Source organism: Vulpes lagopus, chromosome 5 (assembly GCF_018345385.1).
Source record: "Vulpes lagopus strain Blue_001 chromosome 5, ASM1834538v1, whole genome shotgun sequence".
Lineage (NCBI taxonomy): Eukaryota > Metazoa > Chordata > Mammalia > Carnivora > Canidae > Vulpes > Vulpes lagopus.
Genome location: NC_054828.1, coordinates 7866686 through 8010864, shown reverse-complemented (window position 1 = coordinate 8010864; position 144179 = coordinate 7866686). Strand labels below are relative to the sequence as shown.

The 144179-nt window shown below is 41.3% G+C and overlaps 2 protein-coding genes and 1 non-coding gene across 5 annotated transcripts; all 3 read left to right on the top strand.

Moving 5' to 3' along the window:
- The first annotated feature begins 46337 nt into the window (after positions 1 to 46337).
- On the top strand, positions 46338 to 129548 carry EP300 (E1A binding protein p300). 3 transcript variants are annotated; one of them, XM_041754597.1, is made up of 31 exons: positions 46339 to 47700; positions 66313 to 66950; positions 76145 to 76321; positions 77580 to 77841; positions 78457 to 78570; positions 79774 to 80019; positions 89064 to 89157; positions 89729 to 89866; positions 91909 to 92026; positions 92887 to 93061; positions 99915 to 99992; positions 101412 to 101521; positions 103099 to 103242; positions 103971 to 104408; positions 105637 to 105816; positions 106023 to 106167; positions 108203 to 108321; positions 109791 to 110030; positions 110848 to 110936; positions 112933 to 113013; positions 115016 to 115072; positions 116033 to 116110; positions 118126 to 118193; positions 119403 to 119553; positions 119672 to 119818; positions 120368 to 120481; positions 121267 to 121432; positions 122193 to 122357; positions 123365 to 123526; positions 125632 to 125913; positions 126185 to 129548. In XM_041754597.1, the coding sequence occupies exons 1-31, from the start codon at positions 47607 to 47609 to the stop codon at positions 128405 to 128407; spliced, it is 7293 nt and encodes a 2430-aa protein (XP_041610531.1). In that variant the 5' UTR covers positions 46339 to 47606; the 3' UTR covers positions 128408 to 129548. The 3 variants fall into 3 exon arrangements, with proteins under 3 accessions (XP_041610532.1, XP_041610531.1, XP_041610530.1); XM_041754596.1 differs by having other exon boundaries at positions 103078 to 103242; XM_041754598.1 differs by lacking the exon at positions 105637 to 105816 and having other exon boundaries at positions 46338 to 47700; positions 103078 to 103242.
- On the top strand, positions 119131 to 119232 carry LOC121492250. The gene has a single exon (XR_005988160.1). It is a non-coding gene; the product is annotated as a U6 spliceosomal RNA (small nuclear RNA).
- Positions 129549 to 140314: 10766 nt separating the features above from the next.
- Positions 140315 to 141088, top strand: LOC121491334 (proteolipid protein 2-like). Its single transcript, XM_041756144.1, is given in 2 exon segments — positions 140315 to 140336; positions 140339 to 141088. Coding segments are annotated over 2 exon segments (456 nt in total). The 3' UTR covers positions 140773 to 141088.
- Positions 141089 to 144179: the final 3091 nt, after the last annotated feature.

Genomic DNA, 144179 nt, shown 5'->3' with positions numbered 1-144179 from the left:
AGACAAACACATGTGTGTAATGGTGGTCACTCCGGGTTCACTGCCACATTTTTAAGGGCAATATAGGGCAAAGTTATTCTTTTTATTACAGTTTTGATAGTGAAGGGAAATCGCACTTGCTTTCTTTTTTTTTTTTTTTTTTTCCGCACTTGCTTTCTATATGGATATTGAGGAGCAAGTCACGCTAAGATCTATGTATCTTGATTTAGTTTTTAAAGTGCTTGCCGGGGGGGCACCTGGGTGGCTCAGTGGTTGAGCGTCTGCCTTTGGTTCAGGTCATGATCCCAGGGTCCATGGATCAAGTCCCACATTGGGCTCCCTGAAGGGAGCCTGCTTCTCCCTCTGCCTATGCCTCTGCCTCTCTCTCTGCCTGTCAAGAATAAATAAATAAAATCTTTTAAAAATAAAAAAATTTAAATATTAATTGCTTGCAAATAGAGTTTGCATTAAATGAAAGCTTTCTGCAGCAAGTAGAATGATACCATTTTCTATCCATAATTTCAAATCTTGGGGAAAGTTTCCACCAAATGGAGAAACGTCTACAGCAGGTAGTGTATGTGCAAGTCAAGTGTATATGTACATATATGCGTCTGTGTGTTAGTGTGTGCCTTTTATAACTACTTTTGCCATATTTCATTACCTTCTATTTCAGAAGGCAAACATTTTACTTACAATGACTGAATATTTATAAATATCTTAAAAATGTTTATTTGACATTTAAAGTAAGATGCAATTGACAGTCAATGGAAGAATTTAATTTTTAATGTAGATTTGAAGGGTTTACTAATCAGAAGCTATAAGGCAACAGAAGCAACCAAAAGTTAACAATTAGAAAATAGCTAATTACGAATAAGAATCAGAGGGGCACCTGAATGGCTCAGTGGTTGAGCATCTGCCTTTGGCTCAGGTTGTGATCCCGGGGTCCTGGAATGGAGTCCCACATTGGGCTCCCCAAAGGGAGCCTGCTTCTCCCTCTGCCTATGTCTCTGCCTCTCTCTGTGTCTCTCATGAATAAATAAATAAAATCTAAAAACAAAAAACAAAAATGAGAATCATAAAGACTGTTGCAACATGAAAGACCACTTCTGCTACATGATGTGAAAAAAGCAGAACTAGAAATTTCATGTACCCTTACTATTGTTTACTACAATGCTTACCACCCAGGAAATATTCAATAAATGGTAGATAATATTAATTATGTGTCACAATAAAAAAAAATGTAGCCTATGGAAAAGAGCATCAAGGGGCCATACCAAAAATAACTGTGAAAAAAAAAATATAACTGTGATTTGGGGCACCTGGGTGGCTCAGTCGGTTAGGCATCTGCCTTCAGTTCAGGTCATGAACCTAGGGTACTAAGATTGAGCCCCACATACGGCTCCCTGCTCAGAGGAGAGTCTTCTTCTCCCTATCTCTCTCCCTCTGCCTCTCCCCCTGCTCCTGCTTGCTCTTAAATAAATACATAAAATCTTTAAAAAAAAAAAAAAACAGGGATCCCCCCCAAAAAATTAAAAAAAATTAAAAACAGGGATCCCTGGGTGGCTCAGCGGTTTAGCCTCTGCTTTCAGCCCAGGGCGTGATCCTGGAGTCCCAGGATCAAGTCCCACGTCCGGTTCCCTGCATGGGGCCTGCTTCTCCCTCTGCCTGTGTCTCTGCCTCTCTCTTTCTCTCCCTGTGTCTCTCATGAATGAATAAATAAAATCTTAAAAAAAAAAATCTTTAAAAAACAACAAAAAAAAGATTTTTGTGCTGAAGGGGTGGAATTTTCTTCAGGCTCTAAATTATGTTCCCTCATTTTTTTTTACAAATTATATTTTCTAAAGAAAAATTCGATAATGCAAAAAGAACCTCATACAAAATGGAATTTAAAAAAATGGACAGAGGATAGACAGCTACTTGTCACAGTGAAAAAATAAAAATGAATCAAACAAATGAAAAAATGCTCAGTCTCCCCCATAATGAAAGACGTATACGTCATAATTAGCCTGACACATCCTTTTACATCTTCAAGTTGGCAAAGTCCAAAGTGTTTGATAACACCACTGTGTTGCAAGAATGTAGGAAAACAGGTACTCTCCTACCTTGCTTATGAGGTTGTAAAGTGGTACAGTTTGCAGCCAGCAGTTTGGCATTACTTATTAAAACTTAAAATGGATATACTCTTGATCCAGTAATTCTGCTTCTAGAAATTTATCCTATGATCTACCTACATTTACACAAAATAACATGAAAAAGTCTATATATTGCAGCACTGATACAGTATCAAATTATCAGGAACAGTCCAGATGTCTACTAATAGGAGATTTGTTTATATAGTTCAAATGAGGGGCACCTGACTGGCTCAGTTGGCAGAGAATGTGACTCTTGATCTCAGGGTTGTGAGTTCAAGCCCCACATTTGGTATAGAGATTACTTAAAAATAAATAAATAGGGGGGCACCTGGGTGGCTCAGTTAAGTGTCTGCCTTTGGTTCAGGGCATGATCCCAGGGTCCTGGGATTGAGCCCCACATCAAGCTCCCCGCTCAGAGGAGAGTCTGCTTCTCCCTCTGCCTCTGCTGCTCCCCCTACTTGTGCTCTTTCTCTGTCAAATAATTTTTTAAACACTAAAATAATAAATAAGGAGTTCAAATGAAGGAGTCTTCTGTAGCCTTTTCAAAGGGGCTAAGTGTATTACAGTGAACAGGATTCAGTATACATTAATAAACAGCAGAAGCAAGGTGTAGAACAGTGTGTCCAGTATGTTCCCCTTTGTGTAAATAAGAAAGCAACGAGTCTATTATGCCCAGACTATCTTGGAAAGATGCACAGAAGTTTCTGCAATGATGCCTGGAGTGGAGGGTGGGATTGGGTCCCCTATGAACCAATGAGAAGGAGGCTTTTTGTGTTGTAAACCTTTTTTATGCCTCTTGAATTTTGTAGCTTTGTACCAAAAACTAACAAAATAACATCTTTTTAACTTAAAAAGATGCAAGAAGATTATCATTATTCTTTTTTTTAAGATTTTATTTATTTATTTTTATTTATGATAGTCACAGAGAGAGAGAGAGAGAGGGGCAGAGACACAGACAGAGGGAGAAGCAGGCTCCATGCACCGGGAGCCCGACGTGGGATTCGATCCCGGGTCTCCAGGATCACGCCCTGGGCCAAAGGCAGGCGCCAAACCGCTGCGCCACCCAGGGATCCCAAGATTTTATTTATTTATTTGACAGAGAGAGAGAGCACAAGCAGGAGGAGGAGGCAGAGGGAGAGGGAGAAGCAGGCTCCCCACTGAGCAGGGAGTTCCATGTGGAGATTCATCATCTCAGGACCCTGGGATCATGACTTGAGCTGAAGGCAGAGGCTTAACCAACTAAGCCACCCAGGTGCCCCTCACTATTTTTTTAGAACTCAATAAAATCATAGCCTCCTAGGGGCACCTGAGTGGCTTAGTTGGTTGAGCATCCAGCTCTTGGTTTCAGCTCAAGTAATGATCTAGGGGGCATGGGATCCCCCGAGTTGGACTCCACGCTCAGCTAGAAGTCTGCTTGAGGATTCTCTCTCTCTCTCTTTCTCCATCTGCCCCTCCCCTTGCTTGCATTTTCTCCCTATCGCAAATAAATAAATAAATCTTTAAAAAAAAATCACAGCCCTCCCCAAGGTTTCTTAATTCAGGCTTGTAGAGGTCACCTGCTTCGGCAGAATGAAAGTGGGAAGGCTTTAAGGTCCCAGTTCTGTCCTGCTCTGACTCATCGGGCCGCTGGTGACTGGTTTCTTTGTGAGCCTTGCTTTCTGCTCAGTGGAGTTGGATTAGGTAATCCTCAGAGTGCCTTTCGCCCCGTGAGCTCTTTTGAAAGTATTTTATGGTTTATGGAAAAGAAGATATCATTCTCAAACACTTATTAAAGTAAACATTTAATTGGGGCGCCTGGGTGGCTGGGTCGATTGGGCATCTGCCTTTGGCTCAGGGTGTGATCCTGGGGTCCTGGGATCAAGCCCCACATCGGGCTCCCTGCTTAGGAGCCTGCTTCTCCCTCTTCCTCCACCTGCCGCTCCCCCTGCTTGCCCTCTCCCTCTGTCAAATAAATAAATAAAATCTTATTTTTAAAAAAAACACGTTTAGGGCAGCCTGGGTGGCTCAGCGGTTTAAGCGCCTGCCTTCATCCCAGGGCATGATCCTGCAATCCTGAGATCGAGTCCCACAGAGGGCTCCCTACATGGGGCCTGCTTCTTCTTCTGCCTGTGTCTCTGCCTCTCTCTCTCTCTCTCTATCATGAATAAATAAATAAATAAAATCTTAAAAAAAAAAAAACACTTTTAATTGAAGTAAAAGTGTCCAACCACAAAAGTGTACAGTTTGATGAATAAAATTCACACGCCCCTGCAACAACCAGCACCCTGGTGGGTGTTAGAATAGCTCCCCTCCCAACCCCTCTCAGTCCACTACCACGGTCCCAGGGCAACCATCATCCTGACCCCATGGGTTAGTTTTGCCCAGGACAATGACAAGCATAGCATCCCAGCGCCCTTCAACAACTGTTTTCGTGTTTGCAGTTTTCTTTCCAGTCTTTTCAAAGATGTAAATCCCTGCTGAAGGTTGCGACACCCACATTTGCCTCCACACCCCTGCCGATTCTCTGCCATTTCCAATCTAGTGGCAAGTAACCATTAATACTGTTTTCCTTTCTGTTGCCCATTACGATGTTAAAGTAAAAATGCCATTTCAGACGTTTCTAGACAAATCACACGGGAGCAAAATAAACACGTGGATGAACTGCCTGGAATCCACTTTCATCAGATAAGGGAAAAATCCAGGCTGTCTTCTGGTGTCTGCACTCACATAGCCCCGGGGCAGGCGTCCCATCCCCGGGCTGTGGCTCCCCAGCCCTCCTTCAGGGGAACCTGTGGATGAGCTGGCTTCCTGCCCACCCCAGCACCCCAGCACCCCAGCTCTCGGGGAGAGGGGAGAGGCCAGAACGACGTGGAGCCCAGGGCCAGGGAGGCGGCCTGCCGTCCCCGCTGGCCCCACCGTGTGTGAATGAGTGACTTTTCTGTCACTTCCCAGTTTCCAGCTTGGCTTCTCCCTGTCCGTCCACACTGCTTCTGCTGTGGGGTGTGGAAGGCGTCTGGATAGTAAGAAAGGTTGGCCTGCCAGGACACGAAGCTGCCACCCTGGGCTTGAATGGAATGGGTGGGATCTGGGGGGCCAGGGGGCGTTTTCGGAGCCCCTGCCTGCTGCCCCCACCCTGGCCCTCCCTCCCCTGCCAGGAGCTGCGGCCTGTGTCATCAGTGATTGATGGCCAGCGGGGCCCAGCTGTTGGGGTGGCCCGGGCAGCTGCTCAAGGTTAAGCGGGACTTCTGTGCGGGATACCAGTCCTGGGATGGCCCCAGTGCAGTTGTTCCCTCTCGGGGTCAAGGGGGCGATCATGTTGCCAGGCCGGGAGCCAAGACAAGCGGAGGGAAGGCTGCGGGCCCCTACAACCCCCCCGCTCCAGCTGAGGCCCCAGCTCTGAGCCGAGCTCTCAGGCTGCCTCCCGGTGGATTCCCGCCCATCTACCCCGGGGACCCAGAGGAGGCTTAGGAGGCCTGGCCCAGCCCTGCGGGAACGTGGTGCGTGGGAGCTGCGGCCCCTTGCCCGCACCGCCCCCCCATGGTCACCGAACCCCGGCCTACATCAGGGCGAGGGCTGAGAGCATAGGGAACAGCCAGCCCTTCGTAGATCCTGACTGGCCCAGGCCCCTTGCCAAACGCTTTACTTGCCTGCTCCTCTAGCTCTTGCAACAGGCCAGTGAGGCGGATTTTACAAATATTCCCCTGAGCCTCCGGAAAACCCAGCTTCAGAGAGTCTGAGGAAGCTGATGGAGATCACACAGCTGCCTGCCTGTCTCTGGAGCCAGAGCTTCTCTCTCTCTCTCTCTTAATGATAATCTATTATTGTTATTCGACATTTTACTTATTTATTTATTTTCAAAGATTGATTTATTTATTCATGAGAGACACAAAGAGAGAGAGAAGCAGAGACACAGGCAGAGGGAGAAGCAGACTCCATGCAGGGAGCTCAATGCAGGACTTGATCCCGGATCCCGGAATCACAACCTGAGCCGAAGGCAGGTGCCCAACCGCTGAGCCACCCAGGTGTCCCAACATTTTAAATAAATAAATAAATAAATAAATAAATAAATAAATAAATAAATAGGGCTTGAACTCATGACCCTGAGATCAAGACTCACATGCTGTGTGGACTGAGCCAGAGCTTCTGACAACTAAAGTACTGGCCACCGTCGTCAGGCAGTTTGCGCTGATCCGTGTTCAGCGTCCTCCTCGGCCTTAGGAGTGCAGCCAGCAGTACTCTCCCCAGCTGGGGGTGGAGGAAGTGGACTCCACGTCCTTCCTAACATCACTTAGGCAATGAGCAGCAGAGTCGAGATGGTCTTCGGCATCCTGGACACCAAACTCCGTGCTCTTTTTCCCACTCCTTCAAGCTAACCACCTCTCCCTGCTGCTTCAGGGGGGCTTCATCAGAGCCCACTCTTGAATTTTTCCCAAAGGTGCAGGACAGTCTGCCCTGGCCTTCCTGCCCACTCCACTGCCTTTGACAAACTTGACCCCCCTTTCCCGAAACACTCTCCTTTCTTGGCCTCGGCTAGCCCACACCACATGGGTTTCTTCTACCCCATTGGCTGCCTCTATTTAGCCTGTTCTCTGAAACCCCCTCTTCTCCCTCCAACAAGGAAGGGGCTCAGGACTCCATCCTGAATTCTCCTACCCCTCTCTGCATCTTTCAGTGAAAGCTCCCCCATCCCCATCCCCAAACCCATCCACAGCTCCGTAACTTAAAATTTATTTCTCCTGCGTAACTTAAAATTTATTTCTCCTGCTCCATCCTCCCTCCGAGGGAGAGAACCATCTCCTTGACTTTTAAAATAACTTTATTGAGATGTGATTCACATATCATACGATTCGCCCACTTACAGTATATGATTCTTTTAGTAGATCCACAGAGCTGTGCAACAATAATAAGTCAATTTATTTCTTTTTTTCACTTTTAAAAAAGATTTTCAAAATTTAGGGCATCTGTGCAGCTCATCTGGTTAAGCCTCTGCCTTGGGCTCAGATATGATCTCTGGGTCCTGGGATCAAGCCTTGCATTGGGCTCCCTGCTCAGCGGGGAGTCTGCTTCTCCCTCTCCCTGTGTGCCCCCCACCCCAGCTCATGTTCTTCCTCTTTCTCTCCCAAATAAATAAACAAAATCTTTAACCAAAAAAAAAAAAAGATTTTTGGGATGCCTGGGTGGCTCAGTGGTTGAGCATCTGCCTTTGGCTCAGGTCGTGATCTTGGGGTCCTGGGATTGAGTCCCACATCGAGCTCCCTGCAGGGAGCCTGCTTTTCCCTCTGCCTGTGTGCATCTCTCTGTGTCTCTCATGAATAAATAAATATTTTTTAAAAAGAAAAATATTTAAAAAATGTATTTATCTGAGAGAGAGAGAGAGAGCGCACTCACACTCACACCTGTGAATGAATGGGGAGAGGGGCAGAGGGAGAGGGAGAAGCAGACTCCCCACTGAGCAGGGAGCCCAATGATGCTGTGTGGGGCTCAATCCCAGGACCCTGGGATCATGACCTGAGCCAAAGGCAGACACTTAACTGACTGAGCCACCCAGGTGCCCCCACAACCAATTTTAGAGCATTTTCATCACCCCAAAAAGAAACCTCTTACCCATTAACAGTTACTTTCCACTTCTCGCAACTTGCACAGGCCCTGACAACCACTAATCTGATTCCCGTGTCTATGGATTTGCTTATTCTAGACAATTCAGATCAATGGGACCATACAGTATGTGGGTTTTTGTGACTGGCTTCCTTCACTTAGCATAATGTTCTCAAGGTTCATCCATGTTCTAATACATATCAGTACTTCATTCCTTGTACAAGCCAAATAATATTCCACTGTGTGGGTAGAACACATTTTATTTATCCATGTATCTTTTTTTTTTTTTTTTTAGGGCGGTGGTGAGGGACAGAAGGAGAGAGAGAAATCCGAAGCAGGTTCCATGCCCAACATGAAGCCCTACAAGGGATTCGATCTCATGACCCCGAGATCAAAAGTCGCATGCTCTACGGACTGAGCCAGCCAGGCCCCTCTGTGTTTAACTTCTCGGGGAACCACTCAACTGTCTTCCACAGTACTGCACCATTTTACATTTCTACCATCAGTATGTGAAGGTTCTAATTTCTCCACATCCTACCAACACTGGTTTGATCTATAATATGATGTCTATGTTTTGTCTAGCCGTCTTAGTGGGTGTTAAGTGGTATTTCATTGTAGTTTTGATTTGCATTTCCCTAATGGCTAATGATGTTGAGAATGTTTTGTGTGCTTATTGTCGATTTGTACATCTTTTTCTCAAATATTTTTTTTTTTTAATTTTTAAGTAATCTCTACATCCAGTGTGGGGCTCACAACCACAACCCTGAGTTCATGAGCTGCACGCTCTCCTGATTGAGCCAGCCAGGCGCTCCTGCACATCCTCTTTAGAGAAATATCTACTCATATCCTTTGCTCATTTTAAAATTAAATTGTCTCCTTATTATTGAATTGTAAATGTTCTTTATGTATTCTGAGTATAGAGCAATTTTCCCCCCGTTTGGTGGGATATCTTTTCACTTTCTTGATAGTGTCCTTTGTAACACAAGTTTTAAATTTTTGATAAAGTGTACTTTACATACTATTATTTGGTTCTTGTGCTTTTAGTGTCATATCTAAGAAACTTGTTTCCTAACTTCAGGTCATGAAGATTTATTCCTGTATTTTCTTCTGAGTTTTTTTTTCCCTTCTGAGCGTTTTTATACTTTTAGCCCTCACATTTAGGTTTATGACCTATTTTGAGTTAATTGTTCTGTACAGTATTGGATCCAACTTCAATATTTTGCGTGTGCATATCCAGTTGTCCTAGCATCATTTCTAAAAAAGATTATTCTCTCTCTTGTTGAATTGTTTTGGTACCCTTGTTGAAAATCAATTAACTAAAAAAAAGAAAGAAAGAAAGAAAATCAATTAACTAAGGCACCTAAATGGTTGAGCATCTGCCTTTGGCTCAGGTCATGATCCTGGGGTACTGGGATGGTGTCCCACATGGGTCTCCCTGCATGGAGCCTGCTTCTCCCTCTGCCTCCCCGTCTAAATGACTCCATTTATTTGTGAGTTGTCAATTCTATTCCAATGATCCATATGCCTATTTCTATGCCAGTACCTCAAACGTTTTAAAATCAGGAAGTTTGGGATTCCCGGGTGGTGCAGCGGTTTGGCGCCTGCCTTTGGCCCAGGGCACGATCCTGGAGACCCAGGATCGAATCCCACGTCGGGCTCCCGGTGCATGGAGCCTGCTTCTCCCTCTGCCTATGTCTCTGCCCCCTCTCTCTCTCTGTGACTATCATAAATAAATTTAAAAAAAAATTAAAATCAGGAAGTTTGAGTCCTGCAACTATTCTCTTCTTTTTAAAAATTGTTTTAGTTATTCTGGGTCCCTTGCATCTTCATTTAAATATTGAGGTCAAGGGTGCCTGGATGGCTCAGTTGGTGGAGTGTGTGACTCTTGATCTCAGGATAATGAGTTCAAGCCCCACACTTGTTGTAGAAATTACTTTAAAAAAGTTTTTTTAAAGATTTTCATTTATTTATTTATTTGAGAGACAAAAACAAGTGAGAGAGAGAGATAAAGAGCGAGCACGAGTGGGGGGAGAGGCAAAGGGAGAGGTAGAAGCCGACACCACTGAACAGGGAGCCCCAAGCAAGGCTCAGTCTCAGGACCCCGGGATCATGACCTGAACTGAAGGCAGATGCTTAACCGATTGAACCACCCAGGCACCACTTACATATCTTTTGTTAAATGTATTGCTAAGTATTTTATGCTTTTTGTTGCCATCGAAATTTGGATTGTTTCTTAATTTCATTTTTTTAAAGATTTTATTTATTTATTTATTTATTCATGAGAGACAGAAAGAGAGAGGCAGAGAGACAGGCAGAGGGCGAAGTAGGCTCCATGATCCTGACACAGGACTGGCTCCTGGAACTCCAGGATCACGGCCTGGGCCTAAGGCAGGCGCTAAACTGCTGAGCCACCCAAGGATCCCCTCTTAATTTCATTTTTGAAATGTTCCTTGCTGACATATGAAAATACAATTGATTTTCTTTTTTTTTTTTACAATTGATTTTCATGTATTGATCTTGTATCCTGCAACCCTGTTAAACTCATTTATTAGTTCTAATAGTTTTTTTCATGGGTTCCTTAGGATTGTCTATATACAGGATCATCTCATCTGTAAACAGAGATAGTTTTACCTATTTCGTCCTAATCTAGATACCTTTTATTTCTTTTTCTTGCCTGATTACCCTAGCTAGAACCTCCAAAACCATGTTAAAGAGAAGTGGTGACATTGAACATCTTTGTCTTCTTGATCTTAGGGGATGTCATTCAGTCTTTCACTGTTAAGTTTGATGTTAGCTAGGGGTTTTTCATAGATTCCCTTTATCAAGTTGTGGAAGTTCCCTTCTATTCTTAGTTTGTTGAGTATTTTTGTCATGAAAGGGTGTTGGGTTTTATCGAAAATTTTTTTTTTCTGAATCTATTGAGATGACCATATTTTTTTTTTTGTCTTTTAGTCTACTAATCGGATTTACTTTATTAATTGATTTTGAATGTGTGTTAGGAGTCCCCAAGACCACCTTCAGGATTGATAAATCACAAGGAGGGCTCATAGGACTCAGCATATTGTCGTACTCACAGCTAAGTTTTATTATCGTGAACAGATACAGAGCAAAATCAGCAAAGGGAAACAGCACATGGGGCAAAGTCCAGAGGAAGTCAGATACAAGCTTCCAGAGTACTCTCCCAGTGGAGTGAACCTAGGAAACGCCTAGTTCCTCCAACAAGTTATGACAACATGAATGAAATATTGTCTGCCAGGGAAATTCATTTGATAACTTCCGTGCCCAAGATTTTTAATAGGGGCCAATCATGTAGGCACCCTCTGTTTAGTATGTGCCAAAATTCTGACTCTTGAAGGAAAGCAAGTACTTAGCACAGACCATGCTGTTTGTACAAACAGTGTAGACACAGTGAACCACTCTTACCGGTCCTGAAATTCATGTTCCCAGATGCCAGGTAAGGGCCAACCTCATAAGCAGGCACTTCTCAGAAGAGCAGTCTCAATCTCAATTGTGTTAACTCTCTTCTGCAGAAGACATTAGACCAACCTTGTACTCCTGGGATAGAACCCCCTTGATCATGTTGTATAATCCTTTTTATATATTGTTGGATTCAGTTTCCTAGTATTTTGTTCAGGATTTTTGAGTCTAAATTCATAAAGGGGATGCCTGAGTGGCTCAGTGGTTGAGCATCTGCCTTCAGCTCAGGTGGGGTCCTGGGATCGAGTCCCTCATAGGGCTCCCTGCAGGGAGCCTGCTTCTCCCTCTGTGTCTCTCCCTCTCCCTCTGTGTCTCTCATGAGTAAATGAATAAAATCTCTTAAAAATAAAATAAAATAAATTTATAAAGGATCTTACTCTGTAGTTTTCTTGTGATGCCCTTGTTTGGTTTTGGTATCTGAGTAATACTGGCCTCATACAATGATTGGGAAGTGTTCCTTCCTCTTCTGTTTCTTGGAAGGGTTTGTGGAAGACTGGTGTATTAGTTTCCTATTGCTACTGTAAAAAATTACCATCAACTTAGTGGTTTAAAATAACACAAATTTATTCTTTTACAACTCTGGGGATTGAAAATCCAAAAAGAGTCTATAGGGCTAAAATCAAGGTGTAGCAGGTTAGTAGGACTATTTCCTTCCAGATGCTCCAGGAGAGAATCTATTTCTTTCTTCTTCTAGTTTCTAGAAGCTGCTTATGGCTCTTTCCTCCATCAATGCCAGCTGAGTAGTAGGTTCTCTTTTGGGCTCTGCTTCCCTCTGCCTCCTTCCTCAACATGGCATTCTGAGTTTTCCATCATTCCTCCTCTAAGGACCTTTGTGATCACATTGGGCCCATTCCAATAATCGAAAATGATCTCCTCATCTCAAGATTCTTAACTTAATCACATCTGCAAAATCCCTTTTGCCATGTAAATTAGCATTCATAGGTTCTTCAGATTAAGACATGGATATCTTTGTGGAGCCATTATTCAACTTACCACAATTGGTATAATTTCTTGAATGTTTGGTAGAATTCACCAATGAAGCTATCTGGGACTGCACTTTTCTTTGTGGGATGTTTTAAATTATTCATTTGATGTCTTTACTTGTTATAGGCCTATTTATTTATTTTTATTTTATTTTATTTTATTTTATTTTTATTTATGATAGTCACACACACACACAGAGAGAGGCAGAGACATAGGCAGAGGGAGAAGCAGGCTCCATGCACCAGGAGCCCGACGTGGGATTCGATCCCGGGTCTCCAGGATCCTGCCCTGGGCCAAAGGCAGGTGCCAAACCGCTGCGCCACCCAGGGTTCCCTATAGGCCTATTTATATTTTCAGTTTCTTCTTGAGTCAGTTTGAGTATTTGTATTTTTCTAGAATTTATCCATTTCATTTAAATTATCTAATTTGAAAAAAATAAATAAATTATCTAATTTGTTGGAGTAAAGTTGTTCATTATGTCCTCCTTTATTCCCCATTTTTGTTCAGCTTTATCGAGGTATAATTAACAAATAAAATTGTACAGATTTAAGGTGTATAGGATGATAATTTGACATATGTGTCTTTTTTTTTGACATATGTATCCTTTGTGAAATGATTATCACAGTCAGGTTGATTAAAACATCCATCACCTCAAAGAGTTGCCCTTAAAAAAAAAAAAAAGAGTTGCCCATTTTGTATGTGTAGTGAGGACACTTATGGTCTACACTGTTAATACACAACACAGAATTATTAACTGTGGTCACTATGCTTTACATTAGATCCCCAGAGTTTATTCATTTTATAATCTTTTTATTTCTTTAAGTTTTGTATTACGTCCCTTTGTTTATTTCTTTATTTTTTAAATTTTCCCCTTGTTTATTTCTGATTTTTTTTTAAAAAATATTTTATTTATTTATTCATGAGAGACACAGAGATAGAGGCGGAGACACAGGCAGAAAGAGAAGCAGGCTCCCTGCAAGGAGCCCGATGTGAGACTAGATCCCAGATCCCAGGATCACGCCCTGGGCCAAAGGCAGATGCTCAGCCACTGAGCCACCCAGGCATCCCTATTTCTGGTTTTTGTAATTGTAATCTCCTCTCCTTTTTCTTTTTCTCTCTCTCTCTCTTTTTTAAAGATTTTATTTATTTATTTATTTATTTATTTATTTATTTATTTATTTATGATAGACATAGAGAGAGAGAGAGAGGCAGAGACACAGGCAGAGGGAGAAGCAGGTTCCATGGTGGGAGCCCAACGTGGGACTCGATCCCCGACGTGGGACTCGATCCCCGGTCCCCAGGATCAGGCCCTAGGATGAAGGCAGGCACTAAACCCCTGAGCCACCCAGGCATCCCCCAGTCTAGGTCTTTTAAATGACTTAATGAGATTCCAGGGTCTGGCTGTTCCTTAATTTTTAAATATCCTCTTATTGATGGTTGTCTTCCAATTTGTTACTATTACAAACAATGCCAGCCGACCAGGTGCATTTTTGTGTGCTCATGGGAGTCTCTAAAATACCTTCCTAGAGGTGAAATTGTTGGGTTGTATTGCTTTTTAATTGGAAACAATGTTATCGGGCAGCCCGGTGGCCCAGTGGTTTAGCGCCGCCCTCAGCCCAGGGCCGATCCTGAGGACCAGGGAACGAGTCCCATGTCGGGCGGGGATCGAATCCCACGTGGGGCTCCCTGCATGGAGCCTGCTTCTCCCTCTGCCTGTGTCTCTGCCTCTCTCTTTCTGTGTCTCTCATGAATAAATAAATAAAATCTTAAAAAAAAAAAAAAAGTCACATGGCTCAAAAGTGGTGTAGTGTGGATTCAAACCTGGGAATCTTGACTCTGCTTTTAAGTTTAAGCAGTACATCTGGTGGTTGAAGAGGTGGGAGGCTGGAGACACTATTAAGTGGGAATGGGTCAAAAGCAGACCAATAACACAGTGTCTACTTCTTCCTAGGTGAAAGTAGCTCTGAGAGTTTTGAAAGAAATCATTGATTAGCATAAATGATACCTTCAAATTAATACATTTAAACAAATCTACACGTTTGTGCATCTTGTCAGTTTCCTATGATTAACGTCCTCTTTCATTTTTCCCACTTAATGTAACTTTTAGATGGGTATGTGTTACTCAGAATAAAAATCACATCTCTTCCCGTCCTTGCATTAGTTGTGGCCGTGGGTCTAAGCTCTTGCGGATGGGATATAAGGGATATAAATCGAAGTGCTGTCTGGCAGCTTCTAAGAGCAGAAAGTAAGAGATTGGAGATGTCCCCTTTGGCTCCTCCTCCTTCTCTCCGCAAACTTCTATCTGGTGCTTGAGGAGTGGAGTGAGATAGTGGTCCACTAACACGGGGGCATGGGCCAGAGAGCTGGAAGCAGCCTGAGCAGGGTGTAGCTGGGTTTCTATTCCTGCCCTGGGCTGCATGCATCTAATATTTTCTATCCTATTCTACCTCCTTAAAACAAAAAAAAGTTGGCTGTCATCCACTTGACTTCACAACACACTAATGGATCACAGGAGGCTGGAATACTGGAGAACTAGTTGGGAAAATTCAATCTTCTTGTGTGTTGGGTGCTGTTGGCTACTCTTTTAGAGTCCTACCAGAGCAGGGTGCAGGCTGAAGCTCTCCAGTCTTCGGCAGAGATAGAAGGGAAGATATGCTACTGGTGGTTCACAGTCCAAGTTGTCTAAGAGTTCCAGAGCATGGAGATGACTTTCACAGCTGAAAGAAGCCATCTGTTTTGGTATTTCAAACCTGGGCAATCATAGGGAGTGGAATGGGAGTAGTAGCAAGAGATTAGACTAATTTTCCCCCAGAGGCCATGAGCCCGAAGGCAAAAAAACGGGATTAAGGCTATTTGTAAGGCACTTTATTTCAGAAGGAATGAAGATGGTTGCCATCAGGCTCAGCTTGAAGGCTCATTTGTAAAAGACAGAAGTACCCAGGCTTGAAAGTTTTATCTAGGTGAGATCTTTGATTGTAGTCATTTGCACTTGAAGCAAATAGCCTGAAAGCCATTTAAGCGTTTGAAGGAATTGTCACCAAAGAAACCACTAGGATGGCCTGCAAACATCTGTGATGTTTGCATCAACCCTTTTTTTTTTTTCCTTTTAAGATTGTATTTATTTATCCATGAGAGACTGAGAGAGAGGCAGAGACACAGGCAGAGGGAGAAGCAGCTCCATGCAGGGAGCCTGATGCGGGACTCGATCCTGGGTCTCCAGGATCACCCTGGGCTGAACCCGGGCTGCCACAGCCTCCTTTTTTCTTTTTTTTTTTTTTTTTGGAGGCCCCGCTGGGATCCCCCCCCCCCTTTTTTTTACTATTTTTTTTATTCATGAGAGACACAGAGGGAGGGAGTGGCAGGCTCCATGCAGGGAGCCTGATGTGGGATTTGATCTTGGGACTCCAGGATCATGCTACTCAACCGTTTGAAGCTATTCCCAGGCTCCAAAACCTGGACCAGCAGGAAGCAGCCCCACTAGGTCATCTCCCAGTGCCCCCATTCTGGTATCCATGGGACATAATGGAAAAGGAGAAACTTCCCGGAGGGTAGAGCTAGTCAGATAGGTGCATGCAGGAACTAATTCTAGCACCAGAGAACTGGGAACTGGGAATCTTCTCAGTTCCTACTCAGATGTTGTTGACTGCAGTGGACCATCATTGCTATGTGTTCCATAGCCTTTAATTTTCAGAATGGTCCTTTTTATTGTGATCATCTTGTTCCTATACCCCTATATGTTTAAAAGATAGTTCGTCTTTTAGTGTGTAGCTTGCACCTATATCTGTATTTGATGGATGGTTATAGACTTTGAGGATAAAGTGAGATTTGGGGGTTCTCTACTGGGCAGTGAGTGAATATGCTTTATATATGGGAAGAAAGATAGATATAAATAGATATGTACTGGGATCCCTGGGTGGCGCAGCGGTTTGGCGCCTGCCTTTGGCCCAGGGCGCGATCCTGAAGACCCGGGATCGAATCCCACGTCGGGCTCCCGGTGCATGGAGCCCGCTTCTCCCTCTGCCTGTGTCTCTGCCTCTCTCTCTCTCTCTGTATGACTATCATAAATAAATAATAAAAAAAAAATTTAAAAAAAAATAAATAAATAGATATGTACATATACATATATATATATATATAGTGACCATGTGACACATCACCCAAACTAGAACACTTTTTTAAAAAATCTCTATTTTTAATATTATCTATTCATATTTTAATATAAGTATCCACGCATATTTATTTGAATGGCATTTTTTAGGTATAATCAGCAAACGAAAAATTGCACGTTTTTAAAGATTTTATTTATGTATTCATGAGAAATAACAGAGAGAGAGAGAGGCAGAGACATAAGCAGAGGGAGAAGCAGACTCCATGTAAGGAGCCTGATGCGAAACTTGATCCCAAGACTCCAGGATCACGCCTTGGGCCAAAGGCAGACACTCAACCACTGAGCCACCCAGGCATCCCAAATTGCACATTTTTAAAGTATACAAATGGAAAAGTTTTGATGTATGTATTATATGCATGAAACTGTCACCACATGAAGATAAGGAACATAGCTGTCACCTCTTCCCAAAACTCCTTGTATCCCTTGATAAACTTTCCTCTCCTGTCTCTCCCTGAACCCCCCCTTGCCAGGCAACCACTGATCTACCTCTGTCATTATACATTAGACTGCATTTTCCAGAATGTGACATCAATTTTATATAAATCTATATATAAAAACAGTATATACTCTTGCCTGGCTTCATTCATGCAGCATAATTGAGATTCATCTATGTTGTTGTATGTTTCAGCAGTTTACTCCTTTTTATTGTTGAGTAGTGTTTTATTATGTGGATATGATATCCCACAGTTTGCTTATCCATTCACCTGCTGCTATACATTTGGCTTGTTTCCAGCTTCCACGGGTAAAGCTGCTCTGAATAGTCAGTATTTGCACGGACATTTGTGCCTTCTTTTCTCTTGGAAATACCTCAAACTTTTTGTTTTTCCTTTTTTTTAATTTTAATTTTAATTTTTAAAAGATTTTATTTATTTATTCATGAGAGACACACAGAGAGAGAGGCAGAGACACAGGCAGAGGGAGAAGCAGGCTCCATGCAGGGAGCCCAACGCGGGACTGGATCCCAGGTCCCCAGGATCACACCCTGGGCTGAAGGCGGTGCTAAATTACTGAGCCACCCAGGCTGCCCTATTTTTAAATTTTTTTTAAAGATTTTTTTTTTAATTTTTATTTATTTATGATAGTCACACACACAGAGAGAGAGAGAGAGGCAGAGATACAGGCAGAGAGAGAAGCAGGCTCCATGCACCGGGAGCCTGACGTGGGATTCGATCCTGGGTCTCCAGGATCGCGCCCTGGGCCAAAGGCAGGCGCCAAACCGCTGCGCCACCCAGGGATCCCCCTTTTTTAAAGATTTTATTTATTTATTTGTCACAGAGAGAGTAGGAGGGGGCCAGAGACAGAAGCAGGCTCCCTGCTGAGCAGGGAGCCCAGGTGGGAATTTGATCCTAAGACCCTGGGATCATGACCTGAGCCCAAGGCAGACCCTTAACCGACTGCGCCATCCAGGGTCCCCTTCCTTTTATTTATTTATTTTTTTAAATTTATTTATTTTTTCTTTTTAAAAAAATTATGGTAAAATATGCATATCATAAAATTCATCATTTTAACAATTTTCAAGTGTTTAAGTTATTGTGCTATTATAGCCATTTCTGGAATTTATCATCATCCCAAATAGAAATTCTATACCCATTTTTTAAATTTTTATTTATTTATTCATGAAAGACACAGAGAGAGAGGCAGAGACACAGGCAGAGGGAGAAGCAGGCTCCATGCAAGGAGCCTGATGTGGGACTCGATCCCCAGAATCTGGGATCATGCCCTGGGTCAAAGGCAAACACTCAACTGCTCAGCTACCCAGGCATCCCTATACCCATTAACTAATAATGCCCCCTTGTACCCACCCCTAGCCCCTCATAACCACTTCCTGTGTCTATGAATCTGCCTATTCCTAGAATATAAGTGGAATCATACAGTATCTGTCCTTTGTGTCTGGCTTCTTTCACTGAGCACAACGGTTGTTTTTTTTTTTTTTTAAGATTTTATTTATTCATGAAAAATACAGAGAGAGAGAGAGAGGCAGAGACAGAGGCAGAGGAAGTGCTTCTTAAGCAAGCTCCATGCAGGGAGCCCGATGCGGGATTTGATCCTGCGTCTCCAGGATTAGGCCCTGGGCCGAAGGGCGGGTGCCAAACCGCTGAGCCACCCGGGTTGCCCTCTTTTTTTTTTTAAAGATATTTTATTTATTTATTCATGAGAGAGACACACAGAGAGAGGCAGAGACATAAGCAGAGGGAAAAGGAAGCTCCCCACAAGGGGCCCAATGTGGGACTCGATCCCAGACCCTGGGATCACACCCTGAGCTGAAGGCAGACCTCAACCACTGAGCCACCCAAGCATCCCATAACACAATGTTTTCAAAGTACATCCATGTAAAAACAACAACAACAAACAAACAAACAAACAAAAAAAAAAACAAAGTACATCCATGTTGTAGCATGAATCACTACTTCATTTTTTATGGCTGAATAATATTCCATTGTGCATATAGACATGTACATTTTGTTTATCCATCGAATCTGCTAATGGACAATCAGTGGTTTCCCTCTTTTGGCTATTATGAATAATGTTACTATGAATATGGATGTAGAAGTAATCTGCTTGTATCCTGTCTTTCAATTCTTTTGGGTATATACCTAGAAGTGGAATTGATGGATCATATGATTCTATGTTTAACTCTTGAGTGTATAGGAATACTGTTAGTAATTATGTGGGATAACAGGGTAAACTATGACTATCCCATGCAAATTGGAATGTACAATCATCTTTCATATGCATAGATACAAGGATGGGATGTGCCAGAGAAAAGTATTGGTTTGCCAATTTATGTTTTCCACTTGGTCTATAAAATTTAGGTGTGCACATGACCACTCAGAATGAAAGCCATATTTCCAAGGCTGCCTTGCGGCAAGGTGTAGCCATGTAACTACATTCTGGCCAAGGGGATATGTAATGGTGGGTGCAGCTTCCAGGGAGAGCCTTACAGGGAGAGGCGTGCCTCTTCCCATTTCCTCCTTTTCCAGGTTAGAGTGGAAATGTGATGGCTGCTAGTTTTTGGAACAGAGATAACTTGAGAAAGGAAAATGCACAAGGCAGAGCACGGAAGGTGGAAGGAGGCTGGGCCCCTGATACCAGTTGGAGTCCCTAACACCAGTCCTAGAACACCTACCTTTGGACTTTCACTGGAGAAAGAAATAAATTCTTGTTTTGTTTGTTTTGAGGTTTTCTACTCCTAATTTTTTTTAAAGATTTTATTTATTTATTCATGAGAGACACACAGAGAGAGAGGCAGAGACACAGGCATAGGGAGAAGCAGGCTCCATGAAAGGAACCCGATGTGGGACTCGATCCCAGGTCTCCAGGATTACACCCTGGGCTGAAGAAGCGCTAAACCGCTGAGCCACCCGGCTGCCCTCTACTCCTAATTTTTACAAATACTCTTAACAGCTAGTCATGGATTGTTTTAATGCTCTAAATGTTTCTGCTTTTAGAGTAAGTGTGGAAATCCAACTCAGTCTCTGGCTTTCTTTGCTTTGTTCAACTCTAGACTATTTTGAATTTTCTCACCCTTCACATCTCCTCCTTACCTTTTCTGCTTGGCCTTTTGCTCCCACTTCCATGGCTAAAAAAAGCCCCTCAGCACTGACATTCAGAGCCCACTTCCTGCAGCAGTGTTTTCACTGGCACCCAGTGAACCCAGCCACATCCCTAAGCCACAGAAGCAGAGGCTCAAAGTTTCATCACCTCTTGTGCCTTGGGTTCTAGCTTTGCAGGCTTCCCCCTGCTAGTTTTCACCACAATTCCTCAGTCTCCACAAACCATCTCCTGGCACTCTGTCACACTCACAAAGAACTTGGGCATCTGGGCCCCAGGCAGGGCCAACCAGGGGAAGGCAACTGGACAGAGAACTGATGGTGCTATTGATTGACGTGGGGCCCAAATAAAACTGTCCCCACCATCATGACAGTCTCAGCACCTCCGAAACCTGTCTCTGACATCCCCATCTGTATCTTGCCTCCATACACCCTCCTATACACCCTCTGCTGTGCCCCTGTTTTTCAGAAACATGGAACCTCCCCACTGCTCTTGTCTCTGTCTCCATCCTCTCAGCCTCACCTTATTCACAACACTTTTCCTTCAGGCGGGGGCCCCACTATTTACCACTTCTTCAGCATCTTTGACTCTTGTGCATCCAATTCCCCACCTCCTGCCTCATCTAGGGCAGAGTCAGTAAACTAACTCTTTTCTTTTTAAATATTTTACTTCATGAAAGACACACAGAGAGAAGCAGAGACATAGGCAGAGGGAGAAGCAGGTTCCCTGTGGGGAACCCGATTCGGGACTCAATCCCAGGACCCCTGGATCATGACCTGAGCCAAGGGGAGACGCTCAACCACCGTGCCACCCAGGTGCCCCAGTAAACTTTTCTACAAAGGACAAGAATAGCAAATATTTCAGGCTCTACTGGCCTTTCTTCCCTTGTAGCTTAGAAAGCCACCATAGACAATCAGTAAATGAGTGAGTGGGGCTACATTCCAATACATTTTGGGTTTTTTGTTTATTTGTTTATTTTTTAAAGATTTTATTTACTCATTCATGAGAGACACAGAGAAAGAGAGAGAGAGGCAGAGACACAGGCAGAGGGAGAAGCAGGCACCATGCAGGCAGCCTGACGCAGGACTCGATCCCGGATCTCCAGGATCACGCCCTGGGCCAAAGGCGGTGCTAAACTGCTGAGCCACCTGGCTGCCCATGTTCCAATAAATTTTCATTTACAGAAACCAGCAGCTGGCCTCTGTAGTTCGCTGCCCCTTGCTTTATGCAGGGCATTATTCCATCAATTATTCCTGACTACTCCTGGATTTTTAATTTCTTCCTCTTTGCTGGTTTCTTGTTCACATTCTACAAACATGTTCAAGTCTTCTGCATCTTAACTGGGAAATAGCTGAAAGGGGAGAGAGGATGAGTCAAGGGTAAGGAAATTCAGAAGAGTTTGTGGCTGAATTTGAAAAAGCAAGACACTTAAAACAATTTCAGGGAACATACATCAAGAACAGGTCCTTGTGTGTAGAATCTAAAAAAACAAAACAAATGGACTAATACGCAAAAAGCAGGAATAGACCCATAAAAACAGAGGACAAACTGGTGGTTGGTAGAGGCAAGGGGAGTTAGGTGGTGGGCAAAATGAGGACAGGGGAGTGGGAGGTCCAGGCTTCTCATTATGGAATGAGGAAGTCTCAGGGATGGAAGGTACAGCCTGAGGAATATAATGAATTGTATTCTGATAGTGTTGCATGATGACAGATGGTAGCTACACTTGTGGGGAGTATAGCATAACAAATAGACTGTATTGTACACCTGAAACTGATGCAACATTGTATATCAACTATACTTTTTTTAAAAAGAGAGAGGATAAAAAGAAAGAAAGAAAGAAAGAAAGAAAGAAAGAAAGAAAGAAAGAAAGAAAGAAAGAAAGAAAGAAAGAAAGAAAGAAAGAAAGAAAGAAAGAAAGAAAGAAAGAAACAGGGGGAGAGAGAGAGAGAGAGAGAGAGAGAAAGAGAGGATCCTCTGGGTGACTCAGTTGGTTAAGGGTCTGATTTTGGTTCAGGTCATAATCTCAGGGTCCTGGGATCGAGCCCCATATTGGGTTCTGCATAATCAGCAGAGAGGGGAGTCTGTTTCTCCCTCTCCCTCTGCCCCTCCCCGACACTTGTGTATCATGTGTGTTCTCCCTCTCTCAAATAAATAAAATCTTTTTTTTAAAAAAGAGAACAAATTCTTGTAATTATCATATCTGAAGCATAAACATGGTAAGGAACCAGGTCTTTTACCAACCAGAGTAGTTTCCAGGGCCACCCTAAAGACCTGGATCACACTGGATAAGGTTTGGCTGCCAGAAATGGAAAATACAAAATAACAATGGCTTAAACAAAATAAATAAAAGCCAAGAGACACACAGCCTATGGAAGGAATGGCTCTCCACAATGTCAGGGACCCTGGCTGCTCCTTCTATCCTTTTGCTGCACCATTCACACCTTCCATTCCCAAGATCACCTCATGGTACAAGACAGCTGCTTGAATTCCAGCCTCTAGTTCTCTTTTCTAGTCAGCAGGCTAGAAAAAGAAAAGGTAAAGGTAAGAAAAGGTAAAGAGGTGAACACATTCCCACTGTGGATAATGGTGCCCAGTTATCCCTGCCTCCCAATATTCACATCTTTGTTTAATTCTCTCTCCTCAAGCTTGGGCTGCACTCTTTTACTTATTTGCTACTAAGGAATGGAATACAAGAAAAGTAGTAGGATGTTACTTCCAAGATTAGTTCATAAAAAGATAGTGGTTCTATCTTGGGTGTTTTCTTTTGCTTTCTCTTGATGCCCACTTTGGGGAAATCTAGCTGCTGTCATGAGGCAGTCCTGCACAGAGCCCCACATTAGTAAATTTGGAAATGGATCCTTCCCCTGCTCAGAGCCACAGGAGTGAGCTCAGAAGCAAACCCTCCTCTCGTGGAACCTTTAGGTGACTAGAGCCCCATCTGATACCTTGATTAGAGCCTCACCAGAAAGAACCACCAGGAGCTAAGTCACTCCTGGATTCCTAACCCACAGAAACTTCAAGAGACAAATATTTGTTGTTTTCCAGCCACTTGGCTTTGGGACAGTTTTTTATGCAGCATCCCTCTTGAAGGATACTTATCAAAATTTGCCTTCACCAATCATATTTATATTGATTGGTCAACACTTACTCCATGACCACACCTAGTTGCAAGTGGTGCTGGAAATATAGTCTTTATGGGGAGGGTGGCCCATATATGGCTAAAAATTGAGAGTTCTACACAAAGAAGGAAAATTGGAGATTACCGACAGTCTCTGCCAACCCCTAGAATGTGACAGTGACCAGAGGGATGGTTTGAGATGATTAGCTTAAAGCCTAAATTCTGGAACTAATCACTCACTGGAAAAATGAATTCCCCATGCTGGCTCAAACTAAACAGGACCAAATGCCAGAGCTAGGAATGGGGTCAGATTCCCAAGATTCTCATGGGCTGCCTAGGGAGGTGCAAATGCCTGAGCAAAACCAGGGTTCTGGTTGGAAGGAGGAAGGGGGACCTGAACACTGAGAAGTCAAGCAACAGCATCCTTCCAGACTGAATATAAATGGTGATGACTTTCTTCTCCCTTTCCATAGTTGCCATGGGAAACAGAGACAACAGATGATATCACGCTTTGTCCAATAGTCTTTTTATCCAGCCCAGAGCCCACTCGAAGGTTGAGACCCCACATATCCAACATGCTTGCTACCATCTGTTCGTGGTCCTTCCACCTATCCCAGGGCTTCCTCACCTGTGTTCATTAGCTAGGGCTGTCATAACAAAATACCATAGGCTGAGTGCCTTAAACCACAGAAATTTATTTTCTCACAGTTCTGGAGGCTAGAAGTCCACGATCAAGGTGTTGGCAGGTTTGGTGTCTGTTGAGACTGCTCTCTGTTTTGCAGGGGGCCAATCTGAACAATTTTCATAACATCACATGTATATTTATTGGGGTTTTTTGGAAAGATTTTATTTATTCATGAGAGACACAGAAAGAGAGATAGAGGCAGAGACACAGGCAGAGGGAGAAGCAGGCGCCATGCAGGGAGCCTGACGTGGGACTCGATCCTGGATCTTCAGGATCAGGCACTGGGCTGAAGGCGGCGCTAAACCGCCAGGCCACCAGGGCTGCCCTGTTTTGTTTTTTTTTTTCTTTTTTTTTTTTAATTTTTATTTATTTATGATAGAGAGAGGCAGAGACAGAGACATAGGCAGAGGGAGAAGCAGGCTCCATGCACCGGGAGCCCAACGTGGGATTCGATCCCGGGTCTCCAGGATCGCGCCCTGGGCCAAAGGTAGGCGCTAAACCGCTGCGCCACCCAGGGATCCCCTGTTTTGTTTTTTCTAAACCAAAATCCAACTCTCCCTCCAGGGGCACCTGGGTGGCTCAGTTGGTTAAGGTTTGCCTTCAGGGATCCCTGGGTGGCTCAGCGGTTTAGCGCCTGCCTTTGGGCCAGGACGTGATCCTGGAGTCCTGGGATTGAGTCCCACGTTGGGCTCCCTGCATGGAGCCTGCTTCTCTCTTAGCCTGTGTCTCTGCCTCTCTCTCTCTCTCTCTCTCTCTGTGTGTGTCTCTCATGAATAAATAAATAAAATCTTTAAAAAAAAAAAAAAAGTCTGCCTTCAGCTCGAATTATGATCCCAGGATCCTGGGATCAAGTTCCCTGTCAGCCTCCCTGCTCAGTGGGGAGTCTGCTTCTCCCTCTCCCTTTGTGCTCTGTATCAAGTAAATAAATAAAACATTTTTAAAAAACATGTTAAAAAAAAAAAAGCCCCAACTCTCTGGGCCAATTGGGTGTCCAACAATTCAATTCAATTCTAACACTAACTTCTCGGTGTTAGTATCAGATGCCATGGATTAAGGGCTGGGTTCCATGTGAGAGGTTGCCCTCTACTTCAGAAACCAAACACAATTCTCAGGCCTCCTGTGCTTTTGACCGAGGCTATAAATTGGGGGATCCCACAACCCTGTCCTCAGGTTAAATAAATTGCTAGGATGGCTCACTTAGAAAAGCCACTTTACTTCCTATCATCTGTTTATTATAAAGGATATGACTCAGGGACAGGCAAGTGGAAGAGGTGCATAGGGCAGGATATGGGAGGAGGGGCTTGAAGCTTCCATGCCCTCTCTGCCCACCCCAGCACCTGGATGTGTTCACCAATCCAGAAGCTCTACAAGCCCCATCATTTAGCATTTTTATGGAAGTTCCACTACAGAGGCATGATTGATTAAATTATTGGCCCACTGTGATTAAATCTATCTCCAACACTTCTCTCCTCCCCAGGAGTGGGGGATGGGGTGGAGCTGAAAGTTCCAACCCTCCAATCACATGGTTGGATCCTTTGGCAGGGGAGGATCCTGAAGCCTACTAGGGGCTAAGGGTGCACCAGGAGCCACCGTATTCGCATAAACTCAGGTGTGGTTGAAAGGAAGCTAATTAAGAATAACAAAAGATGGTCCTCTCACTCCTATCACTCAGGAAATTCCAAGGGTTTTAGGAACTCTGTAGCAGGAACTGGGGACAAAGACCAAATATATATTTCTTATTTCACAGTATCACTTTTGCCTTCTCTGGGTCCTTACAGGACTTTTTTTTTCCTGTGTGCTCCAATCCCTGGTACCTGTCTCACTTTTTTTTTTTTTTTTTAAGGTTTTATTTATTTATTCATGAGAGACCCAGAGAGAGAGGCAGAGACACAGGCAGAGGGAGAAGCAAGCTCCCAGGACCAGAGGATCATGACCTGAGCCGAAGACAGATGCTCAACCACTGAGCCTACCCAGGTGCCCCGTTTCTGTTTCTCTTATTAAGACACCAGTCATGTTAGATTAGGGCCTCACCCTACAGTCTCATTTTAACTTAATCACCTCTTTGAAGATCTTGTCTCCAAATAGAGCTACCTTCTGAGATACTGGGAGTGAGGGCTTTAAGAATTCGGGAGGGACACAAGCCCCCAATATCATCTTTTCCAGAAATCTTCACCTGCATTTATTCACAGACTCATTCAACAAACATTCTCTGAACATATGGCACCTACAGCCTGCCCAGGGATAGGATATGGTATCAGAAGGCCAGGAACTGAGATATGGGGAATCTCAGCATCTTTTTTTTTTTTTTTAAGATTTTATTTATTCATGAAAGACACACACACACAGAGGCAGAGACACGGGCAGAGGGAGAAGAAGCAGGCTCCCTGCAGGAAGCCTGATGCAGGACTCAGATGACCCCGAGATCACACCCTGAGCTGAAGGCAGATGCTCAAGCGTTGAGCTATCCAGGTGTCCCAGGGAACTCAGCATCTTAAAGGCAGAGGAAGAAGACCCAGAAAGTAAGACAGAAGGAGTAAAGGCCTCCCCTTCCTGGCCTGGGGATCTTCCCTCATTCCCCCCTCTCACTTCTTTGGTACTTCCAGGAGCCTCCTCCATAATCCCTGTCTCACTTTGAGCCCCACTCAGCCCCTTGAGACTCTCCATCTTTCCTGACAGGAGAGCAGTACCACACCATTTTCCTCCTGGCACATTCTTACTAGATGTCAGTAGAGCCTTTCTCTGCTTGGGCATCTACTGCTTTCCAAGACAGTTAGGGTAAGAAGGAGCTGTGGACTCTTACGGGGGTGTGAAATTTTAGGCATTTCCTTGTTAATTTGATTGCTCTGTATCAGTAGTAGTTGTGACTGTTTCACTCAGTTACCAAAGGGCAAACTTACCTTATCACCCTATAATTTACTTTCTTGCAACTCCATACTGTCTGGTCATATAAAAAACATAATTTCCTCCTCTTTTTTTTTTTTTAAGATTTTATTTATTTATTCATGAGACACACACACACAGAGAGAGAGAGAGAGGCAGAGACACAGGCAGAGGGAGAAGCAGGCTCCATGCAGGAGCCTGATGTGGGACTTGATCCCAGGACTGCAAGATGAGACCCTGGGCCAAAGGCGGACGCTAAACCGCTGAGCCACCCAGAGATCCCCAATTTCCTCCTCTTGATAGGATTTTGCCCTGTTCCTTGAGAAATGATACAGATTTCCTGGTGTTTATTCCCAACAATGCATTTGTTCTTCTCCTGGGGATTTTTTCATAAAAATAATTGTAGGAAAATGTCCCCATCTAAGCCACCACGGAAGGATGGCCCCATTCTGAACTAGATCTTCTCTGATTCTCAAATTTCTTCTCGAATCTCAGGAGGATTTGGTTCATTCTGCCACACTATTGAAACTGGAAGTTGGGATAGGCACCAGAGGCATACAGGTTTGGGGGATTTGATAGTATGGACATGAACCAGTTGTCTGCTGAAGCTTTATCTTTGTGGGGTAGGAAGTGAGGCCATCTACTGAGAGTGAAAGAGGAAGACAAGGGGAGTACACAGTTAATCACAAGAGCAATTGGCCTGTGCAGAGTGGGCAAGAGAGCTGACTAGAGATGCTCCATAATGTTCTCAGCATTGTTGAAGGCCCAGGGAGAGGGGTGACCTTAAATTTTAAGTTATATCAGTTTGTGTATGTATGTATACCAGCTGTGTTGGCTGCCTGATATCACTGCCTCATCTCCCTCTCTCCTTTTACTGGTTATAGCACTAGTGTCCACTAACTGGAAACCTCAACCACACATGTAACCAGCCAGTCAACCACCAATCTTATAGACTCAGTTGCCTAAATATTCCCCAAACCCAGCCCCTCTCATTTGCTCTCACTATACTCTCTGCTCCTCTTCTCTCTCCACTCCACATAGCAATTAGAGTGACTTTCCAAAATGCTTTTCAAATTCTCAAATTTGATTATGTCACTCCCCTACTTAAAGTCCTTCAATGGTTCCTTGTCACCTATGGGCTTCATTCTAAGAGCAGTAGGAGGCCTTCGGAGGGCTTTGAGCATAGAGTGATATGATTTGAATTACATTTTCTAAAAGTCCACTCTGGGGGATCCCTGGGTGGCTCAGCAGTTTCGTGCCTGCCTTTGGCCCAGGGCACAATCCTGGAGTCCCAGGATCGAGTCCCGCATCCGGTTCCTGGCATGGAGCCTGCTTCTCCCTCTGCCTGTATCTCTGCCTCTCTCTCTCTAAGTCTATCGTGAATAAATAAATAAAATATTAAAAAAAATAAAAATAAAAATAAAATTTCACTCTGGCTTTTGTATAGAGAATGGATTTGAAATGAGGGCAAGAGTAGAAACAGGGAAACCAGTGGAGAAGTCTTGTAATGCAGGTGAAATAGTGGCTTAGACCACATGCTGGTAATGGGGATGGAGGTAAGTGGAGGGATCTGAAACACGTTTTTAAAATAGAATTGATAGGAAGGAATCCCTGGGTGGCTCAGCAGTTTAGTGCCTGCCTTTGGCCCAGGGTGTGATCCTGGAGTCCTGGGATTGAGTCCCACATTGGGCTCCCTACATGGAGCCTGCTTCTCCCTCTGCCTGTATCTCTCATGAATAAATATAAAATCTTTTAATAAATAAAAAAAAAATCGAATTGATCACCTTCGCCAATGGTTCAGATGTAGAGCGCATGGGAGAGGGAAGTGTTATGAAAACCTCCTACTGCTGGGGACTCCCTTATTCCTTGGCCTCTACAGCCCTTCACCTTTCCCTTCTCAATGACCATGCTTCTCCGTCTTTTCATCGCTCTGCATTCACTGCCACCTCCTTAAATGAGTGTGCTTCCCCAAGGTCCATGACTCTTCCATTTTGGCTTCATCAGTGTTCTCTGGGAAAGCATGTTTACCTTTTAGCTGCAACTCTTAACTATATGTTGACATTTTCCATGCCTACATCCCCATTCTTGACCTATTTATCATGCTCTGTGTCAGTATTACTATCTGTAATCGGCACCTCGAATTTAACGTGTCCAAAATGGAATCTGTTCTTTGACCCTCAAGTGTGCACCCATTTTCTATACTCTTGACCTCAATGTTTTCACCATCTCCCAAAATATTCCTCACTATATACTTACTAGCAGGTCTTCATCTTCCCCTTTCTCTCCATTACTTGCCCCCCACACACACATGCTGTGAGCCAATAAATTCCATAGTCTTCAGATATGCTTCTTATTCAGTGTTTCCATCCATTTCCAAAGCCACTGATTTATTTAGTCCCTCATTATTTCTTGCTTGTATTATTCTAACATTCATAAACTATTCTTTCTCTAGCTTTTTCCTCCAGGTTTCTGATCCCTAGAATTATTATTTTCCTGGGGTTGTTCTACATATGGCTTGGTCAAAGTTCAGGTGATGTCACCAGAAACTAACTTCCTACCTCCTCCCTGCCCTGCTTCCTCTGTGTTGACTCCACTCCTACATTCCTATGTTCTATTCTCTTTATGCTGCCAGAATTCTGGACTTTCTCATTCAAATCCACAGATTAAAGACCTAAAATGGAGCCTCAGGGGCTCTGATTGGCTATGTGTGTGCTCTGAACTTTCACTTGAACCAATCAGTGTGTTCAAGAGTCCAGTATGTTCTCATTGGCGTAGGATGAGGTAACATACATCCTTGGTAAGGGAGTTGAAGTTTCACCCAGAGCAGAATGGTTGAGAGTGGAGAAAGAATGGTTCCCTAAAAGCAAAACGAGGGTACTATGATCACAAGAAAACAGGTGTGATGCTGGGCATCATCTACTACAAAGTTCCTCTTCCCCGATCCTTTTTCTTGTTCAGTGGTACCAACCTTCAATTTAACCACCTGAGGTGGATCCTTGGCACATCCCTCAAATCCCACCAAATCCCAAATCAAATCCATTTTTCCTTTCAGTCCTCAACAACCAGCTGCTAGAAACTATCTTTTTTTTTAAAAAAAATTATTTATTTATTTATTAGAGAGAGAGAGAGGCAGAGACACAGGCAGAGGGAGAAGCAGGCTCTCTGCAAGGATCCGGATGTGGGACTCGATCCCTCGACCCAGGATCAGGATCACACCCTGAGCCGAAGGCAGACACTCAACTGCTGAGCCACTTAGGTGTCCCACTAGAAACTATCCTATGTGTTCACAAGGATTCATTTCCTCCAAGTCTTAACATGTTTTCCTGGCCTATTAATTTTGGATTTTGCAACATGATATGCTCTGGGTCAATGGGCTGTGAGTATATGGGAACTTTGCCACCCTCAACCAGAATCTTAAATGCAATTATATGATTTGGCTGGGGTACATTTGCACTAGTCCTTTACTATGAAAAAATGTTCCAAATAGTGGCTATTCCTTCAACCTGGATTCCAAAATGAAAAGATACGGGTAGCTGAGTCTAGCAGAGTGATAGCTAACCTGTAACCTCTTTATTATATGAGCATAAAAATAAGTTTAAATTGCCAAATGCCATGGGATCCATGAGACTCTAAAGCTGTTTGTTATGCAGCACAACTTAGAGAAAGCTGAGTAGTACATATACCTCAGTTCCGGTCCTTAATATTTCTACTTGGATCATTGCAACCAGTCTTTCTTTACTCTCACTGCAACATTCTCCTACTTATCCTCCTTGCTTGTCTTTGGGCCTCCTCCGGCCCATTCTCCTCCACTTTGCAGTCACAGGGATCTTTCTAAAGGGCAAATCTAATCATATGATTTCGCTGCATATCCCTGATGTCTCATCACTATTTTCAGGATAGAATTCAAACTCCTTGGTTAAGAACCCAACTCTTCAGGATCTTATCCAGATCTCTAGCCTTATCTATCTTCCTTCCCCATGCATCCACCCATTGCTCAGTCTCACTAACCCCTTTGCAGTTATGGAAGTCATGATGTTAAGGTAGCAGTACCTTCACCCACCCTGCTGGCTCTGCCTGCAATGCTCTGCCTATTACTCATCGAGAGGACATTTAGTTGTTCATCGAGACTTACCTCCAGCCACATCTTCTACTGAGGAACCTCTTGCGCAAGGTGGATTTGTCTCCCTTCCCTTCTCTGTGTTCCCACAGTGTCCTGTGTTCCCCTACTCTTCTCATAAGGCTCACTAATTTCACTCTTTCCTGGCCCCGAAGTTCCACAAGGTCAAGGACAGGTTCTGGTTTGTCTCTGTGTTCTCTAGGCTTGGTGGTACCTCACACGAAGTGTCTGGCGATGCTTGGAAGATAACTAAAGGAAAGAATGAATGCACGTGTTGGATTTTCTGCTGCTTATGTCTTCAAGATTCTTCTGCCACCAGCATTCTCCAGTCAGTCTTTCACACTGCTGCCAGACTTATCTTCCTAGAAATAAGATTTAATCATGTGACTTCCCCGCTAAACAAAAACCTCTACTGGCTCCTTTGTCATGGTCTAGTTTCATCCACTCCTTTGCTCTCGGGCACTATTTGTATGCTGATGATGCCTAAATTCCAGTCCAGAACTTTCTCTGCTTCTAGATATAAAACTGCCTATTTTCCTTACCTACTCTGGTGTCTTGCAGGGACCTTAAGCTAGAAGAGTCAGATGCCCATTTTCGTCCTTGAACCTTCTTCCTCTCTTGTGTTTTCTCTCAATACATACCATCATTCACCACTGAGTTGCCCAAACCTGGAAGCTGGGAGTCACCTCTAAGAGACAAGTTAAGAGGAGTACCTGAGTGGCTTAGTCAGTTAAGCATCCAGCTCTTGGTTTTAGCTCAGGTCATGATCTCAGGATCATGAGATTGAGCCCCCAGTGGGGCTCCACACTCAGTTGGGAGTCTGCTTGGGATTCTTTCCCTCTCCTGCTGCCCCTCTCCCTGCTTGCTCTTTCTCAAAAATATATAAAATAAATCTTAAAAAAGAAAGATAGATTAAAAGCATGAATGTAGTGGCCAAGTAAATGGCTTCAACTGCTTGTTCTGCCACATAATACCTATGTGTCCTCAACCAAGTTCCTGCACCTTCTCAGACATTAAATCTGTAGACTCTCATCATAGCAGTACCTACCTTCCCAGGTCACTGAATGATAGAATCACACCAAATGCTGGTGTGACCACATAGTAAATACCTACCAAATATTAGTCTTTACTGTTATAACAATCCTCTCCCTCCTTCACCCATCATCCAAGTACTAAGTTTGTAGATCCTACATTCTCAATATTTCTTGAATCTGTCCCATCCTCTCTGTCCTCACTGCCACCTCCTAATCCAGCTTCTGGTCCTCTATTGTCTAATGACTACAGAAGCTTCCTAACCTGTCTTCTTGACTCCATTTTTGCCCTCTTTAAATCCTTTCTCCATATTTCTCATGTGGCTTTTTCTGAAAACCGACTCAGCTCTGTCAACTTCCGGCTGAGCTGAACTTCTTTCAGTTCCTCAAATGGACAGAACTCTACTCTCCCTCCACAAATGCTGTTTCCTCTGCTGGGGCCTCTGCTCTCTGCCAGCCACCTCCACTGGCTGGCTCCCTCTTCTTTCTGCAAACATCAGCCTGCCTGCTTACCTCTAAAACTCTGATGGATGCAAACATCAGCCTGCCTGCTTACCTCTAAAACTCTGATGGATGTCCCTGCTGGGCATCACTTTCCTCCAAAGTGCCTCCAATGTCCCCTATGCCAGCACTCATCACATGTCACCGCAGTGATGGTTTCAGTGATTGTTTTCAGTGAGCATCTCTCTTCACTGGGCTAGGAGCTCCACAGAGCAAGGTCTCTATTTTGTTCACCACCATATTTCTAAGAATTAGCACAGGTCTGCCCCATAATAGGAGCTCAATACATTTTTAAATTGTTTAATTTACTTTTAATAGGTAATACATGCAACTAGTAGAAAATCCAAAAGGTACAAAGGAACATCTGGAAAAAAATGTCTCCCTCCACCCTGATTCCCCAAACAATCACTATATCTATTTTCTTGAGGATCCTTCCAGTATATTCTATGCAAATACAAGGATATGTGCATACTCACTATGGGTGTGGTATCATACTATACATAGTATTCAACACCTGCCTATTATCTCACTTAATATATCTTGGAAGATCCTCCTTTCCAGCCTATATAAAACTTAAAAACAAAAAATCTGCATTAGTGTACCCTTGTAAATTTGTATCGTAAATTACTCAAGCAGTCTTCAGCCACTGGGTATTTAAGTTGTTTTCAATCTTTTGTTATTATAAATAAAAATGTTACCTTGATTATCCTTGAACATGAGCCCTGCTTCCCCCCTTCCTCTGCCCCTTCTCTTAGCTCTTGCTCTCTGTGTCTCAAATAAATAAACAAAATCATAAAAATAAATAAGTAGATAAATAAATAAAATTAAGGAATATGATGATATCAAATATCAATGAAGTGGGATGATATGGGATGATAGGAACTCTCATGCACTGCTGGCAGGAGTGTAAATTGGTAAACTGCTCAGAAAAACTGAAGCTATGCATGCCCTATATCCCAGAAATTCCAGTCCTAGGACCTATACTCCTTGAGAGAGCCTTGCCCATGTGCACCAGTTCAGAGCAGAACCATTCCTAATAGAACAAAAATGCAAAGGCTTAAAGTGTCCATTCATAGGGCAGCCTGGGTGGCTCAGCGGTTTAGTGCTGCCTTCAGCCCGGGGCATGATCCTGGGGACCCGGGATCCAGTCCCACGTCAGACTCCCTGCATGGAGCCTGCTTGTGTCTCTGCCTCTCTCTCTCTTTCTGTGTGTGTCTCATGAATAAATAAATAAAATCTTTTTAAAAAATGTCCACTCATAGTAAAACAGAAAAATAAAAATTGTGATTTTTTAGTACAGTGGAAAAGCCTACAGCAATAGAATGAACAAATCACAACTTCATGCATCAACATGGCTGGGATGCATAACAATGTTGAGCTAAATAGGTACATCACAAAAGGAGTATGATTTGCTTTATATAAAGGTCAAAAAACGGGTAAAATTATTCTACAATGTCTGATGATGTGTACATACGAGGGAAGACTATATTAAAAAGGCAAGTGACTGAAATCAGTGTAGTGGTTATGCTTCTGAGAAGCAACGGATATGTGATAGGAGAGGCCATGCAGCCATGGGCGGAGCTGCTAAATACTGGCTATATTTCATTTCATGGCCTGCATGATGATTACGCAAGTGTTAGCTCTGTCTTTAAACTGTATATGTTTCACACACTCCTCTGTATATATGATGTATATTACAATTTAGAGAATAGTTGCTTTTTTATTTATTTTTTTTAGTAGGCTCCATGCCCTCTGGAATAAATAAAATCTTTTAAAATTTTTAAAAATTTATTTTATTTATTTACTGTAAGTAATCTCTACACCCAACATTGGTTTCAAACTCACCACCCCAAGATCAAGAGTTGCATTCTCCACTGACTGAGCCAGCCAGGCATTAAACCATGTTAGTATATTACCTACTTAAAAATACATTTGCATTTTTGAAAAATTAGTCCTGTTTCTTTTCTTTTCTTTTTTAAGATTTTATTTATTTATTCATGAGGGAGAGAGAGAGAGAGAGAGAGAGGCAGAGATACAGGCAGAGGGAGAAGCAGGCTCCATGCAGGGAGCCCAACGTGGGACTCAATCCGAGGTCTCCAAGATCACGCTCTGGGCTGAAGGTGGCCCTAAACCACTGAGCCACCCAGGCTGCCCAGTAGTCCTGTTTCTATCATTTTCCTATTGCTACATAACAAGTCACCACAAAAAAATTTTTTTTAATATTTTATCTATTTATTCATGAAAGACACAGGGATAGGGAGGCAGAGACACAGGCAGAGGGAGAAGCAGGCTCCTTGCAGGGGCTGAAGGCAGACTCCCAACCATTGAGCCACCAGGCGTCCCACAAGTCATCACAACTTTAGTGGCTTAAACAATACAGACATTTATTATGTCACAGTTTATACAGGTCAGCAGTCCAGGCATTGCTTAGCTGGGTCCTCAGCTCAGGTTTTCCCAGGGCTGCAATCAAAGTGTTGACTGGGCTGCATTTCATCTGGAGGCTTGAATGGGGAAGAATCTGCTTCCAAGTTCATTCAGACAGTTGGCACAGTTCATTTCCTTGTAGTGGTATGACTGGCCCCAGCTTTGTTGCTGCTGGCTATTGGCCTCTTATACTTCCTAGAGGCCAGTCACAGTTTCTTACCACTTGGCTTCCTCAACATGACTGTTTACTCCATCTAGCCAGCAAGTGAATCTCTCTCTCTCTCTCTTTTTTTTAATTTATAATAGGCACACAGTGAGAGAGAGAGAGAGAGAGGCAGAGACACAGGCAGAGGGAGAAGCAGGCTCCATGCGCAGGGAGCCCGACGTGGGATTCGATCCCGGGTCTCCAGGATCGCGCCCTGGGCCGAAGACAGGCGCCAAACCGCTGCGCCACCCAGGGATCCCGCAAGTGAATCTCTTGATTTGATTCCCTAATTGGCTAAGTCTTGACGCAGTCTTATACAACACATGATCTGGAAGTGATATCCTATCATCTTTACCACTTCTGTTGATCAGAAGCAAGTCTGTCTGCACATAAAGAGAGGGGATTACAACTAGAGGCGTAAACATCAGGAAGTGGGAATTTGGGGGAGTCTCCTTAGGGTTTGTCAGCCATAACGGTTTATTGTTTTGTGAGGTTTTTTGCCCAATTTCTTTTCTATTTTTTTCCTTATCTACATGCAAGAGTTCTGTGGATTTTTTATTTATTTTTTGAAAAAGATTTTGTTTATGTCTGATTCGGCCTGGGCAAGGCAGGCGCCAAAGTGTGCACCCAGGATCCCCTGTGATTTTAGAGTTTTTTACAAGAGAGGAGTCCAAGAGCAGAGCAGCAGGCAGAGGAAGAAGCAGGCTCCCCACTGAGCATAGAGCCCAATGTGGGACTCGATCCCAGGACCTCAGCATCATGACCCAAGCCAAAAGCAGATGCTTAACCAACTGGGCCACCCAGGTACCCAAGAGCTATGTGGATTAAATAAATTAACCCTTTATTTGCCAAAGTGCCAATTCTTTTTTTTTTTTTTTTTAAGATTTTATTTTTTTATTTGACAGAGAGAGAGCAAGCGTGAGCACAAGCAGGAAGAGTGGTAGAGGGAGAGGGAGAAGCAGACTCCCCTTTGAGCAAGGAGCCTGTTGTGGGAGCTCAATCCCAGAACCCTGAGATCATGACCTGAGCTGAAGGCAGACACTTAACCAACTGAGCCATCCAGGTGCCCCTCTTTTTAAAATTTTATTTATTGATTTATTTTAAGTAATCTCCACACCCAATGTGGGGCTTGAACTCACAATCCTGAAATTGATTCTGACTTTGATTTATGCCAAGATGAATCATAGAAGTGCAAAGAATAAACCTGCAATGAGGCTGCACGGAGGACAAGGCAGATATTTCACCTGTGTGTCAGGGAGATGCATCTGAAGTCCTATGGAAGAAGATGTTTTTCAGGTTGGCAATGTGTGGAACACTGGGTTGGCTGCTTTGTATGCCTCTAATGACCTCATCACTCCAGAACGTCTCTTGTCATCAGTTGATGCCACACATTTAGCTCCCCAATAAGCCACATCACCAGATCACCAGTACCCACAGTCCAGGGTCTGGGCTTTATGGTGTTTGCTGTATCACCTCCTGGGCATTCTCCCCTTACTTATGCCTGGAATGCAGGCCAAAAAGTTGTTTAATTATTTCAGGTAAGGCTTATTGTTTTTGTTTGTTAGTTGATTTGGTTTGTTTTGTTTTACCAGGATAGCCACTCTGAATAATTCAAGACTCAGTTCCTAGGCTATTGTCTAGATGGACATCTAAACTTTCAGGCCGGGGATCCCTGGGTGGCGCAGCGGTTTGGCACCTGCCTTTGGCTCAGGGCGCAATCCTGGAGACCCGGGATCAAATCCCACGTCGGGCTCCCGGTGCATGGAGCCTGCTTCTCCCTCTGCCTGTGTCTCTGCCTCTCTCTCTCTCTGTGACTATCATAAATAAATTAAAAAAAATTAAAAAAAAAAAACTTTCAGGCCAAGGTAGTTGTACCAACATCTTTGTATGAATTGTAATTGTGAGCATTTAATTGATCTCTGTATTTATATTTGTCTCTTTCAGTCAATAGCAAGTTCCTCCAGGGTAAAGACTGAGTCTGAGTTCCCTATAGACCTGTATAACCATCTGTCCATCGGAGATGTCCATATGGGTGTCCCACAAGCACATCACCATGTCCAAAGCTGAACCCATGTAAAGCACCCCATCTGAGTGTTCACCTTGCACCCAAGACTCTATCATTGCATCTTGTATATTAGATTATAGTTTCCTGTTTATGAGCATATATCACTAGTTTGCGAGAAGCTGAGGGCAGAAATCATGTGAATTTTATTTATCATTGCATTGCTGGAGCCCAGCGCAGTGCCTCCATACAGGAGCTATTCAATAAATGTTCAATGATCTGAACTGGATCTCTGTATCTTCAGGACCAGGTACCACAGGAGTGCCTAGGAAATTCTCAGGACACGTTTGTTACATTAGATTCTAGGAAAGATGCTCTCCCAAAGCCCTCTGCCCGCCCTCCTTCTCTGGCAGGCTTAGATTAACTGTGAGAGCCAATAGTTTGTCACATAGCAACAATAGTAAAGAATGAGCTACTGCCGAATAGAGCAGACGCTTGCCTGCCGCAGAGAGCAGAGCAGAGCTATTTTGAGATCATTTAGGTAGAGTCACAGTCTGATAGGCCCACACATTGTGGCGATAGTTACCATCAGCTTAGGGGTACGAGCCATTGAAAACATCTGATTTGCATGTCTGTCTTTTTTGCCATCCTTTGAAGAACCCTTTTAGAATACAAAGGATCAAATTTTAGGTCATGGTTTTCTTATTTTGAAGTCAATCAGACTTTTATTTATAATACTGCTAACATATTTTAATATTCCACCGAATTACTATACATTCTAATTTATAGATCAAATGACCACAAATTCCAAATAAAAAGCAGGTCTCAGTCCAAACTTCCCAGTATGGCACACATGGCCCTTTGTGGACTGTCTGGGCCACTTTTTCAGCACCCTCTCCTGCCTGGGTCCTCTCATTAGCATATGCTCCAGCCTTGGTGAGCAACACCCAGGCACAGTGGTAGGTGTTTCACTCATGAATTATCCATCCTCGTTTGCCTTGAGAGAGCCTCCATCGCTCTGTCTGGTGACTATTTATCACTATGGGCTTCTCTCCAACTAGATGGCATGCCCAGAGGACAGGAATAGTGTTTTTCCATCTTGGAATCCACAGTCCCCAGCAAAGTGCTGGGCACAGAGAGGATTTTTGGGAAAGGCTGGTTCAGGGTATAAAGATCGCAAGTTCTTGCTTGTTAGCACTTAGGCTCTTCTAGTCCACTTCAGTCCTTATGGTGAAAAACCATACCTAACAACATGGAAAGTTACAAGTTCTGTGGCTGCTGTTGTGACTTTGGCACTCTGTGTTCTAATTTTATAGAAAAGATTTTGGGATGGGGCACCTGGGTAACTCAGTTGGTTAAGTGTCTGACATCTTTTTTTTTTTTTTTTAATATTTTAAGATATATAAATTTAAGATGTATATATTCATGAGAGACAGAGAGAGGCAGAGACATACACGGAGGGAGAAGCAGGCTCCCTGCCGGAAGCCCAATGCCGGACTCCATCCTGGGACCCTGGGATCATGTCCTAGGCCACAGGCAGACACTCAACCCAGGCGTCATAAGTGTCTGACATCATGATCTCAGCTCAGGTCTTGATCCCCAGGTCATGAGTTTAAGTCCCATGTTGGGCTCCATGGTGGGCCAACCTAAAAAAATTTTTTTGTGAATATTTCTGTTTGATTATGTATTTATCTACAGAACTTCCTTCCTTCCTTCCTTCCTTCCTTCCTTCCTTCCTTCCTTCCCTCCTTCTTTACTTCCTTCCTTCCACAGACACTCATTGGCTATGAATTATGCAGCAGTTTGTGTATTAGTTATCAGAGGCATGAGAAAGTAGACCTGCTTCATGCCCTGAGGGTTCGTTGGTAACAGGCTTGAATATGCTGTTGGAAAACCCGAGTTCAAGCCTTTCCTTTGTCTCAGTTGGGGTCTCATGAAGGACATTTTACTTGCTTTAGAGCCTGGACTTCCCAGATCTTTTTTTTTTTTTTCCCCCCAGATTTTTAATGAATATAAACACTTGTATTCCTGTTATAAGGAATCTGGCTCAAGATATTCAAGATTCCAGAAGAAAGGAAGATTGCCTGGCACCTGATGGACAGACAGTTAAGATAGACTGTCCTTTTCAGGGCCAGATAGACTGTGTCCTTGTTGCTACAGTAGAATAAAAGGAAAGGGCAAGGAAATCCACACACTCAGACCAGACTGACAAATCTATTTGTTTGCTCAAGAAGTTTTTAGTTGAGTTCCTACCATGCATCAGGTCCTGAATTAGGAGCCAGGAGAGAGAGAGAGATGGACAACACGGTTATCTTGCTGTCACCAGAAAAGGCCAACAAGGACTATAACACAGTGCAAAATGCAAGTGAGTCAAAAGTATAGGACGGCAGTGGAGAAGTCTGCAACCAGGATTCAGGGGGATCAGGAAGGCCTTTACAGGAAAAGGGGTGTGTAGAGACCCGAAAGGTGATTGAAAATTAGCTGGTTAAAAGGGGTGGTGGTGGTGAGTGTTTCAGACAGAAGGAATATGTGTGAATGTTCCAAGGACAGAGAAAGTACGTCACAAGGAGTATAGAAATGATTCCACTTTGCTGCAAGGAGGGAATTTGGAAGAAACAAGACAGGTAGACAAGGGCCATTTCTGGAACGTGAAACTGTATACTAACATCAAAGAGGAATAATTTAGGGCTTAAAAAAATGCTTTTTATCCTGACTTCATTAGCCACAAAAATTTATAATGTAGAATGAAAGCTCCCCATAACACTTCTCTTACTCCAACACCCATTGACAGTTTGGCACATACATATTTTCTCAGCTTCCATTACTATTAATTACATTTATAAAAATAGAGCCATTCTATACCTGCTGTTCTCTAATTTTCTTTTTGTCTCTAGCAATATATGGAGACCTTTTTATGGTAGTACATATCTATCTACCTTTTTTTTTTTTTAAGATTTTATTTATTTGACATAAAGAGAGACAGCATAAGCAAGAGGAGTGGCAGGCAGAGGGAGAGGGAGAAGCAGGCTCCCTGCTGAGCAGCCCAACTCCCCCATACAGGACTCAATCCCAGGACCCTGGGATCATGACCTGAGCTGAAAGCAGACGCTTAAGCTTAACCCACTGAACCACCCAGGTGCCCCTATCTACTCACTTTTATTTTTATTTATTTTTTTAAATTTTTATTTATTTATGATAGTCACAGAGAGAGAGAGAGAGAGAGAGAGGCAGAGACACAGGCAGAGGGAGAGGGAGAGAAGCAGGCTCCATGCAGGGAGCCCAACGCGGGACTTCATCCCGGGTCTCCAGGATCACACCCTGGGCTGAAGGCAGGCGCTAAACCGCTGGGCTACCGGGGCTGCCCCCATCTTAACTTTTTTTAAAAAAATGATTTATTTGAGAGAGAGAGCTGAGCTTGAAGCCTGACGCCAAATTTGATGTCATAACGTTGAGATCATGACCTGGGCCAAAATGAAGTCAGACACTTGACTGAGCCCCCTAGGCTCCCCACATCTTAACCATTTTTTTTTTTCATCTTAACCATTTTTAAGTGCAGTTTTTTTAAAAAAGATTTTATTTATTTATTCATGATATATAGAGAGAGACAGAGAGAGATAGAGAGAGAGAGGCAGAAGCAGGCTCCATGCAAGGAGCCGGACGTGGGACTCAATCCCAGGACTCCAGGATGACACCCTGGGCCGAAGGCAGGTGTTGAACCGCTGAGCCACCCAGGGATCCCTTAAGCGCAGTTTAATGGCATTTTGTACATTCACACAGCTATGCAACCATCACCACCTTCCAGCTCCAGAATTTTTTAATCTCACCAAACTGAAACACTCTACCCATTAAAGAATATCTTACCATTCTTCTCAGCCCCTAGCAATCACCATTCTTTCTGTCTCTGTGAATTTGAATACTTTTGTAAACTTATTTAAGTGGAATCATATCCATAGTTGGGTTTTTTGTTGTTGTTTTTAACATTCACACTTAGAGGTGAGCTGCTGGTTTGTTTACCTTTGGGATTGGGGCGGGGGGGGGGACTATTATAATGCTGCAGGAAACAGCAGCTATCCTTCCTTCTATCCTTCTCTGTGCACTTGCATATCCTAGAGATACCAGGATTTTCAAAAAAAATTTTTTTAAAGATTTTATTTATTTATTCATGAGAGACACAGAGAGAGAGGCAGAGACACAGGCAGAGGGAGAAGCAGGCTCCATGCAGGGAGCCCGATGTGGGACTCAATCCTGGGTCCCCAGGATCACGCCCTGGGCGAAAGGCAGACGCTCAACCATTGAGCCACCCAGGTGTCCCGGATTTTCAAATTCTATAAGCATTTGGTATGAACCTAAACATTTATTATATGCTCTATTCCCACTAACAGTGTATGTAAATACCAATTCTCCATATCCTTGCCAATACTGGCTACTAAAATTTTTTTCAACAACAGATTTTATTAAATGTACGATATAAATTAAAATGCATACTTGCAAACACTGACAACATTTTTAGAAGGGTATTTAAATCGATAATTCCTTGGAATGGATATATAGCCACTCCCACCACCCCATCCCATTTGTATTTGTGGGAGGAACCCAACTTCATGAGCCATTCTTCCCTTGATGACAAGTACTTAGGACAAACTTTGTTGGGCCTAGAATAGCCCTTCTTGATTTAATTTTTTAAAAAGATTGTTCATGAGAGACGAGAGAGAGAGAGAGAGAGAGAGAGAGAGAGAGAGAGAGATAGGCAGGAGGAAAAGCAGGGAACCTGATGTGGGACTCTCTCCCATGACCCTGGGATCCTGACCTGAGCTGAAGGTAGACACTCAACCACTGAGCCACCCAGGCATCCCCTTAATTTAATTTTTTTTTAATTTTTATTTATTTATGATAGTCACACAGAGAGAGAGAGAGAGAGAGAGGCAGAGACACAGGCAGAGGGAGAGGGAGAGAAGCAGGCTCCATGCACCGGGAGCCTGACGTGGGATTCGATCCAGGGTCTCCAGGATCACACCCTGGGCTGAAGGCAGGCGCTAAACCGCTGGGCTACCGGGCTGCCCCCATCTTAACTTTTTTTAAAAAAATGATTTATTTGAGAGAGAGAGCTGAGCTTGAAGCCTGACGCCAAATTTGATGTCATAACGTTGAGATCATGACCTGGGCCAAAATGAAGTCAGACACTTGACTGAGCCCCCTAGGCTCCCCACATCTTAACCATTTTTTTTTTTCATCTTAACCATTTTTAAGTGCAGTTTTTTTTTAAAAAAGATTTTATTTATTTATTCATGATATATAGAGAGAGACAGAGAGAGATAGAGAGAGAGAGGCAGAAGCAGGCTCCATGCAAGGAGCCGGACGTGGGACTCAATCCCAGGACTCCAGGATGACACCCTGGGCCGAAGGCAGGTGTTGAACCGCTGAGCCACCCAGGGATCCCTTAAGCGCAGTTTAATGGCATTTTGTACATTCACACAGCTATGCAACCATCACCACCTTCCAGCTCCAGAATTTTTTAATCTCACCAAACTGAAACACTCTACCCATTAAAGAATATCTTACCATTCTTCTCAGCCCCTAGCAATCACCATTCTTTCTGTCTCTGTGAATTTGAATACTTTTGTAAACTTATTTAAGTGGAATCATATCCATAGTTGGGTTTTTTGTTGTTGTTTTTAACATTCACACTTAGAGGTGAGCTGCTGGTTTGTTTACCTTTGGGATTGGGCGGGGGGGACTATTATAATGCTGCAGGAAACAGCAGCTATCCTTCCTTCTATCCTTCTCTGTGCACTTGCATATCCTAGAGATACCAGGATTTTCAAAAAAAATTTTTTTAAAGATTTTATTTATTTATTCATGAGAGACACAGAGAGAGAGGCAGAGACACAGGCAGAGGGAGAAGCAGGCTCCATGCAGGGAGCCCGATGTGGGACTCAATCCTGGGTCCCCAGGATCACGCCCTGGGCGAAAGGCAGACGCTCAACCATTGAGCCACCCAGGTGTCCCGGATTTTCAAATTCTATAAGCATTTGGTATGAACCTAAACATTTATTATATGCTCTATTCCCACTAACAGTGTATGTAAATACCAATTCTCCATATCCTTGCCAATACTGGCTACTAAAATTTTTTTCAACAACAGATTTTATTAAATGTACGATATAAATTAAAATGCATACTTGCAAACACTGACAACATTTTTAGAAGGGTATTTAAATCGATAATTCCTTGGAATGGATATATAGCCACTCCCACCACCCCATCCCATTTGTATTTGTGGGAGGAACCCAACTTCATGAGCCATTCTTCCCTTGATGACAAGTACTTAGGACAAACTTTGTTGGGCCTAGAATAGCCCTTCTTGATTTAATTTTTTAAAAAGATTGTTCATGAGAGACGAGAGAGAGAGAGAGAGAGAGAGAGAGAGAGAGAGAGATAGGCAGGAGGAAAAGCAGGGAACCTGATGTGGGACTCTCTCCCATGACCCTGGGATCCTGACCTGAGCTGAAGGTAGACACTCAACCACTGAGCCACCCAGGCATCCCCTTAATTTAATTTTTTTTTAATTTTTATTTATTTATGATAGTCACACAGAGAGAGAGAGAGAGAGGCAGAGACACAGGCAGAGGGAGAAGCAGGCTCCATGCACCGGGAGCCCGACATGGGATTCGATCCCGGGTCTCCAGGATCGCGGCCTGGGCCAAAGGCAGGCGCTAAACTGCTGTGCCACCCAGGGCTCCCTTAATTTAATTTTAGAGTGAATGACTAGAAACAGCTAAGGTGTACTGAGTGCTTACTATGTGTCAAACACTGTGTCAAACAGTGTAAGCACTGTTCATAAATTATCTATCATGTTTAATCTTCACAATAAAGTGGGTCTAATCAAGAAATCCATTTTACAGATAAGGAGCCTGCCCAAATCACACGGCTGAGCCGGAATTTAAACCCAGTCCCGGTGACCTTCAGTGCTTGAGTTCTACCTGTAGTTTCCACTCTCTTCTGCGTCTCCCCCTACCACCCCTCTCCCACCTCCCAGCTAGTGACCGACAGACAATTCCTTCTTCATGAACACTCTTTTTTTTTCTTTTTTTTTTTTTAATTTTTATTTATTTATGATAGTCACAGAGAGAGAGAGAGGCAGAGACATAGGCAGAGGGAGAAGCAGGCTCCATGCACCGGGAGCCTGACGTGGGATTCGATCCAGGGTCTCCAGGATCACGCCCTGGGCCAAAGGCAGGCGCCAAACCGCTGCGCCACCCAGGGATCCCTTCATGAACACTCTTAATCTACACATAGCACTGCATAGTTGGTTAAATCTCCATTTCATTAGGTTATATATAATCCAGGCTGATGATTCAATTCTGCTTTTTTGAAACTACCTGGTCTCATCCCTTTGCATCTGAGTGACTGTTATTTTTCAAGACGCCCTCAATGTGCCTGCCTTCTGGGTCCGGGGTCAAGACCCCAAGGTGCAAATCCTGGGAAGGAGCAGGAGGCATCAGAACTCTGTTTACAGTGGAGCCTTCCCTTCTGGGCAGGTGCATGGCTCCTGATTCTCCTTTTTGCAGAAGTTTCTCAGGAGAGGGTCCTCAGATATTCTTGGACAGGCTTCCTGTACCTAGACCTAAGGCACTTTTGGCCAGGCACGTCAGTTATGTTTGAATGCTGCTCACATGCAAGTTGGATCCTCTGCAAAAGGAGGCAAATCTTTTCCCAAAGGTCAGAAACTCTTCAAAAAGTTGGGTGAGCAATCTCTCAGAAGGAAACCATCAGCCAAGCTTTCAGGTGTTGTCCACATTTCTTTCCTCTGTCCTCTTTACTGCAAATGTGGTGTATAAACTATTAGAAATAACCGAATCATTCCTGAAGGCTCATTTTGACCATAGTCCTACATGCTGAACCCATCCAAAACAACTTTAAGAAGGTACTTTCTTACTTTTTAAAAAGATTTATTTATGAGAGAGAGAGAGACAGACAGACAGACAGGGAGAAGCCGACTCCATGCAGGGGGCCGGACAATGGGACTCCAGGATGAGGCCCCAGGTTGAAGGCGGCACTAAACCGCTGAGCCACCCGGGATGCCCTTAAAGTACTTTTTCAATTTACCTACTTTTTCTACTGCAGTTGGGGTGATTTAGGCCTGAACATCACAGGACAGAACTCTTCCTTGCTGGTAACCTGAGCTGCTCCATTATTCTCTTCACTCTTAGCTTCGTATTCTCCTCACCATTCACTTTGAAGAGCAAACAACCACATCACCAAAGTAAACTCAACAATAAGTAAACACCAGTTAAGGAGCATGAGATTTGAAATATATGAAAAAGTTTTTAACTATCTCCATAGATACTGGTTTGGGGGTTTCCTTGCGGGACACTAACAACCTTGCCACCTCCCCAAGTAGCAATCCACCCAAGGCCAAGCACAGCAGAATCCCGTAACTGTAGGAATGCGAAAGTGTGCTGCGAGGCCCTCCTCTGCAAAACTGTGTTTTGCACACACTTCATTTATATTCAAGAATTTTCTTCTGTAGCTACATTTTTGCTTTTTGTCCATGTTTAGATTATCTTCAGCACATTACGGTTTTTGTCCTTCCCCGCATCTACATTATCCTTAAGGCACTACCTCAACGGGGTCTTTTATTGAGCCAGCCTCCTGGGGGAGGATGAAAAGAAGAACCATAAAATGTCCTCAGGTCTCAGATGTATTCAGAAAAATAATTCAAGTCTGCTTTGGTGAGAGAGCGACCTGGTGGGGGCAAGTGGACACGTGGTGGGCCAGAGCCGGGTTTCGGTCTAGTCCTAAAGCTCTTCCCACCCCTGTGATTGTTTCCTGTTTATCAAAATAATACATGCTTATTATTGTAAAACAAATTTTAAGATTCGCAGAAAAGGGAAACAACTTAAAATCCGTGTGATTTTTGGACGTGAACTGTCCCCTCTTAGGAAAGAGACGGAGGAGAGAGGACGCGCCGGGTCTCTGGCCCGAGAAACACTGGCCGACGACGGGGCACCCCCCGCCGGGTGGATTGAACCCGGGTTCGGAGCACCGGCCGCCCGATGGCCCGGGACGCGGGGCCATCCCCACGGCGCTCGCATGCGGCCACCTGCGCGGTGAGCCGGCGCTTTCCCCAGCGCAGCTCCGGGCCCCGTCACCCCCGATTCCCACCGGTCCCCCACGCAGAGACCCAGCCCAGGGACCTTCCCCCGCAAGTGTCCACCGACCGAAAATAGATCCCGAGCCTGCCCCCGAGCCCGCCCGCCTCGCCAAGTCCTCCCCTTTAAAGGGAGCCACCGGGTGACGCCGGGGGAGTTTGCGGAAGCGCCAACCGCGTTGGGGCCTTGGGCGGATCCCGTGATTGGAACCGGCCCCGCCCCCGGGTCCTCTTCCCCCATTGTGTGAGCGGCTCGGGCCCAGGCCCCGCCCCCTCGCCGCCTCCCTCCGGAGGCCCAACCCCTCCCCTTTTTTTCACCCCCCCTTGGCTCATTTCCGGCCGCCGCTGCTACCGCTAGCCTGTAAGGAGGATTCGGCAGAGGGAAGAAACAACAGCCGCCATCTTGTTTGTGTGCTAGGCTGGGGGGGAGAGAGGGCGAGAGGGAGCGGGCGAGAGTGGGCAAGCGGGACGCCGGGCTGAGTGCGGACTGCTGGAGCCGGAGTGCGGAGGCGAGCCGGGCCGGAGAGAGGCGGCAGGGGCCGAGACAGTGGCAGGGGGCCCGGGGCGCACGGGCTGAGGCGACCCCAGCCCCCTCCCGTCCGCACACACCCCCACCGCGGCCCGGCAGCCGGGCCGGCGTCGACGCCTAGGGGGGACCATTACATAACCCCGCGCCCCGCGGCGCCTTCGCCCGCCGCCGAGGGCGGCCCCGAGCGGAGCCCCGGGGGGCGGGCGCTCCCGGCACCTGGCCGCCGGGGGTGGGGGCCGCAGCGGCGGCCGTAGTTATTTCCGTGCGGCGGGAGAGGAGGACGAAGGAGGCGAGCGCGGCGCGAGGAGAGGCCGCCTGCGCCGCCCGCCGGAGCGGGCCCTCCTCGGTGGGCTTGGCGTCGGCGCGGGCGGGCGGGCGGGCGGGCGGCGCTGCTCGGCCCGGCCCCCTCGGCCCTCCGGACCTGCGAGCTCCGCGCCCGGCGTCCTCGCCGCGCCTCCGCCGCCCGCCGCGCGATGTGAGGCGGCGGCGCCAGCCTGGCTCTCGGCTCGGGCGAGCTCTCTTCGGCCATTAGGGGCCGGTGCGGCGGCGGCGCGGAGCGCGGCGGCAGGAGGAGGGCTCGGAGGGTGGGGGCGCAGGTCCGGGAGGGGGCACCGGGAGGAGGTGAGTGTCTCTCGTCGCCTCCTCCTCTCCCCCCTTTTCGCCCCCGCCTCCTTGTGGCGATGAGAAGGAGGAGGACAGCGCCGAGGAGGAAGAGGCTGATGGCGGCGGCGGAGCTCCGAGAGACCTCGGCTGGGCAGGGGCCGGCCGCGGCGGGCCGGGGACTGCGCCTCTAGAGCCGCGAGTTCTCGGGAATTCGCCGCAGCGGACGCGCTCGGCGGGTTTGTGCTCCTGTGCCCTCCTCCGGGCCTGGGCGCAGGCCCGGCCCCTCGCACTTGCCCCTACCTTTTCTATCGAGTCCGCATCCCTCTTCGGCCACCGCGACCCAGCGAAAAGAAAAAGGAACTTCCCCCACCCCCCTCGGGGGCCGGCGGAGCCCCCCAAGCCCACCCCAGGCAGCGGGGCGGGGAGCCCTGGCCGGAGAAGAGATTTCCCGAGGATTCTCGTTTTCCTCGCCTGTATCTCCGAAAGAATTAAAAATGGCCGAGAATGTGGTGGAACCGGGGCCGCCTTCAGCCAAGCGGCCTAAACTCTCATCTCCGGCCCTCTCGGCGTCGGCCAGCGACGGCACAGGTTAGTCCCGGGAGCCCTGGCCTTCCACATCCCCCCTTGATCCTTTTTTTGCTCGGTGCACCGTTCTTCTTCCATTTTTTCTTCCTTTTTTTTTTTTTTTTTGCCCCTCTCTTGTTAGTTTTCTGCTTCTTGATTAATTTTAAAGGTGTTTGAATGAGCTGGTCGAAGACGTCCAGTAGCCCAACCATTTTCTTTTGCTTCCTAATACATTCGTTGCAACACTATGTCATATCGATGTGTTCTGGAATTAGAGCTCTTGAGTGGTGCTATGGAAATAGCCTTTATTGTTGCTCCCATGCAGTTTAATTTTTGAAATGCCAGTGCATTTGTGTGTAAGGGCTTTTTATGCAATTTTACTTTGAATTTTTTTGTTGTTGTTGTTGAGAAATGAGGAATTGCGAATCCTTTCTCTTCTATTGCACTTACTCTGTTTTCTCTACTTTCCACTCTTCCTTTTCAAGGTTTTCTCTCTCTTTTTTTTTTTTTTTGCACAAGATTTTCCTTTGAGCATGAAAAAGTAAAAAAAAAAAAATCATGATTTTATTTGTATGTATGTGTGGTCCACGATTTCAGGTTTGACCTTAGGTTTAACGTCAAAGCCAAAATTTGGTTCGAATTATTTTACCTACCATTCCTAGCTTCCCCCCCCTCCCGTTTTTTTTTTTTTTTTTTTATTTGCCTTAAGAATCAATATGGAGCGCAGTTCATTTTACATCTCCCATTTCTTTGGTGTGAGACCAAAATGTCTGAAACTCGGGTTTTAGGTTGAGAGAGAGCAGAGGTATTTTCTTTGCAGTTTGTAGTCACTTTCTCTTGGTGTGTGTGTGTGTGTGTGTGTGTGTGTGTGTGTGTAGATAACCGATGGTGTGGAGTTATGTACTTGGAAATCAAAATTAGAAGTGGTTAGGGTCCCAGTCATAAACTGCATACATTAGCTGATCCGTATAAAAGTTTAAAATGTGCGTTAGGTTCTGTATTTGTGTGTTTTTGTCTCTTTGTGCTTTAAACATATTTGGAGGTCCATAGTTCAGCGTAAAAAAGCTCTACCATTCTTAAACTTCACTCAGTTGTGGACCAGCCCTTTTTGTCCAGGGAAATTCAGGGAGACTTTCCTCCATCATTCCCTTCTTATAATTAGTTTGGTGCTCTCCTGATGGCCCCCGATCTTCTCTTTTGCTGTCGTAGTTGTTTGAGGTGTCAGGATAATGAAGAGGAAGAATGGCTGGCCATCTGACAGTCCACAAGATATTCCCCCTCTACTACGGAGCATCTCTTTAACTCAACGTCATCTCTCCATCTGCCAGTGAGAGTGTATAATGGAGTTAAATGTACCCTCTGAGTTTGTAGAGAACTTCTAAAGCATGTTTCTAAGTAGGCTGCATTTCGGAGGGTGAAAATGTAAGGATATGGCAAATGCGTTGGATGCTTTGCTTTTTTAAGAAAAATGTGTCAAGAGTTTAAGATAACCTGCAAAGAATGAGGATTTTTGCAGTTTTGTGCCTTTCTACTTCAGAATTGTAAAATTGGCAGTGCAAGAACTTTGATCTATCCTTATTCCTTGAACTTTCTTTGGTCTTTACAGATTTTTTTTTTCCTCTTACGTGCCTTTCTTCCTCAGAACTATTAATGCATATCGTGTATCATATTCTTTTGCACTTAAAGTACTCAGAGCGGTTTTCAGATCACCTTTAAACATATTTCTGCCTGCAGGTTTTTGTGTTGTTTCTCTAATTTTTGTGAAATGTGGTAATGGATTTTACATTTTAGTTCACCGGAGACTTGAGATGCTTTAGAGAAAACTTCTTTAATGTGTTTCATTTTGAATACTCCTGATTTGAGTAGCTTATTCTTGGAGTGTACTGCAAGGCCTAAAAGCAAGACTGGGCTCTGTTCAGACACCTCTCTTCAGGTGCTCTCCTGCCTTCTCCATATTTGATCTGTGTACTTGGCAACTTTAACTCGTTTTAGTAATGTCTCACCTGTCTAGAACACAAAAACTATTTTGCTACTTGAAATATCTTTGGATAATTATAAGAGTCCTAAATGTATCAAGTGGGTTTTTAGAGTAAAATATCCTCAATATTGAGATGAGCTCAATTTTAATACTAAGAGTTTATCTTAGTATTAGTTACCTTTCTCTAAATTTTGTGATGAGAGCTGATCTCCCTGCCCCCATTAAGTTTATACTCCAGGAATTCTTTGGTGTCCAATTTTTAAACCTACTCAGTCTGTTTTTTGTTTTTTGTTTTTTTTTTTTTGCGGGGGGGGAATAGAAGGAGGTAGTTGTAAAGAAAATACTGTCCCATTGTGAACTTAATTCAAGTTTGGTGATCTTTCTTTTTTTCGTAGCCAGCAGTGTATAGTATAAGTTTGCAGGGAACTTTTAACAGAGACACTTCACACTTTTTAAAACTTAAAGTTTTCCAACATGTAACTTTCTACATTTTGACTTTTGAGTTATTAACCTGGGTATTTTATAAATGTGAAAGTAAGTTTTAGGTAATTGATTATGAATTTTATCTAGAACTGGGTCAAAATGATCCCAACATTCTAAATATCAAAAACTTTTTTTTTTTTTTAATGATTAGGGCTTGCGATTTTAGTAGTGTAAGTGTACCTACCAAGAGTATTTGCATATGCCAGTTTTATAGAAAAGGAAACTGGAAGCCAACTGGGTTGACATAGTAAAGTGTTAACAAAACTAGTGTTTAAATTCCAACTTCTGAATTTTTAAAGTTAGCCACTGATGCAGAATAAAAATGACTTCTCATTAGATAGTCAAAGATTCTTCTAAAACATTTCCAGATTGACTCAAATAACTTGAATTAAGTTCAAGTTTTATGTGTTGGAATGGGGAGGAAGAGGCTTATTTTTTAGCTTTCACATCTTTATGTTCCTGTTTGAATATTTTTACTTGTTCCATTGAAAATCTTATTTAACTTGGTATGGTTAAATCAAAATTATTTGATAAAGTCAAATGACTTTATGTTCTTCAAAAAAAGTTATAAAAGCCATTTGCAAAAATATTTTGGTAAAATTATTGATCAGGAAAGTTAGCAGGTAAGTCCTGAAAATATTTCTTGATCCTATTTCTAATAATCTGAGTGATGGACTTGATGAGGAGGATATGTTGCTTTCATTGTTCACTGGGTATGTTCTGTCACTGGTTTTTAAACACTTGATGCTGTGTGCACTGAGAACAGGCTCTGGAAAGATGGGTGACAGCATTAGGTCCTGGCATACTAAGTAAAGATCTTTCTGGTCTCGCTACCAGTTTTGTAGCCCTACTATGTACTAGTGTCAGAATTGGCTTAGATTTTATGCTTCTTTTTCATTTCAGAGGTACAGGGCAGATAGGATATAAAATATATCCTTTTGACCACTAGATTAATATACATAATTGAAAAGTGGCAAGGATTTTTTTTTTTTATGTCAGTTATACTTTCTCAAAACACTATAGTGGATTAATGGTTTATTATCCTAACCAGAATGAATGTGTTTGGTGGAGGCCATTTCTTTTTCAGCTTTTTTTTTTTTTTAAGATTTTATTTATTTATTTATGAGAGACAGAAAGAGAGGCAGAGGCACAAGCAGAGGGAGAAGCAGGCTCCATGCAGGGAGCCCGACGTGGGACTCGATCCAGGTCTCCAGGATCACGCCCTGGGCTGAAGGCAGGCGCCAAACCGCTGAGCCACCTGGGCTGCCCTCTTTTTCAGCTCTTAAACCTGTGATACTGTGTTTTAATTTTATTTTTAAGGCATGCATCTTTACATTAGAATTCTGCTTCTGGAGTTTTTCAGTTACGGCTCCTTGGTCCAATGAGGTATTGCTGACCTCAGTGTTATGTTGCAAAACATTTTATTAAGTGTCTTGAACACTGGCAGTTGCTTATTCTCAAGGCTTTGTGAGTTCATTTATAGGGCTTCAAGAAGGTTATCTGTGGTTGATAGTTAAAGTGGCTTTTTAAGCAACTTGTTACGTTGTAAATCTTTTTTTTTTTTTTTTTTTTTTTTTAAGTTTTATTTATTCATGAGAGACCCAGAGAGGCAGAGACACAGGCAGAGGGAGAAGCAAGCTCCATGCTGGGAGCCCAATGTGGGACTCGATCCCGGGTCTCCAGGATCGCGCCCTGGGCGGAAGGCGGCACTAAACCACTGAGCCACCCAGGCTGCCCATGTTGTAAATCTTGTACATATTACATCCAATATGGGTGCCTTTTCCAGCAGAAATTCGTCTGTTACAGACGTAAGAAATGCATTGGCATGTCCAGTGAATGTATAATGGAGAGAGAGGAAACGGTTTCTGCTTTTGGTTGCCTTTTGGCATTATTTTCTGTTTTACTTTGCTTTTCCACCTTCTCCTTAGTCTATTCTATAAAAAGCGAGATAAATTGAAACAAGAAGTTGAAAATAAGTGCCTAGTGGAGTTTGTAGGGACATTAAGTGGTAAATAGGAAAGGGGAAAAAAAAAGGAGTAGGAAGAATGTTGCAGATACAAGTGGGAGTGTAAAATACCTCTTCCTGGTGTATTTACAGAAACAGTTTCAGGAGCCGTTCTGCCAATTCATGACACCCAACAATTAATAGAAAAATAAGACATGCCTGTTTTGTATTTTATGGTCTTAGGGTTTCTTCTTTGAGAATTTCTGAAGTTGAATTTTTTAGTTTGGCAAAGAGAAGAGAGATTAATAGGCAAGTTGAAACTTAAATTATACCAGGTATAAAATTGTTTAACATTGAATTTTGCAGATAAGTTTTTTCATGTGAGGGGTGTTAGTTTTCTGAAATTTTTTATTGCTCAGTTCTCACAGGTTTAAGAGAATAAATATTAAGGTATTAAGCTTCTTCTGAACAGTTTAGATATCCTTTGTTTTTAGATACAGATGTTATTTTCTAAATGTGTCAAAAGGCAATTAGGAGTAATATAGTTGGGAGAGAGAAAGGAAAACTAAAACTCCGGAAAAAAAGTGAGCGGTTAAGAAAAAGGGTTTTTGGAGAGACTACTTTATAGAGTTCAATCCCAGTTGTGCCTTGATTAACTATGTATCTTGGACCAATTAACCTCTTTTTCTCAGCTTCCTTACCTGTAGTACCCACCTTCCAGGACTGTGGTGAGGAATAAATGAAAAGTCTCTTTATCAAATGCTTAGGAGAGTGCGTGCTGCAGTGTAGCATGCACTCATTGTGTTGACGGTTTTTAACCTTACTGAGTAAATATATAGCAACAGCAAGCCAATAAAAGTAGATTTTTTAATGGATTTACAGATAGACTGGATAAAGAGAAAGCCCAGTTCATGAAATTCAGAGAGTAGTTGTCTTAGAAGTAAAGCTTATGGTGCAGTTAGCCAATAAATCTACTCAAAGATTAAGTTTCTGAAGAGTGTAAGAATGTGGTAGCAGAGATTAAAATAAAAGAAGTACTATATGTACTGTCATATAGGGTGTCTTGTATAAGTAAGTAATTAAAATGGAAATCAAGTATTTAAAGCATAATGAGAAATCAGCAGATTGTTCTTACTGGAAATGCTCAAGTTAAGAATGGCTTTTTACTAAAGAACTGTGTGAGCACTATTTTTTTTCTATTTTCTGTTTGCTTATCTGGGTCTTAAAAGATGACTTTCTTAAAAAGGAAGAGGCAGAAGAAAAGGAGCAGTGCAGTGGTTTTCAAAATTTTTCTTTATTAAAAAAAATTTTTTTATTTAAAAAATTAAAAATTAAAAAAAATTTTTTAACCATACCCAATGAAAACTACATTTTACGTGGAGAACTAGACACCCTGCCTCAGCCAGTGGACAAACTACTTACCCTTACTACCTGTAATATACTGATGTTTTCTTTTTTTTTTTTTTAAGATTTTATTTATTTATTAATGAGAGAGAGAGAGAGGCAGAGACACAGGCAGAGGGAGAAGCAGGCTCCATGCAGGGAGCCCAGTGTGGGACTCCATCCCGGGTCTCCAGGATCAGGCCCTGGGCTGCAGGCGGCGCTAAACCGCTGAGTCACCTGGGCTGCCCTATACTGATGTTTTCTATTATATTTTCTTTTTTTTAAGTGCTTGTTTTGACCCACTGTTGATTTCATGACCCATTATTGGCTTGTGACCCACAATTTGAAAAATACTGGCTTAGAAGAGTTGACAAGCTGGCATTCATCTGTACTGGACTAACATTTTCTGTATACTTGGCATTTATCCTCAGTGCAGGGGATACTCTGGTAGTCGAGACGGAGATGGACCCTTCCTTCCCATAGCTTATAGATACAGAGATCAGAGCGACATTTGAGACTGATGTGACCAACATTATTTTTGGGAAGTACTGTGTATATTGGGAGAAACGAGGACCTGTAACGACTGTTTCTTTCGCAGCTGTCTCTGAGGAATTGGTGTCTGATCTTGAGATCTGAAGGATAGAATATAGGGTTAGTAAGAGTGAGCCCAGGCTGGGGACAAGAGTGTAGCCTGCTAGGGAACCTGTTAATATCCATCTGGATGGGGGGATAGCAAGAGACAGGGCTATAGAAGTAAGAGCCAGTTATGCTTGGCTTATAATACTTATTGGAATTTAGACTTTGAATTTTAGCTCTTTTAAATGAATGGGGCATAAAATTGTACCTTGATGATTGCCTAAAGTGTGGAATGCTTTGGAAAGGAATAGGGAACAATATGAAATGGAGACCAGAGAGATGGCTGTTTTAGGATTCCAGCTGTGATGAGGGTGGCCTGAATTAGTAGATGGAAAGCAGTGAAAAGATGTGAGGAAAGTGGGTGATTAATTACACATAGGATATTGTGATAGAGGAACCAAGGGTAATTCCCAAGTTTCAAGTTTGGGCAGCTGGATTGGTAAAGTTGCCATTTACTAAGATAGCAAACATAGGAAATGAAGTAATTGTGTATGGATGTGGTGGGGAAGGGTTGTGAAGAGTTAAATTTTGAACATTTTGAAGTGTGATTCTCCTGAGTTGAGTAGTCACTGCTTTCAATGGGTGTATCTTTTCTCTCATTTCAGCCAGCAACCATCGACTACCGCCAAGTTTTATTAGACACTTGAACATGTAAAAATGAATCAAGGTTGTACTTTTTGCTCTCAAAGCATTTAGGATCTATCTGGTGGGGTTGGTATACAGGTCCACATGATTTCCCAGTGAGTTATACACTGAAAAATGTTTTAAAAAGTTGTGATAAAGATAGAGAATAGGGATTGTTTCTGACAGGGTGGATTTGGAGAACTAAAGGAAAAACGTCAGAGAGAAAATGTATTTGAACAGAGGTAGGAGAACTTTTAAGATAACTTAGAAGTAGAGAAAGTTGGAAGAGTATTTCTGTTTTAGGTAGAACAAATGCAGGTGGTTCTAATATGACTGGAATGCAGACTATGGTAACATGTCTGCAGACAGAAATGTAAGGAGTTTAACATTTACCATCAGGATAAAAATTTTATGAACAAGAGAATGACATGGTCAGGGAAAAGGGAAAGACAAATTTTGGTGACACGGTACAGGATCAGTATCAAAAACACCTAAATGGCAGGGAAGACTAGGGGTATGTCATTCATCTTTTGAAGTGCACTTCCATTTGCCTTGGAAGTTTTTGTTAGATTAATTATTGATGTGAATTGTTACTTTTTAAGGTCCAAGTTTTGTTTATCAGTTGTCCTAAATGTAGAAGATACAGCAGGTAACTCAGAAACATTCACACACTCCTTTTTCATTACAGATATGCAATCTTTAGGAATTTTTTGTTTTTTGTAGAGATAGTATGATAGCTCTATCATATAGGATCCCCTATAGGCATTTCATTACCTCAGCACAAAACCCCAGTCAGGCAAACAAATCTTAGCCTCACCGCAAAGCTTCTAAGATGTTACCACTACTCAAAATCAAGAAATGATCAGCAATAGTTTAATTAACATGCCGTTTAGGTTTAATATGAACATGTCATTGAGTTGATTTTTGAGGTAGGATTTTAATAAATAATAGTGTCCTCACCTTTAGTTAATTTCATGCCAAGAAGTGTCACTATATTTATAAATTGATGAGCAAAGCAGATAGTATAAAACTTCTAAAAGTGGGCCCGAGGTCACACATTTGGGATCACTTAGAGCACTTTGTCTCTGTTTCAATTTTGAGATCTAACTTAAATGTGTTGGGGTTGAGTCAACTTGAAGTCAGTCACTTGCCAAGGTATAGGTATACCTTTTGATGTCATGGTTGCAGGACAATGTTAACAATGCATATTTTGAAATTTGCATGTACTTCTGCCCTTTGCCTCCATTGGATTTCAGAATTCAACACTTGCTGCTAACATGCATAGCTGTGTGATCCTGTATGGCCTAATATTGATAATCATCTTCAGTCCAAATTTGTATATAACTCAAAAGATTGTTTCCACTTGTTTTGAAAAGGATTAGAAATCTTATCTGTTTTTCCAGCATGGATATTTCATTTAATTTTCTTAGTCTTTCAAAAGTAGTTTGTGCACCTTTCTTTCCCTAATAGGTGGGTTGTATGAGATTAGATTAGTTCTGCTTCATCTACAGAGTATCAAAATACTATTTTTAAAAAAAGATTTGTTAGAATGAGCAAAGGGGAAGGGACAGAGGGAGAGGGAGAAGCAAGCAGACTCCTTGCTTAGCATGGATAAACACATACACAATCAGTATGTAATAATGAAAGGATGTTTTGACTCAATACTAGTTTCCCATATATTCAATCCAAATTCAATCAATGCAGGGCTTGATCCCAGGATCATGACCTGAGCCAAAGGCAGATGCTTAACTGACTGAGCCACCCAGGCACCCTCAAAATACTGTTTTTAAATAAAGCACTGAATGAAGTAACATTAGATATCTTGTTTCAACCTAATTCTTTTTTTTTTCTTTTTTTCTGTGTGTGTGTGTTTCAGCCTAATTCATTAGGTTTGCAAATTTGCCTCATTTTAAAGACTACAATGTTTTAAAATGTCATGCTTTTTAAGGGCCCCAAACAGCTGAGTTAATGATGTAGGAGTGCTCTAAACCAATAAGGATCTTTGTTACATTGTCAATGTCTAGCCAAACTGTTACCAGATTTATTGAAGTTATGTAGATTTGGCTTTCATTTCCATCCCTATTTTTTAAAATCTTCAATCTCTCACCTGGAATAGAGGCTCTAGCATTCTGTTCTCTGTCCACCTCTTTGCTCACTTTGCTCTCCCTACTTTGAATTCTTTTAGTGCTGAACTGGCTGAGCTTTAGATTGTTCACATCCTATATACTCTTTGCCTCTACTCCATCTGTCCTGCTCCTACTTGCCCTCTGGCCTCACCACTGAATTAAAGGAAAGAAAGGTTTTGAGATCTGGAATTTTTTTTTTAAATTTTTTATTTATTTATGATAGTCACAGAGAGAGAGAGAGAGAGAGAGGCAGAGACACAGGCGGAGGGAGAAGCAGGCTCCATGCACCGGGAGCCTGATGTGGGATTCGATCCCGGGTCTCCAGGATCGCGCCCTGGGCCAAAGGCAGGCGCCAAACCGCTGCGCCACCCAGGGATCCCTGAGATCTGGAATTTTTTAAAGCATTTTAATGTCATAGAGAAAACTAAATGAAAGAATCAGTGGGTGAATTTTATGTTCTAAGTGGATACTCGAGAATTGAATGGTTTTGTGACAGTATGGATATTAGCATGGGTATTTTACTTATGTGCACAGTTTAAGAGCAAAACTGATCTTTTATTTAACTTCAGTTTGCCTGAAGCACCGAAAGCCTGTTTCTCCAACAAATAATGTTTGGGCTTTCTAAATGGGGGGAAAATGTAAAAGTGGGAAGAGGTGCTGTTCAGTAGAATTAGATTTTGATCCAAAATTATTTCAAGTTTCACATCCTAATTAGTAACTTGAAAAAAAAAAAGCCTCTTATCTATGCTTACAGTGCAGTGTGGGATTGTATTGTTAATAATTCTAATTTTGAAGGTTATGCTTCATTTATATATTTCATGGTGGTAGTGTTTATCTAATTTCTCATATATTGTGAAATCATCTTGATCTTGATTTTTGGAAAGGCTAAGTGATGTGAATACTCATTTTGCAGAAGGTAATATGGCTGACTCCATAATAGCAATATAGAAAATACCAAGGGTGACTTACAAAATCAGTATGTAATAATGAAAGGATGTCTTGACTCAACACTTGTTTCCCATATATTCAATCTGAATTCGTTTTTGTTTAGATTGTCACATTTCTAATACCTGGTCCATCATATATTCTAAACTTTGCAAATCACATTTGAATCTGGCCTGTCACATTTGTATCACCATGTTTGGATTGAATGTACACTCAGGTGAAGAAACATTTTACTCAAAGTTACTTTGTAGTTTAGCATCATTAAAGGTATTTGGGAACTTGTCAAGGAACTATTTGGAAGATACAGTCTGCTATTATTGATTGGTCTTGATAATTTTTTGAAAGCAAGCAGAAAATGTCTTATTGGATATAGTATGTGAGTTCATTCAACAGTTGTTTGTGATACTCTTTGGTAATATTTGCCATAGGATGGTGTAAAAGGTAATGAAATAAATTTCAGATTTATAAATTTCTAATCATAAAGGGTGCAATTAAGCAACTATTTAGGAGCTTACTTTAATATCTTAAAAAGTTACTTGTTGTCATTTCCTTTCTACCTCCTACTTCTCCATCCACTGCAGGGTGGTATTTGCTCTTTATAACTCCACTGAACTGCTCTTACCTAGATTAGTAAATATCTCCTAGTATCTCCATTTAGTAAATTCTCTCTAGAGCATGGGACACCACTAACATTTCCTTCTTGGAACCTGGTTTCCAAGATAGTATTTCTGGTGGATGGGCTGGGGAATGTTGGGTTTTAACATTGTTTGATGGTTAAAATTACTGTCTCTTAAATACCTGTATATATGATGGTCCCCTTAATGTCTGGTGGTGACTTAAGCTCCACATTTTTCTTACATCACAATGTTTTTCTCTGGATTGTTCATCTGTATAACAGAGCCCCTATCTACTCTTAGGCCATCCAACCCAGGAACTTAGGACTCATCTATGTCTTTTTTCTTAACCTCCTACCTATAGTCAGTCAGAAAGAGTTCTTTTTGATTGGCATCTTTGATGCCTCTGCCCATTTAGTACTTCTGCTCCAGGATTAACTGCTAGTTTTTGTTACTTCTCCAGCAGCAGCCTCCTGACCAGTCTCTGACTCCAGACTTATCTGTCCAATTCATTCTTCATCTTGTTTACTCGAGTGGGCTCTGATAAATACAAATTTGTTCATACCATATTTTTGCTTAAAATTCTTAAGTAGATCAATTATCTCTTTAGAATAAAAATTCCAAACCCTTAGGTTAAGGGACCCTCTAGGTTTCTCATGTTTGCTGAACATTCAATTTTATTCACCTGATCTGAACTAATCCCTATGAAGGGCAAGTTCACATGGGGGCCTGAGAAGATGATTTATTTGAACCTTCATTTTTCCCCCTTTCCTTGAAGAATAAGGAAGAACTTGAAGAGCTTATTAGTAACAAGCATGAAATTGAGGCTGGTCAGTACTAAAACCCACCATTCAGTAGGATTTCCTAAATTGTGATATTAAATTTTTATTTTTTATTTATTTTTATTTATTTATTTTAATTATTTATTTATTTATTTATTTATTTATTTATTTATTTATTTATTTATTTATTTATTTATGATAGAGAGAGAGAGAGAGGCAGAGACACAGGCAGAGGGAGAAGCAGGCTCCATGCCGGGAGCCCAATGCGGGACTCGATCCCAGGACTCCAGGATCGCGCCCTGGGCCAAAGGCAGGTGCCAAACTGCTGAGCCACCCAGGGATCCCCGTGATACTAAATTTTTAAATTCTGTTTTTCCCTGGGTGGCTCAGTGATTTTGCGCCTGCCTGCTGCCCAGGGTGTGATCCTAGAGTCCTGGGATCGAGTCCCACATCAGGCTCCCTGCATGGAGCCTGCTGCTTCTCCCTCTGCCTGTGTCTCTGCCCCCCCCCCCATGTGTCTATAATAAACAAACAAATCTTTTTAAAAAATTATGTTTTTCCCTTGCATTTTCAGTACATATTGCTTTTAGGTTGGGACTTGCTTTTCTACTAGTTTTAGACCATGGGTTCCTTTTGTTGTTTTGACAAAGTTGTGGGTAAGGACTCACCCTGGACATTATCCTGGCCCCTCTTTCTGGATAGGAGGTTCTGACATTTCTCATCAGGTGTTCAGATTCTCAGCCAGGGACACCAGAATCCTCTTCTGTGTGAATTTCCCTTTCTCAGTAGACACTCTTCTAGCCCTAAAAAGAGAACAACAAAACTCCATGAAGTGGGTAGACAGAGTTTTACTGTCTTTTTTGGTGGAAGGGGTGACTTGAGCTCACAGTTGCTAAATGAGGTCAGCTTATAGAATTGGGTTTAAATCCAGATATTTGGACTCCTTGAGCAGTGCCAAGTTATAGATAACAATGATAGCTGATGGCATCTAGGAATCATATACGTCCAGAGCTTTGAGGTGCAAAGTAGCTTAGAAGTAATAATGACTGTTCATGATATTAGATGAAATAAGAGTGTTTGATCAAAGTATATATGACTTTTACATAGTCTCTCAAATTTAATCAGCATAGCTGTTGAAAGTGTTTTAAGTATAGGTAAGAGAACTTTTATTAAGTTATAAATACCAAATCAGATATAATTACAATATTCAATTTTAGAATTGCTGGATACATTTAATTCTGTGAGCATATCTTAGATCTTGTGAGAAATGTAAATATTTATTAAATGCAACCCTTGGGGTGCCTGGGTGGCTCAGTTGGTTAAGCATCCAACTCTTGATTTTGGCTCAGCTCATGCTCTCTGGGCTGTGCAGTAGAGCCCCATGACCAGCTTCCTTGTTAGTGGGGAGTCTGCTTGAGATTCTGTTGACTCTACCCCATCCCGTGTGTACACGTGCTCGCACATGTTCTCTCTCTCTCTCTCTCATTTATAAATAAATAAAGTAAAATAACCTTTATCCTTCAGATATTTATAATTTGGTAATGAAGTAAGATGTACACAGATGTTTAGTTATAACAAAAGATGAAGATAGGAAGTGCATAAATGAGGTTGAGAGTCATCTTAGGAAACAGTATTAAGATCAATCTTTGAGTTGAAACCTGAGTAGTAGTAACTACAATTTAGGTCTATTGGAAGTACAGGATTGGGACGCCTGGGTGGCTCAGTGGTTGAGCATCCTGCTTTTGGCTCGGGTTTTGATCCTGGGTGCTGGGATGGAGTCTCACATCAGGCTCCCCGCAGGGAGCCTGGTTCTTCCTCTGCCTATGTCTCTGCCTCTCTCTCTCGGTCTCTCATGAATAAATAAATAAAATCTTTTTAAAAGTACAGAATTGCCATTAAAAAAAGAAAAATCCTAAACTTTTATCTTCAGGGTCTACCAGTGTAAATCCTCCTGTTTTCACAGTGGAGCTTAACTTTGTAATGTGATGTGAACTGTTTTTGCATAAACCTGAAACAGCAATCAAATGCAGTAGATTTGGCTATAGTACAGGTTAAATTAAAATCCTTGAGATTCGGGGGATCCCTGGGTGGCTCAGCCGTTTGGCGCCTGCCTTTGGCCCAGGGCGCGATCCTGGAGTCCCGGTATCGAGTCCCACGTCGGGCTCCCGGCATAGAGCCTGCTTCTCCCTCCTCTTGTGTCTCTGCCTCTCTCTCTCTTTCTGTGTCTATCATAAATAGATAAATAAATAAATACTAAAAAAAAAATCCTTGAGATTATGTGCCCCAAGTAAGACTATTCCATATTACTGGAGTAGATTTCTGCTTAGTGAATTCTGTGTCACTCTTGCCTACTTTTGATATTGTTGAGAAGGTTAGTGGGAATGATACAATTATTGAAGTGCCAAGAACAATGCCTGACACATTGAAAGTACCTGATAAAAGTTCATTCTCATTATAAGATTGTTTTGCCTGCCAATTAGGTAATGATTCCATTGAATAATAATAGATGAAACATTTTCATGGTGTTTAATGTGTGTCAGGCAGTATTCTAAATACGTATATTAACTCATTTAATCCTTATAAATAATCTATGAAGTAGGTACTTTCCTATTATACAGAGGGAGAAACTAGCCTCTTCTGTGTGTACTTCAGAGTTCTTTTGTCTGATTCTCTGAAAAACTGTTAGGATTTTGATTGGCATTGCACTGAATGTGTAATTTTTCTTGTATTTATTGCTTTGGCTAGATGTTCCAGTACAGTGTTGAATTAGAAATGTTTGTCATGGGTATATTTATCTTGTTCTTATGCTAAAGAGACTTTTGATGTTGGTCCATTAATGCATATTTGCTGTCAGTTTTTAGGTTTTGGAAGGAACCTTTTTATCAATTTAAGGAAGTTCCCATCACTTTTTTGATGGCTGTAGTTTTTTGTTTTTTTTTTAAATGTTATTTATTTATGAGAGACACAGAGAGAGAGGGAGACACAGGCAGAGGGAAGAGAAGCAAGCTCCATGCAGGAGCCTGATGCGGGACTCGACCCCAGAACTCTGGGTTCACATTCTGAACTAAAGGCGGATGCTCAACTGCTGAGCGACCTAGGCATCCCATCACAGTTCTATCTATCTATCTATCTATCTATCTATCTATCTATCTATCATCTATCTATCTGATTATTTATTCCCATTACAGTACTTTTTAAAGACGCTGATGAATTTGATTTGCTAGGGATTTGTTTTTGTTTGAGGGGGTTGAGTTTTTGCTTCTTATGTTCATGATTTTCTTTTCTTGTACTGGCCGTGTGATTTTTTAGAATATTCTATTTTCTAGAAGTGTTTGTATGAGGTTGAATTGTCTTACTTTAAAGTTCGGTAGGACATCCCTGTAAAAACATTTAGATCTGGTATTTTCCTTATGGGAAGATTAGCCAGTGATTAAAATAGACTCTTTCTTTTCTTACTTTCAGAGAGAGTGCTCTTGCATGTGGGCATGTGAACCAGGGGAGGGGCAGGGGGAGAAGGAGGGAGAATCCCAAGCAGACTTCCCTGAGCAGGAGCCTGATGCAGGACTCAATCTTAATGACCCTGAGATCATGACCTGAGCCAAAATCAAGAGTCAGATTCTTAACTGATTGCACCACCCAGGCACCTCCAGACTATTTCCTTAATAGTAGTAACAGGATAATTCAAGCTTTCTATGTCTCCTTCTTTTAAACTTATTTAAATGGGAAGTTTCAATTTAATAGAATAATATAAAGGGAATTCCTGTGTGTGTTACTTCAAGTTATTTTTGTACGCACATACATGCTCCCTCCTTTCTTTTTTTGCTGGGGTGTTTTATAGCAAATCCCAGACAAGTCATTTCACCAGAAATGCCTTAATATGTATCTCATAGTTAAAAGGATTTGTTTTAACATAGTAACTATGCTGTTACCACACCCACCAAAATTGGTAATTTAATACTACCCACCACTCAGTCATGCTTTATTTTCCTAATTCTTTTTCTTTTTAAGACTTTATTATTTATTTGAGAGAGTGTCACTGCGAAGGGCAGAAGGAGAGGGAGGGACAAAGAATCTTAAGCCGACTTCCTTGCTGAGCACAGAGCCCAATGAGGAGCTCGATTGCACAACCCTGAGATCGTGACCTGAGGTGAAACCAAGAGTAGGATGCTCAACTGAGCCAGGTGCCCCTCCCTGATTCTCTTCTTAAAAATGTGTGTGTGTGTGTGTGTGTTTTCTTTTTTTTTTTATATAGTTGGTTTGCAGGATCCAAACAGGACATAACCTAGTTGTTGGATCTGTAATAAAAACTCCTCACATTCCCTTACATTTTTCCTTCATGTCATTGATTTGTTTCAGAAACTGGGACATTTATCCTACAGAATTTTTTATTTTTTTTAAGATTTTATTTATTCATTCATAGAGACACAGAGAGAGAGAGAGAGAGGCAGAGACACAGGCAGAGGGAGAAGCAGGCTCCACGCAGGGAGCCTGATGTGGGACTCCGATCCTGGGTCTCCAGGATCATGCCCTGGGCTGCAGGCGGCGCTAAACTGCTGCGCCACCAGGGCTGCCGCAGAATTTCTTTTTGATTAAGGTTTGGTGAATATTTTTTCAGGAACATACCCATTTTTGTTTCTTCAATTTTTTGTGTAAAGTTATGAGCTGTATTGCTTTCTGTTTTTTCTTTTTTCCTTAACTTTCCCAGAAATTTATTTCTCTTCTTCAAAGAACCAGCGTTTTCTGGTTTTGTTGGTACCCTCTCAGTTGAATCTCTCCTTTTCTCTTTTGTTGGTAATTCTTTTATCTTTGGTTATCTTGCTGCTGTTCTTTTTCTGACATAGTAACTTGGCTAGGGCAGCCCTGGTGGCACAGCGGTTTAGCGCCGCCTACGGCCCAGGGTGTGATCCTGGAAACCTGGGATCAAGTCCCATGTCAGGCTCCCTGCATGGAGCCTGCTTCTCCCTCTGCCTGTGTCTCTGCCTCTCTCTCCGTGTCTCCCATGTATAAATAAATAAAATCTTTAAAAAAAAAAAAACTTGGCTAGTTAACTCATTAATTTATGTCTCTATTCTTTAAGTTTTAAAATGTAAAAAAAAGTTTTAAAATGTAGTGTTACTTTTGTGATTTCCTCTTATCACCTATGTGCACTTTTTAAAATTTCTACATGAGGGCAGCCCCGGTGGTGCAGCAGTTTAGCGCCGCCTGCAGCCCAGGGCGTGATCCTGGAGACCCTGGATGGAGTCCCATGTCAGGCTCTCTGCATGGAGCCTGCTTCTCCCTCTGCCTGTGTCTCTGCCTCTCTGTCTCTCATGAATAAATAAATATAATCTTTAAAAAAATAAAACTATTTGTATTCCAAAACAACTAAGGTACATTTTATAGTGGAAGAGCACAAAATGATTTTTCAAAAGGAAATAATAAAACTATAAAAGTCTGGACTTTGAATCATGCCCTGTGATCCTGGGATGTGATTGAGAGCAGTTATAATATGACCAGATGCTTAAGTGTGTTGGACACTAGGCAGGGAGTTGGTGTATAAGTGGTGAGACTTGTCCTTCACAAAAAGCTACAGTCTGTATGCAGAGGTGGCATTAAGGGGTGGTGGAAGGAAGAGATAGCAGGAAGGAGGGGAGAGAGACAGATACACAGATAATTTCAGTGCCATTATAGAATCCTCTTAAAATAGGAAGGGCACATATGGGAAGAATTGTGCTTAGGAACCAACACTAATTGGACCAAGTAGATCATTACTAAGTGGTATCTTGTCTTCAAGGAATGGTCTGTCTTTTAATAGTATAATCAGTTGTAGAGCCACATATATCTAATTATTAAATACCCAATTAGGCTTTGTTAATGTGAAAGCTACTTGGGGAATTAAAAGGAAAAAAAAAACCCTCAAAACACCTCATTCTGTATAATAAGTTAATACTGTTATTCCACAGATCAACCAGGACAATTCTTTCCTTCCACTGGACATTTGGTATTTTTGGAGACATTGTCACAAATGGGGTAGGGGTACCACTGGCATTGAGAGAGACCAAGGATCTGCTGCATATCTTACAATGTATAGGACAATCTCCTCTTCCCCCACAACAAAGAATATCCAGCCCAAAATATTCAGTAATGCCAAGATTGAGAGACTCTGAATTAATCCATAATTTGCATATTCTTTTTTGTGGGGTCAGAGTGATTTGTATGTTGTTGAAGGAGCATGGTTTTGTATCCTATTACAGCAAGATTTTGGTTAAGGAAAACTAATCTTGCAGGCTGAGGTCAGGTGAAAGGGAATTCACTCAGATCAAGGACTTGTTCTGTGGCAGGCACTGTAATAAGCACTTGGTAAAGAATGGCAGATAGACCCTGTCTTCATGAAGCTCACAGTGAATGTTTTGCAAATGGTGGATCTTTTGTATCCATTGTCTTCACTTGATTTTAGCCAAAAGATCTAGAAACCATCAGTTGTCTTTAGTATTGTATTTCAAATATTTTATTTCATTCTGAATTTAGTTTGTGTATAGATAAGTTATTTTAACTTATCTATAAAAAAATTTAATATTTTTAAAATCTTTTTTAAATTAATTTTTTAAAATCTTTTAAATTTTTTTAAATCTTTTTCATGATCATGGGTACAAACTCAGCAACTCATAATGGATGTTGTGCTAACATTTAATCCTTTTTCCTTTGGTCTTAGGTACAGTTCATAAGTGTTTAAACTTGTTGACATCAAATATTCTCTAATTTTTAAATACATATGTAACTTTTTTTAAGTATAATATGAAAGACTGCAGTACAAATAGTATTCCATGGAGTGAGGTTTGAAAATATTTAATGCTGGGGATCCCGGGGTGGCTCAGTGGTTTAGCACCTGCCTTCGGCCCAGGGCATGATCTTGTAGTATCGGGATCGAATCCCACATCGGGCTCCCTGCAGGGAGCCTGCTTCTCCCTCTGCCTGTGTCTCTGCCTGTCTCTGTGTGTCTCTCATGAATAAATAAATAAAATCTAAAAAAAAAAAGAAAAAGAAAAAGAAAATATTTAATGCTTATCCAGAACAAAGCATAGAGCAATTTGTAATTTTGATTCTGTCAACTTTAATCTTTATCTTTTCTCTTTCCTTTTAGATTTTGGCTCTCTATTTGATTTGGAGCATGACTTACCAGATGAATTAATCAACTCTACAGAATTGGGACTAACCAATGGTGGTGATATTAGTCAGCTTCAGACAAGTCTTGGCATAGTACAAGATGCAGCCTCTAAACATAAACAACTGTCAGAATTGCTACGGTCTGGTAGTTCCCCTAACCTCAATATGGGGGTTGGTGGCCCAGGCCAAGGCATGGCCAGCCAGCCCCAACAGAACAGTCCTGGATTAGGTTTGATAAATAGCATGGTTAAAAGCCCAATGGCGCAGGCAGGCTTGACTTCTCCCAACATGGGGATGGGCACTAGTGGACCAAATCAGGGTCCTACGCCATCTGCAGCAGGTATGATGAACAGTCCAGTAAATCAGCCTGCCATGGGAATGAACACAGGGATGAATGCTGGCATGAATCCTGGAATGTTGAATGCAGGCAATGGACAGGGGATGATGCCTAATCAAGTCATGAACGGTTCAATTGGAGCAGGCCGGGGGCGACCTAATATGCAGTACCCAAACCCAGGCATGGGAAATGCTGGCAGTTTAATGACCGAGCCACTACAGCAAGGCTCTCCTCAGATGGGAGGACAAACGGGATTGAGAGGCCCTCAGCCTCTTAAGGTAAGTGCCGTTTTGGTTTGTATGCACTATCAGTTTGTTTTGATTGTTCCGATGATGGAAGGAGGGCTTGAGGTCAGTTACTCATTTATTCTTTACCATTCATGCTTGATTTTATTATATGGTGTGCTATTTCTCAAACATATGCCAAGGGTCTGTGTTGTCACAAATTTTATGAAGCTTTTATATTAATTTTGAATAAAACTGTTATTTTACAGCTCAGTGATACTGTATACTAGTTCCTATTCTCTCAGTATTAGAATGTTAAAGAATAGGTATTAGAATATTTTCACAAATACTAGAATATTTTTTGCTCTTTTCTAAGCCCATTTTTAGTTTTCATATCCTCGTAAAAATATGGTTTTGAGCTAGCTGGCTTTATACCATCTTCAGATATCACTTATTTCCATTACTTGGAATGTCCCTGGTTTTCAAGAGGTATTTATTCTAAAAGATTTATTAAATGTGGGATGCCTGGGTGGCTCAGCAGTTAAGCATCTGCCTTCGGCTCAGGGTGTGATCCTGGGGTTCTGGGATCGAGTCCCACGTCGGTCTTCCTGCACGGAGCCTGCTTTTCCCTCTGCCTCTCTCTGTGTGTGTCTCTCATGAATAAGTAAATGAAATCTTAAAAAAAAAAAAAGATTCATTAAATGTTATTTTTTTCTCAGTTGATGGACATAAAGGTGTATTCGTTTACTCTGGAACCTCAATATACCAAATGTCCAGTTAACCTAATTTTGGTCATTGATTGAAAGGCTTTTCTTTTTCAAAAAGCCTACTTTTTTTGCTTTATTAAGTAAAGCTAAATATATTTTCTGAAACTTTAAAAATGTGTTCTTTATATTCAGAATTAAGATGTTACAGGGATCCCTGGGTGGCTCAGCTGTTTAGTGCCTGCCTTCGGCCCAGGGCATGATCCTGGAGTCCCTGGATCACGTCCCGCATCAGGCTGCATGGAGCCTGCTTCTTCCTCTGCCTGTGTCTCTGCCTCTCTTTCTCTCTCTCTCTGTCATGAATGAAAAAATAAAATCTTTAAAAAAAAAAAAAAAGATGTTATAAGCATATATTTGATGCCTATTCCTTCATATTTTTCCTACATTTATTTTTTTCTTGAAGTGGTATATTACAATTGCCAGCACCTGATATATAATTAGTAAATACTTGCTGAATGAAAAAGATGGCTTTTCTTGGAAGGTGATATTGGAGATGGGTAAGATTTTCACAAGGAGTTAAGAGCAAGCTCTTTCTGTAAGAGGAATAACTGAGTAGGCTTTGGGACTTTGTGTTCATGAAAATCATGATGATGAGAGAGAGTTCAGCTATGAGATTAAGATATGGGGACGAGAAGTAGCCTGGGTGGCTCAGTTGAGTAAGCATCTGACTTGATCTCACTTAGGTCTTGATCTCAGGGTTTGAGTTTAAGTCCCATGTTGGGCACTAGGATGGGCATGGAGCCTACTTAAAGAAAAGACATAGGGATGAATACAGAGTGGGGAGACTGAGGTCACATTCCATGCATGAAAGCCCTTAAATTTATGCTACACAGTAAAGAATCTCTTAACTTAGGGAAAGATTGTTTGTCATTCCTGCCTCTGTAGATTCTCCCTTTTTGGCACTTTCATATTGCTATGTTGATGTGATTAGGTTAGAATATTTGGAGTGGAAAACAGAAACCAGAAGCTAAAATATTTATTAGGTGCATCTTATAGATTTTAAAACATAGCTGTGAAGAGTCCCTGCCCTCCTGATGTTTGTATAAACTGGAGTATTCCAGTGGGGAGAGGTGGGCTGACAGACTAAACCTTCACTGATTGATCAAATATTTATTGATCCCTAGCTTTGGTGTTGAAGATAGAGAATGAGTGTTTCAGAGACCTTATATTCTAGTGTGCACATAAGTTGTAAGTTAAGATATTCCAGGTCTGTGCTATGAAGAAAAAATTAAAAAGGAAAGGCTCAGGGGTACCTGGGTGGCTCAACTGGTAGAACATGCAACTGGGGGATCTAAGTTTGAGCCCCACATTGTGTGTAGAGATTACTTAAAATCTTGAGGGGCTCAATCGGTTAAGTGGCTGCCTTCAGCTCAGGTCATGATCCTAGGGTCCTGGGATTGAGCCTGGATTCGGGCTCCATGCTCAGCGGGGAGTCTGCTCCCTTTGCTGCTCTCCTACTTGTGTGTTCTGTCAGGTAAATAAATAAGAATAAAATCTCTTTTTTTTTTTTTTTTAAGATTTTATTTGTTTATTCATGAGAGACACACAGAAGAGAGAGGCAGAGACACAGGCAGAGGGAGAAGCGGGCTCCATGCAGGGAGCCTGACTTGGGACTCACGGGTATCCAGGATCAGGCCCTGGGCTGAAGGTGGCGCTAAACCGCTGGGCCACCTGGGCTGCCCCTAAAATCTTTTTTTTTTTTTAAAGGAAAGGCTCAGTAGGAGTGGGACACTGTTTTATTTATAATCTAAATCACAGGGATGCCTGGGTGGCTCAGCATTTAAGTGTCTGCCTTTGGCTCAGGGCATGATCCTGGAGTCCCAGAATCGAGTCCCACGTCTGGCTCCCTGCATGGAACCTGCTTCTCCATCTGCCTATGTCTCTGCCTCTCTCATAAATAAATAAATAAAATCTTAAAAAAAAAAAAAAAAAAAAGTCTAAATCACAATTTTTTTCTTTCTTTCTTTTTTTTTTTTTTAAATTTTTGACCTGAGTTGAAGGCAGATGCTTAACCAACTGAGCAACCCAGGTACCCCTAAATCACAGATTTCTTTTATCAGCATTGTTTGAGACATATAGCAGCGTACAAAACATACAAAAATCCCTCTCTTTGTGCAGCTTTTATATTTATGGAATGGAGGAATTCAAATATAAAAATATTACTAGTAAAATATTTTGTGGTTTTAAGTGAGTCCCACGTGTATTTATATTTATGAATTGGTACTTCTAAAGTACAGCAATAACTAACACATAACATCTCTAAATTCTTATTTAGTAAATAAGTTTTGGGGAATTATGGAAGTTTGGAATGAGATACCCAATTAATAGACAAGTAAATACTTTAATAAAACGATCAGTTTTCTCTTTGTAGCAGGAAAAAAAAGCTTTTATTCATTACATTTCTTCCAAAATTCCTAAGAGTTCTAGTGATATTTAAGAATCAGGAATTAAGGAACTTTTCAGTGAAACTTGAAAATTTGAACCCTCTTGGCAAATGGCAGTGGCTTTTGTACACATTCTTCTTTTGGATGAATCTGTGGTTCAGTGTGTGCAGGCAGGTTGTGACATTCCTACTTAAAACCTTCTTCCAAGTCCTAACAGTGGTTTTTGGGAAAAAACTTGGATCATATCCCCTTTTAATCTAGGTTTTGATTTTAGAGTTAGTGTAAAATAAATACAAAATGTTTTATGTCTTCAGCTTATTTCTGATTAGTTCAGGAAGGTGGAGTGAAGGGCAGAATAGTGCTAATGTGAATCCCGCTGCCTGCATCTGGTCTGTTAACCTGGTCATCTTCCTCTTCAGCTATATATTGTCAGGTTTCTTGGTTAAATCCTTTCATTCTCCACAAACATCATAAAACATTATATGTGCCTCCTTAAAAATGCTGCTGACAAAAGAAAGACATTTTTGAAAATCTTTTTACCTAATAGCTGCCCTTTATTTATGAAGAAAGCAATGAAGTTTATCATCATAGTTAATGGTACAGACTGGAGCTTTCCTGCTTGGGTTAAAAATGAGCTCAGGCACTCCCATAGTAGCTATATTACCTTGGGCATCCTGCTTGCTCTACCTCAGTTTTCCCGCCTGTACAATGGAAATAGTAAAAGTGGGTGTAACCTACCTCATGGAATTATTGGGGAAATAAATGATTAGTCCAAGTAAGCTCCTTGTGAGTGGTATATAGTAAGGACTTATTTGTAGAGTAGTAATAGTAGTATTTAGTGTTATTAGTAGCAATAGTAGCAAGTAGTATTTATTGTAGTTCCCATTTTGTGATGTTCTTAAAACATTTTTATGGGGAGGGGGAAATCAAATCTAGACACATAGTTAAGCTGTAATCTTCTAGAATTGTAGTTCTTGGCTACAATAGGAGATCAAATAGTATATACCACATGAACAGCTGTTGGCTGGAGGAGGTGAGAATGCCCACTATTAGAGACTTCAGTGGATTAATAGTATATAAATTTGGTGGAAGATTAACTTTCTTTGGAATTAAGGGCTTTGTATTCAGGAAGTGTTCATTAATATTCTAGAGGGTTTTTCTTTTTCCCCCTTCTTAGAAAATAAAAAAATAGAGGTGGCTCGGTCAGGTAAGTGTCTGCCTTCAGCTCAGGTCATGATCCTCCGTGTCCTGGGATTGAGCCCCACGTTGGTACTCACCACTCAGTGGGGAGTCTGCTTCTCCCTCTCCCTCTGCTGCTCCTCTACAGCGTGCTTGCACTCTGTCTCTTAAGTAAATAAAATCTTTTAAAAAAAAAAGAATAAAATATTTTCTATAAAAGAGCTTATTAAAGAGAAAAGATCCAGAATTATTAAATAACGTTAGACAGTATAGTTGTACCTAAATTAGTGTTAGGCTCCAAAAGCTGTATATGTTCGGGCCATTAATTCTAACATCAACTTTATGATTTTATTCCCTTATACAGGTAAGGGAACAAAGTCTGGGAATGGGTAATTACAGCGAACTCTTGTCTTTCTGAATAAAAAGTCTATGTTGTTTATCACTGTAGTATAAAGTCATTCTATTATTATCCATATATTGATAAAACCGAAGCAACTAAAAACAGATACAATGCTTTTATGCAGCAACAGTCACCTCCTCACTTACTGTAACCTTATATAGGGATGATCATTGCTATACTAAGACCTTGTAGATACAAGGTCTGTATCTGTATACAGATACAGCCTTGGGGCATTAAAAAAAAGATGGGGATCCCTGGGTGGGTCAGCGGTTTAGCGCCTGCCTTTGGCCAAGGTACGATCCTGGAGTCCCGGGATCGAGTCCCGCGTTGGGCTCCCGTCGTGGAGCCTGCTTCTCCCTCTGCCTGTGTCTCTGCCTCTCTCTCTCTCTGTCTATCATGAATAAATAAATAAAAAGTCTTAAAAGATTATTTATTTAAGCAAGAGAAAGAGTGGAGGGGGAGAGAAAGAATACCAAACCTACTTAGCTGAGCACAGACCACATGTGGGGCTTGATCCCAGGAGTGCAAGATCATGACCTGAGCTGAAACCAAGAATCAGGCACTTAACCAACCCACTGAGCCACCCATGCTCCCCATCTTGGAGCATTTTTATATATTACTTTTTTATTCTTACTCTATTGTCCTGGATCTGGGGGATGACCTAACTCTCCCCTGACTCTGGTTATATCACATGGTATGATGACTTGTGTGTTAACACTCACACCATCCCCACTCCCATCCTCATCCCCACCCCATCCCCATCTAGGGCTCAATCCCAGAACTCTGGGATCATGACCAGTGCCAAAGGCAGACCATTAACCTACTGAGCCACCCAGGCGCCCCTGTAGAATCAGATTTTTGAGAAAGAAAAGATAGTCCTTGAGGCATTATTTTCAGTTGCCTAAAAATGTTGTGGCTTCCTGGTTTCCTGGTCCTCTGTCTTTTCTGTTTAGGTGGTTATCTGGATCACTTGAGGTATAGAGAAGGGGAACAGGATCAAATAAGGAACTATGGTGTAGCAGAAATTAAGTACAGTATATTTCCCTTCCCATTATATTTATATTTGGTGGAGGAGTATTGGGGGTTGGAGATATTGAAATAATAGGAATGGGGAGAATTGTGTATTCTGTGCAACACAGGCAGCAGAACTCTGAGGAAGCCAGAAAAGCCAAAAGCCTGAGAATCTTTGTTGGTCAGAGTGACCAGAGGTGTCAGGAATGAGTTATTGCCAGCTGACCAACAGTTGGTACAGTCTGTATATTTGAGGCCATAGTCCACTTTGGAGTTTCTAGGTAATGCATTATGATCGGGAAAACAGGCAATGTCAGGAACTAGTGGAAACCCAGTTGTTGGAAGTAGGTAAGGCAGTGTCTATGTGAACAAATGTGAAGAACCACATTCTACTGTGACATATTTGAGTTAGATATATTATGCTTCTTAAGAGATGAGGAGGCAGCTTACAAATCCCTGTGTTTTATATATGTATATAATGGACTCCTAAAAATTTAATTTATTGTCTGTTGGTCTTTTATAGTCTGTCCTGCAGATTCTGTTAGGATAGCTTTCATTTTATGTCTGTCATGAATTTCCATGCTAATAGGAAACACAGTAAAGTGAACTGTAACTCCCCCAGATGTAGGCTTATATATTATTGGAACTATATTCATATAAATATTAGTACTTTTTTTTTTTAAGATTTTATTCATTTATTCATGAAAGAGAGAGAGGCAGAGACATAGAGGGAGAAGCAGGCTTCATGCAGGGAGACCGACATGGGACTTGATCCCGGGTCTCCAGGATCACACCCTGGGCCGAAGACGGCACTAAACCACTGAGCCATCCAGGGATCCCAAATATTAGTACTTTATTTTTATTTTTTTAAAGATTTTTATTTATTTATTCATAGAGACAGAGAGAGAGGCAGAGACACAGGCAGAAGGAGAAGCAGGCACCATACAAAGAGCCTGACATGGGACTTGATCCGGGGTCTCCAGGATCACACCCTGGGCTGCAGGTGGCACTAAACCGCTGCGCCACCAGGGCTGCTCTCAAATATTAGTAATTTAAAAGCATGTGGGCAGCAGCACTTGCAGTCCACTGAAAATACCAAAAGAAACCTGAACTTGAGTTTAAGCCTGTTTCTAATGTATTTGATCCTCCCTACAATCTTACTGGCCAGATTCACTTAGAAAATACCAATTATTGGAGATTGAAGCAGCAAGTCTTTAACTCTGAATGCTTCCCATTCAGGCTGCTGCCTTCTTGTATGTTTCCCACCCATACCTTGCCACTTCCCTGAAGGGAATTACTGAACTCCTAGTCTCTGATCTCATCTGGAAACCGTAAATGTTCTTTAATTTTTCATTATTTTGCCTTTCCACTGCAGGCAAACCTTTGAACTGATAAAGATGTCATATTGTTATAAATTTGCAGAGTATAGATACTGTATACGATTTAAAGAACAGTTTTATTTAGAGGTTTTTGTATTTTATGACTTTTAGATCCCCCCTCCCCCCGGAGTCAGTGGGTCTTTTGTCAATTAGGATTAGGGCAGGGGGGGCCTACGTAGGTAAAGAACTAAGGTTCTTTCCTTTACTTATTTTATCATCTATGTTGTTTTATAAATGCACAAACATTTATTAGGGTAGAAAATGAGCTCTTTCGTGGTCTAGACGATAGATGCTTCACAGAAACGGTAACTTTTGAAATGGATCTTAGAGGATGAGTAGAATCTGTAGCTGATGCTTAGTTTGGTTGTACCGATTAAGTAAGCAACAACAACCAAAAATATTGGACTGCCTTTTTGTTAACTTAGTATTTTATTTCCTTTACAGGTTATCTTTCAGAAATCAAATAAGAAAGGAGTATGCCACTGCCTAGTTCTAGGGAAAAGGAAAATCTTTAAGGCAAATGCTAGAGATTTAAGAAGCAAGTTGCTCCTCAGATTTGCAAGTTAATGGGTACAGGTTATAGTAGGATACCATGGGTAGATAGTCAGGCCTCATGAACATCATGAAGGCTCTGTGTAGAAAATAGAATAGACAGAAGGCAAGAAAACCTGTTGGACACAGTCTACACAAGCTGTGATGAAGGGTTTGAATTAAAGCAGTGACAGCGGACTGGGAACAGTTGTAGGGGCTGTGGTGGTGGTGGTATGTGTGTTTAGAGATAGAATTTGAAGGCCCCTCTCTGATAGAACTGGATCTGGCTGAGAAGAATAGAAATCTAGTATGATTCCTTTTAATTGAGCAGTAGCACCAGTCTCCTTAGTTTCTTTTTCTTTTTAAAGATTTTATCTATTTAGTCATGAGAGACACAGGCAGAGGGAGAAGCAGGCTCCATGCAGGGAGCCCGATGTGGGATCAGGCCCTGGGGCAAAGGAAGGCGCTAAACCGCTAAGCCACCCAGGGATTCCCCCCAGTCTCCTTAGTTTCTATTCTGAGAGCTTTACTGTATGTTTTTAGTAGGTGGTGGTTGACTTGTGGTGTGTTCTTCTTTGGAAAAATAGGATTGTAAGTTGCATCATTATCAGTAAAACATTTGGTTCTGAATACTTAATACTTTGTTCTTTATTTTTTTAAGATTTTATTTATTTGAGATAGTATGAGTAGGAGGGCCGGTTGTGGGGGAAGGGCAGAGGCAGAGGGAGAAGCAGGCTCCCCACTCACCAGGGAGCTCTCGGATGTGGGGCTTGATCTCAGGACCCTGGGATCATGGCCTGAGCTGAAGGCAGATGCTTAACCTCTGAGCCCCATCCATGCACCCCAATACTCTGTTCTTTAATGAGCTATCCAATATGTTTGCTCCAGATTGACTGTCATAAATGTAGATTAAAATCTACTTTTTTAAGTATAGGAATATGCAGAGAGACTCAAAATACTTTAAGAGCCAGCCAGGTAATTTAATGAATAAACCAGCTAGGTTTAAGACAGCAAGGAATGATGTGGACTCTGAAATTTCCTTGTTCTAAGGGATTTACATTTCAAAAGTTTTAAAATCATTGTGCCAGCGTATCTATAAATGAAAAGGGACATATCTCCTAATTTATGTATTCTACCTTTCATTTAACAAAATGCTGGAATAAGCATTCACATGCATTTGACATATCACACTGTCTAACATATTTAGAGATTAGGTCATTGAGTTGAATTTAATTTATTAAGCCATATTTTTGTACATTAAATAAAATGCATTTAATGCATTCAAGTGAAAATGAATGGCAAACCATGATTTGCAGATACAGCTTAATGAAGATGCTTATAAGTTTTTCTAAAACCCATTTATCTCAAATATTTACAGAAAATAGCTCTGCAAATTTACTCTATCTGAGCTGAAGCCCCTATATCTTAGTGTTGAAAACCTGAATATTTTCATGAACATACTTCTACATTTTGTTTATAACTGCAGAGGACTTCCTTTAAAATTGTCTTTATAAATTAGGAAGTGGAAAAGGAAAGAGAATAGTAATGTTCTGTTAATGCAGGGAATAAGATTTAATTTCTCATCTGTTTTTATTCTTAGATGGGAATGATGAACAACCCTAATCCTTATGGTTCACCGTACAGTCAGAATTCTGGACAGCAGATTGGAGCCGGTGGCCTTGGTCTCCAGATTCAGACAAAGTCCGTACTACCAAATAGCTTATCTCCATTTGCAATGGACAAAAAGGCAGTTCCTGGTGGAGGAATGCCCAACATGGTGGGTTGTAATCCATCTACAGATTTGTCTTTAAACTGCCATTTTGACAAAAGAACTGTGTTAAACATTGATGCAATGTGCTATGTATGCTAGGAAGTAGTGGATGGACCCTGTGATTGAGCAGGCTTGTGCCTTCCTTCCATTTCCCATGGGTTTTTGTTTCTTGTAGTATTGTTCAATAAGGGTGGTTGGCCAAGTGGGGCTGCTACAATGAAAATTTTATGGCCTGCCATATTTTATATCTTCTGCTTGCAAGCATTTCTATAAAATAGGAAAGTAGAACCCTTCTCCTCTTGGGAAAGACTCTGGCAAAGGATTCTGACTCTAAATGACCATATCTACTGATTTGTAACTGATATTACCATACAAAAGCAACCTCCCTCAAAGTTACACATTGTTTTAAACAGTGATTTTTGTTTTGGGAAAATCTCCAAAGCTTCTAACATTGCTATTTTTCTTTTCCTTTTTCCTTTTCCTTTTCCTTTTCCTTCCTCTTCCTCTTCCTCTTCCTCTTCCTCTTCCTCCTCCTTTTTTTATTTTGGTGTAAAAAAGGAGATTTTACTAAAGCATGGGGATAGGGCCCATGGGAGGAAAGAGTTGCTGCTTGCTATTTTTCTAAAGTAAAACTATTTCTAGGTGTGACTTTGTTCAGTAGTCCAGGTCCACATTTGGAACAAAACGTCCTATAGAAATTCTATTTCTCTTTCAGATTTTTAGGTTTTTTCGCTTTGTGTCATATATTCACTCAATTGCCTATATTTCAGATACTTTAAGTACTAGAGATGTAAAAATGAATAAAACATGGCATCTCTGTCCCCAGAAATGTTTACTTTTTTTCACTAGGGAAAAAAAGAGACTTTCTTTCCTAATTACAAAAACTACTTTTTCACCCAAAGGCCCCTGCTCGGTCTCCCGGGAAGTTCTTCAGTGTTCCTGTGTTTCAAAACCTGACCTGGACATGCTCTCCACTATAGGTTTCTTGCCTTTTTCTCTGCCACCCCAGCTTACCATGCTCTTCTCTTTATTTCACTCTTTATGTTATATATATATTTTGATTATGTTACTTGGTAATGTAACTGTTTTCTTATTGAGCTTCTTGATGGTAGGAACCATTGTTTATTTATCTTGGAATCCCCTGTGGGACATGGTAGACTGTCCTAAAAGTTAGTTTTAATTGAAAATGTCTAGGTCTGTATTTATTAGAGAACACACTGCGACACCTGCCTGTTCAGTGTATCTTTGTTGTTTCATCCCCTAGGGTCAGCAGCAGGCCCCACAGGTCCAGCAGCCAGGCCTTGTGACTCCAGTGGCCCCAGGGATGGGTTCTGGGGCACACACAGCTGATCCAGAGAAGCGCAAGCTCATCCAGCAGCAGCTTGTTCTCCTTTTGCATGCTCATAAGTGCCAGCGCCGGGAGCAGGCTAATGGGGAAGTGAGGCAGTGTAACCTTCCCCACTGCCGCACGATGAAGAATGTCCTGAACCACATGACACACTGCCAGTCAGGCAAGTCCTGCCAAGGTGAGTGAGCTCAAAGAGCCTCTGTCCTCAGCAGTCAACATTTAGAGTCCAAAAGCAGAGAGAAAAGGTGATGGACTCTAGTTTGAAACTCCTTTATACTGAGTATTCCATATTAGTGTATAATAAAATTCAGTATCATTTTGTAAGCATCTAGGGATGTGATAGAAATTTTAAAGGACATCGTTTTTGTGGTGGTCTGGATTGTCTTTGATTTGCCTGAGCATACTATAAACATTATTGAGCATTTGGTAACTATTATATAGGCAAATACTAAAACAGTGTTGTTACCAACTTAATACATTTTGTATTAATGGAGTCACTAGAAATCTGTTGTTGTAGAATAGATTGCTACCTGTGAAAAATAAGGGTTCCAGAACCAGATTGCTTGTGTTCGAATCCCACTTTGAGTACTCTGACTTTATGCAGGTTGATTAACCAGGTTTTGCCTGTTCTCTTGACTATAAAATGTGAGTGCCAATAGCTACCACATAGGGATGTTAGGAAGATGAAATAAGTTAACATTCGTAGTACTTTTTCAGTGATGAATAAGTTAGCCGATACTAATGTTAAAAAGTACAAGCTGCAGTTGAAAAAAATTATCTTTCTTCTTTTTAGTGGCACACTGTGCATCTTCTCGACAAATCATTTCACACTGGAAGAATTGTACAAGGCATGATTGTCCTGTGTGTCTCCCCCTTAAAAATGCTGGAGATAAGAGAAATCAACAGTGTAAGTGATTAAATCTTTGAAGCTTTTATACTAAAAATATTCTTAGACTCTTACCAGTGCAGTTTGGTGGGATTTAGAGTACTCCTTGATTATGTGAAGTTCCTATGACTGCCTTGTGCTGTTGTACTAGGTTTTTTCCACTCCTATTACATGAGGTTAGAATTGACCTGCTTATTACCTAAAGATCCAGAAACTGTTAGTAGTCATTCTGTATAAAAACAGTAAATTTATGCTTCATTTTTACATTCATGAAAACTTAAAAGACAATAACATTGGGCAAGTTATTCTTTTATAGCTATGATCTAAATATTTAGATACTCTGAAGTTATTCAAAGAGAAAGGAAAAAAGTTTGAGTTTATTTTTAGAAGCCTGGGATGATGAGAAGCTTTTCTTAGGGAAAGACAAAAGTAAAAAGATGTAAGTGCAGCTACCAACATCTCCTCTCTAGAAACAAAACATTAAGCATTTAGAGCTGAAAGACAAATTCAGAAATATATGTGCAGCATGTGAAGAAGGAATTAAATACCATAAATTAATAAAGAAGTCATCTGTAGCCTGTAGGTAGAAAATAGGGACAAGAAAATAGTTCAGTAGAGGAAGGCATATAATAAAGTTCACTATTTTTTTTTTAAACCAGTCTTTTTTTTTTTTTTTTTTTTTAAGATTTATTTACTTATTCATGAAAGACACAGAGAGATAGAGAGGCAGAGACACAGGCAGAGGGAGAAGCAGGCTCCATGCAGGGAGCCCAATGTGGGACTTGATCCCGGGTCTCCAGGATCAGGCCCTGGGCTGAAGGCGGCGCTAAACTGCTGAGCCATCCGGGCTGCCCCAAAAAGTTCACTATTAAATTAAGAAATGAAATAAGGTACTTTTTCTCTCACATCATGGCAGAAATTATGCTACCTGGTGTTGGCATTTGTGTGGCTCTGAGTTCTTCATAACACTGTTTGTGGAAACACTAATAGAACCTGTAGGGAGGCTTTTGGGTTCAGGATCAAAAGCCTTTCCTGCCAGTGACCCCTTTTCACAGTTCAGTTCTGCATCTAGACATTTTTTCAGGGAAATAATGAGAAATAAGATACATGTACTGAGATGTTTCATAATCACAATAATTTTGTGTCTTTTAAATTTATTCATATAGGTTAGTCTCTTTTTCTTACATCTTTAACATTGTAATCTCATTTCTTTTGTCTCTCTAGCAATTCTGACTGGAGCACCAGTTGGACTTGGAAATACTAGCTCTCTAGGAGTGGGTCAACAGTCTACCCCCAGCCTAAGCACTGTTAGTCAGATTGATCCCAGCTCTATAGAAAGGGCCTATGCAGCTCTTGGGCTGCCCTATCAAGTAAATCAGATGCCGGCACAGCCCCAGGTGCAAGCAAAGAACCAGCAGAATCAGCAGTCTGGGCAGTCTCCCCAAGGCATGCGGCCCATGAGCAACATGAGTAAGTTTGTGTCCTCCCAATTGATAGATATGATGTTGGTTATATGTGTATATAACATGTAATATGCGGAGTTACCTCCTTAGTTTATTTTAGTCTATGTGTGTGTCTCTCTGTGTCTTCTCAATTTTTTTTGTTATGTGATTAATTCTCGAAGTAATGATTAAAAATTGTAGTATAAAAGCCTTATCATAATCAGTATACCAGGGGCAACTGCTAGTGACTTACGTCTTTTTTTTTTTTTTTTTAATTTTTTTTTTTTAATTTTAATTTTTATTTTTTTTGTGACTTACGTCTTTAATCCTTCTATGTATATGTGAATTTGTATTTCTAGAAGTGGGATCTTAAGTGTTACTCTACAACAAACTGTTTCTTAACTAGAACATCTTTCACTTTATATACCCAATTGTGATTAACGATTGAAGATTAATTTATTCTATAGAACAATCCTGGGATCCCTGAGGGGCGCAGCAGTTTGGCGCCTGCCTTTGGCCCAGGGCGCGATCCTGGAGACCAGGGATCGAATCCCACATCGGGCTCCCGCTGCATGGAGCCTGCTTCTCCCTCTGCCTATGTCTCTGCCCCTCTCTCTCTCTCTCTCTCTCTGTGACTATCATAAAAAAAAAAAGAATAAATAAATAAATAAAAAATAAACATGCAAAAAGAACAATCTTTTACACAGGGACATTTAGGTTTCCCATTTTCTTTTTTGCTATTTTAAACTACACAAAGAAATTGTTGTGGAGGTGCCTGGGTGGGTTAGTCAGTTAAGCATCTGTTTGGCTCAGGTCATAATCCTAGGATCCTGGAATTGAGCCCCATGTCGGGCTCCCTGCTTAGTGGGGAGCCTGCTTCTCCCTCTCTCTGCTCATGCTCTCTCTCACTATCTGTTGCTCTGTTTCTTTTCTTTTTTTAAGATTTTATTTATTTACTCATGAGAAACAGAGAGGCAGAGACACAGGCGGAGGGAGAAGTAGGCTCCATGCAGAGAGCCTGTCTTGGGACTTGATCCTGGGTCTCCAGGATCAGGCCCTGGGCTGAAGGCAGCACTAAACCGCCGAGCCACCCGGGGTGCCCTGTCACTCTGCTTCTCTCTCTCAAACAAAAATCTTCAAAAAAAAAAAAAAAAAAAAAAAAAGTTGTGTTTTGGTTTGAAATATATAGAAATGAGAGTGACTATTGTTAATAGAGATTTCCATATTCTTGCTGCAGAAGTAGCGTGCCTTTTGAATCGCTTATTGAACATACATGTTTACTTAACCTCTTCCTATGATATGACTGAAGAAGGGAAGAGTGTTCCAATATCCTAATTTGGGGCATATTTTTTCTCTAATTGTAGTGAAGTAAAGGAAATTTGTATTTAGATTATCGCCCTTTACTGTCAAGCAGTTGAACATCTATAAGCCATTTTGTTTAAATAGTTAAATAAGTAAGTCCACTGGTGGGATCCCTGGGTGGCGCAGCGGTTTGGCGCCTGCCTTTGGCCCAGGGCGCGATCCTGGAGACTCGGGATCGAATCCCACGTCGGGCTCCCAGTGCATGGAGCCTGCTTCTCCCTCTGCCTGTGTCTCTGCCTCTCTCTCTCTCTCACTGTGTGCCTATCATAAGTAAATAAAATAAAATTAAAAAAAAAAAAAAAGTAAGTCCACTGGTGAGTCAGTGACTTTTAATACTTTTCCCCTTTATTCCAAAATTGTCCTTGGTTATGAGTTCTGTAACTAGAAAACAGTCTGGGGGCACCTGGGTGGTGCAGTCATTTTAAGTGTCCAACTTTTGGTTTCAGCTCAGGCCATGATCTCAGGGTTTTGGGATCAAGATCAAGCCCTGTGTCAGGCTCTGTGCTCAGTGCAGAGTCTGCTTGAGATATTTTCTCCTCCTTCCTCTGCCCCTCCCACTTGTGTGAACACACACACACACACACACACACACACACACACACACTCTCTCTCTCTGATAAATCTTTAAAGAAAAAAGAAAACAAAACAAAAAAAGAAAACAAAACAGTTTGGTTCTGAATAATCCATCATGCTTTTTCCTGTGAAATCCATTGCCATCCTTTGGTTAATATGGTTGCAGTAGGCTTTAGTTTCTGCCCGTTATTGTTTGATTCTAAATGAGGAAACAAAATTGGGCACACTACTATTACAAAAATGTAACCTTGTTAATTTTTGTTCTTAAAGAAATGTACATCATTCCTTGACAAGCAGTGCTAACTTGTTAAATAATTCTTGAGTGAGTTTTAAAAACTAGACCAGAAACTGGGATGAAGAGCTAATCCTGCCTTTTCAGGTTAGTTTTGAAACTCTTGTGAAATAGGGTCAGAAATCGAGATAATGGGAACTTCATTTTCCCCCTTCACCTTTTTTTTTTTTTTTTAACTTAAGATTGCTGTTTTTCTTCTCTCTTCCCATGTCATCCAAAGTGGTATCCAAAGTCTTCCTTGAGATTTAGCTTCTCCACCCAGTGCAGTTGTCTGCTTCTGCCTGGCCTGGATTTTCATTTTTGTAGTTGCTATTTCTCATTTTTCAAATTTCTGTGTTTAATTCCTATTTTTGTTCTTTTCCTCTCTTCTTGTATCATGTGTATATGTATGTTTGTATATAGCCACAAACTCATTTGAAAGGTAGCTTTTTGAGATTTTTTTTTCCTTTTCTCAGTGTCTTTATTTTAGGATTAAAGATTAATCAAGTTTCCATCTACTTGTTAGTTCAGTTAATAGTGCCTTATTAGTAATAATCACCCTAAGCCAACAATTCTAGAATGCCTCATTTTTTTTTGTTGTGTTCAGTCCCATCTTAAAAAGTAGTATAAAAACATATACTCTTCTTTTTGACATGTTACATCCTTATAGTTTTGTGTTTTGTTTTTTTTTTTTTAAGATTTTATTTATTTGAGAGAGTGAGCAAGAGAGAACATAAGCCAGGGGAGGGGCAGAGGCAGAGGGGAAAAGCAGACTCCTCACTTAGCAGGGAGCCTGATGCAGAACTCCTCCAGGTTCCTGGGATCAGACCCGAGCCGCCTGCACACACTTAACCAACTGAGCCATCAGGCGCCCAAATCTTCATGATTTCTATTCATTAGGTTCAAGCAAACATAGGAAGTAGTGTTATTTCTTTTATACCAAAGCCTGCCTGCCTACCTATCTATATCTATCTATCTATTTATTTAATTAATTAATTAATTTATTTATTTTAAAAGATTTTTATTATTATTCATGAGAAACACACAGAGAGAGGCACAGACAGAGGCAGAGGGAGAAGCAGGCTTCATGCAGGGAGTCTGACGTGGGACTCGATCCCAGGTCTCCAGGATTATGCCCTGGGCTGGAGGCGGTGCTAAACCTCCGAGCCACCCGGGCTGCCCCCAAAGCCCTTTTAAGTGTAATTAATCCTGTGTGTCTATGTTGAAGGGTGCAGTGCCCCTTTTCATTTTCTTTTTATGAGTTTCTTAAAACTTAAGAAATGCATCTCAAAGTGGAGTCTCCCTGACTGGGGCGTGTAATTTTCTCTAGTCTTTACTTTTTCTTTTTCTTTCTTAAGAGAGAGAGAAGGAGAGAGAATCTCAAGCAGGCTCCACACCCACCATGGGGACTGATGACCTGAAATCATGACCTGAACCCAGATCAAGAATCAGACACTTAACCAACTGAGCCGTACAGGCGCCCCTCTCCACATTTTTTGTTTGCTTGTTTTACTTATTCATTAGAGACACACAGAGAGGCAGAGACATGGGCAGAGGGAGAAGCAGGTTCCCTGCAGAGCCTGTGGGACTTAGTCCCAGGACCCCAGGATCACGACCTGAGCCGAAGATAGACACTCAACCACTGAGCCACCCAGGCATCCCCACTCTCCATAGTCTTTAAGAGGATTTTAGGAAAGTATTTTATTATATATTATGAACACATGACTGCCTTTTCACTTCACACCAAATTTTTTTTTTAAGATTTTATTTATTTATTCATGAGAGAGGCAGAGACACAGGCAGAGGGAGAAGCAGGCTCCATGCAGGGAGCCTGATGTGGGACTCGATCCGGAGTCTCCAGGATCATGCCCTGGGCTGAAGGCAGGCACCAAACTCCTGAGCCACCCAGGTATCCCTTCACACCACAATCTTAACCAATTTTTTAGTTGTTGTTTTAAAGATATATTTATTCATTTGAGAGAGAGAGCATGCTACCTGGCAGAGGAAGAGGAAATTTTAAGCAGATTTTGTGCGCAGTGTGGAGCCTAGTGTGGGGCTTGATCTCACGACCCCGAGATCATGACTTGAGCCAAAACCAAGAGTTGGATGCTTAACCAACTATTCCACCCAGGCACCCGGGCAATTTATTAGTTTTAACCAAAACTTTATCCTTTTGAGTACTGTTTGGACTAAGGATTACTACTATAAATTGTTTTTTGGGCGGTGCTTAAAGTGATCCTTTCAGGCTTCTATCATTACAATTTTATAATGGATTTTATTGGGAATATAATAATTTTGATGATGATCAGAAATACGACTCTGGAGATACAACTTGGCCTTAGCCTAGTGCTATATTATCAGAAAGAGTAAAGAAACACACAGTTCAATACTCAAATTAATGTTAACTGTATTTTCTTAACCTTTTCGATGTATCATGATTTTGAAATACTAAACCAGACTCTCTTCACTTCTGTTTTCTTTCACTAATGGTCTTTATTTTAGCATGCTTCAGGTTTGGACCTGATTTGGTAGACTGCATCCACAAACAGGACTATGTTGGGTCCCCCCGCAATGTTAAGATTTTTATTACATTTGTAAACAAAAGCAATTTATTGAATATATTTCCTTTACTCCACAACCTAAAATGTTTATCTTTTATGTTTTTCCAAGATTGGACTCCCAAGTGGTTAGTGCTGTCAGATCTCACCCATTTTTTTTTTTTAATTTTTATTTATTTATGATAGTCACAGAGAGACAGAGAGAGAGGCAGAGAGACATAGGCAGAGGGAGAAACAGGCTCCATGCACCGGGAGCCTGATGTGGGATTCGATCCCGGGTCTCCAGGATCGCGCCCTGGGCCAAAGGCAAGCGCCAAACCACTGCGCCACCCAGGGATCCCTATTTTTTTAACCCTGAAGTGCTGTTGGGGACCCTGCCAAAAGGGCGGATTGGATATATAATTAGAAATTCAGGGGAGGGGAAAAGAAAAAAAAGGAAAGAAATTCAGGGGAGGGGATCCCTGGGTAGCTCAGCCGTTTGGCACCTGCCTTCAGCCCAGGGCCTGATCCTCGGGTCCCGGGATCGAGTCCCGCATCAGGCTCCCCGCATGGAGCCAGCTTCTCCCTCTGCCTGTGTCTCTGCCTCTCTCTCTCTCTCTCTCTGTGTGTGTGTGTGTGTGTGTGTCTCATAAATAAGATCTTTAAAAAATTTTTAAAAAAAATTCAGAGGAAAACTTCAAGAAATTTGGGACATAAAAACTTTTTTTTGTATCCTCCTTTGCAGCAGTTTAAAATACTCTAGGTCCTTCCTTCATAATCATTGCAGATTTAAGGTAAAGGTAGTATTTTGATGTTCTTTCCCCTTATATGAATACATTTTTTCTCCTAAATTTTATTTTAATTATTTTTTAAAAGATCTATTTATTCATTCATGAGAGAAATAGAGAGAGAGATTGAAAGGCAGAGACATAGGCAGAGGGATAAGCAGGCCCTTCACAGGAGTCTGATGCGGGACTTGATCTTGGATCCCGGGACCATGACTTCAGCCAAAGGCATCTGCCCAAACCACTAAGCCACCCAGGCGTCCCTTCTAAGTTTTAGTTTGGAGTTTCAAAACCTACCTAAAAGTTGTAATACTCCAATAAAGACCTTATACATGCCTTTATATACCTTTTATCTAGATTTCTTTGTTTTCAGCATTTTTGCCACAAATGCTTTGTTACTGTGTGCATACTTGAGCTGTCCTGATATTTGACTACTGTTTCAGCATGTGTTTCCTAATAAAAAGGACATTCTTCTCTATGACCACAATGCTTTTATTATGCCTACAAAGTTTAACATTTGCTAATAATGTCACCTAATATACAGTCTGTATTTTACTTTCTCCTTGTCCCCCAAAGTCATTCTGGGTTTTTCCATTCAGTTTGTTATGTGCAGTTTATTTCTCTTAATCTAGAAGTCATCTCCCCTCTCTTTATGCATCACACTTTTGATGTACACTGTAGATTGTCGTAGAATTTGAATTAGTCTGATTATTTCCTTGTAATTAGATTCAGATTGAAATGTTTTTGGTATGAATATGTCATGTATGGTGGTGTGTATGTGATCAGGTTTTAATAATTGCAGTATAAAAATGTCTTGGGACTCAAAATGCCTTTACCTGGCCTTTATATTATCCCTATTCTCTTGTTTTATTACTGACCTTCAAATTATTGGTTAGTTATCTTTCAGCTATTTTACAGAAATTCTGGAACAGTTACTGTTAAGAACTCCTGGGTTTTGTTTTGTACTCTCTTCTAAAGGTCTTTTATCTCACCTATTTAGCAGATACAAGGCCTACTTTATATTCTCAGGCTGTTAGATTTTTATTTTTAAGTAGTATTTGTTTTTATAGGTCTATGTTGAATGAAACACCTAAGCAAACTTTTATACTAATATTTTTTAAGCAGCCTAAGACATATTCACAATAACATCTTGGAACTACAGATGTGTCTCCCACTGTGGTAGAACTGGCTGTAGTGCTGGAACATTCTCAATTATAAATTTCAGGTACTTTTAATTGACAGGGATTTGAATAAATGAGAAACAGCATTTACTCAGATGTGCTGTATGCTGAAAACAAAACACGAAAGGGTAATGGCCCTACTTTGAAACACCTTTAGTTTGGATGGGCAAGGAAGCAATTAAGCAGACAAAACTAAGATCATACATAACATCAGGTTATAGAGATTCTATAGCTGGAAGGAGGAATCCCTTCTGGAGCCCTGCATTTTAGCTTTTTTCTGTAAGACTTCCCTTGACCATATTTGACCACATTCTTACAGTCCTTACTGAATTCCCTTATTCTATAAAGGTTAGTATGGGATTCCTCCTAGGACTTAGAAAACAAAAATACATTGTTTTTTTATTTTTAGAGGAGAAGGAGTTGCAAATAGAAAGGGGGAGAAAAACTCTGAAACAGGTTCAATGCCCAGTACCAGGCTATAGATAGTACGACCCTAAGATCATTTCCTGAGGCGGTATCCAGAGTCAGATTGCAGGGCACCTGGGTGGCTCAGTCGGTTAAGTATCTGCCCTTGGTTGCGGTCATGATTTCAGGGGCCTGGGATCACAGCCTATGTCAGGCTCTCTGCTCAGTGGGTTGCCTGCTTCTCCTGCTCTCTCTCTCTCTGCTTCTTCCTCTGCTTGTGCTCTCTCTGTCAAATAAATAAATAAAATCTTAAAAAGAGTGGGACGTTTAACTGACTGAGCCACCCAGTGTGCCAACAAAAAAAATATTCTTGCTGATTTTTAGGTGTTGTGATTCCCCACCCCACCCCCGCCTGCCTTTCTGACTTAATCTGTGGCAGTGCCAGTATTGTTGGACTTCCTTCATTTTTGTATTCTCAAGTGAATGTTCCCTCTAGGGTTGTTATTGTTGTTTTTAACCCCCTCTTAGGATGTTAAATATTAGCCTGTGTAAGGGTATTCCTTCCGAAGTTATGATTGAGCCATTACTTGGATTCAGTGCTGAATATTAAATGGACCTGGGGACTTCGTAGAGAATGTTTTGCTATGCTTTTGTGTGCCATCAGAAGGCAGTAAGCATACTGGTGGAGTGTCATCACTTTTTCTTTTACCTCTTCATGCTGTTGCCATCAGTAAAGCAAATGTTATGAGTACTTAATTTCTCTAAAAAGGAGTATTTACATATAGGGTTTTTAAATTGACAAATACAGAATTAGGAACATTACATTTCATCTTTGAAAGACTACTTCCAGCAATTGCATTTCAGAGCTGGGTTGATGTTGTCAGATTTCTGCATTCTGCATCATTTAAAAAGGCAGGCAGATTTCTGCCTAAGTATTTACGAAAGACCATGAAGGAAACAGCATTTTCTTCATTAAATGTTGTTTACAGATCTAGCCAATTATTTCCATTATAGGGGGAAGTTTTGTTTTCTAGTTTTTAACTAAAATATCTTGAAGTATATTAATAGAATTGTGTGTGTAAAATGTTTCTTTGGGGACACCTGGGTGGCTCAGTGGTTGAGTGTCTGCCTTTGGCTCAGGGTGTGATCCGGGAGTCCTGGGATCAGTCCTGGAATCAGTTCCTCATTGGGCTCCCCACAGGTAGCCTGCTTCTCCCTCTGCTTATGTCACCTCTCTCTCTGTGTCTCTCATGAAGAAATAAATAAAAAGTTTTGTTTTTAACCACATGAAAATCTGGTTTAGTGTGAATATTGCTGTCAGATATTTTTATTTTTAAAGAAAGAGAGTATTCATTAAAATTGCTAATTGAAAAGATAATGTATGCACAAAGAACTATTCAGGCCAGTTTGAAGGAGTATTCAAATGTTTAACCAAAACACCATCTTTTCATTCTCCCTATCCAGGGATTATCACACTTAAGTTCCTTTTTTTTTTTATTCCCCACACTTAGGTTCCTTATGTCCGTACATAAATTGTGCTTATGAAAATAATGCATATATAGTTATGTTACCTAAACATTTTTGGTTCTAGTTTTTTGTTCTTTTTAACACCATTGTATTTAATGTCCATACATATATGTGTACACCTATGAGACAAAAATATCAAAAGTGGAAATACTAAGTCAAAGAGTGTACTTGTTTGTTTTTTTAATTTGCCATATAGCCCTAGTAATTATTTTCCCGTTTTGTCTTTTAACTCTTTGTTCATGGTGATTATTTTATTTACTACTCAAGTTTTTAAATGTTGTCCTTATGGCTTCTGGGTTTTGGGTCTTCGAAAAGACAGAATTTTCTTGTGGTATGTTCTAATACTTTTATAACTTTTCGTTCATTTGTTCATTTGTTCTTTTTGCTATTGGTATTTAAAATATTCCCTTTTTTTGTTTGCTTTGACCTAGGTGCTAGTCCTATGGGAGTAAATGGAGGTGTAGGGGTTCAGACATCAAATCTTCTGTCTGACTCAATGTTGCATTCAGCCATAAATTCTCAAAAGTAAGTTTTTTCTTGGTGTGTGTCCTGTATCATGTTTTAAATACTGGTTAGAATTCCTTGAGTTTTTTTTTTTTTTCCTTCATTTCAAGCTGTCCTTGATGAATGAAGGCAAATACTATATTTGAGTCCATGTTTTTAGCTTTCTATGATCTTAATTTGACATTTTATCATTCACCTGGGGGTAACCCTTATCTTCCCGGGATATTGTAAGAAGTTGCAAGTATGCAGCTGCTTAAAAAAATGAGTTTGCTCTATCCCAGAGGTAAGAATTAATCCATGAGGTGGATTTCCTGGGATAAGTTGTGTCAAAGTAACAGTTTAGTCCTACCACATAACACTTAAGTGTTCTAAACCCAAGACTTTCATCCTCTCCTCCAGAGGATGAAGTGTTGTGGCTTAACTCTGCTTTAACACAAGTGCAAACACATACATACTTTCTCCCAGATTTCTTTATGTAAATAGACTTGTCATAGTGTGTTGGATCCATTGTAGTCATCACTGTCAGCTCTACTTTGAGATCTTCTTTCTTCTACCTTCTTCACTAAAACTATTTAACAATTCCGTTTTGAAGCCCAATGATGAATGAAAATGCCAGTGTGGCCTCCCTGGGTCCTATGCCAACAGCAGCTCAACCATCCAATACTGGAATTCGGAAACAATGGCATGAAGATATTACTCAGGATCTTCGAAATCATCTTGTTCACAAACTGTAAGATTGTGGGCATGTCTTATTCATAAAGAGTTACCATGTCAACATGCTTCCAATCTACCAGACACTTAACCATAAGAGGAGTATTATTGATTTTTCTGTAGCCTGGCTATTGCTGCTAATGCTTATATGTTTCTGTGGCTTTCTTGCTTCCTGTTCTCTGCTTTCCAGCTTTTCCACCATCATTTGTAGGAGTCTTTCAGCTTTCATGGTGTATAAACGATTCTACTTGGTGGCGGTTTTCAATATATTAGCTAAAAATTGTTCATCTTAATGTTACTGCCTTTGCAAAACTCAAATTTTAAAATAAGAAAAATCAGGTCTCGGTGCATTAGAATATGGTAGTGGTAACATTGTTTTCTTTTATTCCAAATAAAACTCTTAAGTTGTTGAGTGGGGCCACTCTGTGGTCTTCTGGTCCTCCAAAAGTGCATTGTCGGTGGTTTGTGAGATTGCCCTGTTTGTTGCAGAGTTGATATATGCCACTCATTCAGCCTCACTTCTTTAAAGATGTCTTGTCAGATGAAAGAAGGGGAAAGCATAAAGAGCAATAAAATGTACCCAGTATCATAAAAGTAGAGCTTGGACCTTGCTCATTACAGAGCTTGGACTTTGAATGATGCCCAGCATTTTTTTCTCAGAAAGCAGTCTTTTTTTTTTTTTTTATTTCTCTTCCACTTAACAGAAAGGTTTCCTTCATTGCATCCATGTTTTTTATTGGTTTAGAACCATGTGGCTTATCAAAATTTTATCTAAACTTATTTATATCTTACATTAGCCTTCCAATTATATTTGAATTTCATTTAGGAATTCAAAATGATGTCACTTGAAGTGGAATTTGACAACTAGGAGAGAACTAATTTTTAATAACATTAAATTTAATAAATGTAATAAAATTTTATAAAGTTTAATAAAACTAAGATTTTAATAAAATGAATTAAAAGGGAACAACCAAAACAAACTTATTTTTATGATATTCAAATTGTTTAACAACGGTTACCTTAGGCAATAGATTTTTTTGATCATCTGATTTGACATTAAGAGTGTATTATATGCTTGCAGATTTTTTTTTTACCAGTTCAAATATTCTAAACTTCCATTTATTTCTTTTTCATATGCGTTTTCCAAGTCCTACACAAATGAACATGAGATACCCAAATAATAAAATTAGTGACTGGAAATATATTTGTCAGATCTTTAGGATTTGTAGAGAATTGTTAGAAAGTAAAAAGACCTTGGGCAGCCCTGGTGGTGCAGCGGTTTAGTGCTGCCTGCAGCCCAGGGTGTGATCCTGGGGACCCTGGATCAAGTCCCACGTCAGGCTCTCTGCATGGAGCCTGCTTCTCCCTCTGCCTGTGTCTCTGCCTCTCTCTCTGTGTCTCTATGAATAAATAAATAAAATCTTAAAAAAAAAAAAAGACCTTGAATGTGACAGAATCATTGTGTATTTCTGCCCTTTCCACTTCACGTTTTGATCTTGTAAGATTTTGCAGTGATTATTAGGTTTGTTTTATTTATGTATTTATTTATTTGAGAGAGAGAGGAGAGGAGAGGCACTCATTCAGCACCCTCCATGCTCAGAGCATGAGCTGAAATCCAGAGTCAAGTGCTTAAGTTGACTTACTCACCCAGGTGCCCCTATTAGGTTTTATTTCATTAAGCTGAATAGTGAGGAGAGTAGAAGTTTCCGAAAACAGTTGATACTTGACACTATTAACAGAGGTCAGGTTTCCTCGCTTCCTTTATGCAAATAGCACGGTATAATTATTTTGCTCCTTGTTAGAGTGACAGAGACCACAGGGGATTTTTAATATGTCATTTCTTCTGATTGGGGAAAACTTTTGTTTACCACAGATACTATTATATTTGGGGCAGTGTTATTTAATATTTGAGCACATACCCCTTTTTATTTTACTTGTAATGTGCACATTTTATAAAAATGAGAAAATACTAATCAGGAAGAAGTTTAAAGTGCTGTATATTTCTGTGATGAGAATGAAAAGTTGACATGGTATTATATTGGTAGAATTTTCTTTTCCTAGTGTTCAAGCCATATTTCCTACTCCGGATCCTGCTGCTTTAAAAGACAGACGGATGGAAAACTTAGTTGCATACGCCCGGAAAGTGGAAGGGGACATGTATGAATCTGCAAATAATCGAGTGAGCATCTGTTTTTCTATATAAAGTCAGAAATGGACCTGTTCTAGTTGTTTACTCTTCTTTGTAATATAACAAATAATAGTGTACTTTAGAGATACCCTTTAGCTATCCTGTCTTATTCTCACTGTGCACAGTCAAGATAACAGAGCAGTTTTCTTAAAGTGTATGTCATCAAGAATCTTACATTTTTCCTCTTAATAATACAGTGCACTTGTGTGGCCCTTTATCTGGGTTGTCCTTCTGTCAACTTAAAAAGTGGTTGAGCTGTTAGCAGCTCTTTGCTATTTTCACTGGAAAATGGTGAATCAGCTGCTTAGTATGTTCATCTCAAGTAGTATTCCAGTTTTCTTTACATCATTTGAACTTTGTAATCTAAAATGGCACTTTCTATAAATAAAGCATATTCATTCCATGTGCTGTAAATTGCACGTATGTTATAAACCTACTCTTGAGAGGCCATGCTTCATTAGGTTCATAATAAAGTTGCTTTTCACATGATGTTTTCAAACATGAACTCCCATCTGGAATGATCTAAGAAAGTAGATTAGATTAGATGGTGGTTATCAGAAGGGGAGGTGGAAGGAAACAGGTGATGGGGATTCAGGAGTGCACTTGTCATGATGAGCACCAGGTGATATATGAAGTATTGAGTCATTGTATTATGCACCTAAAATTAATATTAGACTGTATGTTAACTAAAGTTAAAACTTAAAAAAATAAAATAGATTAGATTTCCCCCACTTTGGGTTTCTGCTTGCATCTTTAAATGAAGCTAATATCTATTCTTCATTCATTTTTTGTTACCTAATAGTGGTTCCTCTTTTTTCCTTATCTCTTACTTATTTCCAACCTTCAAAAAGGCGGAATACTACCACCTGCTAGCTGAGAAGATCTATAAGATCCAGAAAGAACTAGAAGAAAAACGAAGGACTAGACTACAGAAACAAAACATGCTACCCAGTGCTGCAGGCATGGTGCCAGTTTCTATGAATCCAGGGCCCAATATGGGGCAGCCACAACCAGGAATGACTTCCAGTAAGTGCTTTTTGTTATTTTGGGGAGAAATTGGTAATAAAATGGTTTCTAACCAAAGTCATTAATTTGCATTAGCTCATGTACTTATTTTAGAGTTTCTAAATGACCCTTTTTTGCCTTTGCTAGGAAACTAATTCATCTTCTGGTAAAAGCAGTAACTGAAGAGTATATTTAAGATTTCTAGACATACAATAAGTATTTTTTTTTTTTTTTTTTTTTACAATAAGTATTTAAGTTTTGATAATCTGGCATCATTTTTAGAAGCCCAAGATACTCTTCTCTCAAAGTGACATGTAGAAAATGATAGCCCAGAAGTTTACAGTGACTTGCATTTGGTAGCCATCCTAGATGTAGGCCAGGCAAATTCAAGGGCTCCACCAGCTTTAATACATCCTAAACATGCAATAAATACCATGTTATTTGACATTGTCACATCTTCTTGACTCAGTATGTTTGAAGGCTAAGAACTATTTATTTCTTAGAACTGTTTAAAAATCATCTTGACAGGTAAGAACCTTCTCAACCTAATGAATTAACCATATAGCCAGCATTATTATACATTCCCTTATTTATTCACTGGCTTATTATGAGGTTTCAAACAGTGAAATGAGTTAGGTACACAGTGGTGAGGAAGAACATAGACTGTTTAAATAAATACAGATAAACCTGTATTTCATGAGTCAGGGAAAACTGACTACCATAGGTTAGATAGTGCCATCTGAGCCAGCAGGTATCAAGTTATAGGTCAGGATTTTAGGTGGGCTAAGAAATTTCATCTACCTCAGGCCTTGAAGTAGTGATGTGGTGAACTCCTGATCGCCACTGGCCTTTAGCAGCCCCATTTATTAAGTGCAGTATGCTGGATACATGTTCTCATTGGGCCATGATGTCAGAAGAATTGAGAAGAGCAAAAGTGTTTCTGGCAGGGGAAGAGTAAGCATAGGAAGGGCAGCTGTTTTTTCAGTAGGTAGGAGAGCAAATGTTCAGAAACAAAGTCAGGACTAGAATTGAAACTGATTCAGTGCTGATGGTCCAAACCAGGACAATAAGGAAGGTATAGAGACAAGTGGGCAAACCTGAGATACTTGGGTATGATAGAACTTTCTGAAGTTCCTTAGAAATTTGAGCCAAATCTAAAGGCTACGGATATTAAATTGTGGTCTTATGTTAGAGGAAAAGCACTATGGTAGGTAGGAACAAATATTAATGGAACTGAATAGCCCTACATATATGTTGACCTTTAGCCTATACTAAATCTGGCATTTTGTAGAATGAGATCCCTGCCTTATCCCATATGCAAGTTGACTGTAGAAGAATCAGAAGTTTTAAATTTTAAACAAAAAATTTAAAGGAGTACACAAAATGCATTAAAGAAAATATAAAATGAAATGAGAAATGCCTTTAAATTAGATATTACCTCGGGCAGCCCTGGTGGCGCAGTGGTTTGGTGCCACCTGCAGCCTGGGGTGTGGTCCTGGAGACCCAGGATCGAGTCCCGCGTCGGGCTTCCTGCGTGGAGCCTGCTTCTCCCTCGGCCTGTGTCTCTGCCTCTCAGTCTCTCTCTCTCTCTCTCTCAATAAAATTTATAAATTTTTTAAAAAAAAATTAGATATTACCTCAAAGTTTTGAAGAAGAAAACGACAACAGAAGATTCCATAAACATAATTAATGAGCAAACCAAGGAAAATATTTTCAATATTAAAGGTGCTAATTTCCTTAGTATGTACCTTGGGGAAAAAGATGAAACATGGAAAGAAAAATGGGAAAAGAAAATGAAAGAAAAGTAAAATCAGCATGACCTTTTGGGGGTCTCTAAAGGTTAAAATGGCTATTAATGACTGTATAGTAACATGGCTGTGGAATACACTGTTGGTGAGAATTTATTTTATTTTATTTTTTTGTTTTTTTTGTTGGTGGTGGTGAGAATTTAAATGGTTTTTTCACTCCCTTGAATCCAGTTATGTTTCTAAAAATTTAATTTTAAGTACTATAGAATTGCACAGAAATATTCACAATAATATAATTTATACTATTGAAACATCAGGAACATCCTAAAAGTGCCCCCAGTATTGCATTGCTAAAGTAACCACACAGCTGTACACTAGAACATTTTAATTGAGGCTTCTCCAGAGCATTCCCTTTTTACCCAAGCAGTTGGAAGGTTGAACAGATTTAACCAACCATCTGGAACCCTCTACTTACTTAAAGGTGAAGGTCAAGGTGTGGCTGCTAGAGAAACCACTCTAAGGTGTTTCCACCTACCCTCTTGAACAAATACCACACCCTGAAGGAACTGCTCCCTGTTATATAGAGATAAATAACGATCATAAAGGATTCATCCTGTGGTCTTTGTGTGGATAATTAAAGCTCCAAGAGAAATTAATTATAGAAAAAGGAAACGTTTAAAAGAAAAAAATTACACAAAAGGGAAGGAAAGCAAAAAGACAGCAGAGAATCGAAAACAAACTGGAAGAATGGAGTTTAAAACCAGATTGGCAATTAAAAAAAACACACAAGAATTAAAACGGCTTTATTTAAAAAGGTACAGAACATGGGGGTGGCTGGTTCAGTCATTTGAGTATGCAACTCTTGATCTTCAGGGTCATGAGTTTAAGCCCCACATTGGGCTGTAGAGCTTACATGATGAAAAAAATTGGTAGAGAGAGGATAGATATATAGAAAAAAAGATTTGAGAGATTCAGTAAACCTAATATTAGGTACTCTTGCCCCATTTTACCAGTAAGGAACTGAGGCATACAGAGGTTGCCTAACTTGCCATGGTTATACTGTTAGTGAATGACAGAACCAAGAATCAAACCTGGGCATTCAGTCTGTTTAAAACATGAAGATATGTTAAATAGAATTGTAAAATAAAAGATAGTTTTCTTGAAAGAAAGGGCTTAATTGCCCAACCTAGCTCACCATTGTCTCAACATAAAAGTAGATAAGGAAACATCCAGAAAATAAAACCAAACCATATAGAAAAGGGTGGTTAATTTGACCACATTAAAAAACCCGAAGCGCACCATAGGAAGAAACTAGTTTATTTATTTATTTTTTATTTATTTATTTTTAAAATATTTTATTTATTTATTCATGAAAGACAGAGGCAGAGGGAGAAGCAGCCTCCATGCAGGGAGCCCAATGTGGGACTCGGTCCCCGGTTCTCCAGGATCCCGTCCTGAGCCAAAGGCAGGCACCAAACTGCTGAGCCACCCAGGGATCCCCAGAAACTAGTTTAATAAGATAAGCACTCACATAGTCATTGCAGGTTTTTTACAGTACCCAAGATATGTCCATCACTGGGTCAAGAAAATATGTGTGTGTGTGCGCGCGCGCACACACCCACACCCACAAATACTATTCAGTCATAATAAAAGGGTAATAAGTCTTGCCATTTGTGACCTGGATCGCCCTTGAGAGCACTGGGCTAAGTGAAATAAGTCAGAAAGACCTACCATATGATCTCCCTTTTATTTGGCATCTTTATGAAGAAAAATGAGCTCAGTGATACAGAGAACAGTTTGGTGGTTGTCAGTGGCAGGGTGGGGGTGGCAGTATGGATGAGGTGGGTGAAATGGATGAAGGAGATCAAAAGGTACAAACTTGCAATTATAATGAAGTTCTGAGGATGTGTAAGGTACAGCATGATTACTATAGATAATAATACTATAGTAGACGTTTGAAACTTGCTAAAAGAGGCGATCTTAAAAGTTCTCATCACAAGGAAAACAACTCTTGTTGCTCTATATGGTAATGGATGTGGAATATACTTACTATGGTGATCCTATTTTAATATGAATAAATATTGAATCACGTATACCTAAAACTAATACATTGTCACTTACATCTCAGTTTTTTAAAAGATAGACAAATGCAGTGGGAAATGTGGACAACACAGTTTTTATACTCATTTAATGTGATCTGTCAAATTTGTAGGAATTTATTTCTACCTCATTTTTATATTTGCATGGGAAAATGATTGTGGGTACAAGGAAAGATTATCGAAGACTTAAACATTCTAATTTTTTTATTTCTTTAAAGTTTTTTTTTTCCCCAAAGAGCATGCATTATATAATCAAAGGGTGGCTATGGTAGGTATCTGTATTGGCCTCGAAAGATGTTTATAATAAGTGTATATAAACAACATATATGTATAGTCTGAAAATGATGGACCTAATTGTTAGGTTGAATAAGAAGCTGACTCAGTTTTTTGCAAATATAAAAACTTCAAGAAAGTTGACAAGTATGTATGTTACCTGTGTAGTTTCCCAGAAATACTAACCTGTTAATACTGGTTTCTGATTGTCTGATATATGTACTTTGCATTGAGGTTATTTATTTAATGTGAATGAGAAGTATTTTAATGAATGGTTTTATACGTGTATGTATATGTATTTTTTTAAAAATCTCTAAATAATTACCAGCAGAATGTTCCTTCAAATGTTCATCAGATAATCCTTATGATAAGAGGATTTAAGATCTGTTTAAAGGGCCAACATGGGTTTTTGGACACATTTATACAATTTAGCCAACAAAAACCAACATGTGCATCATGGTTGTAAATGAAGGTGTTAGGTCTAGATGTAGGCCTAGACCTAGAATTAGGTTTTTGTTTTTTCATTTGGTTAGTCTCACATATTTGAAAAGATTTGCATTAGGATATGGATTTCTGGTTTCCTTTAAGAAGGGAAGTATCTAGCAGATTTGGCTCTCTCACCCACAAGGGTACCACAGTCTCTAGCTAGAGTATTGGCTGCTTATTATAAGAGTTGGGATTTCTTCACTTCATCCCCGTCACTCCCTGTTTCTGTTGCTTCCGATGCCTAGTCCTTCCCGCTCATTGATACTAACTGCCTTGTCCCTGCTGGCATTTAGCTTGCAACACCTATCCATATTACAGGAAAAACATTCTTTATGTATTAGGTGAAAATCTTTTACATAAAGCATATACAAATACACATGTGGAAGATTAAAACTATAGAGGTTTATCTGTCTTATAGTCTCTAATTTTTATGTAGTGAGCATAGGTTATACGTAATTTTGTAAGTCTTGCACAAGTGTGGGTGAGAGTGTATGAATAAATGTTCAGAATTCTCTCCAGTATTCCATTTGAGTGTGTTTTAGTTTTATATAAGCACAACATTAGTGGAAAATCCTAGTGGATTTAATTACTTGAATTACACCCAACCACTTAGTTGTATGATCATTTTTGTTGCTAGTATAGCACACTTGTAGTAGTGACAGAATTCGGAGTTGTCTGAAGATAGTAGGCTTCTCTTTAGAGCATGGTCTGCCACAAGGATACCTGAGCTTGAGTGCACAACACTTTGGGTCAGCAGGGGGTGTCCAGGCTAGAGTTAGGTCACTGCAAGCAATCCTATCTTTTCCCAGAGTGCTATAGAAGTATTTTGTCTGCACCGTAATATGAAAAAGGTTGGGAAGCACTGTGCTGGAGGATGTCCGGATAATCCAAGAAACCATTAGAACTTACATACTTTTGACCCTTGAACAGCCCAGGAATTAGGGGCCCTGACCTCAACACAGTTAAAAATCCACATAACAACTTTTGAGGTCCCCCACAATTTAATTATTAATAGCCTAAATTGTTGACCAGAAGCTTTATTGAAAACACAAACAACACATATTTTGCATGTTAAATGTGTTAAAAACTATTCTTAAAATAAGCCAGAGAAAAGAAAAACATTAAACTGAGAAAATCCTGAGAAATATACATCTACCAAAAAAAACCCATGAGTAAGTGGACTTGTGGAGTTCAAATCTTCAAGGGCCAGACTGTATATTTTGATACCATTTTAAAATTATTTCTACTTTTGTATTCAAGAGGTGCATGGTATATAGAGCAGTATAACATGGATTATTTAAGGTCACTGTTCACAGTGGGTTTGTGCACATAAAAACAAATAAGGGTACACAATCAGATTTGGTCACTGAACAAAATCTGGCTGTCTCCTCGAGGTGTTCTGCTGTATACTAACCAAAGCATACAGCTTAGTCAAACAGCACATTAAATGCTCTAGTAGCCTGTCTCTTTTTTTAATGTAAGATTTTACATTATTTTTACATTATTTTCCTGTCAACACTGAAAGAAAGCAAATATTTTATACTATAACTATATATATACTATATAACTAATTATATAATATATATATATTATATATACTATATAACTATAACTCTTTGGAGGCTTTTCTTATATTCCAGAACTAACATAACATTTTCTTCAGGTTCCTAAGTGTATACCTTTATTCTTTATAGATCTAGGCCAAATTTTTCAAGATGCTACTAAAAATATTTTAGTGTGTTTTTTTTCTTTTCTTTTTCTTTCTTTTTATTATTATTATTATTTTTTTTTTTAGTGGAAGGGCCACTGACTAAAAGATGATTTTCTAGGGGCTCCTGGGTGTCTCATTCAGTTGAGCATCTGCCTTCAGCTGTGGTGAAAATCCCAGGTCCTGGGATGGAGCCCCACATCAGGCTCTCTGCTTAGTGGGGAGTCTGCTTCTCCCTTTCTCTGACCTTTCTCCCTGCCCATTTGTGCTTTGTCTCTCTCAAAAATAAATGGATAAAATCTTTTTTTAAAAAAAAAGGGGGAAAAAGATTCAGGCTTCTGGATGGCCCAGTTAAGCATCTACCTTTGGCTCAGGTCATGATTCTGGGGTCTTAGGATCCAGTTCCTTATCAGGCTTCCTGCAAGCGGGGAGTCTGCTTCTCCCTCTAACCTTCCTCCCTGCTCATGATCTCTCTCTCTCTCTCTCCCCCCAATATATAAATAAAATCTTAAAAAAAAAAAAAAAAAAGACTTTGTAACCATTTCTCTGTTCTACTCTAGATGGCCCTCTTCCTGACCCATCTATGATCCGTGGCAGTGTGCCAAACCAGATGATGCCTCGGATAACTCCACAGCCTGGTAAGTTATGAAAGAAATCCATGTATTTAATTAACCATGGTTTTGTTGTTGTTGTTTTTATTTATTTTTATTTTTATTTTTTTTTAATTTTTTTTTAATTTTTATTTAGTTATGATAGTCACAGAGAGATAGAGAGAGAGGCAGAGACACAGGCAGAGGGAGAAGCAGGCTCCATGCACCGGGAGCCCGACGTGGGATTCGATCCCGGGTCTCCAGGATCGCGCCCTGGGCCAAAGGCAGGCGCCAAACCGCTGCGCCACCCAGGGATCCCTGTTGTTGTTGTTGTTAAAGTAAGCTCCATGCCCAATATGGGACCCTGAAATCAAGAGTGCCATGCTCTACCGACACCAGCCAGGTGCCCCAACCATGGCTTTTTAAAACAGTCTCTGGGGCGCCTGGGTGGCTTAGTGGTTGAGGATCTGCCTTTGGCTCAGGTCATGATCCCAGAGTCCTGGGATCAAGTCCCACATCAGGCTCCCTATGGGGAGCCTGCTTCTCCCTCTGCCTATGTCTCTGCCTCTCTCTGTGTCTCTAGTAAATAAATAAATAAAATCTTTAAAAAATAAATAAATAAAACAGTCTCTGGTGTACTACAAAATTATTCCTGCCACCTTGATTCCTGCCTCAGGCCAGCAGCATGTAACCCACGAGATCAGAACACGTTTTGGAGTTGGAGCCCAAGGAGAGAGGAAGGGAGAGAAGGAGGGGTATAGAGCACAGGTTGGCTGGCAGGTCAGGTAGAAAGCCATGAAATGATCAAGCATCCATTTAAAAACAGCTGGTCCAGGAACACCGGGGTGACTCAGGCGGTTAAGCATATGTCTTCAGCTCAGGTCATGATCCCAGGGTCCTGGAATCGAGCCCTGCCTGCCTCATACTCTCTGCTCAATGGGGAGCATACTTCTCCCTCTCCCTGCCATTCCCCTTGCTTGTGTTCTCTCTCTCTCTCTCTCTCTCTCTCTCTCTCTGTTAAATAAATAAAATCTTGAAAAAATTATAAAATAAGATAAAAATAATTTTTAAAAAATAACTGGCCAAGATCAATTTTATTCCAAGAACTTATGTTAATTAAGTGTCCTTGTAGCTGAGAATGAAACCAGTTCATTCACAGTTAAAAGCAGGTTCCTTGGAGATCCCTGGGTGGCTTAGCAGTTTGGTGCCTGCCTTCGGCCCAGGGCGTAATCTTGGGGTCCCAGGATTGAGTCCCGCATCAGGCTCCCTGCGTGGAGCCTGCTTCTCCCTCTGCCTGTGTCTCTGCCTCTCTCTCTCTGTCTCTCTCATGAATAAATAAAATCTTAAACACACACACACACACACAAAGGTTCCTTTATTTGTCCTGATAAAATGTTACAGAATCAGAATTCATTCTAGCTCTCCAATTCCATGAAGGTATTCAGACCTAATATTTTGTACTTCTAGGTTTGAATCAGTTTGGCCAGATGAGTATGCCTCAGCCCCCAATTGGACCCCGGCAAACCTCTCCTCTTCAGCACCATGGACAGTTAGCTCAGCCTGGAACTCTAAACCCAGTAAGTTTGACATCTTTGGGCATTTTGACCTTTACCTAACATTGAAAAATCCTTTTTGTTTCTACTTTGTCAACAACAAACAAACCTTACAGTCGTTTAAACAGCTAACTATAAGTGATTAAACTTTAAGGTTGATTTTTCTTCTGTAATTCTATTGTATTTGGCCCTTATTATACATGTGATAAATGATTATATATGTATTTTAGAGATGAGAATAGTTACATTTTTTAAAGTGGAGTAGGAGAAAACTAAAACCTTATGCCACAATTAGGTAGTAAATACTATAATCCCTAATTTTCATCTATCTCTATTACCTATAAATTGTTTTTAGAAATTTATCCTACAAAATAATCACTAAGGTACCAAAAGGCTGTAATTTGAAGAAAATTCATGTTAAGGATCTTGTGTATACTCTATTTTGAAAAAAGGACATATCCTGAATGTACAGTAGGGGGTTCATTATGGTTAAATTATGGTACATTTGTAAATTGGAATGCTCTATAAGCATTTCAGAACTTACATGGTGACATAAAAGCTGTTTACAGCTTTAAATGAAAAACCAAGTTTCTGAAGTATATGTGTTATAGAATCCAATGTAGTTAAGAACTCCATTTTGGGAGTTGTCTAGCATAGTGTCGTGGCAGCAGACTGCCATGTTTATAAGATAAATTATCTTTCTTAGATTATGAAATTTTTGGCCTTTGGTATTCTATAATTCCTTTCTCTGTTAAAGGCCTATAATTTTAGAAATGAAATATAATAATCATCAAGATAAAGTAGAATTCCACTAGAGAGTGCCCTCATGTCCCCTTCTACTCAGTGCCTATCCCCTTTAGACAACCAATACCTTGAGTTCTATCACCATGTTTTTCAACTTCATATAAGTGGAATCACTCAGATGTACTTTTGTGTTTAACCTTTTTGGCTTAGCATAATGATTTTGATGTTGATCTACTTTGTTGATTATGGCAGTAATTTGTTCTTTTATTACTAATATTCCATTTTGTGAGTGTGCCAGAATGTGTTTATTTTTTGTTATTGATGGACACGTTGATTGTTTCTAGTTTTGACTTTTGCTAATAAAAGCTACAGTAAACACTTTCTCACCCCTCTCCAAAAAGAAATGTAACAATCCTCAAATATTTGTGGACCATGAATGCTACCAAGTTCAGCCTCAACTTTTTTTAAGATTTTAATTGTACCAAGTATACAGTCTTACAGTTTGTGTTATTATAATATCATGAAATAAGCAGACCTCATAAAGGTGTAGTTCACTGTCACTTAACAGTGTGCAAAGAGCAGTTATCTCTGTACCTTGTCAGGTGCATTTGTGTATCAGGAGAATTGGTTTGTCTATAAGCTCCTGGAATTGCTTTAGAGTAGGTTTGAGTCAGGCGTAAATCCTGGCATCAGAGTCCAGGGGTTGAATGCTTTCTTCTTTTCCTACCCTGCTTTCCCCTCAGCAGAGCTAGAGCAGTTGGTGATTCTAACTGTAGTAGAATAACCATAATGAAGCAATTGGTGCTCTGTGTTATGTGTTTTTTTGTTTTGTTTTGTTTTTTCCTTTCCCTATGCAGCCGCAGCCTATGGGCTATGGGCCTCGCATGCAGCAGCCTTCCAGCCAGAGCCAATTCCTTCCCCAGACTCAGTTCTCAACACAGGGGATGAATGTAACGAATATGCCTTTGGCTCCGACTGGCGGCCAAGCACCAGTGTCTCAAGTAGGTCTCACAGATGGGTTTTGTTTCGTTTTGTTTACTTGTTTTTGTGATTTTTTAAATGTCTCTCGATACAGGTTTTTACAGGAAAAAGTGGCAGCAAATGATCGGTGAAAATAGATGATTTTTAAGTTTTAATAAGAGCAGTTATGGAAAGGATGCCTGGTTGAGTGTCTGCCTTTGGTTCAGGTCGTGATCCCAGGGTCTTGGGATTGAGTCCCACATTGGGCTCACTGCAGAGAGCCTGCTTCTCCCTCTGCCTATATCTCTGCCTCTCCTGGTGTGTCTCTCATGAATGAATAAATAAAATCTTTTTAAAAAAGGTAAAAAGAGCAGTTACGGACATAATGGTACTCTGAACATGAAGAGATTGTTTTGTGACATAGCAGTGCTGCTAATTGTTACAAACTAGGAAAGAGATTAAATTGATAGTTGTAACCATTTTTTTATAGTATTGAATGCTTCCTAAAATGAAATCTTAAGAGCTATAGTGCAGAAGAACAAACTGTGGCTCAAGAGAGCAGAGCCAGGCAGCAAATACTGTGTACTCCACTGTCCTGTGCCCCTGCAGTGGCTGAAGCCATTCTGGTGAACTTTTTTTCTGAAGCTATGCCCCCAATAACAGGATATTTGACACATTTTGAAAAGGAAGCATATTGCATATAGTCTGGCTGTGTAAATATTTCTTTTGTGTTCTGAATTGCCATCTTATTCTGTTTCTCATTACACAGGCACAAATGTCCAGTTCTTCCTGCCCCGTGAACTCTCCTATAATGCCACCAGGGTCTCAAGGGAGCCACATTCACTGTCCCCCTCTTCCTCAATCAGCTCTACATCAGAATTCACCCTCCCCGGTACCTAGTCGCACCCCCACGCCTCACCACACTCCCCCAAGCATAGGGGCTCAGCAGCCACCAGCAACAGCAATTCCAGCCCCTGTTCCTACACCTCCAGCCATGCCACCTGGGCCACAGACCCAAGCTTTACATCCACCTCCAAGGCAGACACCCACACCACCACCAACGCAGCTTCCTCCTCAAGTTCAGCCTTCACTTCCTCCTGCTCCTTCAGCTGACCAGCCACAGCAGCAGCCTCTCTCACAGCAGAGTACAGCAGCGTCTGTTCCCACCCCGACGGCGCCGCTGCTGCCCCCGCAGCCTGCAACTCCAGTAAGCACAGACTTACTTGGGTTTGGGGGAATCTTTTCAAATTGTACTGTAATGTTAGATTATTTATATGCCAGTTCTGTTCTATATTGTGTTGTCTCCCCAGTTAAACTAGAATCTCTTTGTAGTTAGGGACTTTCCTTTCCTTCCTATTCTTTCTTCCCATTATAGTACCTAGCATAGAGGGAGCTCAAAGATTCTGTTTAGGTCTGATACTGACCATCGTATCTTTTGAATTGTGTTCTGAGACTTGAAGGCATATAAGCAGGGTTGACAAGGGGGAAGAATCCATAGTATGTTTAGTATACCACATAAATTTTCCATTTATGTATAATTTCTTTCAAACTGAGCTGTGGAATACTTGAGAGTGAATGAACAAAACTATAGGTTTATGAATGTCTGTGGTCCTAAGGTTGAAAATCATGATCTAAGATGAGAAAAGTATGGGCCTGGAATAGTCAGTAGCTTCCTTGTGAGAGGCTCATTATGTACATAGGAGAAATCCAAGTTCACATCTAATAGTTGCATCCTTACTAATAGAATTCTCTATGTCAAGGCTCAGGACTTTTTATTTGCTCACTTATATTTTATTTCTCTGTCATGTTGGTGAACAGAGAAATCCCTTGAGTCAATAGCTGCTTCATAAAACATCATAAGTTAGCAACTGGTTCATCCCAGCCTCTGATATGCAAGAAATAGCAGAATGCAGAAAGGAAACTTTTGTTTAGGGTAGTTCCTAAAAATACTAACTACTCATGAGGTTTCTTATCGGATGACTTAGGAAAAAGAGATTGCTAGTTATCCCATTAGAATGCCATGATTCAAAACAGTTACTCAGTGTGGGAGTTCATTATATGCTCTCTACTTTTTCTATACAATTTGCAGCTTTTCCCATCAGAAACTTAAAGAGTCAATCATTATTTTCTTTGTTTCTCCTTTGAGGCAGTCATCTCTAAGACCCCACCCCTCACACATTGCACACAGCTAGTGCAGAAACTGGCTGTCTTTCCTGTGTATAGTCAGCCAGCCAGTGGTTGCAAGTCCTCAAGCTCCTGTGCTGAAGCACAGTTTACTTCAAGGACATGAAATAGTCCAAGTATGAGAAAGCACAATAAATGAATATAATGATTCAAGTCCAGAGATAGAGGGTAAATGATGCTGTCCTATTGTGGAGCTTAAACTCTGGTTGTATCATTGGCAAACTTTTTGTTTTTTCCCTTTTTCTGCCCAGCTTTCCCAGCCAGCTGTAAGCATTGAAGGGCAGGTATCAAACCCTCCATCCACTAGTAGCACAGAAGTCAATTCTCAGACCATTCCTGAGAAGCAGCCTTCACAGGAAGTGAAAATGGAGGCTAAGATGGAAGTGGATCCACCAGAACCAGCAGATACTCAGCCAGAGGATATTCCAGAGGTGAGAGCAGGGCAAGGACTGCTGTTGGTTAGGACCTCAGTCTAGGAACCAGTTTAGCATTCTGATAATTAGGTCTCATTTCATTGATTTCCACATGAGGAAGGGTCTTTAGATATGTCCACAGGACAGAGTAAATAAGATAATGATCTTGTTGCTTTCTGGTGGCAAGTCTTTGGAATACTGAAAATGTTGACCTTGTCTTTCAGACTAAAGCAGAGGACTGTAAAATGGAACCTACAGAAACAGAAGAAAGAGGCACTGAATTAAAAACTGAAACAAAAGAGGAGGAAGACCAGCCAAGTACTTCAGCTACCCAGTCTTCTCCAGCCCCAGGACAGTCAAAGAAGAAGAGTAGGTCTCTTAGGCTCTCTGTTCCTGGAGGCTATGGGAGAAAAAGAAAACTTTGAGTAGAATGGGATCAGGCTTCTTAGGTTTTAGAAATTGACTTTTATGTGATTTCATTAAGCTTGGAGTCCTTTTGGCTTGATATCTTAGTTATACTAATGTTGGAGAAGACTGTTTCTTTTTTATAGGTCAATTTCCTTCCTGCAGTCATTGGGTCGGTTATGCCCATGATTTCTTCAGGGTTGGGTTGGTTAACAACTCCTCAAAATTATCTTTTTTTCAGAGGAGAAAAATTGTTACATATCCTTAACTCAAATGCAGGAAATATTAGCAGTGATAATAGTACTGTTTATGGTTAACCTCCTGCCCACTAGGCATTGCCGCTTGCATTGTCTCATCTAACTGAACAACAACTCTAGTTACTGGTCCCTGTTTTATAGGCAGGGAAAACCTCATGCTCAGCACGGTTAAGTAGCTTGTCCCAGCTTATTACTAATCTCATCAATGAGCCCAGGCAGGCTGGTTCAGAGTCTGCTCCCAACCAACTCTTAAATATTAATGAATCCAGTCGAGCAAGCAGCTCTGCTTAATACAGAGTGTTAAACTCTCGTTAGTTGTTTAATTCCCACAAAAATTGACTTACCAACTAGGTTGGGACTAGAACTTCTTGTGACTCTAGTGATGCATTTGTGGCACAGGTAGGACTTCTCTCAAGGGAGGAGTGTGCTGGCTCCTAAAGATGGTATATATAAAGGTGTTCCGTTAAATATAATGCAGTTTAAAATGTTGAGGTTAAAAAAAATTATTTGCATTTAAATGAGGTTTCTATAATTGAGGTGTCATTTTAATATAGGCCGCAAGAAACCTAATCTTACTAGGAATCTGTCTTGTAAATAGCTAATTTCACAAATTCAAATTTTGTTTCTTATTAGTATAATCAGATATGAAAAACAAAGTATCCTTGCCCATCTGTTCCCCCCCCCCCCCCCCCATGGTCATCCCCACCATGAAGTGAACAATAAAGTACTAACAAATACCCTTCCTGAAGATAAAAATTAATTTGTAAATAGAATAAGTAACAAGCCTCTGCTGAGAGTGTTTTAAAGCTCAAAACTGCCGAAACCTTAATGTATAGCTTCTTAAATAATACCTAAAATTAATTCCATTTGGGATACACTAGCAATTCTTTCCTGACCTTTAGGAAACATATTAAGAACACACTGGAATGAAATTTGGTCAACTGAGTCCATTTTTTCAGCAATAACAATTTAGTTCTCTCTTTGTTTAGACTTAACCTGACATTAGACTTAAACCTGACATTTGCCATTAAGATAATATGTCCTCTTCCTTAGCTCTAAAACACCATGCTAAATTTAATGAGGGACTCTTCTCTTCAGGGATTCTGATTGCTTTAGCATTAGGACAATACCAGGTCTAATTTCTGACTTGTTAAATACTGTTCTTATTAATGAGGACTTTTTTCTATTCGTGTTTGACAGTATCCCCCCACCCCTGGAATGTTTTTTTGACAAGTTTCTTCATAAATTTTTGGAATGTTTAGGATTCTGTTTCTACTTGGTCAAGACGGAATCTTAACTGAATTTTATCTTGACTGAATTTTTGAAAAATTAGCTGAGCCATGAAGGATGTTTAAAACTGACTAGACCTGGTGTTCTGAAATCATTATGAGACAGACCAGGAATTAGAAATAGAAGCGTGGGGCAGCATGGGTGGCTCAGTGGTTTAGCACTGCCTTCCGCCCAGGGCGTGATTCTGGAATCACGGGGTCGAGTCTCACGTCGGGCTTCCTGCATGGAACCTGCTTCTCCCTCTGCCTGTGTCTCTGCCTCTTTCTTTCTCTGTCTTATGAATAAATAAATAAAATCTTAAAAAAAAAAATAGAAGTGTGTCTTAAGTGATACCTCCATGGAGACAGTGTAGGCAGATCTTGTTTTGTGGTTCATGAGATAATTTTATAGTTTTACCTTGAGCATTTTCTTCTTTTGCTTAGCTGAAAACTAATTTCAAATGTGCTCTTAAGTTTTCAAGCCAGAAGAGTTACGACAGGCACTGATGCCAACATTGGAGGCACTTTACCGACAGGATCCAGAATCCCTTCCCTTTCGTCAGCCTGTGGACCCTCAACTTCTAGGAATCCCTGTAAGTATGTGGTGGTACTTTTGTTTTTGTTGTGGTGGTGGTTTGTTATTTTTGTTGTTGTTGTTGTTGTTGTTGTTGTTAGCAGCTTCATTCAGATTAATTCACATGTTATTGAGGACACCCATTTAAACTAGTTTAATGCTTTTTGTGTATTAACAGAATTGTGCAAATATCACCAGACAATTTTGGATCATTTTCATCACCCCCAAAAGAATCCTCATGTCCATAAGCAGTCATTCCCATTTCCTCCCTCATCCAACCACTAGTCTACTTCTATCTCTGTGGATTTGTTCATTCTGGATATTTCATTAAATAGAATTAAATAGTATGTGATTCTTTAGGACTGACTTCTTTCAAGGTTCATCCATATTACAGCATGAACTAGTCCTTCATTCATTTTTATGGCCCAGCAATATTCCATTGTACCTCAAGGTACAAAATACCTCAAGGGTTTGAGGTCTATATTTTGTTTCTTTGGGGTATATACCAATGGGTGGGATTACTGGGTCCTAGGGTTTATTTATTTGGTAGATAAGATGGACCAAATTAGCTTCATCTGTTTCTAAAGTTGCCTTTAGGGATGCCTGGGTGGCTCAGTGGGTGTCTGCCTGCCTTCGGCTCAGTTCGTGAGCCTGAAGTCCTGTGATCAAGTCCTGCATGAGACTCCCCAGAGGGAGCCTGCTTCTTCTGCCCCTCTCTCTGTGTGTCTCTCATGAGTAAATAAGTTAAATCTTTTACAATAAAAAATAAAGTTGCCTTTATACACCAGGCTGCTGGCAGATTTCACTTGAGGCTTCCAAGTGGTATTGGATAAAGCACTGGAGTGTTTACAGAGGCACACTCCATTAGGAACTTTTTTTTACTATATTTTTCTGTGGCCTTAGATCTCTTGATGTTCACTAGGCTTAGTTTTCTCATCAGTAGGCCCTTTTTAGTACTAAAATGTTGAGTGCTGTATGACTTCTTAGTCTTTAAATGGATCGCACGTACACTATGCTAAAGTATCTGGAGTTTCAGTAGATGATTAGCTTACTGTCTGAAAAGTCTACACAGTAGCTCTTATTTCTGCTCTTTGAGCTGCTTCATATCTCTGTAGACTAGTAATTTAAAGAAATAATGAGGGTGCCTGGGTGGCTCAGTCAGTTGAGTGGCCAAGTCTTGATTTCTGCTTGGGTCCTGGGATCCAGCCCCCTGTGTGGCTTGTGCTCAGCAGGGAGTCTGAGAATTTTCTCCTGCCACTGTCCCTCTCCCAGTTAACATACTCACTCATGTGCTCTTGTGCTCTCTCTCTCAAACCTTTTTTTTTTTTTTTTTAAAGTGATGAAAATCAGTCAATTCCTTGGACATACAGTCAGATCAAAGACCCAGCTTTTCTGGAAAACTAATGATGATAATAGGAAGACACACCATCTTCCTTAAAATATATTAAGACTTTGGGATAATGTTGCTTGGTGTCACTTACCTTCTAGGATTACTTTGATATTGTGAAGAGCCCCATGGACCTTTCTACCATCAAGAGAAAGTTAGACACTGGACAGTATCAGGAGCCCTGGCAGTATGTGGATGACATTTGGCTTATGTTCAACAATGCCTGGTTGTATAATCGAAAGACATCACGGGTATACAAATACTGCTCCAAGCTGTCTGAGGTCTTTGAACAAGAAATTGACCCAGTAATGCAAAGCCTTGGATATTGCTGTGGCAGAAAGGTAAGAAATTTTTGCACAGATAAGAACTACTGAAAATTTGACTAAATTAGAATCCTGAATCATCAGATTGTGAACTCGTCTGGAGTGGACTTTAGATCTTTTCCACCTGTGGGTACACAGTGCCCCTGGCATGTATTGGTTTTCCTATGCATACCAGTTCACATGGAGCTCGTCTAGTCCTGTTGAGTTTTTTTGCTTAGTGGTTGAAGAACATAACTGCTAATCTCACCTTAGAGTTGGTGAGCTCATACAGTATAGTCGTTCCTCATCTGTGGGTTTCCGTCAACCATGATCGGAAAACACATGATTTACCTTCTGACATATTGGCAAAAGGTCGATAGCCTTCATGCTATGTTACAATACCTACATCATTCACTACACTTAATCTCATGACCTAGGCACCATATCATCTATTATCACAAAAAGGGTGGTATAGTATAGTGATATTTTGAGAGAGGCCATAATCAGAGAACTTATTACATTATATTGTTATAGTTGTTCTATTTTATTACTAGTTCTTAATCTCTTGCTATTCCCAGTTTAGAAGTTAACTTTACGATAAGTAGGTATGTATAGGAATAAACATGATCTAGGGTTTGGTACCATCATGGATCTTAGGCACCCACTAGTGGTCTTTGCCTGTGGATAAGTGATTGTCACTGTAAACTAAAATGGTTTTAGTTCTGTGTGTGCTCTTAGAAACTGAATTAGCCCATTATATAAATGAGAACTAAGAATTTTATTTGATTTACCATTAAGAATATTCTAGCTTGTTTTTCAGGACTGTGTAGTATTTAACAAATGGTTTCTATTGCAGTTGGAGTTTTCTCCACAGACACTCTGTTGCTATGGCAAACAGTTATGCACAATCCCTCGAGATGCCACTTACTACAGTTACCAGAACAGGTAAGCTCGACCATGTGTGGATCGTGGTCCTCGAATCCGTGTGTCCAGGGACTGCATGCGGAAGGACCAGCACACATACATTCATGGTTCGTGTGTACCTTGCTTGAAAACAACTGTAGAGCACAAGTTCTGGTCTTAGCATTTTGCTTTCATTTGCAGAATCTGCAGTTTTCTAGCAGAACGTAGCCTTGTCAGTTTTCTGGCCCCTTATTTTTATAAGCTAGGAGCCAAGTCTTGGGAGATTTAGCATCTTTGTTGAGTTGGTGGCATAGATGGGATTACACCCAGCCCCCACTTCTCTTTCTCCTGTCTTTTAACAGCTTACCACACAGTCTAAAGCACACTGAGAAAAATTTTTAAACAAATTAATCTTTTCTTGTCATGAGATTGGCTGCTGTCCATCCCCATCCCAAAAACTATCCAAAAAACTTTTAACGAAAAGTCTGTTAGCTGTCTCACAGAACATTTTGGGAAATGTTCCATTTTTGTGTGCAGCCTATCCCTAAGTCATTCTTCTCAGAGCATATGAAAACAGAGGATTTAAGAGTTTTTGCTTTGCCTTTGTTAAGCAAATAAGGATCATCTCCAAAAATAGGTCTGCACCAGACTATTACTTAAAAAGACTTGAATATGACAGTAGTTGTTAGAGTTTTAATATATTAGGCACTCTGCCTTATTTTCTCCTGACCAAACAATGGCTGTAATCACACAGGTGGCATTCGTTAATCTATCTTAACCATGATCTGTCTCCTATTTTCAGTAATCAGCCTACAGTATGACTTGTGAGGATGTTTACTTGGGGCTGAGACAGTCATAAACAAGGGTGGGCAGTTAATATACTTTAATAAAACCAAGCCCATGGTGGTGGTTTTTGCTGAACTTGTGTGCTGCAGTTGCATTTCTAGCTTTGAAAAAGTCACTTAAACTTTTTGTTTTGTTTACAAAAAGTTAGGTGTACTCTTCTAATGCTTTGTTGTAATCATTAGAATCCACAGTTTATCATATCATTCTTACTCTTAATACCTAGGAGAAGTGAATCTCCTGTTGTTAAAAGCACTTACGTTAAAAAAACATGTAACAACTGGCATGAAACTTTTCTCATGCTGCAGTCTTGACATTTATACCATTTTTGTATTTTTGACATCAGTCTGCAGTGTTTGTAATCTTTATACCTAAGGAACATGTAATCATTGTGCCTGCACACACCACTGCTTTTCTTTTGCCTTTTAAACTGTCAGTTGATGGCAGAAATCAGTATTTAAGCATTGATCAGATTTTTCACTGGAAAAAAATTTTTTTAAGTTATCTCTTAAGATCAAAGAGAAATTTTGTGTGTTTTTTTTTCAATCCAGGTTGTTTTTAGGTGATTGCTTCCTAATTCTGTATCCATTGTGGATTTTTTATGATCTATTTTGTTGTTGGCAATGGGGAGAAGTGTGTGATTGCTATGTTTCAGTAAGAGCAGCAATTCTTCTCTCTCTCCAGTATATTTATCCTTCTTCCTTTTGATTATTTGCATCAAGTAGCATTAATTACTAAAATGAAAGTTTGTAGGTCTATAAGTGAAACTTTTTTGTTTTATTTGCTGTAATCATTTGCTACTTGTGATCCCATTTGAGATATTTAATGCTAATCTGTGCTTTGCCTTGGCTTTCTGCTTTGTGTTGTCTTGTCTTGCTTTTATGTTTTTTGTTGTCCTGCAATCCCTCATTTCTTCGTTTGTTTTGTGTTTTTTTTTTCTCCCTCATGCTTGTCGTTGTCTGCACTTGGCTTTGATTGCAAAAAAACAAAAAACAAAAAACAAAACAAAAAAAAAACAAACCCAAACTGTGGGGCCCATAAATCTGCATCATTGAATGTCCTTGTCGCCGTTGATGACCTGCTCTCTGCTCCCGTCCCCCTCCTTGGCCTGCTGTGATTGGTGGCTTCGTTGCTTGGCTTGGGCTGTGTTGTGTGAACGGAACAGTTCACCCCAGTATGGCCTTCTTGCCGACAGGTATCATTTCTGTGAGAAGTGTTTCAATGAAATCCAAGGGGAGAGCGTTTCTTTGGGGGATGACCCTTCCCAGCCTCAAACGTAAGTAACTGCATTATTTTGGAAAGTACTGTTTTGGTTTGTTGTGAAGTGATTATGCTTAAGCTTCTAAGTGATCTTAGATTACACTACCAGTATAATAGCTATTAGCCACATCTGACAAATTATTTAAATACAAATTCATTAAAAGGAAATAAAAATTCACATTTCACCTGCTCAGTAGACATCTGTTGATCGTAGCTGCCATGTTGGTCAGCACAGAAAGAGAACATTTCTGTCACAGCAGAAAGTTTTGTCAACACAAGTGTAGGAATCGTATCAACACTGGATGCTCATTTCAGATAGTTCTTCTGTGAGCAGTCAGCTTTTCTCCTAAAAATTGAAAGGCTATAGTGCAAGTTAATAACTTTGTTATTAACTGTTTTTTAAATTTGAGGGGAATTGAACAAATAACTACAGCCTTCTCCTGTAGGTTAACAGTAATCGAAATCACTGTTATTGTTGAGTATCATTTCATATTAGGGATTTCAGACTTATTAGAGTGACCTACAAGAAAGAGACTTAGTTGGGCTTTTGCAGTCTCACAAGCTCTTATTGTAGGGTGAATGCCAGGTCAAATTTTCAAACATAGCCTAAATTGGCTAATAGTTTTTCTGATTGCTACGATGTAGTTAGACACTTTTTCATCAGGTGTTTACTGTTTAGGAAGAAAGAAGAACTATTTGGTGTGCTTTTAATATTCTTCAGTTCCTTTCCTGTTTTAACCTATAATAAGCATGCAGTTAGGAATATTCTAGAAAGTGTGGAATTGTTACACTACTAATAAAAAAAATAGGGCTTCTGGGGGGAAATGGTTAATTTTTCCAAATGAAGTCTTTAGGTTGCACTTTTCCATTGGTCACCATTGAAATACAATGGAGTAGAGTCGAGTGCTGGTCTGAGGAGTTAATGCTGGGTTCCCTTGAGCCTTATGGTGATTTCTGACCCTAGGCTGAATCAGGCTCTTAACTAGGTTCCCCTAATGTCAGGAAAGGAAGATAGCCTTAACACTGGTGCTGTTGAGTGGCATGCCACAAGATCTAAACCTTAGGACAGTACATCTCTTATACTAAAGAGCATAGAGACCCCCTTCCAATTCTGCAGAATTAGAAGTAGGCCTGAGAGTTGGCATTACTGAAAAGCTCCCTGGGCTTTGCTTGCTGGTCTTCCGATATGGAGATGTCACAGTAGCCAAAGTTGGGCCTCCTGAAGTTTATTCTAGGCAGAGAAGGTTAAGGTGTTAGTTTCTGTATTTGTGAGGTTATGAGCAATGTGTGAGGCTAGGTTTCGGGATAAGAGGCCATGTGAAAGTTTTAAAATTAGTATTACAAAATAATTTTTACTCTTTATAAAATTACCTTTCTGGGTAACTATAAATAACCTGAAATACATATTTTTAAATATAAAATCTTTGACTAGACTGTCCTAAGAAATTAGTATTTTTTAAATAGTGGTTTAGCTCCTTCCTATACACCATCTTTCATAGCTCAGTCTAGGAACGTTAAACTATTAAAAGGTATAAATATTGGGGGCACCTGGCTGTCTCACTTAGTAGAGTGTGGGACAGTTGACCCTCGAGGTAGTGAGTTCAAGCCCCATGTTGGGTATAGAGATTACTTTTAAAAAATAAAACCTTTAATAAAGAAAAAAAGTATAAATAACTAATACTAAAAGTAATAGATAAGATTTTAAAAATAACAAACTCATGTTTCCAGTTGTTGAGGTCCTGGGTTCTCCATTTAATAGATCTCCATTTAATAGATCTCCATTAAATCTATATGGGAAAACAGATTTATTATACAGTCCATTCCAAAAACATAGGCATTCCTTTATGTAAATATACATTTTTGGGGAGCCAGGAATGTACCTGTTTAATGGATCCTCAGTATCTTAGAAGATTTACATAATCCACTTTTACAAGAGTTGTTCCTTTGGTTAGAATAGTAGTCAGATTGCTCATCTTTCTATATCTCCTTTTCTCATTGTGTTCCTCTTTTCTCCATAGTACAATAAATAAAGAACAATTTTCCAAGAGAAAAAATGACACACTGGATCCCGAACTGTAAGTAGTTCCCCTTGAATATATACTTTGATTTTACCTCTTTGTTTCATTCTCTTTGTTTGCATTACAAGTGGAATTTCAGCATAAATCTACACAAAATATGTGCAACATGAATGGCAAAAATGTGAAAGTCTGCATTACAGTTAATATTTATATTTCACTAAATCTATCTGGTAGTTTGGGTCCAAGTGAAGCCCTAGCCTACCTCCGCTCATTGTCATGTGTCCCATCCTTGTTTCCTATGTTCCTTCCTTGTTGTCCTGTTCATTTTCAAACGTCTTGATACTCCACTACTTTGTAGTGAGGCCACTTAGAGTGCTGAACTTAGCCCATATTCTGGGCACTCCTAGAATGGGTAGGATGGCACCAGACTTCTTTGGAAATTTAAGCAACAGTGATCTTGCACTTTTTACTGCCTACCCACAGTCATATTTAAAATTACCCATTCGGGGGGCACCTGGCTGGCTCAGTAGGTGGAGCATGCATCTCTTGATCTCAGTGTTGTAAGTTTGAGCCCTCTGTTGGGTGTGGAGGTTACTTAAAAATCTTTAAATTAAATACAATTATTGGGGTGCCTGGGTGGTGCAGTTGGTTAAGTGTTGGACTCTTGTTTTCAGCTCAGGTCATGATCTTGAGGTCATGAGATCTGGCTCCAAACTCAGCAGGGAGTCTGCTTAAGTTCTGTCCTCATTGTCATCTGTCCCCCCCCCACACACACACACACTCACTCTGTAATAAATAAAAAAATACATTAATAAAATTGTCACACTTGATGACTTATAATTATTTTTGAATTTTGCTCTGCCTATATAACACCAAAGAGCTTTTTAAAAACAATTCAATTCTTTGGATGCAACCTTGGCTATCTTTTAAATTATCAGGAATCAGGGGAAATGTTGGGAAGTTTTGATTTGGTTAAAGTTTTTGTTTTAACCTTGACTTTTTGGCTTTTCATTCCAGGTTTGTTGAATGTACAGAGTGTGGAAGAAAGATGCATCAGATCTGTGTCCTTCATCATGAAATCATCTGGCCATCTGGGTGAGGCATTAGGATTTTTTCTAGACTTTTTCATCATCATGAATTTTAGCAAGTTTCTGTCTTTGCAATGATTTTATTATATTTTCAGAGTACTCTCTCTAAAAATTGTTCTAGGATTGGGAAGAAATAAAGTTCCTTTTTTAAAACATTAAATAAGGGACATCTCTGTGGCTCAGTTATTGAGCATCTGCCTTCGGCTCAGGTTGTGATCCTAGGTCCTGGGATTGAGTGCCACATTGGGCTCCCCACAGGGAGCCTGCTTTCTCCCTCTGCCTATGTTTTTACCTCTCTCTGTGCCTCATGAATAAATAAATAAAATCTTTAAATAAATAAAACATTAAGTAAGCTAGCATCCCAAAATACAGGTCTTTCTCTTAATTTGCATGCCTGGTTTTAATATATATACAAATATTTTATTCTGCTGGTTTTTAAAATTCTTTCATAATCATTACACATCAAAAGTAAGTATTTTTGAAAGATTTATCAGTAGAGCTAAGAAATCTCTAGCACTTAGAAACTAGTAAAGAGGTGTTAGAGGGAATTAAATTTGCCATATTTTGAACACTTAAATTGGCTATAGTAGGAAAATTGGAAGATATGGAGGGTGTCCATGGGGCAGCTCTGTTCTTACCTCTAAGAAAATGTCACGCTGTGAATGGTTTACTAAAAGGTGAAATGGGTTAGGGTTTGAAGTTTTGGGGGGGATGGACAGTAAGTCACATGACTATTGTCCAGTGAAAGAGTTTCATAAAAATGACTACATACAGATTTCAGTAAACAGGCTATTCCTGGGCCCTGTGTTCTGTTTCTGAATATTCTCCACATATTTACTTAAACTGCACATTATCAAAGACTTTGACAGAAGTAAGTGGACTTTTTGACAGAAGTAAGTGACTTTTGTCCATTGTGAAACTTCTCTACTGCTTTGTATCTCCTTTCACTTTCTAGGAATGGGGTTGATCATAATTCTGTTCCAAGGTTGGGGATGTCTGTGCATGAAGTGATCTGTTAAGATGGGACCTGAGGGTGCCTGGCTAGTCAGTTGGAAGAGCATGTGACTCTTAACCTCTGGGTCATGAGTTTGAGCCCCACGTTGCGGGTAGAGACTACTTAAATCAATAACTGAAAAAAAAAACTGGAAAAAAAAAAAGATGGGATCTGGACACTGTCTTTTGTTCTTTACTTTGATTGATTGTTGATGGTTTGGAGGTCACAGGAAAGAGGTGGGTGGCTAATTAACACATTTCTAGAAAATAAGATTCAGGGGAAATCACAATCATTCGATATGTTATCTGTCTTGTCTTTAGATATGCTTTTTTAGTTCTCTCTTTAAAGAGTTGGGTAAGAAGAATAGTTAAGAGACTTGCAGTGATTCTTGTAACTTAAGATGGGTCATTTGGTTAAGGAACTTTTATGTGGTCTCTAGTTTTTGTTAAGAAATTGTACTTAAGGGCAGCCCGGGTGGCTCAGCGGTTTAGCGCTAGCTTCAGCCCAGGGCCTGATCCTGGAGACCTGGGATCAAATCCCGCGTCAGGTTCCCTTTATCAAGCCTGCTTCTCCCTCTGCTGTGCTCTTGCTCTCTCTGGCTCGCTTGCTCGCTCTCTCACTCTCTTGGGAATAAATAAAATCTTTAAAAAAAAAAAAAAAGAAATTGTACTTAATCACGCACATCCTTATATAATTGGGACAGAGAGAATGTATTAGTCCTACTCTCAAAACTTACTGATTTACATTCCTGCCTGTAGGGATATATACTTTTGCCAGTGTGATTGTCCAAAAACTGAAATTCCTGTTTATCAGCCAGTTTATATGCCTTTGACATTTCCTCGTATTTTTTGCCTATTTTTCAATTAGGCCTTTTTATTAAGTCGTTGTTTTATATATATAGAAATATTTCTCCCAGGTTGTCTTTTGACTTTTAACTTGGTACATATATATAGTAGATTTTGTTACTAGTACATGTTACTTTAAATGTTCATGTAACTGTGTAAGCAAAGTCTTGGTTTACATTTTAGATTTGTCTGTGATGGCTGTTTAAAGAAATCAGCACGAACCAGGAAAGAAAATAAGTTTTCTGCTAAAAGTAAGTTTTAATTTTACAAGTAAATCCTGGCAATACTTCCATTGAAGCATAGTTAAAAATAAAGCATGCAAGGGATGCGTGGCTTGTTCATTAGGAAGAGCCTGTGACTCTTGATTTCTGGGTTGTGAGTTTGAGCTCCACATTAGGTGTAGAGATTACTTTAGGATTTGAAATGTGCAGGATAGGTGTTCTTTTTCCTACATTTCTTCATATTTAGGGCATTCCTAATTGGGGCTGCATGTGGAAATATGTCCAGAATTGCCATCCCATCAGTGATTACCTCAATTTGGTCCAAACTTTTAGTTGGGGCCTCTTTCAGACCTATCTCACTTGGGTGGTTGGGGTAGTGGTAGTCAAAGATTGTATCCTGGGGTGCACCTGGGTGGCTCAGTCAGTTGGGCAGATGCCTTTGGCATCTGGCATTTGGCTTGGGCATCTTCGGCTTGGGCATGATCCCTGGGGCCCTGGGATTGAGCCCTGCTTGGAGCTCCCTGCTCTGCGGGGAGCCTACTTCTCCCTTTCCCTCTGCTCTTCTCCCTACTTGTGTTCTCTAGCTCTCTCTCTGTCAAATAGGTAAAATAAAAATCTTTTAAAAAAAAAAAAAAAGAAGATTGTATCCTGTATATAGTTGAGATTATTGCATTATAATATTTGGTTTAATTTTATGGATACCTTTGCAGTTTTTACTGACCTACGGGTTGCTTTTTATTCCTATAAGGCTTCTCATAATAGCCAACCATTGTTATTTTAAAATATTACTAAAAATAAAAAAAAATAAAAATAAAAATAAAAAAATAAAAAAATAAAAAAATAAAAAAAATAAAATATTACTGCAATCAAGGCAAAATGCATGTGGATGTTGTATTTTGTAACTTCTGAAATTAGAAGATTTTCCAAGTAAAAAGTTGGGTGGAAAACACCTAAAATTCACTACCATGTTTGCTTCAGCTGCACATATACTAAAATTGGAATGATACAGAGATTTGTATAGCCCCTATGTAAGGATGGCACACAAATTCATGAAGTAGCTCCTATTTTTTAAAAAAGATTGTTTTCAAGTATTGATCACATTGCTAACTTTTAACAAAATCAGGTTATCCTATTTGGACGGAGAACGCAAAAATGATATTTGATATTGAAGCTTAAGAGTTAACAATAATGAATTTGCACCTTGGCTAACTGCAGAACTTTTCACTTCTGCACTTCTAGGGTTGCCATCTACCAGGCTTGGCACCTTTCTGGAGAATCGTGTGAATGATTTTCTTAGACGTCAGAATCACCCTGAGTCGGGAGAAGTCACTGTTCGGGTAGTGCATGCTTCTGATAAAACTGTGGAAGTGAAACCAGGCATGAAAGCAAGGTATCCAATAATTTTCCCTTTTCTTCTCTTGTGGTTCTACAAGCACTTGACAGTTAACTACTGATGATTCTGGTTTAACTGAGACCTCGTGTTTTTCTCTCCAATCTGGATTGTGTAGGTTTGTAGATAGCGGAGAGATGGCAGAGTCTTTTCCTTACCGAACCAAAGCCCTCTTTGCCTTTGAAGAGATAGACGGTGTTGACTTGTGCTTCTTCGGCATGCACGTTCAGGAGTATGGCTCCGACTGCCCTCCACCCAACCAGAGGTAGGACTCGGGCCGCTGCCTTCCAGTTGAGTGGGAGTTTGCAGTTCAATAGGCAAAAAGCATTGTGGGCAAGGAACTTGTGCTTGCTTTGGAAATGGAAATGCAAACTGTGTTCATAGTAATAAGGAGGGGGATACGAACAGCCTGGAATGAGAAGTGGGAAGCAGACTGTTTTTCAGAAAATGGGCTTAATTCTTGATTGTGTTAGGTGCCTTGCCTGGGAGATAATGTGAAAGAATGTCACACAAGTAAAGTTAGGATATGATTTAGAATTTGTTTCCAAAATAGTATAAAGGCCAGAATAAGAATGCTACCAGAATACACTTGGATCCATAAATACTAATACACTATACTTCAAGCGCTGCTGGGTACTGAGGCTCACCAGACTCTCCTAAAGAGTGCACAGCCTAGTTATGTACTTAACTGTGACTGTGTGATGTGTATTATAAATGAGGTGAAAAAGAGCACAGAGGAGATTGTGTTTTTAGCCATATAAGTAAGAACTCCTTATGTGATTTGACATGGTTTCTTTCTCCCCACTCGATACAGGAGAGTTTACATATCCTACCTTGACAGTGTTCATTTCTTCCGTCCTAAATGCTTGAGGACTGCAGTCTATCATGAAATTCTAATTGGATATTTAGAATACGTCAAGAAATTAGGGTAAGCATAATGACAAATGCTATCTTTAAAAACAATGAGCTTAAAAAAAAAAAAAAAAAAAAAAAAAAAAAACAATGAGCTTAAACTAATTAAATTTTTAACTAATTACCACTGTGGTATTGTGGTGACACTTAGATTAAAGCAGAGAGGTGACTTTGCTCCCTTTTCTCAGTGTTGCCAGTCGGACAGAAATGGATATTTTGACCCTAGTCATACTTATCCCAGATTAGTTTTCTTTTGTTCAGTTAAGGTGTTAGGTACAGTTTGATTGGAAGGTTGGTACTCATTCAGGGCCAGAACCTTGAACTGCAGTTTGACCCTCTCATACCTGGGTATCAGAACCAAAATAGACTAGGGTCTGGAAATACTCAAATTAGCCTGCTTCTTTACCTTCAGGGTATACGTGTGCTTGAGAACATTCACTACCGCACCTTGCAAGTTCTTCTTTTTATCACTTAGCTTTCTTCCATTCCTTGTTCCCTGTTGTTGGAATGGATCCATGTTCCTTTGCATTGTAGCTTTTCTTTTGTCTTCACATGGCAAATTTGGGATTTGGGGATCCAGGGTTACCCTCTAAGAAGAACTAGGCAATGTGACACCCATTGTAAGTGCTGTAGGTTAGGCCTGAACCTGGCCTAAGAATTTCGATCTGATTCTGGGTTGTACACTTGATACAGTCTTAGAAAAAAAATCATTGGTTTCCATATTGACTCCACGTTGTAGCATTCTTTCTGGAATAGATGATAAACTTTTCTCTTGAATATTCCCCCTCTTTGTGTTGTTAGGTATACAACAGGGCATATTTGGGCATGTCCCCCAAGTGAGGGAGATGACTATATCTTCCATTGCCATCCTCCTGACCAGAAGATACCCAAGCCCAAGCGACTACAGGAGTGGTACAAAAAGATGCTTGACAAGGCTGTGTCTGAGCGAATCGTCCATGACTACAAGGTCAGGAGGAATGGGGGGCGATGACTGATCCTGCAGCTCTGTATTCTGCTGTTTGACTATCTTAACAAAAATCTTCTGTACTCCCTTTTTCAAACCAAGAAAAACTCAGTTTTAAATGTCTTAGATCAACAAATCTCTGTTTTAAAGATGTGATGAAAAACGTATTCTTAATAGCCATTCATGATTAGAGGGCATCTCATGATAAGAACTTGAACAGATAAGTTTCTTATCTGTTTTTACTCCTGGGGAGAAAAGTAAGAACTGGATGTTTTCCCAGGCAGCAGAGCAGAGCAGCCTGTGGCCATGCAGTTTCCAGTATTTGTGGTTTGGGTTGTTTTGAACATATTTCTCAGTCAGGGGATGGGTGATGGGTACAAGGCAGGCATTCCTCACATTGTATTGCATTGTGTCATCAGCAATAGTAAAGGCTGCGGCGTGATTGATGGGGCCTGAGCCATCAGTCCTCGCAGGAAGATGTCCCATTTGGCTTTATAAAGGCAGGTAACTTCCCTATCCTCACAGGCAGAGGAAAGACAGAACCTCAGACCTTGAGTTTTCACTGTTTTTACTGTTTAAGACTAAATGTCCCCCTGGGCCGTGGGGCTTAGGTATAAATCTCTCTGCTGCTTTCTTTCAGAAGACATTATAATTCTTCAGGTTTCTTGTGTCTGCTACCTGTGACTGCTTCTGAATGATAAATGCTTCTTTAAAAAAAAAAACAAAACACCAAATTCCTACTTGTACCTGGGTATTTTCACAGGATATTTTTAAACAAGCTACTGAAGATCGATTAACAAGTGCAAAGGAGTTGCCTTACTTTGAGGGTGATTTCTGGCCCAACGTTCTGGAAGAGAGCATTAAGGAGCTAGAACAGGAGGAAGAAGAGCGAAAGCGAGAAGAAAACACCAGCAACGAGAGCACAGATGTGAGGGCTTTGCATTTTCCTTCCCAGCTTCCACCATGATTCTCGAGTGTTATCCGCCATCAGGCTTTAACTTTTGACTTGGTCTTAAAGCTTTCGGTGTGAAAGAGCTTTATTTTTTTATTATTATTATTTTTGTGGAAAGAGCTCTTTAAATTGGTCAAGAAATAATTCTGTTTCAGTGGTTTTCAACCTTTTTAGCATCAGACCTCATTTTAACTGAAACCTTGGATTTCTGATAATGAAAAACAGAAGGAAACCCTGAAAAACTGATAGAAAATTAGCTACATAGAGCAGGAGGCTGGCAAAAGTACTTTCCGTAAAGATTCAGATTGTGAATAATTGGGGCTTTTTTTTTTTTTTAAACACCACACCACTTTATAAGTGTACAGAGCATTCTGGGCCTTACAAAAACAGACCTAGGTCAGAGATTGCCAGGAGGTTTTGTGAGGAGGACATTCTGAGGAGCTTTTCCTGGTTAGTAATTTTCTGATAGCATAGCTGCAGTGGTCTCCGTTGAGTCTGACCTAACTAAAGTCTCTCATAAGTAGCAGCCTGTTAAATTCTTCACGGTCTTGTAGTTTGAATTCATTGATTGTCTCTGCAAATTGCTTTGTTTTTTTATAGTAGGCCCATAAAATTCTAGAATGTTCAATATTCCACCATTCTACTCCTTGTTCCCTGTCCTCAAATCTGGAATAAGATGGATGCATCTGAGGAGTCTCCAAACTGTGGGGCTCTTCTAGCCAAAAAGCTAAGGCTGTTTTATTGAAGGGGTGTAGTGTAGGGATTCTTCCCTGGAAGAACACTAGTGCTGAAACCATAGTAAACATTAGTCTGCTATAAATACCAACTCAAATAGGTGAGTCTGTGACAAGAGATGCTGGTAGAGGCATAAGCTGAGAATCTCTAGTTTCAAAGAAAAGGAGAACCCTTCTACCATTAGTATTATTCAAATTACTTCGTAACAAAAATGTTAACATTTTCTTGTCCTCTCTGCTAACCTGCAGGTGACAAAGGGAGACAGCAAAAATGCTAAAAAGAAAAATAATAAGAAAACCAGCAAAAACAAGAGCAGCCTGAGTAGGGGCAATAAGAAGAAGCCGGGCATGCCCAATGTGTCCAATGACCTCTCACAAAAACTGTATGCCACCATGGAGAAGCACAAAGAGGTACCATGTGGCCACTTAGGGTGGGAGGGGCAGGGAAGGAGGTCGGAAGCTCTGTCCACCATGGCTAGCATTTAAGATCCAAGCACAGCGGAAGTTCAGAAGGAAAAAACCATTTGAGGGATAAGAAGAAAGAAAATTACATAGCTTGTATAGGAGGTAAAAAAACAGGCAATGATAGGGTTTCTCAGGTTGGCAGCTGTCACAAGTCTCATTGGTGTTGGATTGTCCCGCGCATTAATGCATAAGCATAGTTTGTCCAACCCTCTTTGTAATCCTCAGGGTTTTTGAATTCTGGTGGGTGCCTCCCTTTGATATTATCAACAATTAATAATTATTAGCTATTTCAAGCAATGTTTAGTGTCACAAGATTCTGGCATAACAGAGGCACCTGGGTGGCTCAGTAGTTGAGTATCTCTGGCTCAGGTTGTGATCCCAGCATCCTGGGATCAAGTCTCATATCAATCTTTCCGGAAGGAGCTGCTTCACCCTCTGCCTATGTCTCTGTCTCTCAGGAAAAAAATAAATAAAATCTTTAAACGAAAAAAAAAAAGATTCTGGCATAACAGAAGGGTTGGGAAAGGTCCCTAGAGTCCATTACAATAAGCTTGACTTAAATTGTAGATATAGTCTCCAGACTTTGTTTAGTCTGAAGATGGAAGTAGTGGATACCTGTTGGGAATTAGAATCTAAGGTTGTAGATTTAGGTTATATTTGAGTATTGTCTTAGCTAGAGGGCAACATACAGTGGAAACAATCATGAGGGTTAGCCGTAGTAAAGATTTCCAAGGGAGTCACCAGATGGTTTTATTTGCCTCTATTTCAAATGAGTTGTTAGAGGCATTCCCTACTTGTTAGATTCAGTGCTTTCTTATGCATCAGATTTTCAAAATGGTCCTTGCTCTAGGAGTACTTTCATTGATCCACAATATTATAAGGTCACACACGTCACAGTCCTCTCCTTGATGTTTTTAAACTCTTGGCATCTGTTCAAGACGTGTCTACTCAGTGTGCTCTTGTGCCCTATGTTCTTTTTCTAGAAATAAGACTCATGTTTTATGTCATGAGTACCGCCTACCATGCCATACTTGCTGTCCAAGTATATTACAAGTGTTATTGCCAGTTTGCACAGATTGTCAGTCTCTGAGAACTGATAAAATATAGTGGTCAGTACAGCAGTTGCTCACAAGTTTCTCATCTCTTGAAGGTACCTTTGCATTTTTCAGCTTAGTAAGAGTTTACATTCATATATTAGTAAATGTAAAATAGGCGATACCAGCTTCCTGTCACAGCTTTACCCTAATGTTTATGGGCCTTGATGGTGGTAGTATCTTTTCAAACTTCAGTGAACAAGGATTTTGTTTCTGTATCAAGGACTAAGAAGGTTTTGCTTTTTATCTTTTCCATCCCCACAAACTTTTTAACATTTGAAACTTTCTCTAAGTTGTGTAGTGGACCCCCTGCCATATCCTTCACTTAGACTGACCAGTTGTTAACGTTTTGCTATATCCTCTTTATCTGTAGTTCAGCAAGCACCTTCTAAGAAAAACGACCACCTCTCCTTCACCACACTGTGACTTCCCACTATCTTATGTCTGGTCCTTGTGCTCCAGTCAAGGATTATGTGTCAGGTTGAGTTGTCTCCGTTCCTGGCTTTCTTTTTTTTCATAACGTGGGCATTTTGTTGAAAGTCAAGGCCCAAAATTGTTTTGTTAGAATCTCCTTCAATTTGGATTTGTCTGACATGTCTCCTTGTGATTAGGTCCAGATTCAACTGTGGCTTGGATGTGAGAGTAGACCCTTTAAGGCGAAATGTCCAGTGTATGTGTGCTGTATCTGCCCAGACCCTTTTTTGTTTGAAGGGATTATTAAATGAGAAGATAAGAAGGAGATGTCGATATTAGGCCCATTGTAGTCATTCCCAGAGAAGAGACCAGAGGTTTGTGAGCAACAGAAAGCAAGGGCTGTATGGTGGGACCTTGCATGGCTGTGAACTCGAGCATCACCAGCCTCACAGGCGTCCAGTTAGACATCCGTTGGCTGCAGGCTATCCCAGTGCCATGCAGTGCTCTTCTTCCAGAGTCAGATTGAAATTGTCCATTTCATAGGTCTTCTTTGTGATCCGTCTCATCGCTGGCCCTGCTGCCAACTCCCTGCCTCCCATCGTTGATCCTGACCCCCTCATCCCTTGCGATCTGATGGATGGGCGGGACGCCTTCCTTACCCTCGCCAGGGACAAGCACCTGGAGTTCTCTTCACTCCGAAGAGCCCAGTGGTCCACCATGTGCATGCTGGTGGAGCTGCACACCCAGAGCCAGGACCGCTTTGTCTACACCTGCAACGAGTGCAAGCACCATGTGGAGACCCGCTGGCACTGCACTGTCTGCGAGGTAGGCCCCGGGGGTGGGGAGCAGAGGGCACTGGGGTGGGTGGGGGGCTCCAGGTTCCTGAGAGGCAGGAGAAACACTGGTGACATAGGCCTGTGCTCGGTGCCATTGGTGAGTAGTAGCGCAGAGTGGGAGGGGCCTGGTCTTATATTTCAGTGGTAGCGCTGAAGAGTCTTTCTCTAGAAAGGGGTTTTTGGGCTCTAGCAGAATATGTAAACTGTTTTTTTTAATTACTTAAATCTTGGAGAGTTGACTGTGCCTGTTTCCCCCCCAGGATTATGATTTATGTATCACCTGCTATAACACTAAAAACCATGACCACAAAATGGAGAAACTAGGTCTTGGCTTAGACGACGAGAGCAACAGCCAGCAGGCTGCAGCCACCCAAAGCCCAGGAGACTCCCGCCGCCTGAGCATCCAGCGCTGCATTCAGTCCCTGGTGCATGCCTGCCAGTGCCGGAACGCCAACTGCTCACTGCCCTCCTGCCAGAAGATGAAGCGGGTGGTACAGCACACCAAGGGTTGCAAACGGAAGACCAACGGGGGCTGCCCCATCTGCAAGCAGCTCATCGCCCTCTGCTGCTACCACGCCAAACACTGCCAGGAGAACAAGTGCCCTGTGCCCTTCTGCCTCAACATCAAGCAAAAGCTCCGGCAACAGCAGCTGCAGCACCGGCTCCAGCAGGCTCAGATGCTCCGCAGGAGGATGGCCAGTATGCAGCGGACCGGGGTGGTGGGGCAGCAGCAAGGCCTGCCTTCCCCAACTCCTGCCACTCCAACCACACCGACTGGTCAACAACCAACCACCCCGCAGACACCCCAGCCCCAGCCTCCCTCTCAGCCCCAGCCCACTCCTCCCAACAGCATGCCACCCTACTTGCCCAGGACTCAGGCTGCTGGCCCTGTCTCCCAGGGTAAGGCAGCAGGCCAGGTGACCCCTCCCACTCCCCCTCAGACTGCTCAGCCACCCCTTCCAGGGCCCCCACCTGCTGCAGTGGAAATGGCAATGCAGATTCAGAGGGCAGCTGAGACGCAGCGCCAGATGGCCCACGTGCAAATTTTTCAAAGGCCAATCCAGCACCAGATGCCCCAGATGACTCCGATGGCCCCCATGGGTATGAACCCACCCCCTATGGCCAGAGGTCCCAGTGGGCATTTGGAGCCAGGGATGGGGCCCACCGGGATGCAGCAGCAGCCACAGTGGGTCCAGGGAGGTTTGCCTCAGCCCCAGCAGCTACAGCCTGGGATGCCGAGGCCAGCCATGATGTCAGTGGCCCAGCATGGTCAACCCTTGAATATAGCTCCCCAGCCAGGACTGGGCCAGGTAGGTGTGAGCCCTCTCAAACCAGGCACTGTGTCTCAACAAGCCTTACAAAACCTTTTGCGGACTCTCAGGTCTCCCAGCTCTCCCCTACAGCAGCAACAGGTGCTTAGTATCCTTCATGCCAACCCCCAGCTGTTGGCTGCATTCATCAAGCAGCGGGCTGCCAAGTATGCCAACTCGAATCCACAGCCCCTCCCTGGGCAACCTGGCATGCCCCAGGGCCAGCCCGGGCTGCAGCCGCCTACCATGCCAGGCCAGCAGGGGGTCCACTCTAATCCAGCCATGCCGAACATGAACCCCATGCAAGCAGGCGTCCAGAGGGCCGGCCTACCCCAGCAGCAGCCGCAGCAGCAACTCCAGCCACCCATGGGAGGGATGAGCCCCCAAGCTCAGCAAATGAACATGAATCACAACACCATGCCTTCACAGTTCCGAGACATCCTGAGGCGGCAGCAGATGATGCAACAGCAACAGCAGCAGCAGCAGCAGGGAGCAGGGCCTGGACTCGGCCCCGGGATGGCCAACCATAACCAGTTCCAGCAACCCCAAGGAGTTGGCTACCCCCCACCACCACCGCCGCCACAGCAGCAGCAGCAGCAACAGCGGATGCAACATCACATGCAGCAGATGCAACAAGGGAACATGGGACAGATGGGCCAGCTCCCCCAGGCCTTGGGAGCAGAGGCTGGAGCAAGTTTGCAGGCGTATCAGCAGCGACTCCTCCAGCAACAGATGGGGTCCCCTGCTCAGCCCAACCCCATGAGCCCCCAGCAGCATATGCTCCCAAGCCAGGCTCAGTCCCCACACCTCCAAGGCCAGCAGATCCCTTCTTCTCTCTCCAATCAAGTGCGCTCTCCCCAGCCCGTCCCTTCTCCACGGCCGCAGTCCCAGCCTCCCCACTCCAGCCCTTCCCCGAGGATGCAGCCTCAGCCCTCTCCGCACCATGTCTCCCCACAGACCAGTTCTCCACATCCCGGACTGGTAGCTGCCCAGGCCAACCCCATGGAACAAGGGCATTTTGCCAGCCCGGACCAGAGTTCAATGCTCTCTCAGCTCGCTAGCAATCCAGGCATGGCAAACCTCCATGGTGCAAGTGCCACGGACCTGGGACTCAGCACCGATAACTCAGACTTGAATTCGAACCTCTCACAGAGTACACTAGACATACACTAGAGACACCTTGTAGTATTTTGGGAGCAAAAAAATTATTTTCTCTTAACAAGACTTTTTGTACTGAAAACAATTTTTTTGAATCTTTCTTAGCCTAAAAGACAATTTTCCGTGGAACACATAAGGACTGTGCAGTAGCTGTTTGTGGTTTAAAGCAAACAAGCCAGATGAACCTGAGGGATGATAGAGTACAAAGAATATATTTTTGTTATGGCCGGTCCTGCCGGCCTCTTCTTTTTTTCCCTTGTGTGTGTGGTTCAAGTGTGCACTGGGAGGAGGCTGAGGTCTGGGAAGCCAACCACACGCTCCTGCCTTGCACCTCCAATAGGTTTTATTATTTTTTTTAAATTAATGAAAATATGTAATATTAATAGTTATTATTTACTGGTGCAGATGGTTGACATTTTTCCCTATTTTCCTCACTTTATGTAAGAGTTAGAACATTTCTAAAACCAGAGGACAAAAGGGGTTAATGTTACTTTAAAATTACATTCTATATATATATAAATATATATAAATATATATTAAAATACCAATTTTTTTTCTCTGGGTGCAAAGATGTTCATTCTTTTAAAAATGTAAAAAAAAAAAAAAAAAATTCCCCTTTCCTCCCCTGAAGTCAACTTTTGTGCTCCAGAAAATTTTCTATTCCGTAAGTCTGAGCGTAAAAACTTCAAGTATTAAAATAATTTGTACATGTAGAGAGAAAAATGACTTTTTCAAAATATACAGGGGCAGCTGCCAAATTGATGTATTATATATTGTGGTTCTGTTTCTTGAAAGAATTTTTTTCGTTATTTTTACATCTAACAAAGGAAAAAATTTAAAAGAGGGTAAGAAACGATTCCTGTGGGATGATTTTAACATGCAAAATGTCCCTGGGGTTTCTTCTTTGCTTGCTTTCTTCCTCCTTACCCTGCCCCTAACCCTCCATACACACACACACACACACACACACACACGCACGCACGCACGCACACACATACACTTTCTGTAAAACTTGAAAATAGAAAGCAAAAACCCTCAACTGTTGTAAATCATGCAATTAAAGTTGATTACTTATAAATATGAACTTTGGATCACTGTATAGACTGTTAAATTTGATTTCTTATTACCTATTGTTAAATAAACTGTGTGAGACAGACACCTGACCTTGTTTTACTCCTTGTTATCACATCTTTGTCTTAGAATGCATCAGTTTGAGTAAGTGCCCAGTACATGGGATTCAGAGGAAAAAGCAAAAGCACCAGCTTGCAGCCTTCCTAAACTATTACGTAAGTTGAATTCACAAATAGATTTGGGTAAATTTATCCAGAGCTCAGGGGAAAACCCAAGCACCAGCTACATGTCCGTTTCACCAATGATATTAGTTAGCTGTTTACAGCTTTATAGAGGACCTTCTTCCGTTGTCCCCAGTGGATAACCTCAGAGGGATCATGTATTCGCCTAAGTCAGGAGTAACTCCTCAGCACTTGATGCTAAGGCAAGAACCTCTTCTTACTCTCTTAACGCTGGTTTTTGCTACCTGCCAACCAGGAAGTCAATGGGGAGATGAGGTGGTAAGAAAGGAAAATGTGTGGAAATAAAACCTGAAAGCATAAGATATTCCAACAGTGAGTCCAGTATCATGCTAGGTGTCTAAAGAATGAATAGGTTACTGGTCTCCAACTGAATACCAGTTGGCTATAAACGGTTTGGAAAAATTAGAATACTATTAACTGCTTTGGCATCATCGGGCAGACCTCATCTTTGTCATAGGGCTTCACACTATGATAGTCTCTACTAAGGGCTAAAGAAAGATCTTCAAGTAGCTTAATTCAAACACATGCTTGTTCTTTTTACTATTTTACATTGTCTCAACAAAAATAACCAGTACCTTAATGTGAGGTGAACATTGAGCATTAATTGAGCACATTGAGCATTAATCAGAGACCATCCCAGAAAATGTGTCAAGTACCTACCAGCTTCTGCTCAGTGGTCCAGCAGATCCACCTGGAGCCACCTACATTGTGTACCAGGCCACATGGCACACACAGGATACAGCCCTGCAAGAAGAAGAAAGGATGCTTGAGTGAGATAAAATAGAAAGTGTGGAACAGATGGGCATCAGGGAAGCCTGCTGATGGAAATTGGGCAAGTTTCTGGAAAGAACAGTACTTAAATGGATCTTGGAGGGGCGCCTAGCTGGCTCAGTAGAGCATGTGACTATTGCAGGATTGTAAGTTCAAGTCCCACGTGTGGTGTAGAATTTACTTATAAAGTGAATCTTAGGGGAAGATGAATGAGAAAAGGGAAAGGAGTGAGGAGGAACTCTGCCATGAGAGAAGAATCTGGTCCTGTTGGGAAAACAGCTTCAGGTCTACTTGGCTGACACTAGATTACAGAAGTGGGTGATGCCTGTTAACAGGAGGACCCCCATCTTCTCCCTAGTACGAGAGGCCCAGGATTGATCTGAGCCTCCACCAGGGAAACAGTTTTCTAACCCATTTCCAAGCAGTAAATACCCAGCTGTCACAGCTCTGGCCTCTAGCTAAAGACAGCTGGGTTGAAGTGTTCAATCACTTTCACTAGAGTGTTGCAAAGAGAAAAATGGAGGCTGATATAAGAGGGTGGGGGAGAAAAGCTGTCCTTGTCCAGGCCAGAGGCAGTACTAGGGAGGGGGGAAGATAAGAATCCAGAGTCAAGAATACAAGAAGCTGGGATGCCTGGGTGGCTAAGCGGTTGAGCGTCTGCCTTCGGCCCAGGGCATGATCCTGGAGTCCTGGAATCGGGTCCCAGATCGGGCTCCCTGCATGGAGCCTGCTTCTCTCTGCTTGTGTCTCTGCCTTTCTCTCTCTGTGTCTCATGAATAAATAAAATCTTTAAAAAAAAAATACAAGAAGCTGATTTCAATGTTTCTATGCATTGGAAGCATTTCTATGCATTGTTTTTATGCAATTACCATAAAAAGTTGGGAAGAGCTAAAAGGAGACTCCCACAAGTCTCCAGTTGAGCTGTTTATAACATTAACCTGGCAAATGGACAGAGCAGTGTTCTGGTGCTTTCATTTACTTAGCTTGCTGAAATCCTCAAAAAACAGTCCCAACCAACCAATGAGAAGACCGCAGCTCAAGTGACAACTTGCTCAAGATCACACAGCCAGGAAATGGCTTACCAGAATGTCAAAAGTCTGTAGGGCTCCAAAGCCTTTCTTCTCCATAACCTTCATCTCCCTTACTGTAGAGCATCCTTAGTGATGGCAGCAAACTAATACATATGACACAGGGGCCCTGCTCCAAGCAAATGCAACACACAGTTAAAAACTGAAAGGGGAGAAAGAAACCAAGGAATCCTGAAGAGAAGCTTCCCAGTCTTCTTTTACAAACAAAGGAAGCTGGTCTCCAGAAGGATGGCTTCCTAGAATGTTATGTTCATGATGAAGTCACCCTGTTGAAAGAGCATATAGACCAGCATCAAAAAGAACAAAATGTTAATAGGTTTTTAAAAAAGAAGTATAAGACTTGTATACTGAAAACTAAGAACACTGAAATTAAAGACCTAAATAAATGAAAAGACATTGTTCACAGATCAGAAGATTGTGAACAGACCTCACTAATGTTAGGGAAGGGGTACTCTCCAAAATCCATCTAGAGATCCAAACTCCATCCCTTACCAAAATATCTGCTGGATTTTTGCTTTTTTCTTTTTTATTTTTGGCAGAATTTTACATGCTTGTCCTAAAATGTATATGGAAATGCAAAGGAGCCAAATAGCCAAAACAATCTCGAAAAAGAAATATAAATTTGGAGGATTCATACTTCCAAATTTCAAAACTTAAACTGCAAATCTAAAATAATCAAGACAATAGTAGCAGCATAAGGACAGACATTTAGATCAATGGAACAGAGTCCAGAAATAAAGCCATATATATATTTTTTAAAGCCATATATTAATGGTCAATTGATTTTTGACAAAGATGCCAAGAGAAGTCAACGCAGAAGGAATATTCTTCAACAAATGGTGCTGGAACAACTGGATATCCACATACGAAAGAAAGAAGTCGGACCTCTACCCCTCATCAAATAAGAAAACTAACTCAAAATAGATGGCAGACCAAAATGTAAGAGCTAAAACTACAAAAGTCATAGAAGAAAACACAGGTGGAGGTCTTCATGACCTTGGACTAGGCCATGATTCCATAGCTAGGACATCTAAAGCACAAGCAACCAGGAAAAACAAAACAAAACAAACAAAACAAAACTGGACTTGAACAGAATTTAAAACACTCGTGCATCCGAGGATATTATCAGGAAAGTGAAAAGACACCCCCCCATCCCCCCCCCAACGGAATGGGTAATGTATTGGTGACTCGTATCTGGTAGGAGTCTGTGTATCCAGACTATTCAGAAACTCTGACGACAACAACAAGAAGACAAATAACCCAATGAAGAATTGGACAACAGTTGTGAGTTGACATTTTTCCCCAAAGGGGACACAAATGGCCTGTAAGGACGTGGAAATGAAACCGCTCTGGAAAAGTATGGATGCATGGAGATGAAGACGAATACACTAATGCTTCAGCAAGGCTCGACTTCCAACTCCATGAGTTTTTCTCTTCATTCTTGAAACCTCCTCCTCCCTGGCGCTTGTTTTTCTGTAGAATCCTTTGTCCCAGGAGCTCCTCCTTATCAATATGGGCATCTTGTTGATCTCAATGTATACTTAGTAACAAGACTCAGATGGCTGTTGCCAGGGTTGGTCAGGAGACCACCTGGAAGACATGACGAACGTGGCTGGCAGCACATACCAGATTCCTATCAAAACCGCCCTGATCCTGTATTTTCCTAAAAAACCCTTCAGCCCTTAACCCCTGGGGCGGCTCTGCAGTTTTGCTTTGCTCTTTTTTTTTTTTTTTTTTAAGTAGATTCCACATCCAATGCGGGGCCTGAGTTCACGACCATGAGGTTAAGAGTTGCACGCTCTACTGACTGAGCCAGCCAGGTGCCTCCTGGTCTGCAGTTTTGAAGACCAAGACCCTAGCCCATGGCAGCCTCCTGTGCCAGGCGAAGTAATAAAATTATCGCTCCTCTTTATCACCAGTCTTTGTGTTCTATTTCAGCTCCAGAGCACAGAGGTTGGTTAACCACAATGAAAAGATGCTCAACATCATTAGTAATTAGGGAAATGCAAATCAAAACTACGATGGGATGCCACTTCGCACCCACTAGAATGGCTAGTATCAAAGATACAGGCTGGGATCCCTGGGTGGCGCTGCGGTTTGGCGCCTGCCTTTGGCCCAGGGCGCGATCCTGGAGACCCGGGATCGAATCCCACATCAGGCTCCCGGTGCATGGAGCCTGCTTCTCCCTCTGCCTATGTCTCTGCCTCTCTCTCTCTCTCTGTATGACTATCATAAATAAATAATTAAAAAAAAAACATTAAAAAAAAAAAAGATCCAGGCTGGTGAGGATGTGGAGAAAGTGGAAGCTCACGCACTGCCGGGGTCACATAAGATGGTACAGCCACTTTGGAAAATTGTAGCAGTTCCTCTAAAAAGTTAAGTGTCCAGGGGCACCTGAGCGGCTCAGTGGGTTAAGCATCTGACTCATGGTTTCAGTGCAGGTCATGATCTCAGGGTGGTGAGATCGAGCCACAGTTTGGCTCTGTGCTGGGTGTGGAGTCTGCTTAAGATGCCCTCTCTCCAGGGCACCTGGGTGGCTCAGTCAGTTACACACCTGCCTTTGGCTCAGATCATGATCCCGAGGTCCTGGGATCGAGTCCAGCATCGGGCTCCCTGCTCAGCTCACTGGGGAAGCCTACCTCTCCCTCTACTCCCACTCATGTTCTGTCAAATAAATAAATAAAATCTTTTTTTTTTAAGATTTATTTATTTATTTATGATAGACATAGAGAGAGAGAGAGGCAGAGACACAGGAGGAGGGAGAAGCAGGCTCCATGCCAGGAGCCTGACATGGGACTCGATCCCGGGACTCCAGGATCGCGCCCTGGACCAAAGGCAGGTGCTAAACCACTGAGCCACCCAGGGATCCCCTAAATAAAATCTTAAAAAAAATTCTCTCTCTCTCTCCCTCTCCCTCTGCTCTTCTCCCCACAAAAATGTAAAAAGTTAAATGTTTGTATTTGCAAGAATGATTTGTACACTGCAGAAAATTTATCCCAGTAAATATCTGTCCATAACATAAAAAGTAGTTACACATAGAGCGGCCATATGACCTCGCAATCCCTCTTCTAGTTATAGACACAAGAAAACTGAAAACTTATGTTATGTTCACACAAAAATTTGTACACAAACATCCACAGCCTCATTATTCATAAGAGCTGAAATAATAAGCAATTCAAACGTCCATGACAGGATAAATGGATATCCATCCAATGGAATATTATTCAACCATTGAAAGGAATGAAGTAGTGATTTAAGCAACAACCCGGATGAACTTTGAGAACACTTGATGCTCAGTGAAAGAAACCAAACACAAAAGACCACATACATATGAATATAGTTCTATTTATATGAAATGTCTCAAACAGACAAATCCACAGAGGCAGGAAGTAGATCAGTGGTTGCCAGGGGCTGGGGGTGGGGGAAATGAAGAGCTGTTAAGTACGGGGTTTCTTTATGGGGTGGTGAGAATGTTCTGGAATCGACAGTGGTGAGGTTGCACAGCCCTGGATATACTCAAAACCCCTGAATTGTAAGCTTTAAAATAGCCAATTTTTTTTAAAGATTTATTTATTTGTTTATGATAGACACAGAGAGAGAGAGGCAGAGACACAGGAGGAGGGAGAAGCAGGCTCCATGCTGGAAGCCCGACGTGGGACCCGATCCCGGGACTCCAGGATCATGCCCTGGGCCAAAGGCAAGCGCTAAACCGCTGAGCCACCCAGGGATCCCCCTAAAATAGTCAATTTTATGGGATGTGAGTTATATCTCAAACACAAAGGAGGCCACAGCCCAGCGGGAGGGCCAGCTGGGGCACTGCTGGATTTGGAGCCACCTCCCAAGAACCCCACCTGAAATCTGGGGTGTTTCGTGGGCAGACGGGAAGCCTGAGCAGGGAGCCCCACTCAACCCTGGGCAGGATCCCTGGACCCTGGAATCATGACCTGAGCTGAAGGCAGACACTTCACCGGCTGAGCCACCCAGGTGCCCCAAGCCTGACATTTTTGAGAGGGAAATTGATCATCCTTCTTCTCGGTTATATAAAAATTAACCCCAAAGTGAGAATAAGCAGCAGTTAACACCTCCCAACCTACATTCAGTCATTTCCCATTATGAAGGCCTAGTGTGTATGATAAGCTCTGGAGACAGAAGAAGGAAGAGCCAAAACAAAACCAAAACCAAAATGAAGTGCTGTTCAAAGTAAACTATAAAATCAAAAGATTTGGGAAGCCACCTAAGTGCCCACAGAAGTGCATGTGTAAAGAAATCATGGTACACATACTCCTACGATGGGCTGGTATTCAGCCCTGAGAAAGAAGGAAATCCTGCCACTTGTGCCAACATCAGTGGACCTCGAAGGCATCATGCTCAGTGAGATAAGTCAGACAAAGACTAATAGTATAAGATCTCAGTTATATGTGGAATCCAAAAAAGACACACTTGTAAAACAGAGAGTTAGAATGGTGATCACCGGAAGCTCAGGGGTCAGGACGCCTGGGTGGCTCAGGGGTTGGCTTTGGCTCAGGGCGTGATCCTGGGGTCCGGGATTGAATCCCATGTTGGGCTCCCTGCATGGAGCCTGCTTCTCCCTCTGCCTGTGTCTCTGCCTCTCTCTCTCTCTGTCTCTCATAAATAAATAAAATATTTTTAAAAAATAAAAATAAAAAAAAATAAAAATTCAATTCATAATTCATCCCATCAGAATGTCTGGGTGGCTCAGCGATTGAGCATCTGCCTTTGACTCAGGTTGTGATCCTGGGGTCCTGGGATCAAGTCCTGCATTGGGCTCCCCGCAAGTAGCTGCTCCTCCCTCTGCCTATGTCTCTGCGTCTGTGTCTTTCATGAATAAATAAATAAATAAATTAATTAATTAATTAAAACCTTCGCACAAACAAAACTCCAGGCCAAGATTATTTCACTGATGAATTCTATCAAACATATATGGAAGAAACAAATCTTTTTTTTTTTTTTTTTTTTTTTTTTTTCCAGAAAATAAAACACTTCCAGGGGCACCTGGATGGCTCAGTCAGTTAAGCATCTGCCTTTGGCTCAGGTTATGATCCCAGGATCCTGGGATCAAGCCCCACATCAGGGTCCCTGCTCAGCAGTGAGTCTGCTTCTCCTTCTCCCTCCTTCCCTCCCCCTGCTTGTGTTTCTCTCACTCTTGCTCTCACATAAATAAAATATTTTTTTTTCATAAATAAGATCTTAAAAGAAAATAGAACACTTTTCAACTCATTTTTTATGAAATCAACATTACCTTGTACCAAAATTTTTTAAAATTATAAGAAAACTAAAGGCCAGTAGTTTTCATTAACATAGATGTAAAAATCCTAAGCATCTCCCTCTTCCACAAAAAAAAAAAAAAAAAAAAAAAAATAGCAATTACATTATGCATGTAATATAATGAGAGCAAAGGCTTTCAGGAATGAGGCAAGAATCCCCATTCTTGGGCAGCCCGGGTGGCTCAGCAGTTTACCGCCGCCTTCAGCCTAGGCCCTGATCCTGGAGACTCGGGATCGAGTCCCACATCAGGCTCCCTGCGTGGAGCCTGCTTCTCCCTCTGCCTGTGTCTGTACCTCTCTGTCTCTCTGTTTCTCATGAATAAATAAATAAAATCTTAAAAAAAAAAAAAGATTCCCCATTCTTACTAATTTTTCTCAACATTATACTGGATGTTTTAGCAATATAAAGCAAAAAAAATAAATCAGCAGTTAGCAAGAAAGAAGTAAACTGTGTTATTCTCGATGTCATGATTGTATAAATAGAAAACCCATAAGGAACCTACAAAAAAGCTACTCAAACTAATAATTTAATTTAGCAAGGGAGGAGAATACAAGGAAAGTTCACAAAGATCACTTGCATTTCTATATACCAGCAATTAACAGTTAGAAAATGAAATTTTTAGGGGCACCTGGGTGGCTCAGTCTGTTAAGCATCTGACTCAGGCTCAGGTCATGCTCTCGGGGTCCTGGGGAATCTTCTGTCCCTCGCCCTCTGCCCTTCCCCCACTTGTGTTCACTCTTGTGTGCTCTCAAATAAATAAAATCTTTTTTAAAAATGAAATTTATGGGCAGCCCGGGTGGCTCAGCAGTCTAGCGCCACCTTCAGCCCAGGGCCTGATCCTGGAGAAATGGGATTGAGTCCCAGGTCGGGCTCCCTGCATGGAGCCTGCTTCTCCCTCTTCCTGTGTCTCTGTCTCTGTCCCTCTCTCTCTCTGTCTCTCTGTCTCTCTGTCTCTCTCTCTGTGTTTCTCATGAATAAATAAAATATTTTAAAAAATAATAAATAAATAAATAAATAAATAAATAAATAAATAAATAAAATAAAATAAAATGAAATTTATATATTCTAAATCTTTTCTCAGATGTGTGGTTCCTAACCACACATATTTTCTAACAGTTTATAGCTTGTTTTGCCATCCTCCTAAAAGGGTGTTTTGGGGCAAAAAGTTATACATTTGATGGAAGTCCAATAATAAATTATTTTCCCTTTATGGATCAGGCTTTTGGCACCATGTCTAAGAACTCTTAGGTCCTGGCGGTTGTCTCCTACATTATCATCATCTCAAATTGTATCGTTTTATGCTTCACATGTAAATCTATGATCCATTTTGAGTTTATTTTTGTACAGAGGGGTTTAGCTGGAAGCTTGTTTTGTTGTTGATTTTGCTTACAGACACCCAGTTGCTCCAGCACCCTTGGTTAAAAAGGCTCTCCTTTCTCCCCTGAATTGCTTGTGCATCTTTGTCAAAAATAAACAAAAGTTGGCTATACTTGTGTAGGGCTATTTCTGGGTTCTCTATGCTGTTCCATGGATCTGTGTGCCCGTTCCTCTGCCAATACCACCATAGTGTGGATCAATGTAGCCAGAAGTCTAAAATCAAGCAGAGTGATTCTTCCCACATTATTCTTTTTCAGAATTGTCTTAGCTATTTTAATGCCTTTGCTCTTCCATATAAATTTTAGAATAATATTGTCTATATTTATTTAAAAAAAAATCTCGCTGTGGTTTTGATAGGAAATGTGCTACACGGGATCCCTGGGTGGCACAGCAATTTAGCGCCTGCCTTTGGCCCAGGGCGTGATCCTGGGGACCCGGGATCGAATCCCACGTTGGGCTCCTGGTGCATGGAACCTGTTTCTCCTTCTGCCTGTGTCTCTGCCTCTCTCTCTCTCTGTGTGACTATCATAAATAAATAAAAATTAAAAAAAAGAAAAGGAAATGTGCTACACTTGTATATCAATTGGGAGAGAACTGACATCCTTACCACATGATATCTTCTTGTCCAGGAACACAGAATATCTCTTTATTTACATCTCTTTAACTAATTTCATCTCTGTTTTGTAGTTTTCAGCATACAAGTCCCATGAGTGTTTTGCTACATTTACACCTAAGTATTTCTTTTCTTTCTTCTTCTTTTTTGCTGATGATGAATGCTATTTTACTTTTACTTTTAATTTTTTTTAAGATTTTATTTTTAAGTAATCTCTACACCCAATATGGGCCTGGAACTCACAGCCCCGAGATCAAGGGTCCCATGCCCACCTTGATTTTCACTTCTTTTTTTTTTTTTTTTTTAATTGTTGGTTTGGAGTAAATAATCTTTTTTTTTTTAAGATTATTTATTTATTCATGAGAGACAGAGAGGGGCAGAGACACAGGCAGAGGGAGAAGCAGGCTCCATGCAGGGAGCCCACGTGGGACTCCATCCTGGGTTCCCAGGATCACACCCTGGCTGAAGGCGGTGCTAAACTGCTCAGCCACCCAGGTTGCCCTGATTTTCACTTTTTAAGGTTTTTTAAAAATTATTATTTGAATCTCAATGATCTATAGAAATACAATTGACTTTTGAATTTTTTTATTTTATTATTATTATTATTTTTTTTTGGTATTGAACTCATTTACTAGTTCCACTGAACTTTGTTGCTGTTGATTACATGGGATTTTCTTCATGGACAATTATGTCATCTGCACAAAGGAATGTCTTATTTATTCTTCCTTCCTGATCCATATCCCTTTTATTTCCGTCTCTTGCCTCACTGCACTGGCAAGAATTGCCAGGACCATATTGACTAGCAGTGGTGAGAGTGGACATCCTTGCCTTGTTTCTATTCTTAGAGGAAAAGTATTCAGTATTTCACCATTAAATATGATGTCTGTTGTAGGTTTTCTGCAGGTGTTATCAAGTTGGAACAGACCCCTCTATTTCCAGTCTCCTTTTTTTAAAAGATTTTATTTATTTATTCATGAGAGACAGAGAGAGAGAGAGAGAGAGAGGCAGAGGGAAAAGCAGGCTCCATGCAGGCAGCCTGACATGGGACTCGATCCCAGGACTCCAGGATCACACCCCGGGCTGCAGGCGGTGCTAAATCGCTGTGCCACCGGGGCAGCCCAGTCTCCTGACTTTTTATCAGAATTGGTGTTAAATTCCTGCCAAGTGCTCTTTCTGTATCAATTGATACAATCATATAAATCTTTCTCTTTCACCTATTACTACGATGGATTACATTGATTCATTTTCGAATACTGAACAGTGTATCTATGGAATAAAATTCACTTGGGTCATGATGTGTAACTCTTCTTATACATTGCTGAATTCTACATGCTAATATTTTATCAAGAATTTTGGAATTGGGGGGGGCCCCTTCCCGGCCAGAGAGCGGGCAAGACGGCAGGGTGTGCAGCGTCCCCGAATCCGCGAGCAAGCGACTGGATACTCCGTGCCCCTAGGGACTCCGGCCCACCCCATGGCGGATTCTGAGCGACTCTCGGCCCCGGCTGCTGGGCCGCCTGCACCAACTTTTTGCGCACCCGAAAGGGAATTCTCCTGTTTGCCGAGATTATACTGTGCCTGGTGATTCTGATCTGCTTCAGTGCCTCCACACCAGGATACTCCTCCCTGTCAGTGGTGGAGATGATCCTTGCTGCTATCTTCTTTGTCATCTACATGTGTGACCTGCACACCAAGATACAGATCATCAACTGGCCTTGGAGTGATTTCTTCCGAACCCTCATAGCAGCCATCCTCTACCTGATCACCTCCATCGTTGTCCTTGTTGAAGGAGGAAACCACTCCAAAATCATCGCGGGGGTACTGGGCCTAATCGCTACAAGCCTCTTTGGCTATGATGCTTATATTACCTTCCCCTTGCGGCAGCAAAGACATACAGCAGCCCCTACTGATCCTGCAGATGGCCCGGTGTAGGTGAACTCCCTTCATTTCTCTCTGAAACCTGCAAATAACACTTCCATCGAAAGGACTCCTCCCTGCCCTTACAACATTCCCAGCCAACTCCCAGCCCCTTACTGAAGTACAAGTGCCTTTATTGGGAGAATCTGTCTTCCTGTCCTGCCAGTCCTCCCTCCTGGGTGTGGCCATCTTTATGTCCTGGGTGTGGACATAGGGGTGCCTATGTCCCCCTACCTTCTGCAGTACCCAACAGGAGACACTGTTCTGCCTGGACTATGAGCCCACTTAAGCCACAAAATAAGGGGAGGAGGGAGCCTCAGATTTCAGACTCTAGGCCCCAGGCTGTGACCTGCACCAAATAAACTCCTCATTGTGTGTGTGTGTGTGTGTGTGGGGTGGTTCTGTGGAGGGATAAATAAACAGATTGTTAAAACATGAAAAAAAAAAAAAAAAGAATTTTGGAATTGGGATGCCTGGGTGGCTCAGCGGTTTAGCACCTGCCTTCGCCCCAGGGCATGATCCTGGAGTCCCAGGATTGAGTCCCACATCAGGCTTCCTTGCATGGAGCCTGCTTCTTCTCCCTCTGCCTGTGTCGCTGCCCCCCTCTCTCTCTCTCTCTCTCTCTTTCTGTGTCTCACATGAATAAATAAAATCTTAAAAAAAAAAAAAAAGAATTTTGGAATCTGGGGGCACCTGAGTTGCTCAGTGTTTGAGCATCTGCCTTTGGCTCAGGTCATGATCCTGGGGTCCTGGGATCAAGTCTCACATCAGGCTCTCCACAGAGAGCCTGCTTCTCCCTCTGCCTATGTCTCTGCTTCTCTCTGTGTGACTCTCGTGAATAAATAAAATCTTAAATAAAAAAAAAAAGAATTTTAGAATCTGGGACACCTGGGTGGCTCAGTTGGTTGTGCAACTAACTCATGATTTTGGGTTGGATCATGATCTCAGAGTTGTAAAATCGAGCCCTTGTGTGGGGCTCTGTGCTCAGTGGGGAATCTGCTTAAGATTCTCTTTTTCTCTCTCCCCCCTCTCCTAAAAAAAAAAGAAAAAGAATTTTTTGAATCTACATTCATGAGAGATGTTAGTCTACAATTTTCTTTTTTCCTTTTTTTTCTTTTACTCCCTTTGGTTTTAGCATCAGGATAATACTGGCTTCACAGAATGAGCTGGGAAATAGCTCTCCTCTTCTACTTTCTGAAGGAGATTGTGTAGAACTGGTATTAATTCTTTAAATGTTTTTTAGAAGTCTCCAATGAGGAATGCCTGGGTGGCTCAGCCGGTTAAGTGTCTGCCTTTGGCTCAGGTCAAGGTCTCAGGGTCTTGAGACTAAGCCTCACATCAGGATCCCTGCTCAGTGGGCAGTCTGTTTCTCCTTCTCCCTCTGCCTGCTGTGAGCACTCTCTCTGTGTCTGTCTCTCTCTTTCTGTCAAATAAATAGATAAAATCTTTAAAAAAAAAAAAAAAAGAACTCTCCAATGAAACCATCTGGATCTAGAGACTTCTCAGGGGATTTTATGAATTCAATTTCCTTAATAGTTATAGGATTGTTCAGATTTAATATTTGATGATATGCGGTAGTTTATACTTTTTAAAGAATTGGTCCATTTCACCTAAGTTGTCAAATCTGTGTGTATAGAGTTGTCTGTGGTATTCTCTCACTATCCTTTTTTTTTTTTTTAAAGATTTTATTTATTTATTCATGAGAATACACAGAGAGAGAGAGAGAGAGAGGCAGAGACACAGGCAGAGGGAGAAGCAGGCTCCATGCAGGGAGCCCGACATGGGACTCGATCCCAGGTCACCAGGATCATGCCCTGAGCTGCAGGCGGCGCTAAACCGCTGAGCCACTGGGGCTGCCCTCACTATCCTTTAATGTCTGCAGAATCTGTAGTGATATCCCCTATTTCATTACTGATCTTAATAATGTGGTTTGTCAATTTTGTTGATTAAAAGAATGAAGTTTTTGCTTGACTGATTTTTTTCTATTTTTCTATTTTCAATCTCATTGATTTCTTTTTTTAACACTAATTTTTATTTTTTTAAGGTTTTGCTTATTTATTTGACAGAGAGAGAGAGAGAGGAATCAGGGAGGAGAGAGGGACAAGCAGATTCTACACCGATCACAGAGCCTGATGCAGGGCTCAGTCTTAGAACCCTGAGACCAAAAAAAAAAAAAAAAAAAAAAGAACCCTGAGATGAGACCATGACCTGAGCTGAAATCAGTAGTCAGGTGCTTGACCAACTGAGCCACCTAGGTGCCGGACTGATTTTTGTTTTTCAACAGGCTCCATACCCAACATGGTGCTTTGTGAACTCATGACCCTCAGATTGAGTCATATGTTCTACTAGGCCAACCAGGCAACCAAGCTCATTGATTTCTATCTTTATTATTTCCTTCTTTTTAATTGCTGTGGGTTTTTAAAAATATATTTCTTCTTTTCCAATATAAACAGTAAGTGCTATAAATTCCCTCTCCATTCTGCTTTATTTTTTTTAAGATTTTCTTTATTTATTTATGAGAGACACAGAGAGAGAGAGAGAGAGAGGCAGAGACACAGGCAGAGGGAGAAGCAGGCTCCATGCAGGGAGCCCGACGTGGGACTCGATCCCAAGTCTCCAGGATCATGCCCTGGGCCAAAGGCAGGTGCTGAACCGCTGAGCCATCCAGATTGCCCCTCTCTGCTTTTTCATTTCTGTTTTCCTTTTCCAGCCTTATTGTGGATTACCTGAATATTTGAAGAATTCCATTTGAATTTATCTATAGTGTTTTTTAGTGCATTGCTTTGTATAGCATTTTAGTGTTTAGCTATTTCATTATATATACATAACCTATAACCTATAAAATCTCCTGGTGTTGACATTTTACCAGTTTGAATAAAGTACCAAAACCTTACCTCCATTCACACCCCTCTTTCCTGCCTCATTCTAGTATGTTTCTCTACATTGAGAACCACATTAGGTAAGTTTGTACTTCAACTGTCAAATACAACTTAGAAAACTAAAAAAGAGAAGTCTATGTATTGACCCATATTTTCACTCTTACAGTGTTATTTTTTCCTTTCTGATGTTGTAAGATTCCATTTCTTTTGTTATTTCCTTCCTGTTTGGACAATTTTTTTAGTCATTCTTTTAGGGTGGGTCTTCTGGAAACAAATTCTCTTAGTCTTCCTCTATCTCCAAATGTCTTGATTTCTTTTTCATTCCTATCTTGCCAGGCTGCCCTTTTCCTGGGCCTTTGGTTTGAGGTTTCTTTTTGTTTGTGCCTGTTGGCAGTTCCAGGTTCCAGGCTTCTTTAGATCCAGTCTGGGAAGCATGAGGCAAAAAGAAACCCAGGAACTTGCCATCATATCATTCCCGGTGTCCAAACCTCCTATCTGGCCTGCCTCCTTCACTCCACCTTCCAAAATCTTCTTGTTTGTTCA

What these genes read in the sequence shown, in the direction of transcription:
- EP300 (XM_041754596.1), top strand. Translation starts at nt 47,607, where the DNA reads ATGGCCGAGAATGTGGTGGAACCGGGGCCGCCTTCAGCCAAGCGGCCT. An exon ending in AATCATCTTGTTCACAAACT is followed by an intron (nt 89,867 to 91,908) that starts GTAAGATTGTGG and finishes TTCTTTTCCTAG; the next exon opens with TGTTCAAGCCATATTTCCTA. An exon ending in GATATTGCTGTGGCAGAAAG is followed by an intron (nt 110,031 to 110,847) that starts GTAAGAAATTTT and finishes TTTCTATTGCAG; the next exon opens with TTGGAGTTTTCTCCACAGAC.